The 144,179-nt window shown below is 41.6% G+C and overlaps 4 protein-coding genes across 13 annotated transcripts; 2 read left to right on the top strand and 2 right to left on the bottom strand.

Annotated features, from left to right (window-relative positions):
• Nucleotides 1-27,595: 27,595 nt before the first annotated feature.
• On the bottom strand, nt 27,596-38,304 carry CBX3 (chromobox 3). 4 transcript variants are annotated; one of them, XM_082632545.1, is made up of 6 exons: nt 38,212-38,304; nt 36,698-36,749; nt 33,649-33,791; nt 32,055-32,217; nt 29,263-29,357; nt 27,596-28,913 (listed from the first exon to the last, which is right to left on the bottom strand). In XM_082632545.1, the coding sequence occupies exons 2-6, from the start codon at nt 36,719-36,721 to the stop codon at nt 28,787-28,789; spliced, it is 552 nt and encodes a 183-aa protein (XP_082488671.1). In that variant the 5' UTR covers nt 36,722-36,749; nt 38,212-38,304; the 3' UTR covers nt 27,596-28,786. The 4 variants fall into 4 exon arrangements, with proteins under 4 accessions (XP_082488671.1, XP_082488669.1, XP_082488670.1 ...); XM_082632543.1 differs by lacking the exon at nt 38,212-38,304 and adding an exon at nt 37,930-38,047; XM_082632544.1 differs by lacking the exon at nt 38,212-38,304 and adding an exon at nt 36,848-37,304.
• A 690-nt stretch (nt 38,305-38,994) lies between these two features.
• Nucleotides 38,995-49,355, top strand: HNRNPA2B1 (heterogeneous nuclear ribonucleoprotein A2/B1). 7 transcript variants are annotated; one of them, XR_014295000.1, is made up of 14 exons: nt 38,996-39,211; nt 41,961-41,996; nt 42,094-42,204; nt 42,372-42,518; nt 42,818-43,028; nt 43,183-43,284; nt 43,359-43,439; nt 44,153-44,215; nt 45,502-45,621; nt 45,862-45,984; nt 46,662-46,744; nt 46,901-47,823; nt 48,118-48,190; nt 48,806-49,355. XR_014295000.1 is itself a non-coding variant. In XM_082632542.1 (12 exons), the coding sequence occupies exons 1-11, from the start codon at nt 39,206-39,208 to the stop codon at nt 46,721-46,723; spliced, it is 1,062 nt and encodes a 353-aa protein (XP_082488668.1). In that variant the 5' UTR covers nt 38,996-39,205; the 3' UTR covers nt 46,724-46,744; nt 48,806-49,355. The 7 variants fall into 7 exon arrangements, 1 of the variants encoding a protein (XP_082488668.1); XR_014295001.1 differs by having other exon boundaries at nt 48,118-48,253; XR_014294997.1 differs by lacking the exon at nt 46,901-47,823 and having other exon boundaries at nt 38,995-39,211.
• A 2,615-nt stretch (nt 49,356-51,970) lies between these two features.
• On the bottom strand, nt 51,971-83,200 carry NFE2L3 (NFE2 like bZIP transcription factor 3). Its single transcript, XM_082632554.1, has 4 exons — nt 82,442-83,200; nt 60,814-60,978; nt 55,731-55,814; nt 51,971-55,011 (listed from the first exon to the last, which is right to left on the bottom strand). The coding sequence occupies exons 1-4, from the start codon at nt 83,015-83,017 to the stop codon at nt 53,755-53,757; spliced, it is 2,082 nt and encodes a 693-aa protein (XP_082488680.1). The 5' UTR covers nt 83,018-83,200; the 3' UTR covers nt 51,971-53,754.
• Nucleotides 83,201-89,861: 6,661 nt separating this feature from the next.
• Nucleotides 89,862-89,993, top strand: LOC309810339 (thymosin beta-4-like; the record flags this gene model as incomplete). Its single annotated transcript, XM_082632305.1, is given in 2 exon segments — nt 89,862-89,885; nt 89,889-89,993. Coding segments are annotated over 2 exon segments (129 nt in total).
• Nucleotides 89,994-144,179: the final 54,186 nt, after the last annotated feature.

The raw sequence follows: 144,179 nt of genomic DNA, 5'->3' as shown, positions 1-144,179 counted from the left end.
TCTCAGGATGTAACCACACAGTTCTCTTGATGTAACTGACCCTATTTTTAGCAGCATAGGTTACTTCTAATATTTCTCTTTGATAAATAATGCTTATTTTGAATAATCTTAAATGTATATTTTTTCTATTTTATTTTTTTAGACTGCATTTCTAGAAATAGTATTGCTGAGTCAAATTTCTAGGTTTAAAAATATGAATATAGTTTAAAATTACTTACACAAGCATATTTTATCAATAAAGGCAATTCATGAAATAGTCATTTTAATTCTACCACCTGAACAAACTTTCTGATCTTTTTGTTTTTCTTTTTATTTATTTATTTTTAACTTTAAAAAAATTATTTTATTTTTTTATTTATTTTTGACGGCATTGGGTCTTCGTTGCTGTGTGCAGGCTTTCTCTAGTTGCGGTGAGCAAGGGCTACTCTTCATTGTGGTGCGTGGGCTTCTCATTGTGGTGGCTTCTCTTGTTGCGGAGCATGAGCTCTATGCGTACGGGCTTCAGTAGTTGTGGCGTGCGGGCTCAGTAGTTGTGGCTCGTGGGCTCTAGAGTGCAGGCTCAGTAGTTGTGGCATACAGGCTTAGTTGCTCTGCGGCATGTGGGATCTTCCTGGACCAGGGCTCAAACTCGTGTCCCCTGCATTGGCAGGTAGATTCTTAACCACTGAGCCACCAGGGAAACCATGTTTTTCTTTTTAAGCCTCGTCCATAAACATAAATGATTTATATAGTTACAGTTTACTTACTTTTCTGTCTTTTTTTAATTATAACTTTACTATAACTTATTAGCACCTACTCTTTCTAATTTTCGTTTTTAATGACTGTATACTAGTTTATCAGCTTGAAACACTATCTTTATTTAACAGTCCCTTATTGTTGGATATTCAGATTGTTTTCAAACTTTCAATTTTATGCTATTTTCATTGCTGTGGATGCAGGCCTAATAACATTTTGGCTAGTTTTTGAAGTCCAGGATTAGCCTAAAAGGCATGTTCTTGGGTTAGTCCAGTGACCAACCACAGCTTCATGATGACATGGGACATACCAGATGACCTTGCAAAGCAGGGCCTTTAACACCTGGAGCTATAGCTGGTCCCAGTATCAGCACAATTAGGAGAGGCTAGCAAGGGCCTAGGTTGGGCTCATGTAGTCCCTGCATCTCTTAATTTACCTCTGCCTCAAGAAATGGTCTTAAAACCCACTGCCTCTATGACCCTCTCTAAAGACTCCCCATCATGTAGAGTTACCTATTAATACCACCAACCCCAGCCCTACCCCACCATGCTTGGTTGTACAGATTCTGCTCTGCACAACCCTAGGGGGTGCAATACAATGGGATACTCCCATTCTTACCACAAATCCAATCCCAAACTAAAATATATAGTTATGAACTCAACTGTTAAATTATCTGTGTGGCCCCTACCTTGCAAGAAAATTAAAATCACTTAGAAATTTTAAAAAATGCAGTCATAAGTAGGGGTTATGTAATAGGTGTTATGTATTTACTAATACAGACGGTCCCCAACTTAACGATGGTTTGACTTATAATTCTTCAACTTTAAGATGGTGCAAAAGTGATACGATTCAGTAGAAACCATACTTTGAATTTTTTTATTGAAGTATCGTTGATTTACAATGTTGTGTTAATTACTGCTGTACAGCAAAGTGATTCAGTTATACATGTACATATATTATACATTCTATTTTTTTAAGTTACTGAATTTTTTTAAATTAATTTATTTAATTTATTTACTTTTAGCTGTGTTAGGTCTTCGTTGCTGTGTGCGGGCTTTCTCTAGTTGTGGTGAGCAGGGGCTACTCTTCGTTGCGTTGCACGGGCTTCTCATTGCAGTGGCTTCTCTTGTTGCAGAGCACGGGCTCTAGGCACGCGGGCCTCAGTAGTTGTGGCATGTCGGGCTCTAGAGTGCAGGATCAGTAGTTGTGGCGCATGGACTTAGTTGCTTCGCAGCATGTGGGATCTTCCTGGACCAGGGCTCAAACCCGTGTCCCCTGCATTGGCAGGCGGATTCTTAACCACTGCACCACCAGGGAAGCCCTAAATGCATTTTTGACTTAAGATATGTTCAATTTATGATAGATTTATTAGGACATAACCCGTAGTTGAAGATCGGTACTTTATATTATATCTTTGGTGTGTCACAGACATCTTTCTGTCAGTTATCTGTGATTTGCCATGTGATAGTTTAGTGGGCAAGGAAAGGTGTCTTATTTTTTATTTTGTTTCTTTTTATTATGAAAATGATATGTGTCATGCAGAAAACACAGCGAAGAGAATATGGTTGTTAACTCGTTGCTTGTTTAATATATAACATGCCCTTGTGCTAAATACATTACCTGTATTTTTTCATTTAATCTTCACATCAATCTTATGAAGTAGGTACTGACATTATTAACATTATCCCCATTTCATAGATTAGGAAACTACAGCATAGAGAGGTAAAGATTAACTAGCAGGCCAAAAGTTATATAGTTGTTAAGTGGCACAGCTAGAATTTTTAACTCCAGACCTACTGGTTATGTTATCCTATGAGGAAACACCTCCTGCTCTGCCTGCCCTACCAAAAAATTCTCCTATAATCTCACTCCAGTGACAGTCACAATTAAAACTTCATGCATACCCCTTTTCTTCTTTAATGTATATTACTATTACATTACATATTCTATATATATATATATAGTGTAATACTCTATAGGTATAGTTCTATATTAGCAGTAGATCCATAACATTTCTCAATTTCAATGTTCTTCATCGAAATTCTTTCAAATGGTTCCATTAAAAGTCCATAATATATCTGTGTCATAATTTACCATTCCTCTGGTGTTTGACATTTTGCTCTTCATGTGCCATTTGAATTTTATTTTTATATCTCATTTAATAGTTTTATAGAAGTAGAAGTTCAATGTACAATTATTGAGTGAGTCGCCAACCCCCTGAAGACAAATGAGGGGAAGTATATAAGTGTTTTCTCTCTCCTTTATCTCAGCAGACATGCTCAACCTAGCATAGTTTCATGGGTATAATGAAAAATTTTTGAAGATTATACAGATGTTAATACTTCACTAATAAAGAATAAACACTATAGGAGCCATCTAATGAGGTACTATTCCTCCTTAAAGGATTATTCACTTGCTTGATTTTTTGTCCTAGGATTTTTTATTTTTTCCCATGCTGGTGTTCTGCTAGATTAGCAAAACTAACTTCATCCAGGTTTCTTAGAGTTCTCTCTGTGAAAGACAAGGAAGTCATCTGTATTGGTTATCTATTGCTGCATAACAAATTATTCCAAAACTTAGCAGTGTAAAACAGCCATCATTTATTATCTCATCCTAGTTTCTGAGAGTCAAGGATCTGGGAGTGGCTTAGCACAGTGGTTCTGAGAGTATCTCCAGAAGGTTGCAGTAAAGGTGTTGGCTGGAGCTGCATTTATCTCCAGGCTCATCTGTCCAGTCAGAGAATCTGCTTTCAAGCTCACTCACGAGGTTGTTGGCAGCCCTCAGTTCCTCACTGGCTGTCGGCTAGAAGCTTCAGCTCCTGGCCAGGAGGACCCCTCCGTAGGACTGCTCGCCACAGAGCAAGTGATCTGAGGGGGGAAGGGAGAGGGGTAATTTGAGAGCACCCAGAGAGAAGCTGCAATCATTTATAACCTAATCTTGGAGGTGGCATACCATCTTTTCTGCTGTATGCTCTTGGTCACACAGACCAAGGCTGGTACAATTTGACAGAGAACTACCTAAGGGTGTGAATGGCAGGAGGCAGAGTCCTTGGGGGCCATCTTGGAGGCTGGCTACCACAGCACCTAGCCAACGCTTCCTGTCTCTGCAACCTGCCTTTGCCTCATGAAGATCAGTAGAAACAGGGGAATATAATTTCACTTTTAAACAATGAGCTTCCTACTCAGTCACCCAGGGAATTGTAAGCTTACCCATGGTTCACCAAGCCCTATCTGGTTTGTAGAGGCATATGTTGCTGGGAGTGGAAATTTCCTTGCTCTCTTGGTGGTATTTAATTGGCATTTTGTGCTTATCTGACACCCGGACGTTGTATACAATGTACTGTTGATATTCGTTATTTTATCGTAGGTCTCTATTTCCCTACTGAAGAAACTAGCTTTATATAACATTTTACCAGTTTTTTACTTATAAGATTACTGGTGTTTTTTTTTTCCCAGAAGTTTTCCACCTTTATTTTAATAATTATGACATCTTTTCATAGAGTCTTTGTTTTACTGTGAGCTCAAATTCACATATTCCAGCATGTTTTAGAAAAGAAACACACATACCATTGTGGACATTGTGGGCATGCAGCTATATAATTTACTCTTAAAGTTTCCTATACCTAAATAAAAGCTTCTATTAGTTAACCTACAATTTAACTTAAAAATCTGTGGATGAGGACTTCCCTGGTGGCTCAGTGGTTAAGAATCCGCCTGCCAATGCAGGGGACGCTGATTCGAGCCCTGGTCCTGGGAGATCCCACATGCCACGGAGCAACTAAACCTGTGCGTCACAACTACTGAGCCTGCGCTCTAGAGCCTGCGCACCACAATTACTGAGCCCACATGCCCCAACTACTGAAGCCTGCCTGCCTAGAGCCCGTGCTCTGCAACAAAAGAAGCCACTGCAATGAGAAGCCTGTGCACCATAACAAAGAGTAGCCCCCGCTCACCGCAAGTAGAGAAAGCCCACACGCAGGAACGAAGACCCAATGCAGACATACATACATACATACATACATAAATAAATAAATAAATAAATAAATAAATCTGTGGATGAAAGGTATTTACAACTAATATTCTACAAAAAGGGATGAGAGATCATGGAAAAAATACTAATATTTTTGCTTTCTCCTTGTGTCATTGGGTAATAGGCATTCTGTTTCTCAATAAAGGATACAGATGCCCAATAAAGGATATTAACTGTGATGGTAATGGTGTAATCTTAGGTAACTGCTCTTTACAGTTAAAAAGGAATTATAGATAGAAATCCACATTTTATTTGTTTTATGGCTTAGTTTTCTTTTGCTTATTAGATTTTTGCACAATTCAAGTATTTCTGCACACTGTCCAAGGACGTACACCCACAGTTGCAGGACTGAGGGGGTTCCTTTCTGGGCCGTTACGCAAATTGGAGAAATGACGACTTCTGACTGCTTTTCAAACAATAAGCTGTCCTCATTCCGGAGTTCTGTCTCACAGCTAGGAGTGTGCTGCTTTCTGCACTGGGGTGCCGAGTAAGACAGTCCACTCCTCAGAAACAGCCACACCCGTCACTGGCTTTTGGCCTTTCTGCCTCTCTCCCATTCCTACTTTGCGCAAAATAACATGAACAAGTTCATCGCCCTTCTGCTCCACCACATCCTCCAGCTGGGGGTGCCTGCTTTGGTCTTTTGCTTTGGTCTCCTTCGTCCTCCACATCCAGTCTCAGCAGGCCCCACCATCCTAACCCACCTGAGTCTAACTCGGATCTTCATTCCCTCTTCCCAAAGCCTCCATTGAAATGCAACTGCCTATAATAGTGTTCTCACCATATAACGTTCCTCTGACTCCAAACTCAGTCTGGCCCCTCATTATGGCACAGCTGACACAGTTCATGCCTGTCTTCCCGCCACCACAGCGCTCGTGTCCTCACTTACTATGATGGACACACAGCTTGGTGCTGTGTTTCTTGTATGTCCTCTCCCGTAAACTAAACCAGTCTCTTCAAAGCAAGAAGCATTAGGGAATAATGGTGGCCAGGGACTGTGGCACTTTATATAACACTGGTGATCCTCAACCAGGGGTTGTTTGCGCCCCCCAGGGGAGAATTGACAACATCTGGAGACATTTTTGGCTGTCATAGCAGGAGGGGGTGTTACTGGCATCTAGTGGGTAGAGGCAAGGGGTGTTATTTAACATCCTACAATGCACGGAACAGCAGCCACAAGAATTATCCAGCCCCAGATGTCAATAGTGGCAAGGTTGAGAAACCGTGCTATACACTGTCTCGTTTAGTCCTCACAGAAGCCCCACAAGGATATTATCCTCTTCTTCCAGATAAGGAGGTTTTCCGCTCCTCAGTTTCCTTTTCCAAGAAACTGAGGCTGAGAAGTTTTTGCCCTAGTTTCACCCTGTGGTGGGAGGATAATTTGCATTCACCTCTTAGGAAAGCTATGGTCTTTCTTCTACTACCTCCTGCCTGGAGCAGGGCTCTCCTGACTGCCAGTCAGGAACAGCCGGGCAGGACTGAGCATGATCTATGGCAGCGTTGTTCAAACTGCAGGTTCCCATCTATTAGTGGGTTGTACATGAAATTAGTGGTCGTCTGGGACCAGCAAAATAATAATTATCATCATAATAATAAAAATTAGAAAACATATTGTTTTGTGAAACTTTAATTTCAGGTATGTGTGTGGGTGGGTGTGTATACTTATGCTCATGCGAAATTTATATCTTACTAAGATTTACCATTAAAATGTTTGAGAAACCTGCTCCATATAGTTGCTGAGTTGTGGGTGTAACACATTAAGGAATCCTTAGCTGTGATCCCTGAGGATCGTGAAGCCCATTTGATCTAATCCATGGAGGATAGGAAGGGAAAGGTAAAGTTGGGTACATACTGGAGACACTATCTCCCCAGTAATCATTCGTTCATCAAATATTTACTAAGCATCTGCTCTACCTGGGCTTATTCTAGGTGGTAAAGGTACAGTGGAGAACAAAACAGTTATGCTCTAATAGAGCTTACCTTCTGGGGGAAGGCAGGCAACAGTCAGGTAGACAAAAAGTAGAAATGACCCACCTAGTACAGACTGCAGTCACTTTCAGAGCTGCTGTCTTCCTGGGCACTTCCCCCACAACTCTCCAGTCAGCCATTCCATTCACAGGCTCTACCCTGGTTTCTAGTGATTCCAGTTCCTATCTCCCTTCAGAATCAATGCAGTGATCAGCCTCAGCACACACAGAATTTAGAGACAGGAAAAATTAAAAGAAAAGGGCTGAAAATGAGTGAGAGATCGGATAGTGTAATCCCCAAACCTTATTATTTACTATAGCTTTTAAAATACTGTTAGGATGCTTCAGAATTGCCATCAGGAGATGACAATAAATTGTAGAGCTTTTGGCCCTCTAGTTAAAAATATTATAAATTCAAGCAATTTGTCCTCCCTCCCAATTTGTTTCTTGAAGAGTGGATTTCTTTACAGCTTTTTTGGGCATCTATTTCATGCTTATAGATAATGAACAATGGATTCTGTACATAGGAGCAAATGAGCTATGAATTATTGATATGGAGTCAATAAATAATCAGACTAGTGCTTCCTTTGTTGCTGTGATACAGTAACACTGTGTGATATAGATGTACTGTTACAATATGTTAGACATATTTGGAATTTTACAAGATGTTGTGTACATACATGAACTGCATCTGTCTAGGGCTGGAAGTGTCTGGTTTGTGAAGTGAGTTGAACTGTTTTGGTCAAAGGCCGGTAAGGACATTATGAGGAATAAACCTGTAAGTTTAGACGGAAATGGTCTTTAGGCTCTGGGAGCATGTGGATGTGTGTGGTGCTTGAACAGGTAACTGGTTGAGATTTTATTCACATCTTTGTCAAATGGTTAATAAGAACCAGTTGTGTGTGTGCTAGACTGAGGCTCAAACAGTGGCCAGGACACCATCCCTGTCGCCTGGGAGCTTGTCATAGGAAAACAGGCAAATGAACTAGCAATTACAATACCATGAGAGGTAAGAGGTGTGATGGGGTAGAGACAGGAAGCTCATGGCAGGAAGTCTAACTCATAAATTTCTTTTTAGGGGAAAAGTGTAAATTAGTAGGTAGAGGGTAACTGAAGGCAGAAAGAATTTGGTAAGAAATGGAGGAGGTAAGTAAAAGAAGGGAGAGATCACAGAATGGCAGGCCATGTCTAAGTCTATATGAGCATTCAAAGGGGCACTTTGAGTCCTCTAGCCACCAGTAATTCCAACTTTGTGTTTGGGTATCGTTTTTATGACACTGTTAAAGTGCACACATATTTAAAGGATGAGGAAGGAGGGCCAAAGTATTTCCTTAGTTTGTCTAAATACTGTGGAAAAACAGTATTTTTGGAGGAGGGGAGTGGGGAATATATAACTCTTTTTAACATAGTAATTAAGTTCCACCACAGAAGACAGTGCAAGATTATTTCCCTCTTTTCCATTTAACAAATACAATTGAATAAAAATACTTTCTTTTGCAAGGAGACTTCCTTTCTTCCTTCTACGGATTTCATGGAAGCCCCCTGTGGCCACTCTGATGTAGCTGCAGCATCCACAGCTCCAGCTCCAGCTGTGTCCATATCCTCCCACACAAACCACCTTTCCCCTTTATGGGGAGGGCTGCATCTCATTTAACATGCCTACAAATATTACTTAGATATGGTTCTGAAAGATAGGAAACAGGATCTGTGGGTTTGCAAAATGCTGCAGAAAAGAACTAAAACAGTAGTCTTGAACCAACTTTTGGTTGTAGAATTAATTATTTGAGAATATGTTCCAATTATGGGCCACTTCCCCAGACACACACACGTGTGCACGCACCCACCCACACACACACCCACACACCCACATACACAGTTTTGCATTAAATTCATGGGGTCTCTGGCATCAGGTTAAAAAGGCCCAGCTTAAAGCACAGGTGTGGATAGTGCCCAGTGGAGGAGACCCGGGGCAGCTGTGGAGGAACCAGTGAAGGCAAGGGGAATCTCAGGAAGTGAGGAGGAGGGACTCAAATAGAAATCTCATGATTTTCCAGACATTGGCCCTGGAAGGTAATAGTGTACGATGATTAAAAAAAAAGCTATGCCACGCTGATAATGTAGGGTAAAGATTCTTAACCATTCTTTTAGAGAGAAGGTTTATCCGCACACTTAATGCTGTAGAACAGGCATTGGCAAACTACAGCCTTCAGGCCAAATCCGCCCATTTTTCTGTGACCCAAAAGCAAAGAACGGGTTTTACATTTTTAAATGATTGGGAAAATATCAACAAGATAATATTTTATGACTTGTGAAAAATATATGAAATTCAAATTTCAGTGTCAATAAAGCGTTTTATTGGAACACAGCCACCCTCGTTCATCTATGGCTGCTTTCCTGCTACAGTGGCAGAGTTGGTAGTTACCACAGAAATCATATGGCCCACAAAAGCCTGAACTATGTACTATGTGGTCCTTGATAGGCAAAGTTTGCCATCCTCTGCTTTAAATAAAGCTCGTAGGCATCGGAAGACCTAAGCGATGATGTGAATTATTTGGAGCTAATATCAATGAAATAATAATTATTCTCATAAAAACAGATCATTGCATTTCTTATACACCAGTTGGACTAGAGAGATACTTTACAAAGATCTTTCTCATGTACTCACATTCATATTAATCCCTACAGAACATATCACTAAAGCTAAGACAATTTAAAATATGCAATAAATCTACATATGAACTATTAATCTAGGGTGATTCCTTATTTAAAATATAGGGGAAAATCAAGGGATATAAAATCAAGGTATAATTTTTTTTTTTTTTTTTTTTGCGGTATGCAGGCCTCTCACTGCTGTGGCCTCTCCCGTTACGGAGCACAGGCTCCGGATGCGCAGGCTCAGTGGCCATGGCTCACGGGCCCAGCTGCTCCGCGGCATGTGGGATCTTCCCGGACCGGGACACGAACCCGTGTCCCCTGCATCAGCAGGCGGACTCTCAACCACTGCTCCACCAGGGAAGCCCAAGGTATGATTTTAGAGTTAACTCACTTCACCTTCTACCCCCTTACTGGAATTGTCTGTTCACCGATTGGTATGGATAGCCATTCTGCCAGACTTCAGTGCAGTCATATTTATTTTAGCATCTCTAGCAACTTTCTATGCTACAAATACAAGTACTATGACAATCACAACTTTAAAAAAATTCTTCTTGGGGGCTTCCCTGGTGGCGCAGTGGTTGAGAGTCCGCCTGCCGATGCAGGGGACGTGGGTTTGTGCCCCGGTCCGGGAAGATCCCACATGCCGCGGAGCGGCTGGGTCCGTGAGCCATGGCCGCTGAGCCTGCGCGGGCTCCACAACGGGAGAGGCCACAACAGTGAGAGGCCTGCGTACTCCAAAAAAAAAAAAAAAAAAAATCTGAAATTTAGTTGACCACTTTAGTACAAGAATCCTTTCAATGAGCATGAAATGTGACGCCTCTCAGGAAAATTTCAATCAAGGTCTAAGGACTCTTCTATGATTTGCAAACTTCTAGAGCCTTTATCCTAAAGAGATTTATTTCTTGTGTTTGAGAATTAAACTCCTGGCTTATTGCTGCATAGGAACAAATTGGCAGTAATAGTTAACTTGACACATTAGGAGAAATTATTCCAAAAGTTCACCAGCATTTTTTAGTACTTTATTGTAGGGTTTTTCTTTGGGTTACTTTAGAAATTGTTTTGCATGTTGATTTTGGAATTTGGTTTTGGGGGGGTCAAGGAGAAATCAGTAAAAATCAATCAGTAAACAAACAGTAAAAAATGGGTTATTTTTTAACTTTCTGTTGAAAAGCTGCCAAAGTTCAAGAATTGTCAAGCCTACCTCAGCCTTTTCTTTAAAAGAAAAAAAAAAAAAACTATTGAGATATAATTTATATACCATAAGGTTCACCTGCTTAAATTGTACAATTCAATGGCTTTGAATATATTCAACTGGAGGCATGACTCTTAAATGTGGCATATTCTTTTGGCTGGCTGAACATGGTGTCACAATTGCATGTCTTTTATTCAAGGCTTTATTTTCAGGCCAACATGACTGGGTATTCTCACCAGTGTTCATCTTAAAATGTAAATGCCAGCAGGAAGAGAAGTATGTCTGTCTAAAATAGACCTGGGTCCAACACCTAGGACAGTACCAAGCAAGAACAGAGCAAATGGACAACACTTATTTCATAATAATTATACCATTTTTAACTGGAACCTGTTTGTTGGAAGGGATGATAATGATTTCTGTGATGTGCTCCAAGGACAAAGAATAAGATAAACTCAAAGGGCCAGAACAAAGAGTTACAGGACTCCTATCGCTCTGTCACAATGAGACCATTGCAATGTCCCAGAGCCCTCCCAAGCAGCATGCCTTGCTCCTTTCCCATCCCATATAAAGAAAGGTATTCATCCCACTGGAAACATGCAGACCCTACCCAATCAGCAGGTGACTCACAAGTCCCTTTGTTCCCTGGCTATAAAAAGACAAGCAACCCATGCTCATCATCAACTTTGCCTGGTTACCAGGAAGGTGGCCCGCTGTTCTTGCAGTGACCATTCTCTTTAATAAACTCTATCTTCCTTACATTCTGCCTCGTGTCTGGAAATTCTTTTCCAACCTGCGCTCAGACCATGACAGTTTCCACCATTGATTTAATTCATCCGTGAAAATGAACATGTACTCACAATCTCTAAGTTCTTCTCACTTCTCCTCCTTCCTGTTACTTTTTTCAGGTCAAAATAGGACGATTTGAGTCCACTTTTCTTGGAATATATATGCTGAATGGGGAATGCATATTTGCTACTGAAGACAAATACGCTTTAGTTAGACAAATGAGAAGTAATAGAAGGAGAAATTATCAACAGTTTAAAAACATTGATAAGCACAAGGGAGGCCATTACAAATTACGTGGGGGTAAATTAAAGTAGGCTTCATGATTCTGAAAAAAAAAGTGAACATTCCCAGATGTATTTTATTAATTCAGGCACTTGACTCACCCAAACTACAGCACTTTAAATTTTAAAATATATAATTTTGCCCTTTCCAGCCTTAATATGAGGTCCATATACTGAGCTTGCTCTATTTTAGGGATTTACTTTTTTTTGCCTTTTTAAAATTTATTTATTTTTGGCTGCATTGGGTGTTCGTTGCTGTGTGCAGGCTTCCTCTAGTTGTGGTGAGCGGGGGCTACTCTTCGTTGCGGTGTGCCGGCTTCTCATTGTGGTGGCTTCTCCTGTTGAGGAGCACGGGCTCTAGGCACGCGGGCTTCAGTAGTTGTGGCGCGTGGGCTTCAGCAGTTGTGGCTCGCGGGCTCTAGAGCGCGGGCTCAGAAGTTGTGGTGCACGGGCTTAGTTGCTCCATGGTGTGTGGGATCTTCCCAGACCAGGGCTCGAACCTGTGTCCCCTGCACTGGCAGGTGGATTCTTAACCACTGTGCCACCAGGGAAGTTCCTGCCTTTTTAAAATTAAATTAAATTAAATTTTTTTACTGAAGTATAGTTAATTCACAATGTGCTAATTTTTGCTGTACCGCAAAGTGACTCAGTTATACACATATATACATTCTTTTTTTATATTCTTTTCCATTATCCCAGGAGATTGGGTATAGTTCCCTATGCTATACAGTAGGACCTTGTGGTTTATCCATTCTAAATGTAATAGTTTGCATCTCCTAACCCAAACTCCCAGTCCATCCCTCTCCCTCCCCTGCCTCCCACTTGGCAACCACAAGTCCGTTCTCTACGTCTGTGAGTCTGTTTCTGTTTCATAGATAGGTTCATTTGTGCCATATTTTAGATTCCATATATAAGTGATATCATATGGTATTTGTCTTTCTCTTTCTGACTTACTTCACTTAGTATGGTAATCTCTAGTTGCATCCATGCTGCTGCAAATGGCATTATTTCATTATTTTTTATGGCTGAGTAGTATTCCATTGTATATATGTACTGCATCTTCTTTATCCATTTATCTGTCAATGGACATTTAGGTTGCTTCCATGTCTTGGCTATTGTGAATAGTGCTGCTATGAACATAGGGGTGCATGTATCTTTTTGAATTATAATTTTGTCTGGGTATATGCCAGATCGCTGGATCATATGGTAGTTCTATTTTTAGTTTTCTGAGGAACCTCCATACTGTTTTCCGTACTGTCTGCACCAACTTACATTCCCACCAACAGTGTAGGAGGGTTCCCTTTTCTCCACACCTAGTTTAGGGATTTACTCTTTTGGCAGATCCATTTTCAGTTTTTGAATGGTAGAAACACTATATTAACAAGCCCAAATTTAAATCCAGGGTCCTCTCTCTCTCCATCACTCCCTTCCTCAAATTGATGCCAGGCCCTCTTGTAGCTACTAGGTACACTACAGTGAAAAAAAAAAAACAAGTACTTGCTCCCATAGCACTTACATTCTAGAAGGGAGAAAGTAAAAGTTCAGAGTCCTCCTCTGCCCTCAGTTGTATAACACCCACCTGTAGAGAGATCAATATTCTATTTAATCTATGATAATATGAGAGAAGTGTAATTTAAGAATCCTCTCCTATTAGGTGTAATGCTCTGGTGCTAGAAGGTTGCTGAGAGTGGCTTTCTCTGGAGAACAACTGAAATTTCAGAGTAAAACTGAGTTTTTCATTGTGTTGCCACTCTGTATAGCAAACTGCAAGAAAGCTACAGCATTCGCTCTGCAAAATTTACAAACACTTATCCCTTTCAGCACATCAGAGTTAAGTTTCTAGTACTCCGAAAGTTTTCCTGGGGCAGAGGAATCAGATATCCATGAAAGCTAAATAAAGAGACCATAGGAGTGAGGAGGTATAATAGGAGCCTCATTGTGACACTATTTGCTAGAAAGATGAATTCACTTTAAAGTGAGTCTGCCTTGGGATCTATCCAAAGGTATTCAGTTTCTGAAATGCTGAAAAAGCCTTGTTAAGTGCTAGCCTGGATCCTGAATGTAATATGAATCTTCTTTGGCTTACTAATCTCATTCTCAAATTTCTGCATGCCCATTCTCACCTAGATTTTTCCCCTGGATATCTGCCCCTCGTTTCTCTTCCTGCTTGATTCCCTCCTACTGCTCATCAAAATGGCTAAGAGCTTTGAGATACTAAAAGTGACCTTGGAGCTCTAAAAATATAAGCTTAACTTATACAACAACCACTTCAGGACATTGTTTTAGGGTGTTATCAGTATCCAATAAAGGCATCAGGGGAAGAGGTAGGTAGGAGTTGGTGGATACCAATGAGCTTGATCTGTATAGTCACACTGAAATATCACGGTAATGAAAAAGGTTGCTATGCAAGGTCACTTAATATTAGTTTCAGTGTCATTATTTTCTCCTTTAAGAAGGAAAATGCAGGACTTCTGAATAAGGATAAAAGGTTGAATGTATGGTTTTATTTTTAAAAAGTGAGGAATGACGTCACCAAGATGGCAGAATAGGTCATTCCTGACTTTGGTCCCCTTCACGAGAAGAATGACTAACAACTATTCATTGAGAGAATCCTAGAACATAAGAGTGAGGCCCCTGCACCAGAGGGCCATGCTGAGAGGTCTCCCTTGAACCTCTAGTTCCTGCAGCGGAAAAAAAGAACCCAGGGAGCTAGTGGAGGGAGCTAACCCCTCTAGCCTTGGGTTGCTTTGTGGGACCCCCAACTCTGATTCACTCCACGAGGAGTGCTCAACAACTGTGAGGCTCAACCACTGGGAATCTGTGATGGAGAAGAGGGAAGGGCTTGCAATAACCAGTACACAGATCTTGGCAGACCAAGTTCAAACTTGCAGTGCCCAAGTAGTAATCCCAACCAGCAGCTTTGCTCATATGCAGAACCAAGTCTAGGGTGCACTCTGACCAGGGAACTAAGCAGGGTGCAGCTGTGCCTGATTTGGATCCTCAAATGAGGAGTTTTGCTGGCCATAGAGCCTGGTTTGCCCATGCCCAGGCAAAGAGCCTCATGCACTGTGAAGCTGCATCTGACCAGAGGGGCTGGTGACAATTCCCGGAAACTGTGTCCCAGTGCTGTTGGAGCTGAGAGGCGGGGGAGCACAGTCAGTTGCCTCCAGAGCAAAAGCCAGTACAGGGAGGCTTCCCATGCTATGAGTAGGCAGGGAGATTAATCCATAGCCAAGGCTAAGGGTAGCTCCTGGCCCCTTCCAACCAGAGAGCTGGTTTGGGAAACTGAGAATAGCCTGGAGCAACCCCTCCCCCTCACACCCAGGAAAGGAAGCTGAGACATAATCCCACTCGCTGTGGAGAGTGTCTTCTGGCCCCCTGACCAGAAGGGCTGGTGACAACTCCTGGAAGCTGTGTGGCCCAGCAGTGCTTGAGCCCAGAGAAGGGCAGGCAGAACAGACAGTTTGCAAAGTAAAGCCAGTGGCCTTGTTCTGCCAGGGAACTTGGGATTTGGGTTGGCTTAAGACAACAGACAAAACTCTTCCTCAGCTTTAGAGCTACTTCTCCTGTTGCACTGGGCAGGGAATCTAATTCACAGCCCCACTCATTGCTGAATACAGCCTTCAGCCTGTTTGACCAGGGAACCTAACACAGTTAGCTGCATAGGCCATTCAGCAGCCCTGTGTACTGTGGCACTTGAAAAGAAAACACAGCCTATGGCTTCCCTTGTCTGCAGAACAAAACCAGTGGCCTCACCCAACCAGGGAATTCAGTGCACACTTTGGCCTGATTGAGGTCCCCAAACAATGAGCTGGACCCTATCCTGTTGCCCTGCAAGGGCAAGGAAGCTAATTCATAGCCCATCTACTACTGAATATAGTGCCCAGTCCCAACCATGTAGTAAGCCTGACCAGAGAATCCAGGCAGCCACAGAGTTCATGCTGCAGCATCTCTTGGGTATGGAACCAAGCCAGCAGTTCTATTCAACTGTTCTCGCCAGAGACACCCCACCCCCATCCTCAGAGCTTGAACAGTTGCCTTGCCCCAAAACAGACCATAATAGCAGGTCCCACCTGCCAAAGGACATTACTAGCAGGCATACCCAGAAACCCATACTGAGCTGACTGGTGTAGAACAGTCTCTGCCAGAGCAAACCAGTAAAGTCTAAAAGAGGAGGCTGATCATGAAAAATTAGGTAAATAGGACACCTCCAAAGAAATCTAATGAAACTCCAATAACTGACCCTGAAGAAATGAAGGTCTATGAACTGTAGGACAAATAATTCAGAATAATCCTTTTAAGAATGTTTAGTGGGGGCTTCCTTGGTGGCGCAGTAGTTAAGAATGCACCTGCCAATGCAGGGGACACGGGTTTGAGCCCTTGTCCGGGAAGATCCCATATGCTACGGAGCAGTGAAGCCCATGCGCCACAGCTAGTGAGCCTGTGATCTAGAGCCCGTGGACCACAACCACTGAGCCTGTGTGCCACAACTACTGAAGCCCATGTGCCTAGGGCCCATGCTCCTCAACAAGAGAAGCCACCGCAATGAGAAGCCTGTGCACCACAACGAAGAGTAGCCCCTGCTCGCAGCAACTAGAGAAAGCCCACGCACAGCAACGAAGATCCAATGCAGCCAAAAATAAATAAATGAAATAAATAAATTTTTAAAATAATAAAAGTAAAAAACTTAAAAAAAGAGAAAGTTTAGTGAACTACAAGAAAATACAACAAAATTAGGAAAACAAGGCATGAACAAAACAAGAAGGTAAACCAAGAAATAGCAACCATAGGGGGGCTTCCCTGGTGGCGCAGTGGTTGAGAGTCCGCCTGCCGATGCAGGGGACACGGGTTCGTGCCCCAGTCTGGGAAGATCCCACATACCGCAGAGCGGCTGGGCCCATGAGCCATGGCCGCTGAGCCTGTGCGTCCGGAGCCTGTGCTCTGCAACGGGAGAGGCCACAACAGTGAGAGGCCCCCGTACCGCAAAAAAAAAAAAAAAAGAAAGAAATAGCAACCATAAAACAAACAAGCAAACAAACAAAAACAGAAAACAAACAAAAAAAGAAGTCCTAGAGTTAAAAAATACAATCACTAAACTGTAGAATTCAATAGAGAGTTTCTAAAGCAGACTCAATCAGGCAGAAGAAAGAATCAGTGACCTTGAGGATAGGACATTAGAAATCACCCAGTCAGAGTAGCAGAAAGAAAAAAGAATGAAAAAGAGTGAAGAAAGGGCTATGGGGATTATGGAACACAATAAGAAGAAACAGTATTCACATTATAGGAATTCCAGAAGGAGAAGAGAAAGAGAAGGGGACAGAAAGTATATTCGAAGCAATAATGGCTGAAAACTTCCCCAACCTAGGGAGAAATGGACATTCAGATCCATGAGGCCCAAAGAACCACAAGTAGGTTGAACCTCTATAGGGCTACACCAAGACACATTGTAATTATCAATAAATTGCCCAAGGTCAGAGATAAAGAAGATGTCCTTCAGATACACAATATAAAAGACATGTAAATTGTAACAGCAATAACCTAAAATGTGAGGGGAAGGAGAAGTAAGAGTGCAAAGCTTACGAATTCTAGTGAAGTTAAGTTTTTTTCAGTTTAAAATAGGATGCTATCAGTTTAAGATGTTTTATGTAAGCCTCATAGTAACCACAGGGAAAATCCGGTAGTAATTATCCAAAAGAACATAATAAACAAGTCAAAGCATACTTATTCCAAAAGAAATCAAAACACACGAAGAAAGACAACTGGATAGGAAACAAAGAACAATGGATCTACAAAATGACGATAAATCAATTAATAAAATGGCAGTACAGGTTGTCCCTCAGTATCATGGGGGATTGGTTCCAGGACCTACTGCAGATATTAAAATCTGCAGATGCTTAAGTCCCTTTTAAAAATTGGCATAGTATTTGCATGTAATGTACACACATACTCCTGTATACTTTAAATCAGCTCTAGATTACTTAACACAATGTAAATGCTATGTCAGTAGTTGCAGTCCACTGTCGAGTTTTGCTTTTTGGAACTTTATGGAAAAATTTTTTCCAAATATTTTTGATCCACATTGGTTGAATCTGTGGATGTGGAACCTGTGGATATAGAAGGCTGACTGTAGTAAGTCCTTACACATCAATAATTACTTTAAACATAAATGGATTAACTTCTCCTATTAAAAGACAGAGAATGGCTGATGTATATTAAAAATAAGATCCAACAATATGCTGCCTATAAGAGACTCACTTTAGCTTTAAAGACACATGTAGTCTGGGAGTGAAGGGATGCAAAAAGACATTTCAAGTAAATGGTAACAAAAAAAACAGACAAACAAAAAAACACAGTTAGCTATACTTATATCAGAAAAAATAGACTTTAAAAATAGTAAAAAAGAAACAAAGAAGGTCATTATATAATGATAAAGGTGTCAATCCATCAAGAAGATATAACAATAGTAAATATTTATGTGCCCAACGTTGGAACACATAAATATACATAAAAACTAACAGAGCTAACAGGAGAAATAAACAGTAATACAATAATAATTGGGGACTTTAATCCCCACTCTCAACAATGGATAGCTCATTCAGATATCAATAAGGAAACAGAGGATTCAAATAACATTATAGACCAAATGGACCTAACAGACATATACAGAATGTTTTATCGAACAACAGCAGACTACACATTCTTCTCAAGTGCACATGAAACATTTTCTAGGATAGACCATATGTTAGGCCACAAAACAAGTCTTACGTAGCAAATTCAAGAAGATCGAAATCATACCAAGTATCTTCTCTGACCACAATGGCATTAAAATGGAAATCAACTACAAGAGGTAAACTAGAAAATTCACAAATACATAGAAATTAAATAACACTCTTCTGAGCAACCAAAGGATCAAAGAAGAAATTAAAGGGGAAATAAAAAGTTTGAGACAAAGAGAAATGGAAACAACACATCAGAACAAAATGTGTTGAAGCAAAAGCCGTTCTAAGAGGGAAGTTCATAGCAATAAATGCCTACATTAAGCAGGAAGAAAGATCCCAAATAAACAACCCAACTCTACACCTTAAAGAACTAGAAAAAGAAGAACAAACTGAGTCCAAAGTTAGCAGAAGAAGTGAAATTATAAAGATTAGAGCAGAAATAAATAAAATAGAGAACAGAAAAACAGTAAAAAAGATTAACTAAGCTAACAGTTGTTTCTTTGAAAAGATAAACATTATTGACAAACCCTTAGCTAGACTAGCCAAGGGAAAAAGAGAAAGAACCCAAGTCAACAAAAGTATAAACGAAAAAGGAGACATTATAAGTGATAACACAAAAATTCAAAGGATCATAAGAGGCTACCATAAACAACTATACACCAAAAAACTGGAAGACTACCAAGACTGAATCAGGAAGAAATAGAAAATCTGAAAAGACCAATTACTAGTACAGAGAGACTGAATCAGTAATCAAAAATCTCTCAACAAAGAAAAGCCCAGGCAGGACCAGATGACTTCACTGGTGAATTTTACCAACCATTCAAAGAAGAATTAACACCAATACTTCTCAAACTCTTCCAAAAAATCTAAGGGGAGGAAGCATTCCCAAACTCATTTTATGAGACCAGCATTATCCTGATACCAAAATCAGAAAAGAACACTATAACACTATTAGAAAAGAAAACTAGAGGCCAATATGCCTGATGAATATTGATGCAAAAATTCTCAACAAAATACTAGCAAACTGACTTCAGCAGTATATTAAAAGCATCATTCACCATGATCAAGTGGGATTTATCCCTGGGATGCAAGGATGGTTCAACATATGCAAATTAATTAATGTGATCCATCACAGTAATGGAGTGAAAGAAAAGAATGATATGATCATCTCAACTGATGCAGAAAAAACATCTGACAAAAATCCAACATTCATTCATGATAAAAACTCTTAACAAATTAGGCATAGAAGGAACATATCTCAACATAATAAAGGTCATATATGACAAGCCTACAGCTAACATCATACTCAATGGTGCAAGGTGGAAAGAGTTTCCTCTAAGATCAGGAACAACACAAGGGTGCTCACTCTCACCACTCCTATTCAACATAGTACTGGAAGTCCTAGTTAGAGCAATCAGGCAAGAAAAAGGAAATGAAAGGTATCAGAATTAGAGAGGAAGAAGTAAAATTGTCTCTTAAAAAAATTGTAAAATTGTCTCTAAAAATTTTTTTCTTTTTTTTAAAAAATAAATTTATTTATTTATTTATTTATTTATTTATTTATTTATTTATTTATGGCTGCACTGGGTCTTTGTTGCTGCGCACGGGCTTTCTCTAGTTGCGGTGAGTGGGGGCTACTCTTCGTTGCGGTGCACGGGCTTCTTATTGCGGTGGCTTCTCTTGTTGCGGCGCACCGGCTCTAGGTGCGCGGGCTTCAGTAGTTGTGGCATGTGGGCTCAGAAGTTGTGGCTCGCAGGCTCTAGAGCGCAGGCTCAGTAGTTGTGGCACACAGGCTTAGTTGCTCCGCAGCATGTGGGATCTTCCCGGACCAGGGCTCGAACCCATGTCTCTTGCATTGGCAGGTGGATTCTTAACCACTGCGCCACCAAGGAAGCCCAAAATTGTCTCTATTTGCAGACGACATGGTTTCATGTATAGAAAATCTTAAAGACTCAACCAAAAAACTTTAATCAATGAATTCAGTAAAGTTGCAGGATATAAAATTAACATAAAAAAATCAGTAGCATTTCTATACACTAACAATGAATTTTCTGAAAAAGAAAGAAATCGATCCCATTTACAATAGCACCAAAAACAATAAAATACCAGGAATAAATTTAACTAAAGGAGGTGAAAGATCTCTATTCTGAAAACTACAGGACACTGATGAAAGAAATGGAAGAAGACACAAAGAAATGGAAAGGTATCCTGTGTTCATGAATGAGAGGGATTAATATTTTTTAAGATTTATTTAAGTATAATTTATATGAAGTATAGTTGATTTACAGTGTTGCATTAATTTCTGTTGTACAGCAAGGTGATTCAGTTATACATATATATATTTTCTCATATTCTTTTCCATTATGGTTTATCACAGGATATTGAATATAGTTCACTGGGCTATACAGTAGGACCTTGTTGTTTATCCATTTTATATATAATAGTGTGCATCTCTGCTGATCCCAAACTCCCAATCCATCCTGTTATACCTGAAACCATAAAGCTCCTAGAAGAAGACATAGGAGTAAAGCTCCTTGACATGGTGTTTGTAGTGATTTTTTGGATATAACATCTAAAGCACAAGCAACAAAATAAAAAATAAGTGAGATTACCTAAAACTAAAACCTTTCTGCACAGCAAAAGAAACCATCAACAAAGTGAAAGACAACCTATGGAATGAATAAAAATATTTGCAAACTATATATCTGATAAGGGGTTAATATCCAAAAAATATAAAGAACTCATAGAACTCAATAGCAAAACCCCACAAATAACCCAATTAAAATCTGGGCAAAGGACCTGAATAGACACTTCTCCAAAGAAGATATATGAAAGACCAACAGGTACATGAAAAGATGTTTAACATCACTAGTCATTAGGGAAATGCAAATTAAAACCACAATGACCTATCACCTCACACCTGTTAGAATGGCTATCATCAAAAAGACAAGAGATAACAAAAATACTGTTGTAGATGTGGAGAAAAGAGAACCCATGTGCACTGTTGGTGGGATTGTAAATAGGTGCAGCCACTATGGAAAACAATATGAAGGATCCTCAAAAAATTAAAAATAGAACTACAGTATGATCTAGCAATTCCACTTCTGGGAATATATCCAAAGGAAACAAAAACACTACACTAACTCAAAAAGTAATCTGGGGGACTTCCCTGGTGGTACAGTTGTTAAGAATCCACCTGCCAATGCAGGGGACATGGGTTCGAGCCCTGGTCTGGGAAGATCCCACATGCTGTGGAGCAACTAAGTGCGTGTGCCACAACGACTGAAGCCCTTGCACCTAGAGCCCATGCTCCGCAACAAGAGAAGCCACCACAATGAAGAGTAGCCCCGGGCTTCCCTGGTGGCGCAGTGGTTGAGAGTCCGCCTGCCGATGCAGGGGACACGGTTTCGTGCCCCGGTCCGGGAAGATCCCACATGCCGCGGAGCAGCTGGGCCTGTGAGCCATGGCCACTGGGCCTGCGCCTCCGGAGTCTGTGCTCCACAACGGGAGAGGCCACAACAGTGAGAGGCCCATGTACCGCAAAAAAAAAAAAAAAAAAAAAAAGAGTAGCCCCCGCTCATCGCAACTAGAGAAAGCCCGCACCCAGCAATGAAGACCCAATGCAGCCAAAAAAATAAAATAAAATAAAATAAATTTAAAAAGAAAAGTAACCTGCATCCCCATAGCAGCATTATTTATAATAGCCAAGATGTGGAAACAGTTTGTGTCCATTGATGGGTGAATGGATAAAGAAGTTGTGATATATATGTGGTATCTATATCTATATCTATCTATCTACAGTACACACACACACAGGAATATTATTTAGCCATAAAAAATGCGGAAGTCCTACCATTTGCAACAATATGGATAGACCTTGAAGGCATTATGCTAAGTGAAATGTCAGAGAAAGACAAATACTGTATGATCTTACGTAAATGTGGAATCTTAAAACACAAAAACAAAAAACTCATAGAAAAAGAAATCAGACTTGTGGTTTCCAGAGGTGGAGGGTGGGTGAGGGGGAATTGGGGGAAGGGGGTCAGAAGGTACAAACTTCCAGTTATAAGATAAATAAGTACTAGGGATGTAATGTATGACATGATGTTGCTAACATTGCTGTAGGATATATAGGTTAGTTACTAAGAAAATAAATCTTAAAAAATTCTCATCACAAGGAGAAAAAATTTTTTTCTTCTTTTCTTTTTACTGTGTCTGTATGAGAAGATGGATTTTAGCTGAACCTATTGTGGTAATCATTTCACAATATATGTAAATCAAACCATCATGCTGTATGCCTTAAACAAGTAATGTATGGTAAGTACTTCTCGATAGAGCTGGAAAAAAAAAGTGAAAATTCTCTATGCACTCATAGAGCTACAAGAGCAGTTTTATTTTGTTTTTTTGTTGTTGTTGTTGTTGTTTTTTGCGGTACGCGGGCCTCTCACTGCTGTGGCCTCTCCCGTTGCGGAGCACAGGCTCCGGACGCGCAGGCTCAGCGGCCATGGCTCATGGGCCCAGCCGCTGCGCGGCATGTGGGATCTTCCCGGACCGGGGCACGAACCCGTGTCCCCTGCATCGGCAGGCGGACTCTCAACCACTGCGCCACCAGGGAAGCCCAGCAGTTTTAAATATCAATGTTCTTGTCCTACTCTCTCAGGTCAATTTTCCCCCCAATACTTAAATTTAAGTAAAAGGGCAGATTTCAACCTTCATTTGAAAAGTAGAGTTGGTAGGAAGTTCCAGGGTGTTCTAAGACACTGAAAATATTCACATTAGAAGTTTTCTAAAAGGCAAGGACAGAGGGTATTTTAAGAAGGTATTTTCAAATTGGCTGAAATCCTTTGCATTAGTTATACATTTTGTTTATATAAAATATCCACCTTTTTTTCTGGAGAGCACTCTTCCAGTGATTGATCCAATTACATTTCTCCACACATTTGGTTATAGTTGATAGTTCCAGGGAGGGCATCTGACCCAAGCCCAACAGATCTCTTAAAGGATTTTTGAATTGGACGTCAGAGAAAGAAAAACTCATCGTTTCTTTAGAGGTAGATTTGGAGATCTGGGAGCTGTCAGCACTTGTTTTTGATTTGCAGAGATCAGCTCCAGAGAAGAGAGCCGATAATCAGAGATGGCAAGTCTTGGGGTTGTGCCAGTCCAGGGTTGCAGTCATCCTGAGGTTTACAGTGGAGGTTGGTAATAATATTTATCTGGTCCTTATTAAGTACTGGAGATTCAGCTCTGGGTGTTTTTTATTTAACCTTGAAAATCCCATGAGATAAATACCATCAAGATCATCCTCCTAGTTTTATAGATGCGAATATTGAGGCATAGGGGTTAAGTAACTACAATAAATAGCTGAGCTGGGATGCAAACCCATGGGGTCAAACTCCAGAGCCCATGCTCTGAACCACTGTTATTATTATTTTTAAAATAAATTTATTTATTTATTTAATTTTTGGCTGCTTGTGTCTTCATTGCTGTGCGCAGGCTTTCTCTAGTTGTGTCGAGCGGGGTCTACTCTTCGTTGCAGTGCGTGGGCTTCTCATTGCAGGGGCTTCTCTTGTTGTGGAGCACGGGCTCTAGGCACGCAGGCTTCAGTAGTTGTGGCGCACGGGCTTAGTTGCCCCGCGGCATGTGGGATCTTCCCAGACCAGGGCTTGAACCTGTGTCCCCTGCATTGGCAGGCGGATTCTTAACCACTGCGCTACCAGGGAAGTCCTGAACCACTGTTATTTTGTCTCTAGGCCAGCAGTAATTTCCCTTATCAAAGCAGGTTTGAGTTGGGTATCTCCTACTTCTGGCCAAATTATGTAATGTGTTGTAAGCGTACTAACTAATATACTAATCAAAGGAATACCTCGATATATGTCCAAAGCCACTTTAATAGCCTCCCCTTCAAGGTTTCTCCTAGGTTCCCTCTCTCACTAAATCACATTTTCATCCATCCCAGAAAAAATGAAAACTTGGGAGTCATTCTGGATCCCTTTCTTCCTGACCTCCACATCACCTCATTTTATATCCAAAACCACTTTATTCTACAAGCACATACTGGAGACTTACTATGGACAAAACCCTACCCTCAAACCAGTCCCCTTCTCTTTATTCCCATAGTTAATGCTCTTGTTCATACAACTGACCTTGACCTTCTTCAGCCTTTTTGTGCCCTAGTTTCCTCACCTGTAAAATGGGGTCAATCATGCCTACTCCAGGAGGCTATTTTGAGGATTAAATGAGATAAAATACAAAAAAGTATTCATCAACTGTTATTTATTCTACGAATGAAACAATTCTTATGTGTGATCATGGAGATTTTCATACTGTTTGCTTTTACAGTAAAAACATGGGCTGTAATGGGAAAATAAAGATTCCAAATGAACAGTTTCATATTTTTGTATTTTCCAGGTGACATGATTGCCTGCAGAAATCTTTTAACATAATATAAATTCTTAAAACACACATAAAACCCCACCAAAAAACCCAACAGCCCTAAATCCCCCCTCCTTATTCCCTATTAGCAGATATGCTGATGATTGTCATGTATCTGAATAGTGCAACACATTTAGAGGAGATACTACATCCATAAGAAGAATCAAGCTATGAAGATTGGCATCTACTACAATTTCCTTGATTATACCAAATCACCTACTGGAGCTTTAAGTTGTTAAAATTGCTCTCCTTGATCAGTGAATACTCAAAGGTACAAATTCATTTTTTCAACAAAAGATGAAGGGGTCTATGTATCATATAGGTTACATACAAATACACATACTATTCATATTCAGCTTCATGTTAGAGATTTTTATCTTTTGCTCGATGCCAATATTTATCCAGATATTTGAACATATTTCAGGCCTTTTATGAAAAAGAAAAACTTCAGTTTTATATGTTGGCCAAGTCTTTTTGTAGTGGCATAATGATTATCTTTGATCCATGAGATTAGGGAAACTGCTATCTACACATCTACTTCTTCAGAGGCACTGATGTCCATCTTGGGAAACAAAAGTCAGAAACCTTCACAAAAATATTCAACAAAATCTCAGATTAAAGACCTGACTATAAAAATGAAATGGAATGAAGAAAATGAAAACAAGAAATTTTAAAAGACTATCCATGTAACTTCAGAATGGGAGAGGTATTTTCAAACAAGACATGAAATCCAGAAGACATAAAGACTGACAAGGGTTGACCACGTAAAATTTGGTACGACAAAATGGTTATCATAAATCATGTCACAAAACATTGGCAGAAAATATTTGCAACACAAAAAATTAATAATTACATAAGGAACTGCTACAAATTAAAAAATTTGTAAAATTGGCAATTCATTTATAGATGAAGAAATGCAAATAGTAAGCATGAAAAGAATGTTCAATAAAAATATCACAGACATGCAAATTAAAACAAGATGCCATTGAATTGGCAACAGAATCAGTATTATTAATCTGCAGTACAACTGAGGATATGGGGTAATGACTACTGATGGAAGAGTCACTACAAGACTGACTTCATTAATTTCTGGAAATCCATCTAAATCTACTTAAGTTTCACTATGCATTATGTAAAAGAATGTTCACCTTGCTTCCCTGGAGTCCAGTGGTTAAGAGTCTGTGCTAGCAACGCAAGGGGCACCAGTTCGATCCCTGATCTAAGATCCTTGGAACTAAGATCCCACATGCCCCGTGGCATGGCCAAAAAAATAAAATACCTAGTAATAAATCTAACCAAGGAGATGAAAGACCTGTACTCTGAGAACTATATGCCACGGGAGAAAGAAATTGAAAAGACACAAAGAAATGGATGTTCACCACATTAATCTAACAGCAAAAAACTACAAACCACCTAAGTGTTCATACCCAGCAACTGATTAAGTTGGGGAACCTCCATACAACAGCCTACGGTGTCCCTACTAAAAATAGGTAACACATTTTTATTACCACATACAAGGCATCGTTTTAAGTGTCTCATATGCTTATATTTCATCTTGATTTACTGTTTTATAGATGAGGAAACTGAGGTAGAGAGAGGTGAAGTAACTTGTTGAGAGACTGTGCTATACTGCTTTTGAAGATGGAAGGGGCCAGGAACCAAGGAATATAGATGGCCTCTAGGAACCAGCCCTAATACCTTGACTTTGTTTTTTTAATTTTTAGGCCACGCCGCATGGCGTACGGGATCTTAGTTCCCCGACCAGAGACCAAACCTGTGTTCCCCGCAGTGGAAGTGTGGAGTCAACCACTGGACTGCCAGGGAAGCCCCAATACCTTGACTTTGTATTTTGGACTCCAGAAATAAGATAAATTTGTTGTTTTAAGCCATTCAAGTTTGTGACAACTTTTTATAGCACCAGTAAGAAACAGATACAACATAGGAGGTATTAAAATACATGGACAAGTTTCCAGAAATGCTCTAAGCTAAAATTCAAGGTACAGTCATAAATTTCTGATCTGAACAAAAGGTTCTGTATCATTTACAAACCCACTGTTGAGAGCAGTGCTAGGTCTACAAAAAGATTGGTAACAGCTTAGTATAGATGATTTCCCTTTTTCTGTATAGATTTTGGAAATTAGTAGAAATATATCACAACAGGATCAGTCCTATCAGAATACCTTTTTTTTTTTTAGATGGCAGCTTCAACAAACTAGAGTCTGAGTATCAAAATTTCACTTTAATGAAACAAGTTCCTCTTAGGCATCACCTGAAACTTATTTTTTTAAATAAATTTATTTATTTTTGGCTGCATTGGGTCTTCCTTGCTGCACACGGGCTTTCTCTAGTTGTGGTGAGCAGGGGCTACTCTTCGTAGCAGTGCGTGGGCTTCTCATTGCGGTGGCTTCTCTTGTTGAGGAGCACGGGCTCTAGGCACACGGGCTCACTAGTTGTGGCTCCTGTTCTACAGTGCAGGCTCAGTAGTTGTGGCACATGGGCTTATTTGCTCCGCAGCATGTGGGATCTTCCTGGACCAGGGCCCAAACCCGTGTCCCCTGCATTGGCAGGCGGATTCTTAACCACTGAGCCACCAAGGAAGTCCGCTGAAACTCATTTTAACAAGAAAACCTTTTTGTGGTAATATTGTACTTGAAATTCCTAAACTCAAAGGATCTAAAACAGGTACTCTAATGCCTTAGTGATATCACGCTATTTACAAATATGAAGTTAATACAGTGAATGTGTTTCTACTCCCACTATAAAGGCATCAGATTAAAAAAAAAGTCTAATCACATAAAGGAATATAAAACTATTTATTGACCACTGTTCACCAGTATTTACAATAAAGTAAACAATATACAGTTGAATAACATTCTGATTACTACAAAGTTATCGTTTTTCCTGGCTTCTGCTGAACCAGTAACCCAAAATACTGAGAAGACTGAGCCTACATTTAAGGAATGGGCTGGGGTAAAGTTTGAAAAAACATGCAGGTCAAGTTTAGATTAGAAAACTTTGTTCACTCATTTATTCCTGCAGATCCTAAACTGCCAACATCTCTAACCACCTGATTAGGTTTCCATTAACAAGTCTGAGACATTCCATGTATCAGTCTTTCAGTAAATACAGCACACAGATTTCAACTTCTTATAAAAGAATGGTTTTCCAAAAGGAAGCTTTAAATGTCCATTTAACTAAGTCTTGCTTGGCTAATTAAAACACCAGAATTGTTTTATTTTTTTCATTTGGGTTGACAGAGATAAACTTTTCCTTTCGGGGGGGTTTTACATATAAAACTGCATTTATATGATGGTAGATATGGATGCAGATTCTGATAGGGCTGCTTTAAAAAATTACCCAATTTAAATGGTTTAATTTGTCATTAATTACAAAATTATTTGAAAGGTTAAGACTTAAATTTTCAATTTAAGTTGAAGTGATTTCTTTTATTGCGCAAAATGACAGAATCCCAGAAACATGGGCTCATCCATGGTTGTGAAAGGCTGTTTTTGTTTTGGTAAATGTGTTTAAACAATAACCAAAAAACCCCCAAACCATTTACATATGTATTTTATGTATACACATACAGAAAACCCAGAATGGTCCTTAGGCATATATGAGTTAAATGCAAATTCTAAATTCTGATTGAGTAATGACTATGGAGATTTTCCCCAACATTTAGAAAAGCTGTTCTCTAATGCAGAGGAAATAATATACCATGGTATCAAATGTTCTTTTATGCTAAAGGAAGCAACTACAGAAAGCTTTTATTTATTCAAAGTAACCAGTGCTACAGATGCAAAAAAAACAAAAACAAAACCCCCAAAAAACCCCCCAAAACCCAACAACTTCCCCAATACTACTTCAAAACGAACATATCAAACTGGATTTTCATTAGAATGTAGTTATTTCTTCACACTAATAAATCAAAAAACCAAGACCCAGATTTTATATATATATATAAATATATATAAAAAGCAATGCAAACAATTATTGAGCTTCATCTTCTGGACAAGAATGCCAAGTTAGTCTCTCCTCATAAAAAGCAATTACAATTTGAGGACACTTCATATTTGCCTCTTTTGCCAGCACCAAGTCCGCCTCATCTGAATCTTTCCTGTTGTGAGGAAAAAAAATATTCAATTAAAAAGTCTAAACTGTTTTTTGTCAACTGTTAACCATTCACTTAAGGATCATAACTCAATCAAAAGGTATTGCTTCAGGGTTATGTGGTTACTTGTGGCTGTGTTCCAATAAAACCTAATTTTCCAAAACAGGCCACAGTTTGCCACTCGTTGCTTTAGCAAAGTAACTAGAATCATCCTTTTAGCAGATAATTACTCTCTACCTAATGATGGTCAACTATTTATAAAACCTAGGTAGATATGTTTTTTAAAAATTCACAAGTTTTTAAAAAATATTATCTATTCTTACTTTAAAATATAACAAATTACCCACACACTTACCATTTCATGAGAAACATTAATTCTCCACTGCTGTCTGTGGCACCAATTATTCGCTCTGGGTCAAGACCTCTGGCAAAACCTCTTGGTTTATCAGCCTGTTTAAAAGAGGTTAAATGATTATTTACATAAATGTTCCCACACATTTTTTTCAGAGAGCAAACTAACAATATTAACTTCCAATTTGTTTTCATGATATATAACTTTTAAATAAAAACCTTCTGATGGTGAAACAAATGACCAGAGCAAGAGCCCATATTTAGTACTAAAACACATATTAACTTCCATTAAACTTACAAGTAGAAAAAACAAATCTGGATGTCTAAAATATTCTGAATCATAAATCTAGAAAACAGACAAAACTTTCTTCATTCAAAGACACCAAAAGGCAGGAAAAAACCCCAATCTCTCTTTTTTTGGTAATTCTAAATCAATTAATAATTATAAATTCTTGAAAGTCAGTATTTCAAATTACTTCTAGGAATCGTCTAAATTACCCACGTTATTTTTTAAAGCACACAGAAACTATAAACAGCAAAATAATAAAAACTTTAAAATGAGACTAATCAGTATTGTAATCAATCTGAATTACAGTAAACCTTATAAAATACTTCGTATAAACCAAAACTGTGGTCTGAGGGACTCCCGGGGATGCCTGAGACCTTCTGGAGTATCTGTTTATCTGCAAGATCTCCTCTTTTCATGTATCTGTGACTTTAAATTGTCTCTGCATATCTCCACCAAACAACATAGCACAGCAAATCGAATACAGGACTAATGCCTTATTAAGACAGACACTGACAAGATCTGCAAAAATGTAAAATGCCACTCTTCTCATTTAAAGTTATTTTTCATGAAAAGTTATGAATAACATGTAATAGTCTTCGTCATTCTTAACTGAATATACAAAACTGTGTAAGTTTCTACTTTAATTTCTAATGCAGTTAGTAGTGATAGTTATAATCCATATAAACAAGTTTTTTGGGATCCTAAATAATTTTCTAGAGTGTAAAGGGGACTTGAGACCAAAAAAGAGAAGTGCTTACATAACAAATCCTTTCTCCCCATGAGACTTTTTACATCATTATCTCGAGCTCTGGAGTCAGACTGCCTAGGTTATAATGATGACTCTAACCTTCACTGGCTGTGTGGCTTTGGGCAAGTTAACTTCTTTGTGATTCAGGTTCATTTTCTATAAAATACATACAATTAATACTATCTGTTTCATAGAAATTGTAAAGTATATGAAAAGCAAATTAAGTAATTTAGAACACTACTTGGCACATTACGAGGGCTCAATACGGGATGACTATTGTTATTAAACAGTGCTTCTGTTGAGCATGTGGTTGACTTCCAATTTACTTACAACTGCTTCTTAAGATTGTTACCTTTTTGCCTTGGCTGCTAAAGTGTTCAGAACCAAATTTGTAGCCCACCTCTGTTTCCCTTCTGTAAAAAATGAGGGTAATACCTATAAGCTTGACAGAACTGTCATTAAGAGTTAATGGACTGGGACTTCCCTGGTGGTGCAGTGGTTAAGAATCTGCCTGCTGATGCAGGGGACATGGGTTCGAGCCCTGGGCCAGGAAGATCCCACATGCCTCGGAGCAACTAAGCCCGTGCGCCACAACTACTGAAGCCGACGTGCCTAGAGCCCGTGCTTTGCAGCAAGAGAAGCCACCGCAATGAGAAGCCCACGCACTGCAATGAAGAGTCGTCCCCACTCGCTGCAACTAGAGAAAAGCCTGCAGGCAGCAACGAAGACCCAACACAGCGCCCCCCCCCCAAAAAAAAACAAAACAAAACAAGTTAATGGACTGCGAAGTACTTAGCATCTAGTTCAAATGATCAATTTCTTTTTTTGCGATTCGCGGGCCTCTCACTGTTGTGGCCTCTCCCGTTGCGGAGCACAGTCTCCAGACACGCAGGCTCAGAGGCCATGGCTCACGGGCCCAGCCGCTCTGCGGCATTTGGGATCTTCCCAGACCAGGGCACGAACCCATGTCCCCCGCATTGGCAGGCGGACTCTCAACCACTGCGCCACCAGGGAAGCCCCAAATGATCAAATTTTAAATCCAAAGTCCTGATCAATAAATCTGTATTGTATGTTTAGTCCCCAAGCCTAGATATAATTCAGACCCAAGACCTTTTCCCAAATTGCTGTGTTAGGCCAAAAGGCAGGACAAGTATGTTTTAAAGTTGAGGGTAAAAGCAAGGATTTATGTAATTTGCTCAAAGCCACAAAGAAATCAACGAAGCAAAGATTGGCTCAAAATACACATGCAGTGAATGAACCAATTATCTCATTTTATGCTAATAAAAATTAATAAAAAAATTATTATCCAAGATTATATACTTCAAAATCAAAGTAGTTTGGCAATACAAGAATCATGTGCCAAAGTTTTGGTCACTACCACTCACTAATGATCTGTAATCAAAATGTGCTATGTAGATTGTTTTCACTGTATTGCAAGGGATTTTCAATGATCAATTTTGTATTGTTTTTACTTAAGACAGCTGGTCTACATCAGAGGAAATCGTCTGATCTGAAGTCAAATTCATCAATCTATCCAAAATAACACTAGCACAATTTTAAGTGGTGTAAGCACTTACCAGACATTTACACAACGTAGGGTAAACCATGCCTATCCTTTCTGTCCCAAATATTAAATATTAAGTATTTTTAAAAGGCCTTTTAATGATATTTTTAAAGTACTTGAGTTTTAAGAAGTATTTAAAAAATCAAATCATCCTTTTACAAAAAGCCAGTTTGCTGGCCAATGTTTTATACGTACAGCATCTCTTTTCTTCTTTGATTTGCTATCATCAGATTCACTGTCAGATAAAGATTTTCTTTTTGTTCCATCTTTTTCTTTACCAGCTTTTTGAGAATTAAGAAATGCTTCAATTAACTCTGGACAATCTAAATTTTCTTCGGGTTCCCAAGTATTGTCTGCACTGTATTCGGTTAAAAAAAAAATTCATTCAATTAAACATGGTTCATCACCATCATCCAGATCCATTTAACACATACCTGACAAAAAGTCCTCTGTACTGCAGATATTAATCATTTCCCCCCTCCCCTCACATTCTTTTGAGGGAATCTATACTTCCTTTTGTGTCTACTTTCACAGTTCGTACTATGTGGGCAATGTTATTACCTCCAAGGTTAAACTGAACCTGGCTCTAGCAGAACAACTGGAACCAGTATTTTTCCAAGTTATGCGGACAACTCACTTTTGAATTCCTCTGGAAGAGCCTTTAAAAAAGGTGGATTCCTGGTTCCCACCTCAAATTACTTTATCAGATTGTTCCTAGGGTTGAGGCCTCCAATACTGTGTTTTAAAACACAGCAATTCAGAGGCACTCTCAAATGTGAGACAGTATTTTCAATTTCTGCTGGGTACTCAAATTGGGAAGTGATATAAAACAGGGGTTGGCAACTCACAAGTCAAATCCAGCCTTTTGTATGGCTGGCAAACTAAGACTGTTTTTTACATTGTTAATTGGTTGGGAAAAAATGTCACAATAAAAGTCACATGGAATTGAATTTTGGGGCCCATAAACAAAAGCATTATTAGAACACAGCCATGTTCATCTGTTTAATGTATTGCCTATTGCTGCTTCCGTACTACATTCTCAGAGTTGAATAGCTGTGACAGAAGCCCACAAAGCCTAGATTATCTACTATGTGACTCTTAAAGTCTGCCAATCCCTGATATACGGCAGAGATGACCATTTCCATGTGTTTTTCAGAAGGGCTGGAAAGAAAATGAGTATCAATTACCAAATGTGAAAGTAAGGTCACCCTACACCACTAGTTACAAGATGGCTAACTTTGTGTGCTCTGATCCAGAAAGCCTTTACAGAACTGGACAGAATGAAATGAATCATTTTAGAGATGCTAGGAAAGATGCTTTTAACCTCTGGTTACAACTTGGTCTGTTAATGCCCAGGCTCTACTTCTTAGAGCTTAGCATACAGTAAACCTAGTGTAGGCCCTGAATTACGATGAGCACTTCTGTTTAAGACCCACTAGTATACCTTACATAGCTTCACTATTTTTAACGTCCTCTGGAGGAAAACCGTGTACGTTAGGTATTCTTGGTAGTACAGTATCCAACTACATTAAAAAGCAAACTGTACTCTATATTATATAAATTTGACTCTCCAAGGTAATCAACTAGACTCAAATCTGCTCGGTTACCACTGTAGGCAAAAGACATGGCTCTTTTTAAACCTACCTCAAACAAGATACCCTGGATTAAAGGTGCTTTTAAATTTAAAGAAACTTACAGAAAATGGATAAAAAGATCTTAGACTAAAAACAAATTTTAAATGTTACTTAAGTGCCGTTAAACATATAATAAAAGCACTGAGATTTCTTACTCTGTAAATCCCTTCCACTTCAGGAAATACTCCACCTTCCCATTCACTACACGTCGGTCCAGTACTTTTTCTACCACAAATTCTTCAGGTTCTGCCTCTTCGACTTTTTTACTTTTTCCATTCTGTTTCTTTCCCATTTTTTGCTAAAACAAAACAAGAGAGATTTAAGAAATATCTTTTTTTTTTATTTTTTTAGTACACTTTAAAGGCTAGACTACTTATATTACCATTGCATTTGACACCTAAATTTCCACATCTATATCCAAGAGCAGATACCTTCTGAAAAAGTAAGTTAACAGCTAATAAAATAAAGGAATTCTTGATTCTGTGGCTTTAGCTCAAAACTATCACCCACCACCCTTCACTGAAATAATACAATCAAAAACATTCTTTGAAAGCATTGTTTTATCTTTTCCTGGTCTTATTTCTATGTAGTCTACAAGCCCAAATTTAGTAGAGTTTTCACTCATTTTAACCACAGGACAGCAACAAACAACTATTAGAAACTATTAGAGAATGATACAAAGGAGAATAACTAGTAGTGACAGGTCTTATTAGTGAACCATAGACCCATTAAAACTACAGCCCCCAAACACTAAGACCCCCTTTCCCAATTGAAACACTGATGTTAAAAGCGTCAACAATTTAAGAGAAAAGATAACTGCACAACAAAAACATGGTTCAGAACCCTGATATCAATTGCAGGGTCAACCAATGAGACCATAAATAGGTTAAAAAGGACAAGATCATTTCCCCATAATCTCTATATATAATGTCACTGACCACCCAGAACAAACCTATAATGCTGTCACTTCAAGAGGCCAAAATGCTGCATCATTTTAATTATCTAATGTGAAAAAATCCTTTTCTTGGCTTCTCAAGAGAAAGACTCTAAAGTGGTAGCCAATGAAACTAACTTACAAGTTTTTAGGTTAGATATTTTTTTTTTTTTGGTATAACACTCTTTGAGAGAAGCAGGAGACCAAGCTCAACAGACCAATAACTCAAAACAGATTTGTTATTGAAAATGGATAAACTTTCAAAAAAACCCGGAAATGGTTATTAAGAGACTAAGGGGAGAAATCCCACATGTTATGTTCATCTTGGAATCATTTCACCTTAAAACAGGTGCTATTAAAAAAAATTAATTGCTCAGTCACTAAAGTCATCCCTCCTAAAGCATGTAAGCAGAAAAATTAACAGCAATGGCTCAAGACTGCGAAAGACATTTAAAAATTCGTAATCATTTAGAGGTGTACACACACATGTAAGAAATAAAAATCCTCTGAAACTTAAATAATGCAGCAAACACCTGATTTTGTTGGATACCATTCCCCATGTCATATCTTATAACTTTCATTAGTCAAGATACTTGGGTATTGCACCCAGTTAAATAGCCTTCTGACTCCGTACAGTACAAGGAAGGTAATGATGGTGGTAGTGGAAAGAGTGAAGAAAAACTGGTAAAGACCAAAGCTTATCAGACACTGATCCTAAACGAAAAACAAAAAAAGTATGTCCATGAAACTAAGAGGCTAACAGAGTAAACAGGAAAACAAAAATAAACACAGAAAATGAAAGATAAAAAAAATTTGGTCCAAGAAATGAAGTATTTACTACTATGGTACCCATAAACTAGTTAAAAATGCTCATCCTTTTCTTTATAAAAGAAAATCCACCCACTTTCCCATTTAAATTACAGCACACATTATCTCACAACACTAACAAAATTATTTTAAAATGCAAAGTTAGGTAGATTCTGAAGACTATCAAACTGTATGCAAAGCAATTTAATTTTAATAGAAGCATCTATTTGCTTTCTCTATCTATATTCATCCTCAGTCTCAGGGACAGCTATTTCATTTCCCATCCAATACTTTTGATACTGGTGATTGTAAAGCCAATTTAATTATCTACATTTTGGTTTACTAATTATGAAATTTGAAGGACAGTTCAATCCTGAGGAAGCACAGATTATGCTTTGTGCTTTTTCCATTGATGGCTTTGATGGGAATAAATTATGCCACCAGACAGGCTTTATATTTAAATGTTTCTCAGGATGTTTGACTTAAAAGTGCAATCTAATGATGAAACAAATTAAAAATCACCAACATGCCCTTTATATTGCGAAACCCAAGGGGAGAACACACAAACCAAAACCGTTTTGCTTTATTTAGATGTTTACACTCACCTTTATATACTTGCAATTATTAACGCAATGTGTTAGAATTAAATACTGTGGGAACCATAACTTTGAATTTCGTGATTTTTATGTAAATATTCCAATGGCTATGTTAAAACTCCAAACTTGACATGGCTGAATACATACATGTCTACAGGTTTATAGAAGTTTTAATGAAGCCTAAGAATGCAAACTGTGGGTTTAAGAAACTGCTGGAGAGAAAAAACTTAATTGCTCAAAAGATCCAGAATATCTAGTTTCCTCTTTCCTGAACGTATGTGTGATGTTTTTTCATGTCGTGTATTAAAAAAAACGCACTGCAATGATTTAAGACCCTTCTGTATTTTAGAATAAGCAAGTTTGAAATATGACAGTGACCAATTCGAAACATTCAATGACTTTTGTCTCCATCTAAGTGTACAAGGTAACTAACTGTTCTTTAAACAGGGCAATGCTGAAAATACCTGCTTCCCCTAGAATTCAGTAGAGTGATTTAGAGAATAGTATGCCAATCAACAAGGGCTTTATTGCTTTGTCTGTGTATGCTTGTAACATTCTTCCAGGTCACATAAGTTTTGTATCTTTATTTCAAGATAAGAATACTTGGTAAAAATTTATTTCGTGCTACTCTCCCAAGATTAGGTTTCTCTAAACGAATCAAGACACTATTAAGCCAAGTCAATAAATATCTCAATGTAGTAATTTCCTTTTTGCTCCTAACTCTCCCCGTAATAACAGTGGGGCGAGAAGGGACTGGAAACTATATATGGATGTAAATTTCTCAACCACAGAGATGCAAAGTTATAATTTTTGGAGAAAAAAAGTTTGTGTTAGATCCTTAAATATTTTAGGTTGTCATTAACTTACCAATGTAGTTTTATTGGACGCCATTTTTTATTGCAGACTTGAAGAGCTATTACTAGAAAAATGCATGACAGTTAAAAAAGTTTGCAAGACACAAAAAAGTGGCTAAACATAAGTTTTGTTTGGATTCCAACCCCCACCTAGGTAACTCACGTTATCAAACATGTATACAAATCCACAGAGAAGCAGTTTTGAGATTCTGCACGAAGTAGTGATACATGCCTAAGAGTGTATCAGTGTTGTAACCAAGTGTACCTAGATAACCTTACCGGGCACGTTAGTACCCGAGAAAGCTTTACAGGGTAAAAAATAGACAATTTTTTTTTCCCTATCCAAATCCCACTTATAACCATAGTCAGAATTTTTTTTAAAATGGCCAAATAGTTTGGTTCAAAATCAAATGACTGCCCAAACGATCACAATAACCAATTACTGTGAATTTCTCCTCTACACTTAACAGTCCAAACAGTCGCCTATGTAATGTAATCCCAACCTGGTTTCTTCTTAGCAACCCTCCCTTTCCAATCACTAGTTAAAAAATTAAAGGAAAAACACACCGAGATGTTCCAGTCCCATTTTGTGCCACTTTTGAAACCAAATCACTTCTTTTCTGCACTTTCATCCGCTCCCCTTAAGCCCCTGCCCCACCCGGCTTAACAAGGCCTTAGCGCCCGGCCCCCGCCCCGCCCCCTCCCCCCCACGGGAGCGCGGGCCTCGTGGTCAGCGCATCCGCGGGGAGAAACAAAGGCCGCGGCGTGGGGGCTCAAGGGCACTGCGCCACGGGGCCCGCGCCTCCCCCGACCAGGCGGCGGCCACGTAACGAAGCGCCCGCCGCAGCCTCCGGACATCGGGCCGCGCGGATACGGGAGAATGCACCGCCCTCCCTGGAGGCCCAAGTCGCCGACCGAGGCCGGGAGGGGAAGGAGAGCCCCTCTTCTTGATCCGGGATGGGGGAGGGGAGAAAGAAATGCGCTTTGTCTAGAAATAAGGCAGTTGTCGCCACAGCTTTCAACCTTGGGGAGAAGAGTCTCGTCCCCTAAACCAACTACAGACGCCGGCCCAGCGCCAGGCCCGCCGCGGGGTCTCTGTTCGCTTCTCCTTTCCTTCCCACCAGCTCCTGATTCAGGGTTGGGCGGGGAAGGGATGGGAAGCGGGGAACTGGGGGCCTCTGGGGCGCATGTGGTATCTTAAGCAACACCACCGAGTGAAAGCTAGAGAAAAAGAAAGACACCGACTTCACCGCCTCCGAGCTGCTCCGGGTCCCGGGTCTGCACCGTCTCCGGCCCTGCGCGCCTCAAGCTCCAGCCACATCCGAAGGGGAGGGGGCTGGGGAGCAGCGCGCGGGGCCGCCGCTGGGGGGAGGGGAAGGTGGCACCGCCCACGCCCGGCGGCCGCGAGGGGCGGGGTGGGCGCGCGCCCCGCGGCGGGGAGGGATCGTGCGCCGCGCAGTGCCCGCCGGGAGCCCGAGCCCGGGAGGGAGAGGGAGCGGGAGAGCGGGCGGTGACGGTGGCGCTTACCGTTCGTGGCGTGGCGCCTGGTGGTCCTCGGAGGGGAGGGGAGGGAGAGGGAAGGGGTGGGTGAGGGCCGTGACCGAAGTCTCCTCGGCGGAGGTTTTTCCTGCTTTGCAGCAGTAGTGGCTGGCGCCAAAACAGGACTCCGCCCACTTCCTTGCCCCTGGGGTTGGGTGCCTCCGAACGCTGGGGGTAGGTGTGTGTGGGGGGGAATCGGGAAATAAAAACGAGCGCCCCTTTCGACTACCCGCGAGGTCGACCCCAAAAGCGTTGGCCAGGGTTAGGTTGGTGGAGCGTGAAGTGTAATTTTTTGACTAGAAGTCGCTTCGGGTGTTTCCGGAAGGGGCCGAGTTGGTCCTCCGCGCAGAGGAGGAAGGGTGGGGGAAGGAAAAGGCAGTAGAGAAAGCTACTAGATTTTTTTTAAGACGGGGGTGGGGGGAGATTATCAAAGCGTTGCTATAAGGACCACCTCCGGGGTTGAGGGGGCTGGACCTCTGGGCTGAAGATTAAGCTCCTCCCAACAGCGTTAATTTTAAAATGCGCGACCGTTTCTCACCTGCCCTGCGCTAAGGCGGGGGCTGGACCCAGTTCCGAGAGTCAAATACGCAGAACTCGTGCCTTCCACATTCACAGAGCCCTTTTACGCAACTGACGTCAAGCACCACTACTGGCCGCAAGGGGGAGGGGCACGTACTTGGCGCAAGGAGGTAGAGCGTAGAGCGTTGCCGCCATTGGCGGCGGTTAGGGCGTTTACGCAACGGCCTGACGTAGGGGCGGACGCGTTAGTCGGGGGGAAGGTTCTAGAAAAGCGGCGGCAGCGGCTCTAGCGGCAGTAGCAGCAGCGCCGGGTCCAGAGTGGAGGTGCTCTTAGCGGCGTTGTTTCTCGACCAGCGGCAGTTCTCACTACAGCGCCAGGACGAGTCCGGTTCGTGTTCGTCCGCGGAGATCTCTCTCATCTCGCTCGGCTGCGGGAAATCGGGCTGAAGCGACTGAGTCCGCGATGGAGGTAACGGGTTTGAAATCAATGAGTTGTTGGAAAGGGCATGGCGAGGCCGTTGGCTCCTCATTGGAAGTCGGCCATCCGCCTCCGTGGGAGAGCGGCAGCGAAATTGGGCCACTTCAGAAGCGGCTGGTCTCAGGATATTTTTGAAGAGGGGTCGTTTAGTGTAGGCCTGATGGTACAGCGCTTTCCCCACCCTCAGTCTCCCGGCGCCATTTCCCTTTGCTGGGGGTGGGGGATGGGGAGCTTCCACATGGCGGACGCAGCCCCACTTTAGTGAAAATGGGGCGCGGAGGCAGGAATTCCTACTCCCTTTTTACAGCACGCTGGTTTGGGGACCCCGGCGTCTCCGCGCTTGAGCGTTTCGGCGGGCTTCGGGTCCTCGCGAGCGGGACTGCGGAGCTTCCCCTCCCCCCTCCCGGGAACCGGATTTGGCGGCCGCCATTTTCATTTCTCTCCTTCCTCGCAGTGTTTTCCTTTTAACTCTCTTAAGTTCAATTAGTTTTACTCTTTTAACAAAGAATAGAAGTGGTTAACTTTTTTTTTTTTTCGGACTGTTTTCATGCCGTTTCGAGGTCGACTCCGAGTGTGTTGTGAGCTCGGGTCTTTAAAGTCTTGCGCACCTCATTAGAGGCTCGCTCCCTTTCCCTCGATGAAATGGCGCCATTGCGTTCAGGAGCCGCACCGAAGGGCGGGGGGAGGGGGCGGCGTTCTCCAGGGCGGGTTCGCACGGCTTAGGAGGAGGTAAAACCGTATAGGGTGTCGGGCCCGGTTTAAGGCGAGCGGTAGTATGAAGACCACATTTTGTTTTCCAGCCTTTGTTTATTTGAGTAACGGTTTTATCTGGGTCTGCGGTAATTTTAAAAATGAACTTGAATCGTAGGAAAGTTTAGAAGAAGATTTAGAGCCATCGGCTTACTACCGACTATGTGGGAGGCCGTGGGGGAAGGAGGTCTGTAGGGGGGCGGCATTCCGGTTCAGAATCCTTTATTTTCCTGAAGGATTCTCTTTGAAACGAAGTATTTGTATTTTAAATATTATTTTTACTGGGAAATTTAATCTTTACTGGGCAACACCACAGGTATTTATTAGTGATAAGCTAGAAATCATGATGAAAATGAAATAAAAATGACTTTATAGTTGTACACTGGTTAAAGCATGGCTCAGTCCTTCAATGCGTGTGTTGCTATATACAAAACTTTTAGGCTGGTCCGCTGTGTGTTTGAACTTTGTCACTTGCTTTTCTCGTTTATGTTTGCAATCATGGTTGATGATTACATTGATAAGCATAAGGTCTCAAGCGAAGGGGGTCTACCTGGGTATTTTCCTTGACCCTAAGCACGCTTATAAAATAACTTTGTTTGTAATCGATAGTGGACAGCGGGTAAGTTTGGAAAATGAGGTAAGTAATGAGTTTTTGCCTTTGTTAGTGATTTGTAAAAGTTGTAGATGCATTTTTTAATCTAATTTATTTCGGTTTTAAAAGGCCTATTAACTGACAATATTTGGAGTAAATAAAATTTGCTTAAGAGTCCAAATATCAGTATGCTAAGTAACCTCTATAATTGTTTTTTAATTGTCTCAGGAGCTAGTTTGATAATTTGTTTTCAAAATTTTCAGAATCCTGAAAAGTTAACTATGTAGGGGAAAAACTGAATTGCTTATCGCTGTATTTTCTGAGTTGTTGGGAGAATGTCATGCATGGAGAGAGGAACTTCATAGAACTATGGGTTGAGAGTTGTAATGCTGTTTGATAAGTTGGTCACGGACATTGTGACTAACTTTCGTTTCTGAATATTCTTAGTTTTTTAACCTAGTCAACTGAAAACAATGACCCAGCCTGCCTTAACTCATAGCCCAAAATACAGAGCTGTTAATGCAACTTATTTGTTTGTAAGGATTGAGGTTTCAGCCCAGGCTCTTTTTCTTTTCACATGTGAAAGTTGTTTATGCTGTGTAATTTGCCAGAAGACCACTAAGTTCAACATGATGAAGTGTAAATTGTAGTACTTTGTAGCTACGGGATAGTCAGAGTGGTCATTTAAATATTTTTATGGTTTTGAAAAGTGAGATGATCACAGTGTCTTACTATGTTTCTGCTTTTATGCTCAGTCACGGTTCAGATTGTTTCTGTGTTGTCTACATGTCAAAAACTAGCTATGTTAAAACTTTTTAAAGTTTTATACCGTTAATTATGAAAGTTATTCTGCCTTGATCAGAAGAGAGGTAAATTGTAAGGATATTTTGGTACATATATTGAACACTTAATGTTTTCTGTAATGGAGAGTTGGTATATGGGGAGAGAATACTAGGTTTTTGAAAATTGCGTTACATTAGAATCACCACCAGAGGGAGCAATGAAGGGAAACTCACTTTTCAAATAACTGAATCCTGAAATAAATGGCAACTCTTGGTTATAAAAAGGCAACAATTTTCATATTTTAAAATTTTATATTTAAACGGAATATTTTAAAGTTCTCTGTTCTGGGTTATAGGATTGGATTCAGATTTTGATAAGAATCTTAGCGTTTCAGTCACCAGGGAGTAGATTTGCTCCTTTTTCTTCAGAAAGTTTTTTTTAACTAAGTTATGCTAGATTTGTTTAAAATAATTTAATGTGAAGTAAATTTAGATCAAGCGTTAATGATTTTGAAACGTGTGTAGTTCAGCTGAGGCAATTTTTTTGGTGTAACACAACTAATGCAGTTTAACATATGGTTTAAATTTGATGTAAGTTTTTTTTTTCCCCCCCCAGAAAACTTTAGAAACTGTTCCTTTGGAGAGGAAAAAGGTACTCTGCCAGCAGGTCACCTCATATTTAAGAATTTAATTTCCTGCATACAAAGAGAAAATGTAAATAAAAATTGAAATGATGTTTTCCTTTCCAGAGAGAAAAGGAACAATTCCGTAAACTCTTTATTGGTGGCTTGAGCTTTGAAACTACAGAAGAAAGTTTGAGGAACTACTACGAGCAATGGGGAAAACTTACAGATTGTGTGGTACGTTAAGTGTGGAAGTGCTTAGGGATAGTAGTCCTTCAAGTGTTGGGTTTCTCTGTTTAAAATGAGTGAATCATGGAGAAAATCACTTTAAAATTCATGTTCATTATTTTAAAATGCTGTAAGTGATGAGATTAAATAGTAACATCACTCCTTTGGATTTAAAGGTAATGAGGGATCCTGCAAGCAAAAGATCAAGAGGATTTGGTTTTGTAACTTTTTCATCCATGGCTGAGGTTGATGCTGCCATGGCTGCAAGACCTCATTCAATTGATGGGAGAGTGGTTGAGCCAAAACGTGCTGTTGCAAGAGAGGTGAGCAAATACATAACTTGTTTGTTCAAACAGTTTTGAGGAAAATTCCATTTCGCTCTTGCTCAAGATTAGAAAGTGACTTTTGAACAAAGTTATCTGTATTTAGCTCAAAGTGGTTTTGTTTCTTTAACAGAGCTTCGTTGGGTTTCTGTACTTAAAAGTTGTTTCAAAGACTAGGTTCTTATTCATAAGGTGCCTTAGTATTTGGTCATAGGATAGGAGCCATGTATGTTACTCAGGTAGTGTGCCTTCGTTCATGTTTGTGGTTTCTTCAGTCAGGATGATTTTTTCTGTTTCAGGAATCTGGAAAGCCAGGGGCTCATGTAACTGTGAAGAAGCTGTTTGTAGGTGGAATTAAAGAAGATACTGAGGAACATCATCTTAGAGATTACTTTGAGGAATATGGAAAAATTGATACCATTGAGATAATTACCGATAGGCAGTCTGGAAAGAAAAGAGGCTTTGGGTTTGTTACTTTTGATGACCATGATCCTGTGGATAAGATTGTGTGTAAGTGTCCATAAGTGCTAGGGGTGTGGCTCTTTCACATTTTAAGTTTTGAGTATGTTAACACCTAAAACTTTGTTAAAAAGTAAAGTTTAACTTGTAACTTAGTTAATATTATAGGATGCTGACTTAATGGATTCTGAACTTCTCATTACAGTGCAGAAATACCATACTATCAATGGTCATAATGCAGAAGTAAGGAAGGCTTTATCTAGACAAGAAATGCAGGAAGTCCAAAGTTCTAGAAGTGGAAGAGGAGGTAACTTCAATTCCATTTTTTTCTTAAGATTTATTTGTATAAGTGTTTGTTACTAACCAGGGTATTTATTGTAGGCAACTTTGGTTTTGGAGATTCTCGTGGTGGTGGTGGAAATTTTGGACCAGGACCAGGAAGTAACTTCAGAGGAGGATCTGGTAAGTCTGCCTTCTAAGTTTAGAAGGGTGAATGTGCTTGAAAACTATGAGTGAGTTTTAATTAGAATCTAGGAAATCCAGCCTAATTTTTAAAAAGTTATTCTTAAGATCTAATGTAGGTTCTGTCCTGATGGGATATTCTGATTTGGCTAGGCAAGAGGTAACATTTTAAAAGTCCTGTAGTTATAGTCAAGGACAAATAATTGCATAGATCCTTTATGGTTTTCAGTTTCTGGAAAAGTTAAGATAGTGCAGCCATCTTAAATTTATGAGGTATTCCTGAATAGTTGGTGGAAATATTGTAGAGGCTTATACGTGTAAGTTTGAAGAGGTCTGTGTCTTTGTTCTTTTGCTTTGGGCTTTATATGTAGGTTAATCTGAATTAATGTAGTGTGGTGCCAGCAGAAAAACTGCCTTTGTCCATTGTCATTCCTTTTTATAAATTAATATCTTAAGTGGAGGTTTGCCAAGTCCAAGCCCCAAATCAGGCAGTTATCCTGATGATGAAATTGAATCACATACTTTAGTGTATTTTTAACACTAAAATACAGCATAAAATACACAGTAACACCAGTGTACAGCATAAGGGGAATGAGTTCCTAATAACTCTCATTCATAGATACTAATAGATAACGTGGAGGAAGGGAGGGTAAGGAATTGAGTGGCATGAACCACAGGAAAATAATCATTTTTTTTTTTCCTGCCCTTAACAGATGGATATGGAAGTGGTCGTGGATTTGGGGATGGCTATAATGGGTATGGAGGAGGACCTGGAGGTCAGTTTCTTCTACGCGTCTTAAGATTTAATCCCACTGTGTGTTGTCCATTTTTGAGTGTATACGTGAAATTTTTCTTAATGTTTTACCTTTTGTAAAGGGATTAGGTGATAATGGTTCAGTTATTTGGATTTTTATTCTGATGTGCATCTTACCTGTTGTAAATTATAAAAGGAAAAATATGGTTGTAGGTGTTTGTGTACTCTTGCAAAATCAGTTGGGTAGATTTTAAATGAGAATTTAAAAATGCCATTTAAAGCTGTCCTGTTGTTTTTCAAGCAAGAGGATTAAAGATAGATGTGATACTTTGTATACTGTTTTCCTGAAAAAGTATAGAAAAGTGGTTATGAGCAAGATCAACATGTAAGGGGAATGTATATAAGAGCCTTGTGTTATCTTAGCTCTTACCAAGATGAGTCCAGGAGGATAATGTTCCAAAAGTCCCCGAAGGAACTTTTCCAAAACATACACAAGTGTGCTCCTGTGTCTAGCTAAGATGGTGAGCCACTGTTAAATATCAAGTGATATGTTTTGTTGAGGTACAGAAAAGAGTGATACTTGCTGACAAATGTCTTAATAGAAAGGAACAAGACATTGAAAACTGATCTAAATAATAGGCCTTATTTCTGGTTTTGCCCTCTTTAGGCATGACTTAGGAGTCACATAAGTCTCACTATTTCCAATATTGCTTTGAAATCCAAATATTGATTTGGTTTGAGAAAGATGAGTTTTTGTACTTACTGTGCAAGCAATCTGAGAAGACCAATTTAAGTTTAATTACATGCAAGTTTGCTAATTTCTGGTCCTCCCCCCATTTCTACTCAGGAGAAGGGTGGTGGGCATTTTATTTAAGAGACATGGTAATTCACAAGGAAACATGAGTTGGGAACTTAATGTTTTGGACCAGCAGGAAGATGTGGTACTTCTCCTTTGTTCTATTAGTCTACACATCTTGTCTGCCCCACCCCACCTACAACCTTACACAAAACATAAAAAGGATTTCAGGATACCTTGCAGAGAATCCATGATGTGTGTTTAGTTTTAGGGGAGACTTGTGGCATTATAGTTATTTGTTTCTAAAGGTTTTATCCAGTTGTTAGTGGGTAGGCATTCCCCACCCCCAACCGTTTACGAAGGTTGGATATCAGAATGTGCCCTTGAGGATTTTAGAGATTTTGTAGGACGAATATCTTACTTAAAAAATACGTGTTTTGGAAAGCTGGAAGTGGGTGTTCAAATGGCATTGAAAATATTAAGTAATTACTTAAAGGCTTATTTTATAATAGGTGGCAATTTTGGAGGTAGCCCTGGTTATGGAGGAGGAAGAGGAGGATATGGTGGTGGAGGACCTGGATATGGCAACCAGGGTGGGGGCTACGGAGGTGGTTATGACAACTATGGAGGAGGTAATAAATTCACCTGCATCTTTATGTGGGAATTTGGATTGGAATTAATGATTTTCAACACGTGAGATTTTTCATTTCATTGTTGATGGTTGTCTTTTTTAAAAAAATGTAGAATTGTAGATAGGTGTTTTGCATTTATTCTGATTTGTGGGGAATTTTAAGTACTTAGCATGTATCACTGGTTTAATATTTGGTTGTGTTATGGGGTTTATTGTACAGAAATTTCCCAATTTTTTACAGGAAATTATGGAAGTGGAAATTATAATGATTTTGGAAATTATAACCAGCAACCTTCTAACTACGGTCCAATGAAGAGTGGAAACTTTGGTGGTAGCAGAAACATGGGAGGACCATATGGTGGAGGTAATTTATTCGATTTTTCAAATTTGTGATGAAAATATTAAGTGTTGCATGACTTCGAAGAAAGATAACTTTCAAGTTTATTTATACTTTGGTAACACTTCCCATCAATTATTAAGAGTAAAATTTTGGGAAAATAAAAATGTAACATCACTGGGGGGGATTGTTGTGGTGGGGGTGGGATTTTCAGTGATATAAAATATTTTGGGGTTAGTGAAGTGGATTAGATGTTTTCAGTGGCTTTGGCTGATTAAGAAAAAGCCAGATAAAATTGCTGAGCGTATTGCAAGTGGTATAAATTTTGTATGACTCTCAGAAAGCTAATTTAGTAAATCTCAACTTTTCGTTCAGATCATTGTTGAGAGTCGTTAGTGGGACAGAAGTGTAGATTCTTTGTGTTTCTTAATGCTGGGTATACTTCCTTAAAACATCTTTTAAATGATCATGGAAGAGAGCTCTCTAAAGGAGTAGCAGTAGTAAAATGTTTTCAAGTTGATAGGAAAAAAATGAAAAATCTGTGAATCTGGATAATTTAATCTTCTGAGTTAACGAGGCTAAGGAGAAACAAGTAATGGTCTCTGATCTGCATGTTTTAAGGAGTGTATGGCTGTAAAATAAAATCAGCTGTAGAACTTGGGAAATCAAAATAAGTTTGCTTTCTCTTGTTCCAATAATTCTAGGAAACTATGGTCCAGGAGGCAGTGGAGGAAGTGGGGGTTATGGAGGGAGAAGCCGATATTGAGCTTCTTCCTATTTACCATGGGTAAGTAGCTTTTAAGTTTCACGTTATTAATGTCTTGGGAGACCTAGCTGCCAGGAGTTAAAGCTTTTTAGGATCATGTTATCTTTCCTTAAAATCTGGTTAGATGGATAATTTCATAACCTATTTTTTTTTTACTCTTTACTTCTGTTGAAACAGGCTTCACTGTATAAATAGGAGAGGATGAGAGCCCAGAGGTAACAGAACAGCTTCAGGTTATCGAAATAACAATGTTAAGGAAACTCTTATCTCAGTCATGCATAAATATGCAGTGATATGGCAGAAGACACCAGAGCAGATGCAGAGAGCCATTTTGTGAATGGATTGGATTATTTAATAACATTACCTTACTGTGGAGGAAGGATTGTAAAAAAAAAAAAAATGCCTTTGAGACAGTTTCTTAGCTTTTTAATTGTTGTTTCTTTCTAGTGGTCTTTGTAAGAGTGTAGAAGCATTCCTTCTTTGATAATGTTAAATTTGTAAGTTTCAGGTGACATGTGAAACCTTTTTTAAGATTTTTCTCAAAGTTTTGAAAAGCTATTAGCCAGGATCATGGTGTAATAAGACTTAACGTTTTTCCTTTAAAAAAAATTTAAGTGCGTGTGTAGAGTTAAGAAGCTGTTGTACATTTATGATTTAATAAAATAATTCTAAAGGAAATTGTGTAATTATAGACTTTTTATTTTAAATAAGTTAAGGAGTGGGTAGTATAATTAAGGTCCGTTGCAAAGCTGTTGTTATACTTGTGTAAGATAAATGCTGGTCAGATATAAGTGTGTTGTCTGCAATTCATCAGGATTAAATTATCTAGATAACTTAAGGGATATCTCTGCAAGGAGAAACACCTTTTTAGATCTTTTAGATGCTGCTTCTTCAATGCAAGGAAAGGAAATAACCCCAGCGAGGTACTCTTCAGGGATACAGGTCTAGTACAAGAGAACTCTTGACGGCTACTAAGTTCAGCCAGTCTTAAGAAACTGTGCTGTTTCTACAAAGCTTTAACTACAGTAGTTTATAAGGATGCCAACGAAAGCTGAGGGTGTAGAGCAAAATAGTTCTAAGCTTCAGTTAAACTTCTTTAGGTAAGATCTCATTTACTTTTCCTTTCTTAATTTTCCTCCCCAAAAGATAAACTAATACTCTTTAATGGTCTTTCAGTATAGTGGTTCTCATGTAGTTTAACATAGCTATAAATTGAGTTTAACAATTTATAAACTCAAGAGAATAATTTTATAAACCCTGTTTTCCAATCTGTCATTTACTTAAATTATTTTGGTTGTTTTTTTCCCCCTTTTTTTCCTTCTTTCCCATCCCCCTCCCCCTCTATGAAGATTCAGGTGCTTAACATATCATTTTTTTCCCTGCTGGAATTTTAGCATTGATATGAACCATGGACAAGTATATTCTGCTGCCACAAAGACTGTAAAGTGCTTCATTTCAACAGCTGAGGCAAGCCAAGTGATCATTAATAAAGCTTTTCTTGGTTCCTTCAGTGGTGTTGGTAGTGAAATGGTAGGTAAAAGTTAGGCTGCAAGTTGAATGAATCATGAAATTTCCCATCGTTACACCCTTGTGTATTCACATTTCTTGGATCAAGTGTTTTGAGTGAACTAGGGGTTTTTTTTTTTATTAAAAATAAAGACGTGTTGTTCTGTTATTTTGATACGGTTCTAGCTTTACATGCTTATCAGGATCAGGCTAAGGAGAAGGTAGGGCAAGATGGTTAAATCTACTTTCAGATAATTTATATTTATGAATAAAAGTGTCTACATTATAAATCTTGTAAGTATCCAATTCTAAATACTTAGGTTTAAATGTGGTAATTCTTTCCCAATCCCTAACCTATAGGAGAGACATAGGTTGGCTGCTGAAGTTTCATTTCTTAGATGTCATCAGAGATTGATTGCCTGGCTTTATTGCCTTTTCAGGAATGTGATAATCAGGGCATATTCTACTGTATGCACCTGTGAGTCTTCTTTGATCCTAAGACCACCACTGAAATTATTTAGGTTCTTTGGACAAACATGATAAACTTCTTCAGATACTTTTTTTTTCCTTTGGCAGGAAGGTGTCTTGCTGCAGGTAACTAATGAAGAAGTGGTCAACCACAGAATCTTCAAGAAATAAGAAATTCTGTACCATCTGAAAGTAGTTCTTGTTGGTGCCTTCATTTTAAAAAGCACTCTTTAAGATTAAAGGGAAATGTTTTCTGATAAAATAACAGACTTCATTTAGTACAGGTTCTTAATATAAAACAATTACAAATTAAGTATTGTTTGTAACGGAGTAACATCAGATCAGCTAGAGAGAGAAATGTATCGTGTTTTGAATTAGGTTTTGTGAGTAGACAGATTAAAATTCTATTTTAAATATAAAGTTTATTAAAATAAATACTTTTGTATTCAAATACTTGGTGTAATGTTTACACATAAAATGTGAATCTTGTTCTATGAACATTAAGTTGTCTAAAGGATTGCCATCCACTAGATTTCTAAAGCAGTTTCACAAAGCAATGCATATTGCCATTTTCCTTTCAATATGGATAGACAAACGAGAAAAGCACTGTGGACATTATTGGCTGTCCCTAATAAAATGCCATTCTTTATACACTGTATATTCAGCGTTTGAATAATGCTACAGATTTCTGGCTTTGCCTTGTATGTTTAACATTGCTGGTGGTGTTTTTAAAGTCATTACAGATTCTAACCAGCTAAAGTGGTCCAACCAAGCTTAAGTGGCTATGCAAAAGGCACTGAGACAAAATCTGTCATTTCTCTCAAATGTGAATTAGCTCTGTTTCGTTATACACTTAGTATCAGGTGGTTGTCTTAAAGGGTTAAACATGGTGGATAAAATTTAATAGCAAGCAGTGAGTTTCTTACTTGGATGTTCACCTGAAATGAAAAACCAGAAAAATAGGGGACAAAGAGTAAAGGTTGACTTGTTCTAACTATTTCTTTTGGTTTTGATACGAGGTATCTCACAGGTAAGTCAAACTAATGAAGGCTAACGGAAGATGAGCTTTGCGTCCATTGTCAGCTATAAATTTGTTTACATTTGGCTGTGGATTTACTAGGAAAAAATAATTCTTAATGTCTTAAAAATGTCTAGCTCTACAAAGAAGTTAACTTTTGAAGATAAATCAAGTTGGTATAATACAACCCTAAAATACCCAGCGTTTAACACCAGCACAAATAGGGGAAGACATCTGTATTACGTATTAATGGGGCAAAATGACCTAGCTTATTGAAACATGCAATAGGTAATGTTGAGTATTTTGTGTGTGTGTATGTTGTGTGTGTTGAGCTGCTAATTTTCTTTTTAACGACGTTTTTGTTCTAAAAGGGAATATTTTAAAGAACTGTTACATTTTCACTTCACTGTTTTTGTAGGTCAGCAATTTGGAAGCAGCTTAGCTGTGCGATTTCTAGCTGAAGCTTAGGGTTGTATGTAAGTCAGGGAAAACATGACTGGGGCTGGAATATTTGAATCCAAAATGGCCTACTGACAGGACTGAAGGTTGGTACTGGCTATTTCCTTTACCCATAGTGAAGCAACAAAAGAATCCTCAAAATACAACCAGTGTTTTTTGTAAGTTATTTTGTGATCACAGTGTGGGAGGGGAGGGTTTTAATCACATGACGACCAAAAAGCAAGAGTTATTGGGAGCCATCTTGGAGGATGGTTCCCGTACCTGGAGTGTTTTCCTCTTTGGTAAAAGTTTTTGAAACTAGATCTTCTGTGTGGTTTTCAATATTGCGATTAAGTGCGTGAGCATGTTAAAGTTGGTCTGAAGTGATTCTTAATATTTAAAAGTACTGAGGCAATTAAGGGAGGCTTTAAAAGAATCATGTCTTGGTTCCTTAGTAATGACAATTACTAGTTCAAACGTGTGTGTGGATATGTGTGGTGCCTTTGCAGAAGGTAGAAAACATCACTAATCTCAATATACCCAAAGTGCGTGTGTATGTTGTGGCTTAGTTATATTTTAAATCAGTCTAAAGTTTGGAACAAATATTCTCAGGTGGTATACCCAATGTTGGTTTTTTTTGTTTTTTTTTTTGCGGTACGCGGGCCTCTCACTGTTGTGGCCTCTCCCGTTGCAGAGCACAGGCTCTGGACGCGCAGGCTCAGCGGCCGTGGCTCACGGGCCCAGCCGCTCTGTGGCATGTGGGACCTTCCTGGACCAGGGAACGAACCCGTGTCCCCTGCATCAGCAGGTGGACTCTCAACCACTGCGCCACCAGGGAAGTCCCCCTACCCAGTGATTTCAATGTTGCTCTGCTATTACTGCAACTAAAGTATTTAAGTGAAAAATATTTAAATTATTAAGCACTAATATGTATTCCATAGGATGACTTTGTTGTTCACTTTGTTGTTCTGGCAGCTGGGCTGACTTCTTAACTGCTCCTGTATTCTAAAGGTCAGTGCTGAACTGGAGCCAGCCTAGAAATGGAACCCAGATAGACAAATCTTACTGAGCACACGTTGCTTGAAGATTACACGCAATAGTTCTAATTTCCCTGTGAGGATTTCATCATGGCCTGTTGTTAGCTATCAAAAGGAAATAAGGTTTTAATAGGAAAAGGACAAATGAGATGCTGAGCGCCTGTCGGAACCAGATTTTACTTTTAATTTTCAACTGATGTAATTCTATGACAAAGGGGTTATTTCAGGAGTAACTATTTTCTATAGGTAAGGAAAGTGAGACTACTTTTATGTTGGGAGTAGTTAAAAATGAAATGTAAGTTTGGGCCAGTCACTGAAATCGGGAGGGAAAATGATGCCTAGCAAAAAACATGCTTCAAAGAGGCTGAAGGCCAATTATACAGACTACCAGATTTATAGGTGTAAACACTGCTGATCTTACCTAGTTCTGTGGGTCCTTTTGCGGCTACAGTCTGTATTTAAAACCCCAAATACCTGGAGACAGTTGGGAACTTAAGTTTATCATCCCCCTAACCTTGATTGCTGGAACTGTTTCTCAATTCAAGTAAGTCTTGACTGTTATCCATGTCTTGTTCAGATTAGCTTAAGTCTGATTTCACTATTGAAGGAATGGACCAGATAGCTAACAGCCGTTCAACAGTCACAGTAAAATTAAAATGCATATGGCTTTCATTAGAACTTGACATTTTGATCTGTTTATAAAAGCTTGAGAATCAAATTTTCTCAACACACCACCTATTATTCCTTTCAACCGATATAAAACCTGGCATTTTTAAAAAAAAAAAAGACTATTGAACTAACAGAAATAGTCAATCTTGGTGTATCTTAATCTGTAAGTGCTTAGGCTAAAATAGTGGTGTGAAATTTTCACTGCTGACATCAATGATGGAGAGTAAGCAGCTTCAGCACTACTGAAGAGCAGTGTAGTATTTGTACAAAGTGTCCAGAAACTGGCTGGTGAAAGCTGCATTCGTTGACCTTTGGTCACAGTGCACCAAATATCTCATGGATCTCAAAATTTCAGTTGCTGTGAATGTTTTGAATCCCAGCCGTTTCTGCCGTGCGCCTCTTTTTTGCCCATTTGATGTTCTTGATATTTTCAGGGATTGGGGAGAATGCTGAGCCTGACGAGCAAGCACTGAAATTGAGCATTCGGGATACCTGCAGTTTCAAAACTTACAATTGGTTGTGGCATTTTACATTGTATGTAGACTTGAAAGAACGTGCCTTGAAGCTCTATTTAAGAAGCTAAGACATTTGAGGTGGGCTTCCTTGCAAAAAGCCAGGCTGTCACCATTGAAAAAGTGGTTATTGCACAAAACTGGTCAGAAGAGTGAAACTTGCATCTAGAAGCCTTTTGCTAGCTACTATGTGGGGCTTGAAACAAATTCCTAGCTCCAATTTAAAGTATAAAGGTTTACTATAAAAACCCACACCCTACATTTCTGTAACCCAAAATAACTTTGACTTGTGACATTTGTTTTTGGGCAATTATTCTAACCGCAGAAAACATCTGACACCCCTGATTCTTCTAATTTTGAAATTAGACTAACAGTATTCATGTTAATGTTCTCAAACCTTGACAGGGCAGTTGTTTTCAGAAAATTCTTGAGGTTTCATTTCAAGTGCCATTTCTATTGTCCTTTTTATCAAATGGCTGTCTTTTTGCCTCTTTAAATATCTTTCATTTTGCTTCAGTATTTTCATTTCTTTGCAAAGTCTGTGCTTCTCATCCCTTAGTGGTGGTCTGCGTTCTTGTATGGCCTCCTGTACATGCTTGATTAAATCCATATTTAAGCAAGTTGGGGTTTTTTTGGTGTGAGCTGTCCGTGTTCCAGATGTGGAGCTATGCCTACGGGCTGGCTTTACTGCCAGGGAATTAGTCATATTTCTGTATATGCAGGCAACTCTAGTTATGGGAGGGAGGGGAGGCTCTTTGTCCTCAGGTGTTAAAGCCTAATGCAGTAATGTTTTGTTTGGGCATCCTGGTGGTGGTGTAGAGCCTGGTCTGTTTCATGTCATGTTTTATGTGTTAGGTCTAGGGGGGAATTTCGCTTGTCAGTTCAGTGTTGACTATATTCGGTTTGACTTGAGTTAACACTATGCTGTCTGATTTGCTAGATACTCACCTGGTGTTTTTAAATGTGGGTATTTTGAAAGAGAAGTTTGCTTAGGATTTCTGTATAAAAGGGGAGAAAGTACTTTATAAAATCAAATGCAAAATTTATTTCCACAGAAAAAGCTACTACATAAGTTTCCATCAATTAAGCTAAAACAGTTCTTGAAAACTCTAAATGTTTTGAAATGGCTAGTGAAAAGACAGTTACCAAGTTTTCACGTCACCCTATTTCTACATACTATTAGGAGTTCTTGAAACATTGGCTTCAGCCCCCCAGTCTGATATTGAAGTCCTAAACTGGTCCATATAAGCTTCAAAATGTAGCCTTAACTGAGTGATTCAAGTAACAGTAGATAACACTTGAGCTAAACTTTGAAGCAGATTCAATGGTTTTTTAATCAGTTTCTGAACATTACGACTTTATGCATATGGATGGAATCCATCTTCAATTTCTTCTCTCACTTTTTCGTTTTCCTTTTTGGTTTTCCTTTTTTTGGCCTGGGGTCACCAATTCCTTGGGTACAATCAAAACACTTCCATCACGGCTGCACTGAAGAGCATACTGGTTTGGATTGACTGGCCTACCTTCATCATCTCTTAACCTACTAAAAACATCATGATAGAGATCGTGCAGTTTCTGTTTCATTATATTTATAGCTTTGTGACAGTGGGATCGCTCTCTCTTAAGAGTTTCCTTCTTTGCTTGCAAGTTACATACATCATCTTCCAGATTCAAAATTAAATCCAGTTTGCGCCTACGGCAGTTCTGAGCAGCAACTTTATTCCTCCCTCTTCGTCTGATATCACGGATGAGCGACACTTGAAAATCTGTCAGATAGTACCTGCTTAGCATGCTGTTGAAAGAATCTACAGGCATCTGGACAATTTCATCCACAGAAAAAGGGATGTGCAGAGCTTTAGCACGCCGTTCATCACGGCTTAAGTTTCTGTCTGTGTCATTGAGGTACCCATGCCTTATTTTCTGTGACTTCCCAGGCCATGAAAAAGATTCATAAGTGGATTCTAGTGCACTTGGCTGTAAGTGGTAAGTGTGGTTATGTAATACGGGTTGAAATGCAAGGTCCCCATGAAAACGAGAGTCACTACTGTGATCCATGTGACAAAGTTTAGTGGGCTCTGGGTAGCAGCCTCCTACAGCCCCTTCTAAGTCACGGTGGGAAAGAGATTCAAGGTCACTACTAGAACGTGAAGCACCTTCACATATAGAGCGTGAGGAGTTGGTGACAGAGGTGCTATTGTGGCTTGAGTTTAAGGAAAGCCCAGAATCAGAATCTGGTTCTTCAAAAAGCTGAGAAACTTCCATTGGATCAAAACCTTCTTCTGTGGCCAAAGACATTAAATTTATGTCATCAAATATGTTTATATCAAGGTCATACAGAAGGTCTTGGTTTGTTAGATTCCTCATCTGATTGTCAAATGGAAGAAATCCTGTCAAATTAGTTCCAGAAAGGGTCTGTTCAGGATTGCTAAGAGGAGAATTTAACTGCAGAAATAGTTCTTGTGGCTGTGAAGTCCTTGCTACTGGATCCCTTCTAAATGTATTCTCAGGACACAACAACATGGCCTCATGGAGATTTACATCGTGACTTACAGCCTGGCTAAAATTTGCATTATAATGTGTAGGAGGATTCATGCCATCATTGATACTTCCTGGGAGAGGACTGTCTCCCAGTGAGATGCCCTGAAAAAGGAAAGGGAAAAAAGTACTATATAAATAACAAAACTAGTACCTAATACAATACTACTTGTTCCTCTCTTGTGTTGATTCCTCTATGTAAGTAAGGATATGCTGCTGGCCACAAATAACTTCCCTTAGTTAAATAATGCAGGCAGTAGAATACATGATGTGAGCCCAGGTGAGAATATGCTATGTCCGGGAAAGATTTGTTCTTTGAACATCATGGGAAATCAGAAAGATGATGTTAGTGTGAAATTTTTGTTATTCAAAAATTCAAATATCTTTCTTAACCCTAGCTGTTGGCAATCTAAGTCCACCTTGTGGACTGTCATGGATAATCACAGCAATAGTGAAACAGTCTTACTGTGGGGGGAGAGGTGTCTTAAAGCAAACTGGACTAAAAGCATAAAGTGTAATGCTGCCAGAAAAGGTGTGCCTTAGTTTGTCAAGTTATGTAGTGCCATTTCGATTCAATATGGATTTTATGAATTTGATTATATCTTTGTGATTATTTGGAAGGGGGAACTATACATATTTGGTTAATTCTCCAAAGAAGTATTTCTATAAAAAGTAAATCCTAAGTCTGTGCTTAAATAATGCACTAGAAACCGTTATCTAAGAATTAAACTGCTGTGTATCCCAGGTAATAAGGTTGTGTTTATTCACAGAGAGGTCACTGCAGATATTTTTCCTGCAAGGATAAAAGCCAAGATTCCCATTACCTCCAGTGGATTTTCAGGCTGTGATGAAAGCAACTGAAATAAGTCTTCCAGAGAGAAAGATGTGTCTGTTCCATTTCGATGTCTCTAGAAAAAGAAGGTGCATCATTCATTTAAATTACTGAAGTGGTTGACTGAGGCTTTTAGGCTTAATCTGGAAAGGGTAACCAGGTGTTAAATCCATGCTGGATTTTTATCTCCAGTTTGAAATTTTTACGTTCTTATTACGTTCTTATTCCTTTTTTAGTACTCAGTATTTTAACATCCTGCTGTAAACAACCTTCAACTTGATGACTCCTCCATTCCTGCCCTAACTTCTTCATCTTATGTTTTTAGCTTATATGCTTAGTTCCACCTTACTTTGTTCCTCTCCAGCCAACTTTCCAAATTGATTACAAGATGTTGCAGTTTTCAGTCAAATACATATTTAGAGTTACCAAAGTTGTATCAACTTCTTGTTATTGCTTTGTCTCCTGCCTTAAGGGTTTAGTTTGTCGAAATAATTACTTTGATAGTTCTCTAGAGTGGCTCCATGAACTCTTCAGTCTTTGTAATCTCTTAAGTTTATCAAGCTTAATGTTTTCCCTCAGCCCTGTCTTACGGCATTTATTACTACTGATACGTTTGCTATCGGTCTGTCATTTTATAACAGCTAATCTTTTTTTCCCTTGGGTAGTTTTAAAGATTTTTTTTCTTAGTCTTTGTTGGCCTGCCATTTCACTGTGATATGTTTGGGATTTAACTTATTTACTCTGCTTGCGACTCTGTATTCCTCAAATCTGAGCCATAAGATCATTTTAATTTTGGATATATTCTGCCATAAACTCTTTGAATACTGCTGCTTCTTCATACTTCCCAGCCTCTCCTGGGACTCCTATTAGAAATAATTTAGATTTTTGTATTCTATAACTGTCTTTTCTTTTTATATGTAAAGGTGAGCTCATCTTTGTTGAAAACAGTTTCTATAGGAATGACACATACCAAGGGTTTACGAACTAGGTTTTATACTTTTCTCTGCAAGGGCCAGTTTTTGTATCATTTTCTAGACCTTTTCTTGACTCAGGATTCCTGATGGTGATGGTAATCTGAATCCACACCATTTAGTGTTCTGGTTTCTAAAGGTTGGATGGACAGCTTCCTTGGACAGCTTCCTTGCTATGTCTCCTCGCTGGTGGCTAGAATTGTTCTATTCCTCATTTCCTGAACCAGAAGAGCCTTTCAACATTGAGCTTTAAAAGCAGGGAACTCTTCAACTCCAGCCTCTGTCACGGCATCTGGATACAGTTCTTGGAGACTCTTCAGCCTTGGTGCCTGATTGTCTTAAAATTCTGGATTTTGAGTTCCCTCTTTGCTGCTTGTATCTGTAGAGTTCTGTGTCTTGCTTTTGAGTTCAGTTATACATTTGAAGATATTATCCATTCTGTCTTATCCAGGATTTCTGTATCTGACGTGTCAAAGGGATGTCTTTACATGTTAGCAAGTTCATATTCCTGACTTGTGCTCCCATCCCCAACTTTCTTGAAGATTCAGATCAGCTGGACTGATTTTGTATATGTGGGTATAAATATACTTGGTTCCTTTTTCTGCAAAATACCTGGGTTCTATGAAGCCATGTTTTCAAGGCTTCTGTCTATTCTTGTGGATGCTATATAGGACTTATTTAAGGTAAACTGGTGAATATAAGATTTCTTGTTCTTCTTTAACTGGCAAATGACACATTCTTAGTGGGTAGCAGACTTCCTCACCAGTTGGATTATTTAAAATGATTCCTAGTTAAGAAATTTCATAAACTTGATTCATCAGTCCTGGCCAACCATTGACCAAAATCTGCCTGATGGTCACAAGTGTGTGAGAATGAATAACAACATCAGCACAAATCTGCATTCCTGCAAAAACAATCCTTAACTGGGTAAATAACACTTTGCAGAAAAGGAACCCTTAATATGTAGAACATAGAAATATTATGTTCTTATGTATGAAGATCATTCTGCTTAAAATGAATTATGGACTGGTCCTTCAAGCTAGTCAAAGATGTTTCATTAGATACCTGTTTCCTCTTCTTCAGTGCCCGTGGAGATAGAGGTTTGTGGAGCTAGCCCCCTGGGTGACACAGGAGACAGAGGCAAGAGATGGGAGGGTGCAAGGTGTGATAGAGTCCCTTAGCTCATCGAGCTGTATTTCTCCCCAGGTTCCTTTCTGCTCTTGAGGGTGGTGTTGGCTTCAGGGCGGGGGGCCTCCCTCTTCCTTCGTGTTTACCTTAAACCTGCCTTCACCTCTTTAAAAAAAATCCCCTCATTCACTTCTCTTCAGAATCTCACGGGCTGATGCCTTCTACCTGAGGGCTTTAACTGGACAGCATTCTGTTTGCAGTCATCCTTCCTAAATCTTCACATAAAATACAGTTCTATTTTTCGTCAAGAATTCACTGCATTTTGAACAGAGATCACTTAGGAGTATTTAAAAAATATGGTGGACACATTTAATTTTATACCTTTTAAAAGATGAAACAATATATAAATTCAACTTGTCTTTACTGAGAAGAAAGTATCTTCAGAGCAGTATATACACCTATATATACTGTGTATTTAGTCTTCATTAACAGCTAAGTCCAGGCTTGCAGTGGGGCTAGAAAGAACTTAACTGTTAAAGAGTAAATTATGCCAGTCATCCTAGGTATTTTCATATGCCAGTGATTCATTTTGGTCACAGACAACTCCCTACTAAGTAACATCTCAGTAAGAGAGCAGACACGTTGTTAGATGCTCCTACAAGAAATGTATAATTGTCATGCCATGCTCTAAATGATGTGTTTCTAGAAGGTTTTGTTCAAATTGATGTTTTTCTCAAGTCAAATTTTAAATTCTCTGAGGAAAGCTCCCTACTTCATCTGTCGCTTCATTATTATTTAACGACTGCCTGTTATCTAGCAGTGACAGTAACTACCTTAGTTACTATAGGTAATTCAAAAAAGTAGAGAAAGAACACAGTTGCTACTTTTCTGGGAAGTCTGGTGAAGACATACCCAGGAGAAAAGTGAACCAAGAGCATAGATCTATACACAATGAAGTGGTAAAGAGACTGGTAAAAACATCTTTTGCCTCAAAAAACATAACTTGGGAGGCACTCAGGAAAGTGAGCTGAAATGTCTCCTTCAAAACAAATACGGTTCTTTCAGTGTTCACTGGCACTGATGTGTGTGTGTGAGCAGGTGGTAAAGCCACAGGAAGGTACATGAATTACAAGGAAAATACAAGACCTGGGGAGAACAACAGTGGGTAAGAGCAGAGGCAGGTGGAAACACCTGCATTTCACAGTGAAAATGCCAGGCTGCAATGGGATCCTCAACGGTAGGTCATAAAAGTGTTGAACAGCCTGAGAGGTAAAGTGAAAATGGGAGCGTTCCTTGGGGTGAGCTCCCCACTGTGAGACTAGCAAAAAGGGACTTAGAAACCACATAGAAACATGGTGTGTTTAGGGAACACAGCAGATATGCATCCAGAGCTTGCCTGAAAAACAAGGGCAAGAGGCCAAGCAAGGGCTTGTTAGAGAAGTGATTGGACTGATAAAGGAGGTGAGGTGCAGGTTTCCAGGACCAGCACGTGGTTGTGGAGGTGGAGGTGCATGTGTCCTTGTGAAGAGAAGGGCAGGTGAAGGACTCCCAGCTGGGCGGTGGGGTCTCCAAAGAACCTGTGAAATGAAAGAGCCCATCCAACAGAGAAGCAGCTTTAAATAACGTCCTCCGGTCCAGGGAAAGTTTTCAGGCTGGCACCAGTCAAGGAACACCTTTCCTGAGCTCTTAACCACCCATCACACCCTCAGCTCCAGAGAAGACAACTGGCTGTACAAGCAAGGGAGGAAGAACTGGGGAAATAGAAGCTCCCCTTTCCACTCAGCCAGGCTTTGAGGCTGCAGCAGGGGTAGGAGGAGGACAAACTAAGTTTCAATTCAGAGTTTTTGAGAATTACACTGGCTATATTTATCAGCTGCTGCACTGACATGACGGGAGAGAAATTCTTGTCTGATTATCTAGAAGTCACAGGGTCTGTCCCAGATTTCACCCAGCGTGTAGGGAAGAACGAGTTCCCTAGAACAAGTTAGAACAGGCTGGAGGGGGTGGGGGCGTGGTGGGTGGGCAAAAGGAGATCTGTTTTCTGACTTCACTGTCAATCGTGATGTTCGGTGTGATGTTACATAGGTAAGGCCACAATGATGGTGGGCTGTCTGAGAAGGGCCAAGGCATGGTACTCTCTACCCTCCCAACAGTGTTCAAGGCCCAGCTCCAAATGCCACCTGGGGCAATACAGGGCTGAGAGACCCAGCAGGGCAAGACCTGCAAGGGTGCCACCTTCCAAGGCAAGTGTCGTCAAGTTAAAGGTCTGTGGAACCTCCAGACCCGTCTGGAGCATTTGTTTGCCAGGCTTGTGGGCTAGGACCTCAGAGCAGAATTATGTTCCAGATTATGTTCCAAGTGAAAGAAGGGAGGAAGCACAGGCTACAGGAGGAATCCATCCCTTGAGCCTAGCTTCTGGAGTTCATCTTTCTACGTACCCTAAAACACTGCTTATGAGTGTGGTTATAGAGAGGAGCCAAGGAGGTTATCCTACTGGGCCTGGTCAAAGATGCAAAGTGGGCTCCGGGACTGCCCCTTCAGCATGGCGTACCAGGAGACTGAGTGAGGACTTGCGCCCGAGTCCCAGATGGACTGAGGGTGATAGGCCTGCAGAGTCCTCTGGCTTACCCTGCCAGACTTAGCCAACCTGGCTGCTTCTGCAAATGGTTGGTTGGTTGAGGATGCCTGGGTTCAGGATGCCAGCCATCTCTTACCCCTTGCAAACACAACAAAACCCGCTAGCAAGTTCCTGGATGGGTGTCTGAGTTTAACCAGATATAATGTTCTGTGGGCTGATTCCTTTGTCAATCAAATAACCACATCCACAATTTTAAAAAAACATGTATTTTCATATATCAGATTTACTTAACGGTAAGGCACACATACACAAAATTCATTCTCAACACAAACTATCAAAAGCCGTAAAATCTACCTTAAAGCCAAAATGATACGGCCAGGATATTCTGACTTGCTTACCTCGTTTCTAGGTTCAGAGGTCCTTTCTGCTTTCCAGGCAGGTTTATCTGCTATTTTAGTTTCATCTTCATTCTGCTGTAGTGATTTCTCCCTCTGGGTTGATGCTGTTTGGTCATTTTCCTCATGCTGGGAACTGTGATCCACAGCTCTTAGTACCTCATTCTCCTATAAAAGGACCCCAAAATGTGCTAAGTACAAATCCGCGTTTCATCAATTAAGTCAAATCTTTAAAACTGTTTTGTACTTACTGCTCAGTGATCAGGAAAACCCACAAGTCAAAAGCTAAGACTGGCATTTCATTATCAAACATTTAATTCTGAAACAAAGGTCAGTTTTGTGTCCTGTCCTTTTTAAGAACTCACTGTGAGACAGGCTGTTCTGATCTGGATAATTTAAAAATTATATGCATTTATAAAGCCCCTGGACTTCAGGGTGGGTTAGAAGAGCTGACTTCACTTTATACATTTCTGTACTGTTTGAATATTTTACAACAAACATGTATTTCTTTTACAATCAGGAAAAAGGTAAATATATTATTATTTTGAAAAAAGTTAACAATAAAGCTTAAACTAACATCTCTGATATTTTCAACTATGCTTATTTACGCAGATGAGTCCTTCCACCTTTAACTGAGGAGACAAAAGGCAAGAGAATTTTTCTGAACATTCAAATAGTTATCATTTAGCATATACTGTACATTCTGATACTTTCAATTATGATATTAAAAGTTCTCTGTATGTTTCCCCTGTAACATCAAGGCCTCTTAAATCCTTTCAAAGGATCTATTTTTAATTTCTCTCTTCCGGCAACAAAACACCACTGGACTAACTCAAGGACAGCACCACTGCCCCCCACTCTAAACCACAGACATGTTCATCTTCAAAAAAAAAAAAAAGTGAAGGTCAAAGAAATGGAAATCCACAGATGCCAGAAACAAGGAGAGAGAAATCAAAGCAAGAGCAGAAAAGGAAGTTGATGTGCTGGTGGCCCACTGGGTTTTACCTGCTCCTCTGTTCACTGCACCAAACTATACAACAAACAGCCTCCCTCTTGACCCTGTGGATGCTAGTCTTCCTGCCTCAAATGATCTCTCCGTTCAAGTACTTGATCACAAGGAGCTCGTGTGCTCAAGCACATTGCTTCTGCTACCCGATCCTCTTTTCTGCGTCAACAGTTGTTTCTTGTCTATCTGGCTAATTCCCATCAGCCTACTAACACCCAATAACACCTCCCATCTTGAAAAGTCCCTCTCTTGGTCCCACATTACTCTTTAGATCCCATCCCATTTTTCTGCGCTGCTGGAGAGGAAAATCCTCTCGAGAGTCATCCGGACTCAGTGCATTCTCTCTTGAACCTATTTCAATGAGGGTTTGTCTCCACCCCTCCACTGAAGCAGCACATCAGTGCCCCCAAGGCTACAGTTCTCCATCTTCAACCTATTTGACCCATCAGCAACATTTCACTGAGTTTACTCCCTTTTTTCTGGAAACAGGTTCTTCACCTGGCATCCAAGTACCTTCTCTCTACTCTCCTGCCTCACCAACTACTTCTCCTTTGCTGATTCTTCATCTTCACCATATAAACATGGCAAATGCCCCAACGCTCAGCCTTAGGCACAGCAAGCACTCTCTCAACTTTCCAATTTCCCCGTTCCTGCTGCTTGTAAGGCGCTCCCTCTGCTCACCTCCCCCCATCTCCACCCCTCCCAGCGCCCCCGCACCCCTTCCTTCAAGTCCCTATTCAAATATCACCATCTCACTTTTCTTTCCTAAGTACTCTCTATAGGAAAGCACCCCCCGGGGCTTCCCTGGCGGCACGGTGGTCGAGAGTCCGCCTGCCGATGCAGCGGACACGGGTTCGTGCCCCGCATGCCGCGGAGCGGCTAGGCCCGTGAGCCATGGCCGCCGAGCCTGCTCGTCCGGAGCCTGTGCTCCGCAACGGGAGAGACCGCAACAGTGAGAGGCCTGCGTACCGCAAAAAAAAGAAAAGCAACCCCCTCCCATTAATATCAGTCTCTTTTATCTTGCTTTATTTTTTCCCCCATAGCATTTAGTGCCAGCTGATATATTTATTTGTTTGTTGTCTAGTATGCAAATTCCCTGAGGGCAGGGACTCTGTCTGCTTGGTTCCTGCTGTATGCCCACTGCCTACCCCTGAGCCTGGCACACAGTAGACCCTTAATAATAGTTGTTGAATAGATGAACTCCCAAACACAACACCCTAAGACTTTGGTGGGGATTTCTGATGGGTGACATAAGTCTTGCTCTTTCCTGCAATTAAAACACTGATTCCTACCTAAATTCAGGGAAGGAAGGAAAAGGTAGACTGCTCATCACTCTTTTAACCTCAGTCTTTTGCCAAGGGAAGGTTTCTTTTGTTAAACCTTAAAATCTAATTCAAAATTCTAGATTCCTGAGGCAGCTAACTTTGTTTACAAATAAATTTGCTGTTGGTGGGCACTGGAACTCTCTAAATCACATGATCTATTTTAGAACCATGAAGCAGGGTCCCCTTAATCTAATATTTGAGTTAACACAACACGTGGAGACATACATGAACTTGCAAACATAAGAATGTTATCTATAAATAAATAATAGCGGAACAGGTGGCTAATACACAACTACATCAAGCCCATAAGGAAACCGATCAAACTTTTAGAGTGTATGAGTGTTTGGTAACAAAAGTATGCAAGATGGGCCTGCCTAAAAACTCGGGAAGAGGAGAACAGAAGGTAGAGAAATTCTGTACGACTACAAATCACATGGCAAGAAGCAGAAAATAGGTTAAAGGACTTGCCTGGTGGCAAGTGGTAATGAATCCGCCTGCCAATGCAGGGGACACGGGTTCGAGCCCTGGTCCAGGAAGATCCCACATGCCGCGGAACAACTAAGACAGTGCTCCACAACTACTGAGCCTGAGCTCTAGAGCCCATGCGCCACAACTACTGAAGCCCACACACCCTAGAGCCTGCATGCCGCAACTAGTGAGCCCATGCACCACAACTGCTGAAGCCAACATGCCTAGAGCCCATGCTTCACAACAAGAGAAGCCACTGCAAAATGAGAAGCCCACGCACCGCAATGAACTGTAGCAGCCCCCGCTCACCACAACTAGAGAGAAAAGCCGGCGTGCAGCAACGAAGGCCCAACGCAGCCGAAAAATAAAATTTTAAAAAATCATAAATGAACGCTAAAACTAGGGAATAAAAATTTGATGAAAATAAGATAAACAGTCTCAAAGCGTCACTCCACAGATTACTTTTTAAACACAAAGAGAAAAATAACACTTTAGGAGAAACCTGGCAAACACCATCTAAACCAAGTGGTCAAATCTATCATCACAATATGGCGATAAACCAAGATGCCTCCTGATACGATATGAAGGATACAATACCACGTCTGTGGTATTCATAATCTCAATGTAATGAGGAAACATCAGATAAATCAAAACTGGGGGCCACTTCACAAAATAACTGATTGATGCTCTTCCAAAACTTAAAGGTCAAGAACTGAAATACCTTTTCCAAATTAAAGATGACTTACAAGATTTGAGAACTAAATGCAATGTGTGATCCTGGGTTCGATGCAGACCCAGGAGAAAAAGTAGTTACACAGGACGTTACTGGGGCAATAGGTAAAATTTGGATATGGACAACAGATTATAGTCTTAAACTTATGTTAAATTTTCCTGATTTTGATTAATTGGTTATAGAAAAAAAATCATTTTGTAGGAAATACTATACACAATAGCTTCAATTCATCCTTAAATGTTTCAGAATGAAAGAATTAAGATGTGTATATAGATGTAATTATAAATAGGTAACTCAAACGGGGCAAAATGTAAACAATAGGTAAATCTAAGTAAGGGTTATATACTATTCTTGCAACTTTAAAGTTTGAAATTATATCTGATTAAAGCTATCCCAAAAATCCCTACATAGCAAAACCACTTTGGCCAGGGCAACAGCAAAAGGTAGACTCAGGAAAACTATTCTTCCATTATAATTTCTGTTAATCTGTATTTTTCTCCCGAAGTATATATAGTCGTATCAACTGCTTTACTGATTATTTTCACCTCTTCCTTCCCAACATTTAAATTCATTTCATTTTCTTGTCCAGTTGCTTTGATCATGCTTCCAGAATACTCTTCAATAACAATGGTGATACCTGACGTAAAAGAGAACACTCTGTCGCCCCTCTATTCTCAATAGTCTACTACTTCACTACTTCACTTCTGACACCAGATGTGTGGGTTTTCCATACACCTAGCAATTCTGTGACACCAGCTGGGTGTCCTATAATTTAACTCAGTTCTGACACCATCTAATTGGAGATAATATCAGATCCCACAGCTTAAGGGCTCGGTCTCAAAGACGCCGCCTCCCCCTTCAGAGGTCAATTCCAAGTCCAGGTTGTCACCTGTGCCTCCCACCAAGTGCCTATAAATAGAAGGTCCCCACAATCCCTCCTCCTCCAGTTTAGTTTGCTAGAGTGTCCCACAGATCTCAGGAAAACAGGTTACTTACTAGATTACCATCTTATTACAAAAGGACAAAACTCAGAAACAAACAGATGCCTACGAGCAAGGATTGTGGGAAGGGGCACAGAGCCTCCATGCCTTGCACCACTCTCCCAGCACCTCCATGTGTTCCCCAACCTGAAAGATCTCCAAACCCCGCCCTTCTGGTTTTTTATGGAGGCTTCATTACACAGGCATGGTTGATCAAATCATTGGCTATTAGTGACTTCACTCAGTCTTCAGTTGCTTCCCCAGAGGTCTGGGAGGTGGGGTTTAAAATTCCAACCCTCTGGGCCTCCCTGGTGGCGCAGTGGTTGAGAGTCCGCCTGCCGATGCAGGGGATACGGGTTCGTGCCCCGGTCTGGGAGGATCCCATATGCCGCGGAGCGGCTGGGCCCGTGAGCCATGGCCGCTGAGCCTGCGCATCCGGAGCCTGTGCTCCGCAACGGGAGAGGCCACAACAGTGAGAGGCCCGCGTACGGAAAAAAAAAAAAAAAAAAAAAATTCCAACCCTCTCATCACTTGGTTGGTTCCCCTGGCAACCAGCCCCCATCCTTAGGGGGCTCTCCAAAAGTCACCTCATTAACATAAGTCAGGTGTGGTTAGAAGGGGCATGTTATGAATATGAAGACACTCCTTTCACTTTTACGGCTCTGGAGCTATTTCAGTAATATTGTAACAAGAGTTGCTCCCGGGCTTCCCTGGTGGCGCAGTGGTTGAGAGTCTGCCTGCCGATGCAGGGACACGGGTTCGAGCTCTGGTCCGGGAAGACCCCACATACCGCGGAGCAACTAGGCCCGTGAGCCACAACTACTGAGCCTGCGCGTCTGGAGCCTGTGCTCCGCAACAAGAGAGGCCGCGACAGTGAGAGGCCCGCGCACCGCGATGAAGAGTGGCCCCCACTCGCCGCAACTAGAGAAAGCCCTCGTGCAGAGACGAAGACCCAACACAGCCAAAAATAAATAAATAAAAATTAAAAAAAAAAAAAAGAGTTGCTCCCATTGCTCTTAATGCTTAGGAAATTCCAAGGTCTTTGGTAGCTCTGCCAAATGGGGATTGAGGGGGAGATGAGGACCAAATACACACTAAATCACATTACCACACCTGACATTCTTTATTTTTATTTTAATGTTTCACCAATAAGGATAACATGCAGTTTTATTTGAGATTCAACAGTCTTTTTTTAAAGTCGTTCATTCAATCAATACATATTAAGTGCCAAATATTGGGTTGGCCAAAAGTTTGTTCGGGTCTTTCTGTAAGATGTTATGGAAAAATCCAAACAAACTTTTTGGCCAGCCCAATACTATGCTACTGATAGATGCTGGAGATACAATAGTGAAAAAAGAATTCTAGACTGCCCCTTCAGAGCTTACATTCTAAAGGGAGAGGGAGCTCAAAATACAAGTGAACTAAGAAAATTACTGCAAGTTATGGCAAGTGAAAGAGAGAAGAGGTCTTTCCTTTAGAAAGACTGGTTAGGGAAGGCCTCTCAGGGGAGGTGCTATTTTAGCTGAGATCTAAAAAAAGAAAGAGTTGTGTACAGAGGAGAGAAATGAATACATTCCTGTTACCATAACATATTTGATTAGTTTCTTAATGATGGATATTTAGATGTTTCCAATCATTTCTTTAAAAAAAAGATATTAAAGTGTCCTCACACATACTTCTTTGCACTCACGTGCAAGTAGAATAAATTCCTAGAATGTATGCTAGGTCAACAGATAACTTGTATTTTTCATTTGATGGATTCTACTCAATGGCCCTCCAAAAATGTTTGTGGTAATTTACAATAATCCTACTAACAAAAGTGCCAATGTGACAGATGAAAACTGGCACCTCGTTGTAGTTTTAATTTCTATTTCTCTTATTATGAATGAGGTTGAACATCTTTCACAAGTTTGAAAGCATTTTTATTTCCTTTTCTGTGAACTATTTGTGGTCTTTGTCCATTTTCCTATCCAGGTCTTAGTCTTGATCAGTAGTAGCATAAAATTTTTACTCACCTTCTCCCATTCAGTCTCTGATGGATGCACATATGAAACAAGTGGTGACTATGAAGACAGTAGGGGAGAGAATGCCTGAGTACGCCTAAGGATGGAGGCATGAGGAGCAAAAGGGCCAAGGGAGGAAAGTCACAGTCAGAGCAGGAATCTCAGCTTCCTCTGCAGCCACACAGCAAGGGGCAAAAGAGGCAGCGTGACAGCTGGGGCAAGTCACCCCAGTGCTGAAAGCCTGGTTTCAGAAGAGGGCCCTTTCTGACCCTCCAAGCGTGCGTGAATAAGTGGCTATATGATATATCACCCAAACCAGTCCATTTCTGAGAAGGCAAGAGGGTGCTATTAACAATTAAGCTGGACAACAGGCATAAACCAAGACTGTCCCAATGGCCACCCTATCTACGAGGGCACAGGGGAAGAAGACTGCGTGACTATCAAGAAGGTTGATGGACGAATAAAAAGCACTGACTGAATGCCAAAGCCCTGGGGAAGACAGATACTTTAACTTGCACAGCCTTAGTTATTCAGTGAGTATTTTTTTTAGCTAGTCCTTCACTTATTCATTCAACGATCATTTACTGAGAGCCTACCATAAAGCTAACAGAAACAGGTGTAGTAAGAAGTGATGGACGAGAATTTCCCCAGGTCAGTGTAACGCACATGGTGCTGTGCAACCCAGACAGCCCTCGAGGATGGACTCTTGGTGGCTGCTCGGGACATGTGGGCAGACAGCCCTCAGCTGGGCCTTTATGGAATGCCTCACCTACCCAGGGCCACCTCACCTAGGGCCACACACTTCCCAGGGCACCTACATCCAAGGACTGAGCAGGGAGGGCCCAAAGGCCTGGCCACCTCGGCCCATCATAGGATAACTGTGATATGCCACTTTAGCCCCAGAGCTCCTGGCTTTGTCAGCCTGCTCCACAGCTTCACTTCTGCTTCTGTCCAATGTGCTTTCTTATACTTCCTTCCACAGCTGTAAATCCCAAAGGTATTCCCTTAGAAACATCCTGCCCACTAAACTTGGGCTCAGAGTCCCCTTCCCAGAGAACCCAATTTGTGACAGTTAGCAACCTGCAGCGGGGAGAGGGGTGCAGACACCAGGATCTCAAGGCAGGGAGGGGTGGAGGGTCCGACATTATAATATTTCTATTTAGTGAAAATGGCCTCTTGCACTTCTAGTATAGTTTGCACAGTCTGCAAGGCCCCACGAAAGCCTCGTGGCTAGGAAGGCTCAGGTCCAAACCAGGCTGAGTAAACGAGGCCCATCCTACTCATACCAGCTGTGTGACCGTGGGCCGTTTTGACCCTCAGTTTCCGTGTCTGTGATGTGGAAGGGTAATACTTCGAACTCACATTTTAAGGAATTAGTTGAGAAAAAGCACTTTATACATTTCAAGATGCTGTATAGACACTAATCACTACTCCTTTCTACTGCTTTTTGATTCTGAAGAGTTGCAATTAACGACTAACTGGTGACAACTCAATCAAAACCCCAAGAGAAAGTGAGTCCAGCCCCTAGTAGCCAGTAATTACTACCTCTTTGCTCTCTTCTTTTCCTGTCTTCCTCAACTCAATGACATGGAGCTGAAATAGACACGTGTTTTATAAGCACTGTTGTATATACTGGAGATTTATGGCCCATGCCCTTAAAGAATGGGTTAGCTAAACCCATTATTAAGTTACTTTTTATTTGTGTGTACGTAGGTGATTTTTACTCTCGTGGGGCTGGGACTCAATTAAAAAAAAGGAGAAAAAGAAAGTTTCCATGCTCACCACAGGAAGCCATAGTAAACTTGTGAGCTGGGGTGCTTCATCACAACTAAACACCCAGGGACTTGTACTGAACTGACAGCTGCTGGTAAGGCAGGCCCTGCCCACCACAGCCCTGGCTGTTGGGAGCTGACCCACCCCATCCTCTGCATGGATACAGAACCTTCTCCGTTTGGGCCCCTTAGCTAAAACTGGGTTCTTCTGTCTCTAAAATCCCATGGCTTCTAGGGTTTCTCCTATGATATTTCTTCTACTCTATGTAAAATTACAATTATTTGGGTCTCTTCTTTCCTACTGGGCTGTAAACAGCTTTAAAATTTTTTTTATTTTATTGGGTTGACCAAAAAGTTCATTTGCTTTTAGGTAAAAATAAAACACACTTCATTTTCACCAAGAACTTTATCGAACAACATATTTATTAGCCAAACGAACTTTCTGGCCAACCCAATATATTATAGTTGATTAACAATGTTGTGTTCGTTTCAGGTGTATAGCAGAGTGATTCAGTTATACATATACATGTATCTATTCTTTTTCAAATTCTTTTCCCACTTAGGTTACTACAGAATATTAAGCAGAGCTCCCTGTGCTATACAGTAGGTCCTTGTTGGTCATCTATTTAAAATATAGCAGGGTGCACATGTCAATCCCAAACTTTAGCTGTACAATTCTCACAAATGCAGGCACCCATTTAACTTCCACCTCAACTGTGAGGTAGAACATTTCTACCTCCCCAGAAAGTTCTCTGCTATTCTTATATTTTTACCTTAGCATTACCTGTTCTAGAACTTAAGCACGAGTTAATTTTAAACTGCACTTATTTGCAAGTTAGTTCTGCATTCATAATTAGTTTGGGGGGCAAGCTAGTTCCCCACCCCCAGCAAGGAACTAGAGAGATCTATCTGGCTTTAACTTTAAAACAACAGCTGGCATCCCGCAGCTGGCATCCCGCAGTGAGACACTGAGCGAGGAGGCTGGAGCTGCTGCTGGACTGTGCGCTTGAGGGATCTTGCTTCCCAGGCCGGAGGTCGGGCCCGAGCTCCTGTGGTGGGAGCTCCGAGTCCAAACTGCTGGACCAACAGAGAACCTCAGACCCCAGGGAATATCAGTTGGAGTGAGGCCTCCCGGAGGTCCTTATCTCAGCACCAAGACCCAGTTCTATCCAACTGCCTACAAACTCCAGTGCTGGAAGTCTCAGGCCAAACAACCAGTAAGACAGGAATACAGCACCACCATCAAAAAAAAGAAAAAAGAAATGACAAAAAAATTTGTCACAGATGAAAGAGCAAGGTAAAAACCTATAAGACCAAATAAATGAAGACAAATAGGCAACCTACCTGAAAAAGAATTCAGAGTAATGATAGTAAAGATGATCCAAAATCTCGGAAACAGAATGGAGAAAATACAAGAAACATTTAACAAGGATCTAGAAGAACTAAAGAGCAAACAAACAGTGATGAACAACAGAATTACTGAAATTAAAAATACTCTAGAAGGAATCAATAACAGAATAACTGAGGCAGCAGAATGGATAAGTGAGCTGGAAGATAAAATGGTGGAAATAACTGCCAGGGAGCAGAATAAAGAAAAAAGAATGAAAAGAATTGAGGACAGTCTCAGAGACCTCTGGGACAACATTAAATGCACCAACATTCAAATTATAGGGGTCCGAAGAAGAAGAGAGAAAGAAAGGGTCTGAGAAAATATTTGAAGAGATTATAGTCGAAAACTTCCTTAACATGGAAAAGGAAATAGTCAATCAAGTCCAGGAAGCACAGAGAATACAATACAAGATAAACCGAAAGAGAAACACACTGAGACACATATTAATCAAACTATCAAAAATTAAATACAAAGAAAAAATATTGAAATCAGCAAGGGAAAAGCAACAAATAACATACAAGGGAATCCCCATAAGGTTAACAGCTGACTTTTCAGCAGAATATCCACAAGCCAGAAGTGAGTGGCAGACCATATCTAAAGTGATAAAAGGGAAAAAGCTACAACCAAGATTACTCTACCCAGCAAGGATCTCATTCAGATTCCAGGGAGAAATCAAAACCTTTACAGATAAGTAAAAGTTAAGAGAATTCAGCACCAACAAACCAGCTTTACAGCAAATGCTAAGGAACTTCTCTAGGCAGGAAACACAAGAGAAGGAAAAGACTTACAATAACAACCCAAAACAATTAAGAAAATGTAATAGGAACATACATATCGATAACTACCCTAAAAGTAAATGGATTAAATGCTCCAACCAAAAGACAAAGAATGGCTGAATGGATATAAAAACAAGACCCATACATATGCTGTCTACAAGAGACCCACTTCAGACCTAGGGACACATACAGACTGAAAGTGAGGGGATGGAAAAAGATACTCCATGCAAATGGAAATCAAAAGAAAGCTGGAGTAGCAATTCTCATATCAAACAAAATAGACTTTAAAATAAAGACTATTACAAGAGACAAAGAAGGACACTACATAATGATCAAGGGATCAATCCAAGAAGATATGACAATTGTAAATATAGATGCACCCAACATAGGAGCACCTCAATACATAAGGCAAATGCTAACAGCCATAAAAGGGGAAATCGACAGTAACACAATCATAGTAGGGGACTTTAACACCCCACTTTCACCAATGGACAGATCGCCCAAAATGAAAATAAATATGCAAACACTAGCTTTAAATGACACATTAAACAAGATGGACTTAATTGATATTTATAAGACATGTCATCCCAAAACAAAAGGATACACTTTCTTCTCATGTGCTCATGAAACATTCTCGAGGATAGACCGTATCTTGGGTCACAAATCAAGCCTTAGTAAATTTAAGAAAACTGAAATCGTATCAAGTATCTTTTCCGACCACAATGCTATGAGACTAGATATCAATTACGGGAAAAAAAACTAAAAAAATACAAACACATGGAGGCTAAACAATAAGCTACTAAATAACCAAGAGATCAATGAAGAAATCAAAACATACCTAGAAACAAATGACAATGAAAACATGACGACCCAAAACCTATGGGATGCAGCAATGGCAGTTCTAAGAGGGAAGTTTAAAGCAATACAATCCTACCTCAAGAAACAAGAAAAATCGCAAATAAACAACCTAACCATACACCTAAAGCAATTAGAGAAAGAAGAACCAAAAACCCCCAAAGTTAGCAGAAGGAGAGAAATCATAAAGATCAGATCAGATCAGAAATAAATGAAAAAGAAATGAAAGAAACAATAGCAAAGATCAATAAAACTAAAAGCTGGTTCTTTGAGAAGATAAACAAAACTGATAAACCATCAGCCAGACTCATGAAGAAAAAAAGGGAGAAGACTCAAATCAATAGAATTAGAAATGAAAAAGGAGAAGTAACAACTGACACTGCAGAAATACAAAGGATCATGAGAGATTACTACAAGCAACTATATGCCAATAAAATGGACAACCTGGAAGAAATGGACAAATTCTTAGAAAAGCACAACCTTCTGAGACTGAACCAGGAAGAAATAGAAAATATAAACAGACCAATCACAAGCACTGAAATTGAAACTGTGATTAAAAATCTTCCAACAAACAAAAGTCCAGGACCAGATGACTTCACAGGCAAATACTATCAAACATTTAGAGAAGAGCTAACACCCGTCCTTCTAAAACTCTTCCAAAATACAGCAGAGGGAGGAACACTCCCAAACTCATTCTACGAGGCCACCATCACCCTGATACCAAACCCAGACAAAGATGTCACAAAAAAAGAAAACTACAGGCCAATATCTCTGATGAACATAGATGCAGAAATCCTGAACAAAATACTAGCAAACAGAATCCAACAGCACATGAAAAGGATCATACACCATGATCAAGTGGGATTTATCCCAGGAATGCAAGGATTCTTCAATATATGCAAATCAATCAATGTGATACACCATATTAACAAACTGAAGGATAAAACCGTATGATAATCTCAATAGACGCAGAAAAAGCTTTTGACAAAATTCAACACCCATTTATGATTAAAAACTCTCCAGAAAGTAGGCATAGAGGGAACCTACCTCAACATAATAAAGGCCATATATGACAAACCCACAGCCAGCATCGTTCTCAGTGGTGAAAGACTGAAACCATTTCCTCTAAGATCAGGAACAAGACAAGGTTGCCCACTCTCGCCACTGTTATTCAACATAGCTTTGGAAGTTTTAGCCACAGAAATCAGAGAAGAAAAAGAAGTAAAAGGAATACAAATTGGAAAAGAAGAAGTAAAACTGTCACTGTTTGCAGATGACATACTATACAGAGAATCCTAAAGATGCTACCAGAAAACTACAAGAGCCAATCAATGAATTTGGTAGAGTAGCAGGATACACATTTAATGCACAGAAATCTCTTGCATTCCTATACGCTAATGATGAAAAATCTGAAAGAGAAATTAAGGAAACACTCCCATTTACCACTGCCACAAAAAGAATAAAATACCTAGGAATAAACCTACCTAAGGAGACAAAAGACCTGTATGCAGAAAACTATAAGACACTGATGAAAGAAATTAAAGATGACATAAACAGATGGAGAGATATACTATGTTCTTGGATTGGAAGAATCAACATTGTGAAAATGACTATACTACCCAAAGCAATCTACAAGTTCAGTGCAATCCGTAACAAACTACCAATGGCATTTTTCACAGAACTACAACAAAAAATTTCACAATTTGTGTGGGAACACAAAAGACCCCAAACAGACAAAACAATCTTGAAAAAGAAAAACGGAGCTGGAGGAATCAGACTCCCTGACTTCAGACTATACTACAAAGCTACAGTAATCAAGACAGTATGGTACTGGCACAAAAAGAGAAATATAGATCAATGGAACAGGATAGAATGCCCAGAGATAAACCCATGCACATATAGTCACCTTATCTTTGATAAAGGAGGCAAGAGTATACAATGGAGAAAAGGCAGCCTCTTCAGTAAGTGGTGGTAGGAAAACTGGACAGCTACATGTAAAAGAATGAAATTAGAATACTCCCTAACACCATACACAAAAATAAACTCAAAATGGATTAAAGACCTAAATGTAAGGCCAGACACTATAAAACTCTTAGAGGAAAACATAGGCAGAAGACTCTGTGACATAAATCACAGCAAGATCCTTTTTGACCCACCTCCTAGAGAAATGGAAATAAAAACAAAAATAAACAAATGGGACCTAATGAAACTTAAAAGTTTTTGCACAGCAAAGGAAACCATTAAAAAGATGAAAAGAAAACCCTCAGAATGGGAGAAAATATTTGCAAAGGAATAAATGGACAAAGGATTAATCTCCAAAATATATAAACAGCTCATGTAGCTCAATATTAAAAAACCAAACAACCCAATCCAAAAATGGGCAGAAGACCGAAATAGTCATTACTCCAAAGAAGACATACAGATGGCCAAGAAGCACATGAAAAGCTGCTCAACATCACTAATTATTAGAGAAATGCAAATCATAACTACAGTGAGGTATCACCTCACACCAGTTAGAATGGGCATCATCAGAAAATCTACAAACAACAAATGCTGGAAAGGGTGTGGAGGAAAGGGAACACTCTTGCACTGTTGGTGGGAATGTAAACTGATACAGCCACTATGGAGAACAGTATGGAGGTTCCTTAAAAACCTAAAAATAGAATTACCATATGACCCAGCAATCCCACTACTGGGCGTATACCCAGAGAAAACCATAATTCAAAAAGAGTCATGTACCACAATGTTCATTGCAGCTCTATTTACAATAGCCAGGAGATGGAAGCAACCTAAATGCCCATCGACAGACGAATGGATAAAGAAGATGTGGTACATATATGCAATGGAATATTACTCAGCCATAAAAAGGAATGAAATTGGGTCATTTGTAGAGACCTGGATGAATCTAGAGACTGTCATACAGAGTGAAGTCAGAAAGAGAAAAACAAATACCGAATGCTAACACATATATATGGAATCTAAAAAAAAAATAAAAAAAAAAAAGTTCTGAAGAACCTAGGGGCAGGACAGGAATAAAGACACAGACGCAGAGAATGGACTTGAGGACACGGGGATGGGGAAGGGTAAGCTGGGATGCAGTGAAAGAGTAGTAGTGACATATATACACTACCAAATGTAAGATAGATCGCTAGTGGGAAGCAGCTGCATGGCACAGGGAGATCAGCTTGGTGCTTTGTGACCACCTAGAGGGGTGGGATAGGGAGGGTGGGAGGGAGATGCAAGAGGGAGGGGATATGGGGATATATGTATACATATAGCTGATTCCCTTTGTTGTACAGCAGAAACTAACACAACACTGTAAAGCAACTATACTCCAATAAAGATGTTAAAAAAATAATAAAAGAAAACAACAGCTGGCAAACCAGGGCACTAGCCCAGGTCCTGCTGCCCAAGCAGGTAACTCTGGCCCAGTCCATGAGCTCTTCTGGGCCTTCAATTCATAGAAAGGCAGTTTTCAGCCAGGCACCCCCTCCATTCACACGTTGCTGGGTAGTCAAAGGCCCTGGGGGAGGAACACCATGGCTGAGGTCAAGCTTGGGCAGCGCAAGAATCACCTGGAGGTCTTCTAAACTGCAGAACCCAACCCAGGCCTCACCTGAGAGGCTGATTCAGCCAGTCAGGGGTGGGCCCTGAAATCTACATTGTAACAAGCAACCAGGTAATTGATACAGTCACTGGGATGAGAAACTCAGCTCTAAAGAAAGGCTGAGAAGGTCTTCCTTCAGATGAGCCTTCAGGCTTCTGCCTCCCCAACACGCCCAAGGCCTCCTTCATGACCTAGCAGTCTTCCGTTATGTCCTCCGGAAGACAGGACTTTCCTGGGGATTCAACCCCCAGCTCAGGGGCACTGTGAGCAAATCATCAGTTGAATATTTATTAACATGCCAGGAACGGTCCTAGTCCTTTAACATACAGCATTATCTAATCCTCAAACTCTCCCAGAAAGAGGTTAATATTCTCCTTTTACAATTTGGATACCACGGCCCATGGAGGTTGCCCAGGAAGAGACGGAGCTGGGATGGGGTGACGACTAGTTTTAGGTGTCAGCGTGCCCAGGCTATCGTACCTAGAAGTCAATCAAACACTAACCTAGGTGTTGCTGTGAAGGTATTTTGTAGATGTGGCTAACAGCTGCAACCAACCAGGTGACTTTCAGTAAAAAAGATTAACTTCTGTAATCTGAGTGGGCCTTATCTCATCCAATCAGTTGAAAGAAAGCCTTTAAGGGCAAAAGTGGGGTTTCCCTGAGGAAGAAATTCTGCCTCAAGCCTGCAGCATTAGCTCCTGCTGGTGGTTTCCAGCTGCCCTAGAGTCTGGATGTGCCCAGCCTCCACAAACACGCTAGCCAATTCCGTGAAATAAGTCTCTTAAACACACACACACACACACAATCTCTCATGCTGGCTGCGTTCTCTAGAGAACGCTGGCTGATGCCAGTGGGAACCCGGGTGCACCCAATCTCAAAAGGCTGTGCCTTGCTTCTAGCCACTGCCCATACTCTGCCAACCACCACCTGCAACTCAACCAAAAACCACCCAGCTGTGTACCTGAGCCTCAGCCTGCTCCAGCTCTCCAGAAGTGTATTTGAATATTAATGCAGATCCTTAACTAGATTTTGAGAATAAATTATTCATATCAAAAGGCTGCCACAAATGGGAGAAGCTTGTTTTTACGTTTTAAGTTTTGTAGTGGGTGGGAGGGAGGTATGGTTTACTCAGGGCTTAAGAACAGTGACCTGTGTATTCTGGGCAAGGTCACTAACTTGCTATATCACTTTAGGCAATCCTGAGTTTCACCACCTGATTAATTAGGATGCCAACCTGCAAGTCTGCTTGCCACTGCCCCATCCACTCAAATTGGCATTAAGTGGTCAGATGGCCCATCAGGATTTCGGATATGACCTACTTTCTGGTTGGGACTCTGGCCTTGAAGGTCCCAAGACATATTCAAGCTCACAGCATCTTGGAAGTTCTGCAGAGCCAACGTGGAGGATGGATGAGGAGCGCTCAACAGACGCTGGCTGAACCGGCCTGTGCTCCCAACCCCGTCCCTGGGCGCCATTTGCAGATTAAAAGCAAAGATCCAGTTTCCACACTCAAGACACTGCGGTTCAAAGTAGAGGATGCAAGTCCCACAGAAGAAATGTCACAAAGTGCAACAGGGCTCAAAGGAAGGGACAGGAAGTGCTTGTAGATGAGGTGATAGTGGAGAGAAGTCAGAACTTAACAGTAAAAGACTTGAGAGGAATGAAAGGAGGCATTCTGGGCAAAGGCAACAAAGTAGAAGGCAGGAAAGCACTGCTGTCTGGGGAAAAGGAAGGGAGAAAGTTATAGCAGGAAAGTAGGCTACAGGTGGAGGATCAGAGGGAGATGGGCTCAGCTAGGGGAGCCACACCGGCCAAACGGGGAGCCTTGAATGACAAAATATCAAATTGGTAGGTAAGGGGGAGCTAGTGGAAGCTCCCCAGATGAAAATGGTAAGGACCAAGGCGTGCTTTGGAAACCTGCACGTGGCAACGGAATGCACAGGAGTAAGTTGGGAAGGGGCATTAGAGAGGCCCTGCTGAATTAACAGCAGCTGCTAACATTATCCAGGGCTTACCATGTACCAACCCTGTTGAACCTGTGTGATCTCTTTTAACCCCCACGACAGCTCGTGAAGGTACCCTTACCATCCCATTTTACAGATACGAGAACCAAGGCACGGGGAGGTCAAGAACTGTGCTCTGGGTCATATAACAAGTCAGCAGTGAGCTGAGCCCTACAGCTACCCAAGCTGGTCTAACTACTCCAGGCCCGGCACACTGACCACTAGAACAGCCTGCCTGGGTCTGCTCGCTGGTGCAGATTCTGAGTTAAGCTGAGAAGCAGGGGGAGCAAAGAGGAGACTCAATACACCGCAGACATGACCTCTCTGTAACCTACCGCTTCAGGTGAAGGGGGCTGACTGGAAGAAGTCTGGAATAAGGTTCCTGGGGGTTGTGGCACATCAAGCCAGCAAAAAACCCCGATTTCCTCATGAACTTATACCAAGTCCTTCTGCAAGTGCCACTACGCATAGCCTAGCTGCTTCCAGGACGGCTGACTTAGTTTTCAACAACTGGAGCATACTTGATAAGCAAAGCTGAACACCCCAAAAGGTGCCAGGAAAGAGAGATGGTGACTGCATAACAGATTGGATTGAGTCCCTTGAAATTCATATGTTGAAGTCATAGCCCTCAGTACCCCAGAATGTGACCTTATTTGGAAACTGGGTCATTGCTGACGTGATTAGTTAGGACGAGTAGGGTGGGCCCCTGATCCTATATGACTGGTGTCCTATAAAGAGGGAAAGCTGGCTACAGACATGCATACAGGGACAATGCCACATGCAGAAGGCAGAGACTGGGGTGATGCAGTAGAAACCAAGGGTTGCCAAAGATTGCCAGCAAACTGCCAGAAGCTAGGAGCGAAGGAACTCTGCTGAGACCTTACCTCCAACTTTTTGCCCCCAGAACTGTGAGACAATATATTTCTGTTGTTTAAGCCACCTGGTTTGTGGTACTTTGTTGCAGCAGCCCTAGGACACTAATGCAGTGACCCATGCCATCCTTTCCAATAAGAAGACCATAGGTGCATCTTCACTGCATATTTTAGTAAGTAAAACAAAGTCTACTGTGAAACCTTGTACTGCAACGGATGTAATTACATATAAGACTATCTCTGTACCATGGCTGTGAGCTGAAAACTGGCAAGTGTTTGATATTTCATCTCTCTCCAATTGCCCGGGCATCAGGGACTATCTTTGATTTTGAAACAAAAACCAACTTTTACTTTATCAATCAAGGACCTTCTTTCCCTTCCCTTTACTTTTATTTTTTACTTATTTATTTATTTATTTACTGATTGATTGATTGATTGCGGTACGCAGGCCTCACTGTTGTGGCCTCTCCCGTTGCGGAGCACAGGCTCCGGACGCGCAGGCTCAGCGGCCATGGCTCACGGGCCCAGCTGCTCCGCGGCATGTGGGATCCTCCCGGACCGGGGCACGAACCCGTGTCCCCTGCATCGGCAGGCGGACTCTCAACCACTGCGCCACCAGGGAAGCCCCCCTTTACTTTTAGAAGCAAATATTGACTGTATCAGATTCTTCCTGTGACCTGAAGAAACCAAGTCCAAAGGACAGTAAATCTGAGGTCCTGCTGTACCCCTCACCCAGCAGAGGGTCCCCGTCTGTCCCAGGGCATGAAATCACATCAAGATGACCACAACCCCTCTCAGTTTCAAAGTGGCAACAGTTCTCTGAAATACGGATGCTGGCTTTTAGCAGGCACCCCATCTTCAAATATGCTAACACACACAATTCTGCAACAACTGTTCATTTCTTTGTTTAACCCATGCGTGAGTTTGAAGAACATGCGCTTCATGGGTTGGGAGTGAATGGCTGTGGTTAAGAAGGGAAGCTTGTCTATCCTGGGGAATTCCACATACTGTTTGCAGCTAATGATTAACCCCACTAAGAAGTGAAACAAACCAAAGCAGTACTTCTTTTGATACTTGGAAAATCCCCTACTCCAAAATATTTTTGCACATGTACAAAAATTATGGAAAGTTACACTATAAAACTGGAATCTCCTACAACTCAAATGTAAGCCACCAGAATTATCTATTTTAAAACAAAACAAACCTATGATGTTCCTATGGGGCACAGCACTCACTCTCTTCGAAGTTAACATTTATTGAGCATTTAAGACGGGACAGTTCTAAGCCTGTTGCATGGAATGAATTGTTTAATTCTCACAACAACCCCCTGCGGTAGGCACCATTATTATTCCCATCGTGCAGGTGCGAATGAAGCACAGACTGGTTAAGAAATGGCCCGAGGTCACACAGCAATGCGTGGTAGAGCTGGGATCCCAAACCAGGCAGTCTGGCTCCAACACACCCCACCCCCTTAACAAACAAACAACCAAGCCACACATATAGACAAACAAGACAAAAGGGAATAATGTGAGTGGGGACAGGTTAAGGAGGGTGGGCTGAGGATGGGAGCAAAAGAAGAGAACAACAATTACAGCCCAGGCACTGGGCTGGCACTTCGCACGTGCTTTTCCTACTTAACTGGCACAACACCCTTGAGGGTAAGCATTACTTTCCCACTCAACAGATGAAACACTAAGACCTGGGGAGATTAAAGTAACCTATATGAGGGCAGATTATTATGTGATGCCCCAACATGCAGCTTTGCTGACTGCAAAAACCAGTGCTGTTTTTTCAGCTCATTTTCTCCAGAGTCATGGTTTCAAATTGTAACTTTGGCATTATGGATGGTACAATCTGCTTTTAAAAGTCAATCCAGCATTGGAGAGCAGTGGTGCTGGGGTCAGGAGTGGGGCGCATTGCCCCATTCCGGCTGCAAGCTTGCACAGAAAACCTGAGTACAGCGTAGATGCTTAATGTGCCAGCCCGGGAGCCAGGAAGTTCAGGGTCTAGACCCACTTCTGGCACTCATTAACTGTGTTGGTTTAGCCAAGCCCCCCAACCTCGCTGGGCCTCTATTTTCCTTAAATACGAATTGGATATAAGGATGCCTGGCCTGTGGACTGCATAAGGGCATGTAAAAGGTGTTACCAATAAAGGTGAATTGGCTGTGAAAACTGTAAGGTGCGCGACAGCTGATCATCGTCAGAATTAACAAAATCAGGTCATCCCAGCAGCTACCACGGTCCAGCAGGTCCACACATGCCAGCTGGGGAAGGCAACACCAGAAGAATGGCCCGGTGTGAACCTCACCCTCTCCCCTAGGAAATCTGGGCTCAGGGCATCCAAGGTCTGGCTGGGCCTAGGTCCTCAGAGCTTCCCCCAAGGCAGGCTTGCTGGTCTAACTAGGTATCAACCAGGAGAGGCTGGGCCGGGGAGGGAAGTCCTTGAAGAGCGAACAGCCTCATCTCCCTCCCTGCACATTTTGCAGGCCGGCTGGCATTCAGCTGTGATAAGGGCAGGGTGCCATCTGGGCCGGCAGCCCGCACTGGCTTTCATCCATGTATGTCGCAGGATCGGGAAAGGTAGCAGTGCAGCGCATACCACTCCTGCAGGGGCAGGGGATCCAGGTGAGACCACCCCACAGGGTAGAGAGAGAGTGGACGAGTGAGCTGAAAGAATCTTCCCCTCCTGGTGTTCTGAACAGAAAGGAGCCCACCGAGAATCTCACCAACCCCCTCGCCATTAGTTCCGGCCCCAGGAAGAGGAAGGGATCAGATCTGCATAACACTGAATCACCCAGCACTTCGGCACAATGACCCCTCCAGGAGAGGGTGGAGAAGCTCATCTGGCAACTGCCTACACAAACAGGGCAATTCTGAAGAGCAGCAAACAAACCAGTCTGGCCCCAATTCCCACTTTGCATAAGACTGACTGCAGTCCACAAAAAACAACGTCCAAGGAACTCTTGTTGATCACTACCGATTGTTAACACTAAGGTTTGGGCCAAGAGAGAATGAAAAAGGCCCCTTTGAGGGAACTTTGGATAAGGCCATTTTGTGGAAATTGCTGTGCTGCGTCTTTAGACTCCAACTTGCCGTTGGGAGCACCAGATGCTTCAGTCAACACATCTCGGTGAACTTTGTTTTAAAAGAAAGTTACACTGAAAGCTTTGAACCTACAAACCAAAGGGGACTTGTTAGTCACTAGGTGACTGTCAGGGTACCTGTTTTCTTTATGCTAAAAAGGGGTTACACAAGTTCCGGGGGAAGGAGGATTGTTAGGCGTGGGGGATGGTTAGGCACGAGCAGGTCCGTTTGTGCGCTAGCATTGACCACAGCTGCTTAATCCAGGGACGCATCAAAAAACGAACTGCAATGGGTTAAAATCCAGAGGGGGCCACCGTGGTGGGCCGGGTGCGTGGTTCTTAAGAGAAACTTGAATCCTCCCGGAGGCCAAGGCCTCCTTCAGTTCCAGAAAAAGACATCTCAGTTTACACGAGGTACAGAACGAAGAGAGTGGGCCAGAAAATTTCCAGCATACCGTCTCCCCTCCCCACCCCCGAACTACCCTTGATCGCCGTCAAACACAGGAAAGGTGTTCTCTAAAACCTAACGGATGATTTCACGCACTTCATTCCCAAAAGCCTATGAGCCACAGCGACAGCACTAAGAGGCTTCGTTCGGATTCACAAAAAAGATAGGCGCACAGTCGTCCGCAAACCCGCAACCCCCGGGGGCGGAGGGTGGAAGAACGCCGGGGTGCCCCCCCAGGTCCCTCGCTACCCTCCAGGGCTCCCGGCCAGGTCCCCCAGCACCCCGCTCGCGTCCCGCTCTCCTGTTACCTCGCTCGCGTGTCCGCCGGCGTCCGACACTTGAGCCGTCGGTTCCGCGGGAGCCTTCTCCTCCTCCCCGGCGGCCAAGGGGCTACTCGGAGCCGCTCCGGGATTCCCGCCGCTACCCGGCGCAGCCTGGCTAACGCCGTTCACGCCGGCGCCCACTCCTCCGGCCGAAGAGGCGGCGGCGGCGCCGAGCAGCGCGTGGGCCCCGTCGGCGTCCCCGGCAGCCACGCTGTGCACCAGCCACGCGTCCACTCGGGTGCAGGGAATGAAGGGGACCCCAAGCGCGCGCACCTCCCGGAGCAGCCGGCCCTCCGGCGGCGCCACGGGGTCCCGCTCCCGGCCCTTGGGGTGTAGGAGCTCGGCGCGCACCCACCTTCCCGAGGCCGGGAAGGGGCTGAGCGCGTAGGCAGGGCTCGTCGGGCCGCCCGGGAGCAGAAGCTCATCTCCGAGCAGGGTCCGCGGCGGGAGCAGCAGGTAGAGGTAGAGGTCCAGGTCCAGGCGAAGCCCCGCCAAGCTCAGCAGGATGGTGAGGTGCAGGAGGCTGCCGCCGTCCGACCACCACGGCTTCAGGTACTTCATCCCCCGCCGCGCGCCCGGGGACGCCCCTGCCGGCGCCCGCGGGTCCCTGCGCGCCGGCCGCCGCTTGGGCACGTGCGGCCCCTGCGCGCCGCCGGCACCTGCCCGGAAGAGACAGAAACAATGGACCCAGGCGTGCAGCGGCCGTCGCGGGCCCCCGGAGCCGGGCACAAAAACAGTCCCACCGCAGCCGCCCAGGTGCCTGCGGCTCGGGCGAGGCGGAGGAGGAGGAGCCACCTGGGCGCAGAGCGAGCCAGCTTAGCCGCCCCGCTGCCCCGCAGCCCCGTGCTGCAACCAGGCCCCGCCCAGGGCCGCGGGCGCCGCCGCCGGGGACGCGCCCACTGCCGCCCCAGGCCCGCGCGGGGCGGGGCTCCCGGGCTCAAAGGCTCTTTATTCGGGGGGAACGCAAAGCTTTCTGGGAGCAGAAGTTGTTCTGGGCGCCAAGTGGCCTCCAACCCTGTGGCCGTGGGCTGGGCGGTTGTGGCTGAATGCGCGGGGTAGGAGTAGGGGGTCCGGGGTAAAGGTGGGTGGGAATGGACAGGATGTGTAGACTTGGGGCGGGGTGGGAGGAGTCGAGGCACTGGGCAGCACGCAAAGGGCTTCCACCCCCACGAGAACACTGAGCTGGCACAGTGGGTTCACATCCCAGCGCCACTACCAGTCGTGTGACTTTGAATAAGTTACTTCTCTGTGCCTCAGTTCTCTTATCTGTAAAATGGGGATAGTAGTACCTGTCCAATAGGGATGTGGTGAAGTCAGAGGAAATATTATATGTAAAGCCCAGAGTTTGACATATAGATTCCACTGCTGCCGTAAGGATCAAACAGCACTGCTCTCTGTTCCCTCCCGCCTCCCCCCACTCCCGACCCTGTGCTCCAGCCTCACAGACTCCTCCCTGCGTCCTGGGCTACCCCTGCACGAGGCTATGACTTCCCTCATGGTCTCCTTTGCTCCTGAAGTGACGGTTAAGAGCACCAGCGTTAGAGTTATCGTGCATGATTTCAAATCCCCCTCCATTTCTTACTAGCCTGGAACCTTGGACAAATTGGTCACTCTCTGTGCCTCAGTTTCCTCACTATGAAACGGGACTAATAAGAAGAGCACCCCCTCAGCACACCTGTTGTGAGCCCCAAATGAGCTGTGTGTATACCACCAACTGCAGTACCTGGTAGGTAGGAAGCAGTCTCTGAGTATTACCCATTATTTGTATTACCTATCCTCCAAGGCTTAACCCAAAGATACATCCTCTGAATTTTCACCATTTGTGATTCTCTTCCCCCATCTGTTCTCCCACAGTGGTTTCTCCATATGCCAACATTGCAACACTTGGCACTTTTCACTTTGCATTGTAGTTGAAATTGTTCTGATTTGCCCATTATGAATTCTTGAAGGCAAAAAACCTGTTTGGCTCACCTTTGTGCCCGCGTGGTACCCAGCACTGGGCCTTGCCATTGTAGCTTTTACTAACTCTCATTTCCTTCCGGGGCGGGGTGGGGAGGGCAGAGAGGGAGAAGGTGGTGATGCCTACCTGAGGGTTGGCAGTTGTGTAAGAAGTTGAGCAAGTAAGACTTGTTTTTAAAGGCCCCTTCCTCCACCTGGTTTTCTCCTCTGTCTTGGGCCTACTGTAATGAGAACTTCACACCAGATGTCAATTTGCCCCGTGAGAACCAGGGGAGCTGAAGCAGACTTCTTCAAAGTCGCTTCTGCTTTAAGCCTTGGGGGTGGGGTTATGGGGTGGTGAAGAGGCTGGAAGAGAGACACTGAGTGCAGGGTTAGTGAGATTTGGGACAGCAGCGCTGTTCACAGCATTTAGTCCCTGGACAGGGATTCAGGTTCTGGGCTCGGTTAACGTCTGCTGAATTCAGATATTTACCTCAGTTTTTACTGAGGACCCACTGAGCTGCCTGACACTGTGAAGGATAGGACATGATTTCATTAGGGATGGAAAGAATGTTCTCAAATGCCTAAATATTTTGGAGATATAAATGACTATACAAGAAGTGCCATAAACCAGGTGAGAACAGAGATGGTACCTTCTTTAAGGTGGTATCTCCTAGAACCTCGCATGCAGTCGGAGCTCAAGACGTATTTTTTTCAGTTGAATTGAGGCATTTACACTTGAGATGTGTTTTGAGGGATCTGAATAGACTAGGAACAGGAAGGACCTTCAAACTTCCTTCCTAATGTACTTGGCGAAGAGGCTGACCCTCCACCTTTAAAATGTGAGCTGATAATCATAGTATCTGTCACACTGCTCAATTCAAATGTGTGGATTATGGACTGGTGAGAAGGGGGGCCCAGAAAGGACCTTGAGGCCAAATATGAAACAGGAGACTCATAATCAGTCCTACACACCTTTGACCTTCAACATAACAAAAGGTCCCATTTTTAGGAAGGCAGAGAGACTAGAGTGAGAATGGGATTTTTTGTTTGGTTGGGGTTTCTTTTTTGTTTTTTTTTTCTAGAATACCTCCACCATTGCCTTGTAAAAGTCTTGAAAAGTCATCTATGTTTATTAAAATCCTTAAATCAGTGCTACTCAAAGGATAGTCCAAAACTGGGATCAGTCCACAAACTGTTTGTTTCTGGTCCAGATGAGGAGAGTAATAGAATTGAGAGTGTTTAGAAATGTTTGTAGTAATTTGACATTGTTGTAACAACCAAGCCATGATCAGTGGGTTTGCTTTTGTACACTTTTGTTACTTAATTTTTCTAGAAATTAATTTTTTTTAATTGTACGGAAGTACTGACCTATAACAAATTGGGGAAAAAAAGCTGGTCCTTCACCAGGATTAGTTTAAGAAGCACTTAATGCATTCTTGTGAGGTAGGCAGGTTCCAAGATGACTTCTAGTCCCCCCCTTTCCTCGAGTGTGGGCTGGACCTGGTGACTTGCTTCTAACAAATAGAATATGGCAAAAGTGATGGGATGTCATTTCCAAGATTAGGTTACAAAAAAACTCAGTGTCTTCTGTCTTGCTTACTATCCTAGTCAGGCTGCTATAACAAAATACCATAGAACTGGGTGGCTTATAAACAGCAGAAATTTATTGCTTATAGTTCTGAAGGCTGGAAGTACAAGGTCAGGGTGCCGGCACAGTTAGGTTCTGGTGAGAGCCCTTGTCTGGGTTGTAGACTGCTGGCTTCTGATTGTATCCTCACAGGGTGGAGGGGGCAAGGGAGCTCTCTCAGCTGCTTTCTTAAGGGCACTTAGCCCATTCATGATGGCTCTGTACTCATCACCTAATCACCTTCCAAAGGCCCCACCTTGTAACACCATCATCTTGGAGGTTAGGTGTCAACACATGAATTTTGGGGGATAAAAGCATTCAGACCATAGCACTACCTTCTCTCTCCATCTCTTGCTCTCTCCCTCTTGGAGAGGGCTGCCATGTTGTGAGGATCCTTATATAGAAGCTCATGTGGCAAGGCACTGGTGTCTTCAGCCAACAGCCAGTGAGAACCTGAGGCCTGCCACAGCCATTTGAGCGAGCTTAAAGCAGATCCTTCCCTGGTTGAGGTTTGAGATGATGGTAGCCCTAGCCAACTCCTTGATCGCAGCCTTGTGAAAGACCCAAGCCAAAGGATGTATCTAAGCTGCACATGGATTCCTGACCCAGAAATGACTCTAAGATAATAAACGTTTCAAGCCACTAAGTTGTGGAGTTAATTTGTTACACAGCCTAGTTAACGAATAACCTGTGTCAGAAGTGGACATCAGACAAGTGGAAGGAAAAACTAAAGATGCGACTGCAGTTGTGTAGTATGGTTAGTGATATTCTCCATGAATAATTTATAACTGTGAAGTAACATTACAGTAGTACATTCTGGGCCCTTCATGCAATAATCTGGCTTACCCCTATAAATATAAGATTGTAACTTGGCATGAAAGATATCAGTAAAACATTGGCACTGTCAGCTGGTGTGAGGTGAGCACAAGTATCAGTATCTTCTCCCACGGCAATTTCTTTTATCTATCCAAAATAAGCAAGAAAGAAAACAGGTCCGAATATTGGCATCCTTCTTTTAGAAAGTTTCTGCTAATATTAGCTACAAGAAATTTAAACTCATGGTAGAAATTCCAGGGTTAAGCAAAAAAAAAAAAAAAAAAAAAATCCAGGATTAATAGCGTATTAAAAATCTAAGACATAAATTAAGATATGTCATATTATCTAGGAGGAAGAATTAAGCATAGCTAGTCACTAGAATTTAAATGACTCTGCAACTGTTGAGACATTTTGCCAAAGGCTTCTGCAAAATCGGTTCATGAATGGCCTAATTTGCAATCTAATATCTACCAGTCTTGGTGATGATGAATCAACTGATACTTCATGAAGAGGAAGAGTTTATCCTCATTCTCTTATTAGTCTATAATCTTTTGAAAGCTGCTCTGGACTTTGGGATGGTGATGATCACCATCTGTATGTTCACACATGGCATTCATTGAAGGAGCTGCGATGTACTGAACACTGCTCTGTGCTGGGACCTTTCCAGGCACAATCTCATTTACCACTCACAGCAACTCCATGAAATAGGTATTACCTCCATTTTTTATTATCTAGATAAGGACACTGAGGTTCAGGGTCATGACACCCTGTGCCCACAGACATGCCGGTGGTAAATGGCAGAGTCAGAATTCAAATGCACAGTCTCTCCACTTTCCACTGCAGTTCACACCTCCTCTGGGCTGTCTGGCTTGTTTATTCATGACTCAACCTCCTGCTCCTGCAGGAGAGAATGCCCTTCCTCAATCACTGCATTCTTCCCACAGCTTTTGAAAGCGTAAAATCTGCTCACAGTTTATCTTCTCTGCAGAGTTTCAGGGGAAATGAAGTATTGGTTTTGTCTCTCTGTACGATGCTCCACCTTCTTGATCTTCTACACAAAAATAACCATCTCTGTATTTAGAGCACCCTGTGTGGTTTGTCTCTTTGGTGATCCCTGCACAGTTTTGACTCCTATGGATCCATGTCAGCCTCAATTACCATCAGTGACAAATCAGGCACCCATTTGGTGACAGTCATTGGGATACAAAGACATGTAAGACAAGAGCTTACAGTCTTATTAGGGAAGCAGGATGTGCACAGGGTGAAATGCATGCCACTGATCTGGGGGCATAAGGCTCCTCATGTGAGAAGTATGTTTAAGGCCAGGCCTGTGCCAGGGAACTCACAAGCTAAACAGCTTTGCTGCCCCCCACCTAGTCTCTGTGGTGTGAATTCTTACATTCAGGTCAAGGTTCCAAAGTTTGCAGTTGCTCTGTGTGTGTGTGTGTGTGTGTGTGTGTGTGTGTGTAAGGGGATTGCAGGGACAGAAAGGAAATGAGGAAGAGAGGTCTAGGGGACATTGGAGTGAGGCCGGTCGGCAGGGAATGAGAAATCTACAACAAGTTTGCAGTAGAGAAATTTGGGAGCAAAGGGGAACTGCCACTGCCAACCCTCGTCCTGTCTATCACATCCAGGATGCTGGACCCCTAAGCTATCGTGGGCCTGTTCTGTTTAACCACAAACCTAGTCAGCGTGGTGAACCACTATAATAAACAACTCCCAGATTCAGTGGCTTAACCCGATGAAAGTTTACTTTCTTATTTCACAGTCCAGAAGAGGGGTTAGGATCAGGGGAGTCTGTGCTCTTTGGGGTCGTTTGAGGACACAGGACCTCTTCTTATGTGGCTCTGTCCTCCTCTGGGTCCTCAGCATCCTCTCCATTCAGCTGGCATATGGAGAAAGAGAGTAAAGAGCAAGCAGAGGATGATTTTATGGGCCAAACCCAGAAGTGGCCCCCGTGACTTCCGCTCACATGCCATTGGCCAGAACTTGGCCATGTGGCCTCACCTAAGTGCAATGGAGGCTTGGAAGGTGGGCCTAACTGTCCTCCCAAGACCAAAGGGAAAGGGTGGATACATGTCTCTGGCACATCTGTCCCTTGGTCTTATTTTGCATTCTATTCATTCAGAAACCATCTACTCAGCACTACTGGGTATCTAGCTCTTTTTGACTAAAAATATCATTTTAGCCACTCATAGGCAATTGACACACAAATGCAAAACTAGAATGGCTTGTTCAAGGTAGAGAAGCACTTCACACTGACAGTCTGAGTGTTTAAGAAATGCTGACTGAAGCAACATGGATGGACCTAGAGATTATCATACTAAGTGAAGCAAGTCAGACAGAGAAAGACAAATATTATATGATATCACTTATATGTGGAACCTAAAATATGACACAAATGAACTTATCTGCGAAACAGAAACAGACTCACATAGAGAACAGACTTTTGGTTGCCAAGGGGGAGGGGGTTTGGGGTTAGCAGATGCAAACTATCAATATTATACATAGAACGGATAAACAACAAGGTCCTACTGTATAGCACAGGGAACTACATTCAATATCCTGTGACAAACCATCATGGAAAAGAATATGAAAAAGAATGTATATATATGTATGAATCACTTTGCCATATAGCAGAAATTAACACATTGTAAATCAACTATACTTCAATAAAATTAAATTAAAAAGAAAACAGAAATGATGCCTGATGAGGATGGTCAAAGCCGATGGTGCATACGTGGTGAGAGCTTGGGATTCCACAGTCTAGTCCCAGCTTGGCCCAAGCAAGTCATTTTGGGAAGGGCACCTACATCTCTGGATGCTGTGCCTCTCACCTGCACAGTCAGAACTTGAACTGGACAGGTTTCTAAGTTCCCTTCTCACCTTGAGTGTCCCTGAAAGTCTTGGTGACCACTGATGACTTATGTTAGATTACTACCAAATTCGGGCACTTGGCGGTGACCACTGCGCAGACCGGACTTTGGCTCGCTCGCAACTCATTCTGCTTCCTCTGCAACCATGTCTGACAAACCCGATATGGGTTAGATTGAGAAATTCAATAAGTCGAAGTTGAAGAAAACAGAAACGCAAGAGAAAAATCCACTGCCTTCAAAAGAAACGATTGAACAGAAGCAAGCAGGTGAGTCGTAAATGAGGCGTGTGCTGCCAATACGCACTGTTCGTTCCACAAGCATTGCCTCCTTATTTTACTTCTTTTAGCTGTTTAACTTTGTAAGATGCAAAAAGGTTGGATCAAGTTTAAATGACTGTGCTGCCCCTTTTCACATCAAAGAATGGAAAACTACTAACAACAAAGGCCGCGCCTGCCTCTCCTGTCCGCCCGCCTGTCTGGCTGGCAGGGAAGGAAAAGAACTTGCATGTTGGCGAAGGAGGAGGCTGGGTGGGACGACAGTGAAATCTAGAGTAAAGAGCAAGCTGGTCCACAGTGTCCTGCGGGCTGTAAAATGCAGTTTAATCAGAGTGCCATTTGTTGTTGTTCAAATGATTTTAATTATTGGAATGCACAATTTTTTTAAATATGCAAATAAAAAGTTTTAAAACCTGAAAAAAAAATTACTACCAGGTCTGTGTTCTCACTTAACTATGAGGCTATCAGACCTAAAGCACCACCACACAACTTTAGAAAAGAAAGCACGGGGCTTCCCTGGTGGCGCAGTGGTTGAGAGTCCGCCTGCCGATGCAGGGGACACGGGTTCGTGCCCCGGTCTGGGAAGGTCCCACATGCCGCGGAGCGGCTTGGCCCATGAGCCATGGCCATTGAGCCTGCGTTTCCGGAGCCTGTGCTCCGCAATGGGAGAGGCCACAACAGTGAGAGGCCCACATACCGCAAAAAAAAAAAAAAAAAAAAGAAAGCAAAAGATAATACACTCCACTCTTAACCATCTCCAACTAGAAGAAGAATCTGAAAGGCACCTCTCTCTGACAAGTTTGCATCTTTGTGATGCATCTTCCTTACTTTTTTTGCACATGCCCCATCTGATGACATTTTGAGTCTAACACTCCCATTGATCTTCACTCTCCAACTTTACACTATTTGATGATAGGGAAACAGCACATAAGTTGGGTTGTGGGGAAAGTCACTGATCATTCACAAAGTAGAAAACCCAAGCAACCACCATTGAGAATTAATATAAGTGCAGTTTACAGAGGACTGATGTATTGCTCCTTTGCTATAAGAAATTCGTTTTGAAGCCAGTGACCCTGATCATTATTTAATAAGTTTGACGGTTTTTAAAAATTATCTAACGGAGGTTTAGTTTAGCACCTGAACTCTCTCATTTGCTTAATCATTTCCCTTAAGCATATTTGTATTTTTGATAGCAGCTATAATGTTCTCTTTACTAATTCACATCATTAACCAATTCCTGCCCAACTGTTTCTTTGTCCCTGCTGGTTTTCTCTAATTCCTAGTTTTATCTTCCTGAATTCTGGAATCGCTATCTGATCTTAACTCAGCAGCAGCTTTCTGATTGCCAAACTATTGATACAAGAACAGAAGGCAGGGCTTCCTGGGCCATCTAGATCTGCTTCTAAGCCCCTGCCAACCTCTGCCTGCCTTCGCCCACCTTTTAAAAAGGTATATACTAGTCATAGTTTCTGCTTGCTGACCAAATGTTGTCTATGATATTGTAGTAGGTTGGATAGACACCCCCTGATTTCATGTCACCACACAAAACCTCAGACTGTGACCTTTTTTGGAAATAGGGTCTTTGCAGATGTAACTAAGGTAAGGATTGAGGTGACATCATACTAAATTAGCATGAGCCCTGAATCCAATGCGAGTGTCCTTTTAAGAGACAGACAAGGACACACACACCTATAGAGAAGGAGGTGATGCGAAGACAGAGGCAGAGATTGGAGTTAATGCTGAACAAGCCACCAGAAGCTGCAAGAAACCAGGAAGCATTCTCCCCTTGAGCCTTCAGAGGGAGCACAGCCCTGCCCGCAGTTTGATTTCAGACTTTCTGGTCCCTGGAACTGTGAGAGAACACATTTCTGTTGTTTTAAGCCACCAAGTTTTTGTGTGGTAATTTGTTATGGCATTTCTAGGAATGTAATACACATTTTACAATTTTCCTTCTCTTTTTGTTTTGTTCTTGTTATTTAGAAGAATGATTTTTGTCCCTGCGTAAAGACGGGGATACTCTGGGTACTGTCATGTTCATGGCAACCTCAGAGGCAGGACAGAGGAAGGAGCGTCGCTGAAACAGGAGTTACGACATTAGCACTCAGGAGGCCTGTTCAGGGAAGGGCAGATGGGTGGGTGGCTTGTCTTGGAAACCACCTGAACCCTGGGCCTCATCCTTGTGTCTTACCTTCAAGGCTCCATCTGCACTGACTCTTGTCCTGTTCCCCACCTCTCACCTGCTGGGAGGCCCCAGCAAAACGCTGCATCAGGCTTTTGTAAGAGAAGTTGATAAAAACTTATCTGTGACTTCCTTCCTACAAACTTGAAATAATTTTCAGTTTTCCTCCTGATGATAGAAGTAATAAGTGCTCCTTGTAAAACAACACCAACAGATAAGAGAGAAAGGAAATAGAAACTTGAAATCACCTAGAATTTCCCCACCCAAGATAACTACTTTTCTAACGTAGTATACACACCTGTATTTATATTATTTTATAAAAATTTTTATAATTTATATAATACCATGTAATTTATATAACAATTTTTATTAAAATAATGTTTTTGTAACAAATTGTTTTGTAACTGCTTTTTAAAAACCACTATAAGCAAATATAGTTCCACATTGTCATCTTTATAAGCTGCAAAATATCCCAGAACACAGATGTGCCTTGATTTAGTTAAAGAGTTTACTACTGATAAATGTTTAGGTTGTTGTCATATATTTTCACTATTATAAACAACTTTACAATAAACTTCTTTTAGACATAGTTTTGGGCACATATCTGATTATTTATATAGCATAAATTCCCCCAAATTTTTGAGTGAAAGAATATAAACTTTTGGAGGAGTTAGATATAGTCAGCCAATTACTCTCCAGAAAGGACCATGTATGATGAGTTTCAGTCCTTTTCATCAGTATACCCTAATTTTGAGTTACAGTAAATATTCCCTAATTTTCTGAATAAAACTATCATAACCTTGCTGTTACTAACATCTAGATTAGAAAGGCTCTTAAAAAAAAGGGTTTCATACAGTAATTGGAATTTTTTTGGCGCGTATTTTCCTTCAGTTGTCTCCTTTCTCCCTTTCTGTCTTATTTCTGTTTGAAAGTGCTTTGTGATCAGTGTGTTATTTACTACTTTGTGACTCTTACAAGCATCAATAAACCATGAACATGACTCACCCTGATGTATGTCTTTCTTAATTCAGTGGTAAGTGCACCCAATTCCATTGCACTACATATCTCCAAACCTTCAGGTTTGAGTTAGGAAGAAACAGTATCTGGATCTGTTTCCTGCAGAAGTGTCAATATTTGCTAAAACAAAGAGCTGGAACTACCCCCAATGGAGCGCCATCTGTCCCTGTCTTTGAGAGGCTGCAGGAAAATCCTGTCACGGCCAAGAGATGGTTATTTGGCAAAACTGATACTGAAATTCAGCAAGGTGGCTTTCAGAGGTGAAACAGGCTGATGTAAAGAGAGACTTTGCTGTGTGAAAACGGGAAGTTTAGAAATGTGTTTCATTTTTGAATCTATAAACTAAGGATTATTTACTTTACCAAAAGAATTCCCATAGGAATCTTTTAATCAGCAGGATCACCTAGCTGATTTAAACATTCTGGTCATGAACATGTTATTTTCTTGTACAGCTTTTCAGGAAGTAAGCAGCTGGTAAGATGAGACACAGCTTCCTTCTCAGAGTCTCATTATTTCAACTATGCTGTTTCTTAAGCAGATAAGCTCCCTACTTTGTTCTACCACATGTGGAAGCTCAGTTCTGTTGCAGTTTTAGGGTGGAGGCATAAGACACAGAGTCCAGCTTCTGAAGTATGGTTAGTTGCCTGACTTGGGTTCCAAATGAAACCTGGTCACCTGGCTTGCTTTGGAGAAAACCCAGATTCCTTTGAACAGCAACCTGAAGAATAATTGAAGAGATCATCTCAGGTCGGAATGAAATTCTTCAAAATACATTCGACGGCTTTCAGGGCCCAGTCCTCCTCCTCCAGAGTACTGCTCAGTGGGATGTTTGCCACTTAGAATTTCAGTCCATCTGTGTATTGTCCAGCTCTCCCCTGAGAACACATTCATTTGGGAACCTCAAACATTCCATAACATTCTTATGATTCCCCACTTTATCCAGCTATGTCACTTCTTCCAAGTTTATTTACAGCAGATGCTGCCAGCCCTCAGTGGGACCTTCACCTAATCTCATTCTTCTCAGGAAAAGAGCAGTCACCCCAGCCCCAAGAGGGCTGTAGGCCACCTCCTCTAGCTGTCTCTGCTGTAGGCTGGAATGAACCAGGAGGACAGCTCTTCCCACACTGCTCTGCATCTTGGACATCTTGGCCCAGGTTAACTAGATCCAGCTAAACCAGAGGGTCTTGGCCACTATGGAAACATATATTTCAGCCCCCAAAGATACAAGGGTATGTTTCTCTAATGGCTTTTTATATGGACTAAATTTATGCTTTCATTCAATAAATACTTAGTGAAAATTACTATGCATCAGGCATTGTTCTGAGAACGTGTTTCTGTGAATAAAACAAAGCCCCAGGTTTAATGGAGTCTGTAATCCACTGGGGGCAGACAGACAATAAATAATTTATCAGAGGGTGATACATGCTAAGAAAAATGAATAAATAAAGCAGGGAAAAAGGGTTGAAGGGGAGGAGAGTGATGGTGGGTGTACGGTGCACACACCCGTGTTACATAAGGAGGGAGACATGGAAAGTCTGACCTGCAGGAGGTGAGGGAGAGCGCCAGGCAGTTCAGTGGGGAAAAGCATAACCCAGCTAGTGAGAATAGCAAGTTCAAAGGTCCTGAGGCAGAAGAGCGCCAACTGTGTTCAAGGAATAAGGGGAGGCCATGTGGTAGAAGGGAGAGCAGTATCCGGTGCCAACTCACGCTGGACATCATAGCATGGTGAAGATATTGTATTTTACTCTGAGTGGGATGGGGAGCCAGCAGAAGATTTTGAACAAGAAATTAATACATGTAAGACACTTCAAACACTGTGCACAGTAAGTACTGAAAATTCTAGCTTTTGCTTTTACTTTTCCTGACTCTAAAGGTAACTAACCTCCATTCTGCGTTATGAGAATGATAAGTTTTAGCCTAAAATATGGCACAAAGGAGAGGAGTCCTGATCTGACAGATCAGATTTGTGGTTACCAGTGGCCAGGGGTGAGGGGAGGAGGAATTGGAGGAAGATGGTCAAAAGGTACAAACTTCCAGTTATAAGAGAAATAAGCACTAGGGATGTAATGTACCACATGATCAATATAATGAGCACTGCTGTGTGTTATAGATGAAAGTTGTTAAGAGAGTAAAGCCTACGAGTTCTCATCACAAGGAAAAATTTTTTTCTATTTCTTTAATTTTGTATCCATATGAGATGTTTACTAAACATATTGAGATAATCACTTCACCATGTAAGTAAATCAAATCATTATGCTATGTATCTTAAGCTTATCTGTATAAGTTCTGTATTTCACTTATACCTCAATAAAACTGGAAGAAAAAACCTCATTAATATTGAAAAATCCTGATCTTACAAACTTTAGGTCCAATTTTAACATCCTACATTTACAAAGAGGATTGATGATTAGAAAATTACCTCATGTACAGGACTAGGTTCTTTTCATCTGCTGCTTGGCAAATTATTTTCTTTCTTTCTCTTTTAAAATTAATTTATTTATTTATTAATTTTTGGCTGCGTTGGGTCTTTGTTGCTGCGCACGGGCTTTCTCTAGTTGCGGCGAGCAGGGGCCACTCTTCGTGGCAGTGTGTGGGCTTCTCATTGCAGTGGCTTCTCTTCTTGTGGAGAACGGGCTCTAAGGGTGTGGGCTTCAGTAGTTTTGGCATGTGGGCTCAGTAGTTGTGGTTCGTGGGCTCTAGAGCGCAGGCTCAGTAGTTGTGGCGCACGGACCTAGTTGCTCCGCGGCATGTGGGATCTTCCCAGACCAGGGATTGAACCTATGTCCCCTGCATTGGCAGGCGAATTCTTTTTTGTTTTTTTTTTCAAAAAGCAGAAAAATCATTCTTATTTTTTATGCAAATGCAGCATATTATAACTCTCCGTTCTACACCTTATTTTTCTTACTTATTGATGTGTCTTAGCGTCCTTCCCTATTAGTGCCTTTTTTTTTATACAGCAGGTTGTTATTAGTCATCCATTTTACACATATCAATGTATACATGTCAATCACAATCTCCCAATTCATCCCACCCCCCCCACCCCCGCCACTTTCCCCCCTTGGTGTCCATACGTTTGTTCTCTACATCTGTGTCTCTATTTCTGCCCGGCAAACCGGTTCATCTGTACCATTTTTCTAGATTCCACATATGTGCGTTAATATACGGTATTTGTTTTTCTCTTTCTGACTTACTTCACTCTGTATGACAGTCTCTAGATCCATCCACGTCTCAACAAATGACCCAATTTCGTTCCTTTTTATGGCTAGTAATATTCCATTGTATATATGTACCACATCTTCTTTATCCATTCGTTTGTCGATGGGCATTTAAGTTGCCTCCATGACCTGGCTATTGTAATTAGTGCTGCAATGAACATTGGGGTGCGTGTGTCTTTTTGAATTGTGGTATTCTCTGGGTATATGCCCAGTAGTGGGATTGCTGGATCATATGGTAATTCTATTTTTAGTTTTTTAAGGAGCCTCCATACTGTTCTCCATAGTGGCTGTATCAGTTTACATTCCCACCAACAGTGCAAGAGGGTTCCCTTTTCCCCACACCCTCTCCAGCATTTGTTGTTTGTAGATTTTCTGATGAAGCCCATTCTAACTGGTGTAAGGTGATATCTCACTGTAGTTTTTATTTGCATTTCTCTAATTAGTGATGTTGAGCAGCTTTTCATGTACTTCTTGGCCATCTGTATGTCTTCTCTGGAGAAATGTCTATTTAGGTCTTTTGCCCATTTTTGGATTGGGTTTTTTTTTTAATATTGAGCTGCATGAGCTGTTTATATACTTTGGAGATTAATCCTGTGTCCACTGATTCATTTGCAAATATTTTCTCCCATTCTGAGGGTTGTCTTTCTGTCTTGTTTATGGTTTCCTTTGCTGTGTAAAAGCTTTGGAGTTTCATTAGGTCCCATTTGTTTATTTTTGTTTTTATTTCCATTACTCTAGGAGGTGGGTCAAAAAAGATCTTGCTGTGATTTATGTCAAAGAGTGTTCTTCCTATGTTTTCCTCTAAGAGTCTTATAGTGTCCAGTCTTACATTTAGGACTCTAATCCATTTTGAGTTTATTTTTGTGTATGGTGTTAGGGAGTGTTCTAATTTCATTCTTCTACATGTAGCTGTCCAGTTTTCCCAGTACCACTTATTGAAGAGACTGTCTTTTCTCCATTGTATATCCTTGCCTCCTTTGTCATAGATTAGTTGACCATAGGTGCATGGGTTTATCTCTGTGCTTTCTATCTTGTTCCACTGATCTATATTTCTGTTTTTGTGCCAGTACCATATTGTCTTGATTACTGTAGCTGTGTACTATAGTCTAAAGTCAGGGAGTCTGATTCCTCCAGCTCAATTTTTTTCCCTCAAGACTGCTTTGGATATTTAGAGTCTTTTGTGTCTCCATACAAATTTTAAGATTTTTCGTTCTACCTTTGTACAAAATGCCATTGGTAATTTGATAGGGATTGCATTGAATCTGTAGATTGCTTTGGGTAGTATAGTCATTTTCACAATATTGATTCTACCAATCCAAGACCATGGTACATCTCTCCATCTGTTGGTATCATTTTTAATTTCTTTCATCAGTGTCTTATAGTTTTCTGCATACAGGCCTTTTGTCTCCTAGGTAGGTTTATTCCTAGGTATTTTATTCTTTTTGTTGCAATGGTAAAAGGGAGTGTTTCCTTCATTTCTCTTTCAGATTTTTCATCATTAGTGTATAGGAATGCAAGAGATTTCTATGCATTAATTTTATATCCTGCAACTTTACCAAATTCATTGATTAGCTCTAGTAGTTTTCTGGTGGCATCTTTAGGATTCTCTGTGTATAGTATCATGTCATCTGCAAACAGTGACAGTTTTACTTCTTCTTTTCCAATTTGTATTCCTTTTATTTCTTTTTCTTCTCTGATTGCCATGACTAGGACTTCCAAAACTATGTTAATAATAGTGGTGAGAGTGGACATCCTTGTCTTGTTCCTAATCTTAGAGTAAATGCTTTCAGTTTTTCACCATTGAGAATGATGTTTGCTGTGGGTTTGTCGTATATGGCCTTTATTATATTGAGGTAGGTTCCCTCTATGCCCACTTTCTGGAGAGTTTTTATCATAAATGGGCATTGAATTTTGTCAAAAGCCTTTTCTGCATCTATTGAGATGATCATATGGTTTTTCTCCTTCAATTTGTTAATATGGTGTATCACATTGATTGATTTCCATATATCGAAGAATCCTTGCATCCCTGGGATAAATCCCACTTGATCATGGTGTATGATCCTTGTAATATGTTGTTGGATTCTGTTTGCTAGTATTTTGTTGAGGACTTTTGCATCTATGTTCATCAGTGATATGGGCCTGTAGTTTTCTTTCTTTGTGACATCCTTGTCTGGTTTTGGTATCAGGGTGATGGTGGCTTCATAGAATGAGTTTGGGAGTGTTCCTTCCTCTGAAACTTTTTGGAAGAGTCTGAGTAGGATGGGTGTTAGCTCTTTCCTAAATGTTTGATAGAATTCACCTGTGAAGCCATCTGGTCCTGGACTTTTATTTGTTGGAAGATTTTTAATCACAGTTTCAATTTCATTACTTGTGATTGGTCTGTTCACATTTTCTACTTCTTCCTGGTTCAGTCTTGGAAGGTTATACCTTTCTAAGAATTTGTCCATTTCTTCGTGGTTGTCCATTTTATTGGCATAGAGTTGCTTGCAGTAGTCTCTTAGGATGCTTTGTATTTCTGCAGTGTCTGTTGTAACTTCTTTTTCATTTCTAATTTATTGATTTGAGTCCTCTCCCTCTTTTTCTTGATGAGTCTGGCTAATGGTTTATCAATTTTGTTTATCTTCTCAAAGAACCAGCTTTTAGTTTTATTGATCTTTGCTATTGTTTTCTTTGTTTCTATTTCATTTATTTCTGCTCTGATCTTTATGATTTCTTTCCTTCTGCTAACTTTGGTTTTGTTTGTTCTTCTTTCTCTAGTTCTTTTAGGTGTAAGGTTAGATTATCTATTTGAGATTTTTCTTGTTTCTTGAGGTAAGCTTGTATAGCTATAAACTTCCCTCTTAGAACTGCTTTTGCTGCATCCCACAGGTTTTGGATTGTCGTGTTTTGTCATTTGTCTCTAGGTATTTTTTTATTTCCTCTTTGATTTCTTCAGTGATATCTTGGTTATTTAGTAATGTAGTGTTTAGCCTCCATGTGTTTGTGGTTTTTATATTTTTTCCCCTGTAATTCATTTCTAATCTCATAGCATTGTGGTCAGAAAAGATGCTTGATATGATTTCAATTTTCTTAAATTTACTGAGCTTGATTTGTGACACAAGATGTGATCTCTCCTGGAGAATGTTCCGTGTGCACTTGAGAAAAAAGTGTAATCTGCTGTTTTTGGATGGAATGTCCTATAAGTATCAATTAAATCTATCTGGTTTATTGTCTCATTTAAAGCTTGTGTTTCCTTATTTATTTTCATTTTGGATGATCTGTCCATTGGTGTAAGTGAGGTGTTAAAGTCCCCCACTACTATTGTGTTGCTGTTGATTTCCTCTTTTACAGCTGTTAGCAGTTGCCTTATGTATTGAGGTGCTCCTATGTTGGGTGCATATATATTTATAATTGTTATATCTTCTTCTTGGATTGATCCCTTGATCATTTTGTAGTGTCCTTCCTTGTCTCTTGTAACATTCTTTAAAGTCTATTTTATCTGATATGAGTATTGCTACTCCAGCTTTCTTTTGATTTCCTTTTGCATGGAATATCTTTTTCCATCCCCTCACTTTCAGTCTGTATGTGTCCCTAGGTCTGAAGTGGGTCTCTTGTAGACAGCATATATATGGGTCTTGTTTTTGTATCCATTCAGCAAGCCTGTGTCTTTTGGTTCAGGCATTTAATCCATTCACGTTTAAGGTAATTATTGATATGTATGTTCCTATGACCATTTTCATAATTATTTTGGGTTTGGTTTCGTAGGTCTTTTTCTTCTCTTGTGTTTCCCACTTAGAGAAGTTCCTTTAGCATTTGTTGTACAGCTGGTTTGGTGTTGCTGAATTCTCTTAGCTTTTGCTTGTGTGTAAAGCTTTTGATTCCTCCCATCAAATCTGAATGAGATCCTTGCCGGGTACAGTAATGGTTGTAGGTTCTTCCCTTTCATCACTTTAAGTATATCATGCCACTCCCTTCTGGCTTGTAGAGTTTCTGCTGAGAAATCAGCTGTTAATCTTATGGGAGTTCCCTTGTATGTTATTTGTTGTTTTTCCCTTGCTGCTTTCAATAATTTTTCTTTGTCTTTAATTTTTGCCAATTTCATTACTATGTGTCTCGACCTGTTTCTCCTTGGGTTTATCCTGTATGGGACTCGCCGCATTTCCTGGACTTGGGTGGCTATTTACTTTCCCATATTAGGGAAGTTTTCGACTATAATCTCTTCAGATATTTTCTTGGGTCCTTTCTCTCTCTCTTCTCCTTCTGGGACCCCTATAATGCGAATGTTGTTGCGTTTAATGTTGTCCCAGAGGTCTCTTAGGCTGTCTTTATTTCTTTGCATTCTTTTTTCTTTATTCTGTTCCACAGCAGTGAATGCCACCATTTTGTCTTGCAGGTCACTTATCCATTCTTCTGCCTCAGTTATTCTGCTATTGATTCCTTCTAGTGTATTTTTCATTTCAGTTATTATATTGTTCATCTCTGTTTGTTCTTTAATTCTTGTAGGGCTTTGTTAAACATTTCTTGCATCTTCTCGATCTTTGCCTCCATTCTTTTTCCAAGGTCCTGGATCATCTTCACCATCATTATTCTGAATTCTTTTTCTGGAAGCTTGCCTATCTCCACTTCATTTAGTTGTTTTTCTGGGGTTTTATCTTGTTCCTTCCTCTGGTACATAGCCCTCTGGCTTTTCATCTTGTCTATCTTTCTGTGAATGTGGTTTTTGTTCCACAGGCTGCAGGATTGTAGTTCTTCTTGCTTCTGCTGTGTGCCCTCTGGTGGATGAGGCTATCTAAGAGGCTTGTGCAGGTTTCCTGATGGGAGAGACTGGTGGTGGGTAGAGCTGGCTGTTGCTCTGGTGGGCAGAGTTCAGTAAAACTTTAATCCGCCTGACTACTGATGGGTGGGGCTGGGTTCCCTCCCTGTTGGTTGTTTGGCCTGCGGCAACCCAGCGCTGAAGCCTACCTGGGCTCTTTAGTGGAGCTAATGGCAGACTCTGGGAGGCCTCACGCTAAGGAGTACTTCCCAGAACTTCTGCTGCCAGTGTCCCTGTCCTCTCGGTGAGCCACAGCCACCCCCTGCCTCTGCAGGAGACCCTCCAACACTAGCAGGTAGGTCTGGTTCAGTCTCCCCTGGGTTCACTGCTCCTTCCCTTGGGTCCCGATGCACACACTACTTTGTGTGGGCAGGCAGATTCTTAACCACTGCGCCACCAGGGAAGTCTCCTTGGCAATTTATTTTCTAAAAAACTTATTATGGACATTTTCAAACTTAATACAAAATTAGATAGAATACCCAGTTTCAAGCAATTATCAATTAATGGCTAATGTTGTTTCTTCTGTATTACTATTTTCCTCTCCCTCCTCACAATGAATTACTTTACAGCAAATCCCAGACATATCTTTTCATCTGTGAATGCCTCAGTATATAGCTCTGAAAATAAAATCTGTTTTGCTTTACCATAAGACCCTTATCACACCTACAAATTTTTTTTTTTTTTTTTTTTTTTTTTTGCTGTACGCGGGCCTCTCACTGTTGTGGCCTCTCCCGTTGCGGAGCACAGGCTCCGGACGCACAGGCTCAGCGGCCATGGCTCACGGGCCCAGCCGCTCCGCGGCATATGGGATCCTCCCAGACCGGGGCACGAACCCGTATCCCCTGCATCGGCAGGCGGACTCTCAACCACTGCGCCACCAGGGAGGCCCCCACACCTACAAATTTAATGGTAATTCCTTAAGATCATAAAAAATCCAGTCAGTCATCAGATTTTCCTGGTTTTCTCATTAATGCTTTTTAAAAATAGTTGATTTGTTTAAATTGGGATCCAAAGATGCATGTTGCATTTGGGTGTTAGGTCTTGTAAATCTTTTAAAATCTGACCATTCGTCCTTCCTGTTTGTTTTCTTGTCATTTATTTCTGAAGAAACTTGGTCTTTTGTTCCTTAGATGTCCCTCATTTTGGGTTTTGCTGAGTGCCTCCCCATGGAGTTGTGAATATGTTCCTCTTTCCCCTTGTTTTTCCTGTAAACTGGCAGTTGGCTCTAGAGGCATAACCAAGTTGGATTTTTTGGCAAGACTACCTCATGGGAGGTGCTGTGAACTTCCTGTTACACCCCATCAGGAGGTATGTCCTGCCTCGCTTTCTCTTTCTCTTATATTTGGTAAAATACACATAACATCAAATTTACCCTTTTAGCCACATCGAAGTGTACAATTCAGTGGTATTTAGTACATTCACCATGTTGTGCAACTACCACCACTATCTAATTCCGGAACTTTTCCATCACCTCAAAAAGAAACTCTGTACCCATTAAGTAGTCACTCCCCATCTCCCTCTCCCCAGCCCCTGGCAGCCATGAATCTACTTTTTGTCTCTCTGAATTTTTCATATAAATGGAATCATGTAATACGTGGCCTTTTGTATCTGGCTTCTTTCACTTAGTATAATGTTTTCAAGGTTCATGCATGTTTGTAGCATGTGTCAGTACTACATTCCTTTTTGAAAACAATTAATTAATTAATTATTGGCTGTGTTGGGTCTTTGTTGCTGCATGCGGGCTTTCTCTAGTTGCGGTGAGCACGGGCTCCTCCTTGTTATGGTGTGCGGGCTTCTCATTGCAGTGGCTTCTCTTGTTGCAGAGCACGGGCTCTAGGTGCGTGGGCTTCAGTAGCTGTGGCACAGGGGCTCAGCAGTTGCGGCTCGTGGGCTCTAGAGCACAGGCTCAGTAGTTGTGGCACACGGGCCTAGTTGCTCCACGGCATGTGGGATCTTCCTGGACCAGGGCTTAAACCCGTGTCCCTTGCATTGGCAGGCAGATTCCTAACCACTGCACCACCAGGGAAGTCCCTGGCATTCCTTTTTACGGCTAAATAATATTCCATTGTGTGGAATTTTACTTATCTATTCCTCAGTTGATAGACATTTGGGTTGTTTCCACCTTTTGACTTCTGTGAACAGTGATGCTATGAACATTCATGTACCATTTTGCTGGAACACCTGTTTTAATCCCTAAGAGTGCTTCTCTTTTTGTGGTGTTAGGGCTCATCAGTGGGTTCAGTTGGCCTCAGCCTGATCCATATATGATAATATTCCCTGTGGGCCTTTCATCTATTGATTTTAGCCACTATTGATGACCACTGCCTGTTCCAATAGGGTTCCAACAGCACACTTCTCATAGAGGTCGAAGTGGTCTAACCATTTTACTTTCAGTTAACATTAAAGCAGCACTGTTCTGGGCAACCAAGTTCATGCATTCCTATGAGGGGAAGAAAATGGGGGGCAGGAGGGCTGGTGACCAAAAAGTGTGAGAAAAACTGCATATGATGGATGTCTTTGCTGCAGACTGCAGTGCTCACTCACATGCTAAGGCCCCTGGGAAGCTGTGTAGTCAAAAAGCCTGATTAGCTTTAACTCTGTATTTCCCTAGTTTATTTGACTATAAGTATTTTTTTCTCTATACTTATTCTAATTATCCACTGGAACATGCTTTGGAGAATATTGTTTTAGTGTCTAGGTTACTTAAAATACTACTAATTAATTTATACCTATGTTTCTTAGCTGTTTGGAACTGACCTGACAGCCCCCGGAAGCTTCTATTATCACTTAGCGGCCATAAGTTAACCATATTCTTGCAAAATCCCTGGACACCAGAGTTGGCAATATTTCTGGCAAAGCTTCACCTGGAAACTCTGAATTGAGATTATGTCCTTGGGAATGAATTTTTGAGTCAAAGAAGCAAATATCGGGACTTCCCTGGTGGTCCAGTGGCTAAGACTCCACGCTCCCGGTGCAGGGGGCCTGGGTTCAATCCCTGGTCAGGGAACTAGATCCCACATGCTGCAACTAAGAGTTCGCATGCCACAACTAAGACCCGGCACAGCCAAATAAATACATAAATAAATATATTTAAAAGAAGCAAATATCAATTTCACCCATCACCTCAATCTTAAGTGTTTGATGGACACCTGTGATAAACCTTAGAGAAGCACCATACTGATGTGTAAGCCAGAGCTGCTTATCATTCCTCTCTGCTCTTCATTGCTTTACTCTGCACGGCCCCCAAACCATGCCGAGGTCCCCCTTCATGTTTCCCTGGGCCACACTGCTGGGGGCTCTGTCCCACCACCCCCATGTCGGCGTGGTTAGATAATGCTAAACACAGAGGTCACGTGGAGAGAGGGTCTAGCAGACTCCTTGGTTGACTTTCTAAGGTCAGGGATTTGACAGAATTCCTTTCCCGTGGCCACTTTAATGCATTTCACTTACTAGTTTGTTTTTTAAAGTTTTTAACCAGTCAAGCAGCCATGCAAAATGCTGTGATCTGCACCTTTGAGGCGAGAAGCATGGCACAAAGGTGGTGCCTGCCCTCACCATTTAGGTGGGCTCAGCAGGGTAGCAGGGGCTTGTGGGGAGTGGGAGGAGGCTAGTAGGAGGAAGAGTAGTGAGCAATCCAGTGCGGGGAAAGTGGAAACCCTGGGCCATTTCACTGTTAAAGAGAGGACCCAGCTCTGTGAAGTGTGTGCTGTAACTGGGGCTTCTAGGTAGAGGCGGTAATGAAGGTCAGCCGGAGTATAGCGTCATTCCAGGTCAGAGATTTGCTGGGGATACAGGGGAAGGGGCCTGGCCAGAGTTGGGCAGGGTGCCAGCACCCTGGAAGTCATCTGCCTTGGTCCTGATGGGCTCAGGAGCTAAGCAGGGCTGAGTATGCTTGCGGGAGGCCTCACTGGCCTAACCTAAAAATTAACTTATACAACCTAACATCCAGCATCCTAGGACAGGCTGGCATTGAGAGGCAGGATAATGGAGCGGTTAAGAGCACAGATGTCAGTGCCAGACTTCCATGGTTCAAATCCTAGCTCTGCGGCTCACTAGTTGTGTGACCTTGGGCAAGTCACTCCACCTCTCTGTGCCCCCATCTTCCCAGGGAGGAATAAAAGTAATACCTACCTTATAGGGTTGTTTATGAAGATTAAAGGAGTTAAGATATGCAAAAGCACTTAGAACTGTGCCTGGCACCTAGTAAAGTGTTGAGATTTACCTGTTATGATTAAATGGTGGGCTTAGAGGACAGATCTGTGAGCTGCTGGGCACTGAGAGCTGTTGGGGTGCTGGGTAAGCAGTGGGTAGGAGGGGGGCTCCAGGGCAGGTGGGCAGGAGCAAAGGAGAGAGGGAAGGGACTCTGCCTGTGGGCAAGCCAGGGAGGGGAGAGCTGGATCTTGAACTCACCAGACACCCCACCGTTTTTGGAACAGGGAAGGTTGCAGAGCCCCGTTCCGTGCCAATAGGCCCAGATCACAGTTTGCTCCTGTCTCCCTAGGAAAGAGGGGGTTATGGCCATGTTCACATCCCTGTCCCTAGGTTACCTGAGTTCCCCTCCTGGCCTCCTTCTCCAGTGGTTCCCATGTGTCTCTCACCTGTTCTCTTTAGAACAGTCACAAAAGTTTCAACTAAACTTAGTATCAGGTTATAATTCTTTTTCCTGATGACTCAGCTTGGTTTTCCTTTTTATTTTCTGCATGAGAAAAGGGAAAACTTTCCCTAGGATCACTGAACACAGTCTTCCTTTCTCTTGATAATAGCCTGGTGAAGGTGGGTAGGGGGCAGTGCCCAGAAACTGCCAGGCAAGTAGAGCTGGCTGTCCACACGTCACAGTGTCCAGAGGCTTCCGTGTCCCCGTGTCCCCTGCTACCTGGCCTGTCGGCACCGGCTCCAGGGGGCTCTGCGTGCTCACTGGCCCAGCTTTCAGAACCAGGTCCCCAACAGCCAGCCCGGTGGGGGCTCCAGCTCCATCCCCCCATGGTGACGTGGGATCTGTTTCATCTCAGTATATAATTAGCTAAAACTAGACCAAGTCACTGCTTTTAACAGCCCTTTTGCCTCCTGATCTTACCCACTCCCATTTTTGTTTTGGAAGGATCTTCCTTTCCACTTCAGGGTCCAGAAATATATATTTGGTTTTGTTTAAACATTGTTTTCTAAGAATATCAATGCGACCACCTTACTCTCTAACTTTGCCAGCACCCTCCCACCTCTTTTTCTTACCTGTGCCATTTCCTCTCTAGGTCGTGTCCTCAGTCCTGTGTTTGGGCATGAAAGCATCCTGGACGTTGGGCATCTAGGTCTTCCCACCTCTCACCTCCACTTGTGTCCTTCTGTCTTCTCTCAGCACCACCTCTGGACCAGTTCGGTGGACCCCAGCCCTTGGTTCAAACCTTTCTGTTTTGGGGTCACACGGCAGCTTGGAGTATTAAGGGCAAACCTCACTGGCATCTAGGTTCCCCATACACTGCTTTGATGTTCCCTCGTCAGCAGCAGCCTCAGTCCCTGTGTCACACTGAGAGCCAGCCCCTATTTCATAATCACTATTAACTTTAAAAAGTAGGTCCATATTTGTCACTGCCCACTCAGCACGAGGTGCTGAAGTCTGCACTATTCACTGCTAAGTTCTTTGTGAGTCTGAGTCAGCTCCTTACTTTCCCTACTCCGTCTCTAAAGGTGGCCTCTGCTTCTCTCCCTGGCTTCACACTCTGGGTGAGGAGGAAGGTAGTGAGATGTTCCTAAGACCAAAGTCATGATTGCTCCCCTTTCCTGAGGGTCTCCAGACACAGGTTCAGGGGCACGTGTAGGTAGTGTAGGTTTGTATGTTCTGAGGGGAGAAGTGATTCCACAACAGAAAGAAGTGGCCTCACAAGAATGAAAGGACAACTTCAAACATGCTGTCAGTAACTCATCAAATGACAGCGATGAAGTAACCCTTCAGGTCATGCCTGGCAGCCAACTGATCCTGGGCAGGGGAAACCAATGGCCAAAGAAAGGAGGAAGCACACCTGAGCCAACTTGCTCACGAGCTGCAATATGTAAATGTGGGTACAAAGCGGTTACTTAATTCCTGCACCTGTTCTGACTCAGCACATGCTTGAAGTATTTTTTCTTTTTTTAATTTTAACATCTTTATTGGAGTATTATTGGTTTACAGTGTTGTGTTAGTTTCTGCTGTATAACAAAATGAATCAGCTATACGTATACACACTTGAAGTACTGGGCCAGGATTTGACAGGATTCCAGTGCTGGCAGCACACACAGAAAATTTCATGGTGACACCACCCAGATGGTGCCAGGAAAGGGACACAGAGCCCAGTGGGCTCTGCCTGCAGCTCTGGAGGAGAAGCCTTCCTCCTGCCTGCAGGAAAGACTTGGGCTGATGCCTGGCTTCCCTGGAGTAGCCTGCAAAATAAACTAGCATGGACCTGACATTTAAAAATTTGTCAGTTGTAGATTTTCAAAGTGTATCAATGGGGTTTGGGTTTCATGATTGCTGCTAAAATAATGTGAGCAACTTGCATGACTATATTCCATTTTCACTGATTTAACTACTGCTAAGAAAAGAAACTGCCAGGTGGAAAAGACATCGGCATCACATTTCTCACGGTGTTCAAGTTGGCATCAGCATCGATCAAAACCTTGCAGTGGCCTCTCGTTTCCATCCGTGGTTTTAAAGTGACTGTACTTAGCTGACTTATTTGTGATCCCCTCTTCATTACTGTGTCTTGGACAGTATCAAAAAAGACCTGCCTGGGGCTTCCCTGGTGGCGCAGTGGTTGAGAGTCCGCCTGCCGATGCAGGGGACGTGGGTTCGTGCCCCGGTTCGGGAAGATCCCACATGCCGCGGGGCGGCTAGGCCCGTGAGCCATGGCCATGGAGCCTGCACCTCCGGAGCCTGTGCTCCGCAACAGGAGAGGCCACAACAGTGAGAGGCCCGCGTACCACAAAAAACAAACAAACAAAAAAAAACACCTGCCTATGGCTGTTTATATAAATCTTCAAGTTCAGTATCTTGTGAGCTTCCAGAACTTTTGTTGGCAGAATATGGTAGTGCTTTATAAATGCATGTGGGAGAAAACCGTGAAAAGATGGTAGACTCGTTTATAGAAGAGGTAGCAAACAATGACCTTTCTGGAACATAGAAAAAAAAATGTATGCATCTGCTTTAAGCAGCTTTTTATTAGTGAAATGCACGGCTTGCTTTATAAATAGTAAAACCTAAGCCTTGGCAGCAGTTTTAATTCTCCAGGGAGCACAGATTTTGTTCAAAGGGCTAGGATGGTTCATGTTAAGATCAGAATGGGTTACGGAACAATTAGAGAGAAAATTCAACTCAAAATAAATGTCGACTGAGTGGTTCTAGGACTGAGCGCTGTTACTGGCAGGTGGGGTGTCTAATATTTGGATGCATTTGAATTATCGTCACAGAGTGAGAGAGGACCTTAGCCGTCATCTTCTCTCTTTTCCCCAGCCTCCAGTCCTGGAACCTCTGACAGCCTATATGGTTGACCTTGCCCAGGACCTCACAGGCAGCCTACCTCATGGATGCTTGCCCAGATCTAAGCTTACATGGTTTCCCCGTGGCCTCTAAATACCCAGCTTCCTCTCTGAATGGCCCAGAGTGAATGCATGTCTATAAGACAGGTTTTATAATAAGGTTTTATAAACAGGTTTTATAAGACGTCTATAATACCTGAAGTTAGGTCTCATGTGTCTTCCAACTTGGCTTTTCCTTTTTCAGGCTGATCCTGTGGATCTGGATCCTTCGTGAGGTGGCTCACTTAATCAAAGAGAATGAACTTCCTGGAGAGAAGAGAACAGTGCTTCAGCCAAGCAAAGAGTAGTAGCTGTGCTTCTAAACTAGACTGTCCAAAGAGCCCATGAGCATTTTCTAGACCAGCATCCCACCTCATTCAGCCTTTCCTCCCTTTCAGAGTTTCCAGAACTTTCACCACCCTGGAGATCCAGCACTAGCTGGCATCAATTAACCAATGGTCTTAAAAGAGATAATAATATTCCATTGTATATATATATATATATACACACAGCATTTTGTCCATCTGTTCGTCCATTGATGCATGCTTGGACTGCTTCCACTTTTGACTCTTGTGAATAATGCTGCTATGAACATGGCTGTACAAATATTTGCTCAAGTCCCTGCTTTCACTTCCGTGGGGTATATACCCACAAGTGGAATTGCTGGATCATATGGTAACACCATGTTTTGAGGAACTGTTATGCTGTTTTCCACAGGAACTGCACATGATCATTTTTTTTTTTACTGCATATGCTATAGTATAACTATAACAATTTATTAGATATTGCCAAACTTTTTTCTAAAATTATACACACACACACACACACACACACACACACACACACACACACACCCCTACCAGCAGTGACCCAAATCTTTGCCAACACTATTATCAGATTTCTTAATTTTGGCAAATTTAGTGGTTTTAAAATGATTATTTTATCACGGTCTTAATTTTTATTTCCCTAATTACCACTGCAATTACTCATTTTACATGTTTGTAAGTTTTGTTTTTCATATGGAAGTCTTTAATCCATTAAGAATTAATTTTTGTGTATGTTGTATGATAGAAATCTAATTTTACTCTTTTTTTTAAATTGCTTTATTTTATTTTTGGCTGTATTGGGTCTTTGTTGCTGTGCACAGGCTTTCTCTAGTTGCAGTGAGCAGGGTCTACTCTTCATTGCGGTATGCAGGCTTCTTATTGTGGTGGTTTCTCTTGTTGAGGAGCACGGGCTCTAGGCATGTGGGCTTCAGTGGTTGTGGCTCGCAGGCTCAGTAGTTGTGGCGCACAGGCTTAGTTGCTCCGCAGCGTGATCTTCTCGGACCAGGGCTCGAACTCGTGTCCCCTGCATTGGTAGGCGGATTCTTAACCACTGCACCACCAGGGAAGCCCTTCACTCCTTTTTATGTGGATAACCAAGTGTCCTGGCTCCATCCATTTCCCATAGCTACTATCTCATATGTCAAGTTTCCATATATGGTTGGTCTGCCTCTGAGCTGTTTGTTCATTTGGTTACTTTGTCAACCTATGTTAATGGCATCTGTTCTCTTTATCAGGAGGGGACAATAAGGTATTGAGAGAGACTGATCCTGGGTTAATTGGGCACTTACTGTCTGACATTGTAATTGCACCTGGCTATGGACGAGGTGGTTGGAATTGGCCTGCTGGTTGAATAAAGTCCATGCACTCATGGAGCTCAAAGAGACACATATTTAAAACCCGATGATGTAACGTGGTAAGTGTGGTAATAGAGGAATAGCTGACATGATATGAGAAAAAAACAGCAAAGAAACAACTAACTAGTATTTGGGTGTCCAGGAAGGTAACAGGGGGATGACCATTTCAAATGAGCTGAGGTCTAGAGGTACACAAATTTATTATCGAATCCCAGTTCTCCTTATTAGCTGTGTGACCCTGCAAAATTCTCAAGACATCATTGAGCCTCAATTTCCTATGTATTCAACAGAGGTAATAATAATACTTACCTCAGAAGGTTGCTGGGAAGATTAAAACAAACCATATATCAGGAGCACTTAGCCCAGGGCCTGACACAGTGGAAGTACTCAATAAATGTACACCTATCAATTCATTCATCCAATAATATTAACTGAGTACCTACTATGTGCCAGACATGGTAATAGGCTATAAGTACAAGTGTGAGAAGGCAAATGGTCTTTGCTCTCATGTAGCTTTTGGTCAACCAGGATACACATATGCTTATAAAATATTCACAGAAATATATCATTACAGATTTGATGAGTGCTATAAAGGGAAATTATAGCATGCTAGGATAGAACAGAAGAGGGAAACCTGATTTATGATGATTGTTTTTATTATCACTACACATTTCTGAGCTGGGACTTGAAGGGTGGATAGGAGTTTATGGGCACGGCAAGTGGGGATGGCCATTCCAGGCAGGCTGAACTTCAGAAGAAAAGGCATGAGATGTGAAAGCTTTTCCCTAGGTCAGGGGCAAGTGCCTGGGCCCCCCTCACTGCCCAAAGACTTAGGGATTCCTCATGTCCACCTTTCCCAGGGAACAGGCAGGAGAAGAAGTTGAGTGCCTGTGGCCCCCAAACATGTCTGGTGGCTCAGTGAACCCTGATTTTTGTCAGTGTGATAAACTGTTCTCAATCCACTGACCAGCTCCTTGGTAATACTGGGCTGAAGATAAATGGTGAAAATGGCTTAGATGAGCTGGATTACAGTGAAGTCCTTTTGATGTTAATGTTGGTCAAAAAAGTATTTAGGACTGACCTCAGTTTGGCACTCCAAAGCTCAAAGATAAAGAGAAGTGCTCAGAGAAAAGAAAGTAAAGTGATTAAAAGATTTTCCAAGACGTATGTGAAGTATTATTACAAGCTAACGGTGAATACTGTTTGCCATTTAGAGCAGATGGGACAAAGAGTCATATTTGCAAGAAGGGAAATACAGATGCTTGTGAGGAGTTTTTCTGGAACAAGTACAATTCAACAGTTCTCAAATTGCAGTGTATATCAGAGACCCTCCAGGAGCCTGTTAAAAATTTAGACTCCCTCTGCCGTGATGGCCATTGTCAGTGTGCTCAGGAGTCTGCATGGGTTCTCTCCCAGCCAGAGAGCCCTGGCTCCGCCCACTCCACACCGCTGCTTAGTGCTACATCTGGGGCAGATGCATCCTGGGAGAAGTTTGCCACAGAGGCAGCCCAGATCCCAGGGGGCAGCACAGCCACCTCAGTTCCTGCAGCCACTACGCCCCGACCCCCAGCCCCAGGCTACTCCACACCAGAGCCTTGTACTAGATCTGGGACAAACACAACAGAGAAAGGGTTGTGACCTTGGGCAGCTTCTGAGCGGAACTGCAGCTGCCTGTGTAGGCAGTGCATAGGTCCTCACTTGCTTCAGCAACACCTCCTTTGAGGCAGGGCTCACACTCAAGGGCAATGGATCCTGACTGAACCCAGCCCTCAGGGCTTCTAACCCAACAACTGGGGGGGGCAGACCCCACCCCTGCCAGGGTGGCAAGAGAGGAAGCCCCATCTCATATCCTGCACAGGCGCTAGATACTACAACACCTACGACACCCCCGTCCAGGGGATAACAGCCAGCACACCCTGAGGAAAGACGTGACTGGTGTCCGTACCGAAACCAGCCCTTGCATGAAAACACGGGACATACGTAGTCTACACAGGGATGTTCTCACATAAAAACACCCCTTCAAGACCACAGTAGATAACTGTTTCTCTTAAATTCATAGAGACAGAGAAAGTTAAGTAAAATGAAAAGGCAGAGGAACTACACCCAATCAAAAGAACAAGAGAAATCCTCTGAAAGAACAAATTATGAAACAGAGCTCATCTGTCTACTAGACCCCAAGTTCAAAAAGGTGGTAATAAAAATGCTAACTGAATTAAGAAAGATTATCAATAGAAACACAGATCACTGTAACAGGAACTAGAAACTATAAACATGAACCAATAAAAAATAGGCAATTCCATTGCTGAGATAAAAACCAATCTAGAAGCAATGAATAGCAGACTAAATGACACAGAAGAATGAATAAATGATCTGGAAGATAGGATAATGCAAATCACCCAATCAGAACAGCAGACAGAAAGACAAATAAAAAAAAAAAGAAAGAAAGCAACATATAAGATCTATGGGATAATATAAAACATGCCAACCTATGCATAATAGGGGTTCCAGAAGGAGAAGAGAGAGAGAAGGGGATCAAAAAATGTATTTGAAGAAATTATGGCTGAAAACTCCTCAAACCTAAAGAAGGAAACAGATATCCAGGTACAGGAAGCACAGAGAGTCCCAAACAAGATGAACCCCAAAAGATCAAGAAATATTATAATTAAAATGGCAAATATTAAAGAGAGGATTCTAAAGACAGCAAGAGAAAAACAAAGAGTCAGTTACAAGGGAACCCCCATAAGGCTATCAGTTCATTTCTCTGCAGAAACTTTGCAGGCCAGAAGGGAGTGGCATGATATATTCAAAAAACCTGCAACCTAGGATATTCTACCCATCAAGATTAGCATTTAGAATAGAAGGAGAGGTAAAGAGTTTCTCAGACAAGCAAAAACTAAAAGAATTCAGCAATACTAAATCTACACTAAAAGAAATATTGAAGGGTCTTCTCTAAATAGGAAAGAGGGGCATCTGGCTGCAAGATTGGCCTGTCCATCCTCAAGAGCGACCTGGCCAGTCTAGGGGCCGAGTGCCTCCGGATGCTGGATGCTGGGGCCGATTATCTGCACCTGGATGCATTTTGTTCCCTACATCACCTTTGGTCACCCTGTGGTAGAAAGCCTCCGAAAGCAGCTAGGCCAGGACCCTTTCTTTGACATGCACATGATGGTGTCTAGGCCAGAACAGTGGGTAAAACTAATGGCTGTAGCAGGAGCCAATCAATATACTTTTCATCTCCAGGCTACTGAGAACCTGGGGGCTTTGATCAAAGACATTCGGGAGAATGGGATGAAGGTTGGCCTTGCTATCAAACCAGGAACTACAGTTGAGTATTTGGCACCATGGGCTCATCAGATAGATATGGCCTTGGTTATGACAGTGGAGTCTGGGTTTGGAGGGCAAAAATTCATGGAAGATACGATGCCAAAGGTTCACTGGTTGAGGACCCAGTTACCGTCTTTGGACATTGAGGTTGATGGTGGAGTAGGTCTTGACACCATCCATAAATGCACAGAGGCAGGAGCTAACGTGATTGTATCTGGCAGTGTCATTATGAGGAGTGAAGACCCCAGATCTGTGATCAACCTGTTAAGAAATGTTTGCTTAGAAGCTGCTCAGAAACGTTCTCTCGATCGATGGAACCACAAGGAGTCCAGTGTTTCTGCTTATGAGATCTCCTTTTTACTGGAAAACAAGAATATTGCCTACCAAATCGTACCACCGTTGAGGCAGTGCTGCTTTTCTGAGCAATTATTCATTCCACTGACTAAAATCCATTTTGCAGAATGTTCCAAGAGGTTAGAAATTGGTGTGTATTACATTTTCAGTGATGGAATTTAAAGATTAGTGTGGTAAAATACCATTTTTACTGGGAGACTTGATTTTTATAAAGACTAAAAATATGGCTATATCAAGGTTATGAACAGAAATGTGTCTTAATGCCTAAGGAAGGCATATTAGCTACTATGAAAAAATTTTTTTTTCTGAATTTCTAAAAAGAATTTTCTTTGCTTCTTGGTTTTTCTGAAAGCAAAGGAAGTCCATTTGTTCCTGTTTCATGTCATTTTTTATTTGTGTATGTGCGTGATAACTAAGTTTGGATCTGGCTGGGATGGCTCTTCTAGCTTCAAAAACATCTATTTTTTACTTTGCACCTTATATTTGATACATAAAAAAACAACGTATTATATGAAGTCCAGGGATTTTCAGGTGGTCTGTTGTAAAACGCAGGCACAAGTTTTATCAGGGTGTTTTCTTTGTTACCTTTGCTCTAGGGGCAGGTTATTCAGTGGGTCTTCCCCCAACCCCCACCCACCCTCCCCCAACCCCATTTCCCCTTTTTCTTTTTTCTTTTTTTTTTTTACCGGTATGCGGGCCTCTCACTGCTGTGGCCTCTCCCGTTGCGGAGCACAGGCTCCGGACGCACAGGCTCAACGGCCATGGCTCACGGGCCCAGCTGCTCCGCGGCATGTGGGATCTTCCCGGACCAGGGCACAAACCCGTGTCCCCTGCATCGGCAGGCGGACTCTCAAGCACTGCACCACCAGGGAAGCCCTCCCCTTTTTCTTAATCACACCCGCTATTCTTAAGTACATAAGATGTTTTCCTAGCGCTATGCTAAAAGGAAAGGAAGGCCTCTATTTGGAAGTAATATTAAGTTGAATCCTAACTCTCTTCCCCTTTCTATTTGTTTGACCTTAGCAAACCAATCCAACCAACCTCTCTGAGCTGATTATTAACTGATTTATATATTGAATATAATCATAACAACAGTGGGGGGTTGTGTTGAGGATTAAGAGATACTATTAATTATATATGTAAAGCTTCCACTACTATTCCTAGAATTGTAGGGTAGTAGAATTTGAGGATGCTCAATACAAAGTAGCTATCATATAAATTTATGCTTTGTAGATTATAAAGTATGTTGATATAATCTCATTAAACCTACAAATCAGTCCTAAAAAAAAAAAAGGAAAGAAGCAAGACTCTATAGGGAAAATCACAATAGAAAAGGCAATATATAAAGTATTGAAGATCACTCACTTAAATAAGCCAGTACCAAGATTAAAAAATAATTAAAATTATAAAAGAGGTTATAACCACAATAAACAGTAAAAGGATAAGCATGAAGATGTAAAATAGGATGTCAAAATCACAAAATGTAGGAGAGGGGAGTATAAAATGTAGATCTTTTAGAATGTGTCTGAACTTAAATGACTATCCATTTAAAGCAAGTAGATATAGTTATGGGTCAACATACTCGAAATCTATGGTAAACACAAATGAAAAACATACAATAGATTCACAAAAACCAAAAAAGAAAGGAACTCAAGTATACAAAAGAAAATCATCAAATCACAAGAAGAAGAAGAAGAAGAAGAAATGAACAAAGAAGAACTACAAAAACAACTGGAAAACAAGGATTAAAATGGCAGTAAGTATATACCTATCAATAATTACTTTAAATGTCAATGGACTAAATGCTCCAATCAAAAGACACAGAGTGGCAGATTGGATAAAAAAACAAGAACCTACAATATGTTGCCTATAAGAGACTCACTTCAGGGCAAAAGTTATGCACAGACTGAAAATAAACGCATAGAAAAATATATTTCATGCAAATGGAAATGACAAGAAAGTGGGAGTAGCAAAACTCATATCAGACAAAATAGACTTTAAAACAAAGGCCATAAAGAAAGACAAAGAAGGCATTATATAATGATAAAGCGATCAATACTAGAAGAGGATATTACACTCGTTAACATATATACACCCAATATAGGAGCACCTAAATATATAAAACGAATACTAACAGACATAAAGGGAGAAATTGACAATGATACAATAACAATAGGAGACTTTAACATCCCACTAATATCAATGGACAGATCATCCATACAGAAAATCAACAAGGCAACAGAGGTCCTAAAAGACACAATAAACCAGTTGGAATTAATTGATATCTACAAGACACTACATTCAAAAAACACAGAATACACATTCTTTTCAATTGCTCATGGAACATTCTCTAGGATAGACCACATACTAGGTCACAAAATAAGCCTCAACAAATTTAAGAGGGCAGAAATTATTTCAAGCATTTTTTCTGACCACAATGGAATGAAATTGGAAATCAACCACAGAAAGAAAAATGAGAAAAGAACAAACATGTGGAGACTAAACAACATGCTACTAAAAGAAACCAACAGGTCAGCAGTGAAACCAAAGAAATCAGAAAATACCTCGAGACAAATGAAAATGAAAACACCACCTTACAAAATCTATGGTTTGCAGCAAAAGCAGTTCTAAGAGGGAAGTTCACAGTGATACAGACCTTCCTCAAGAAACAAGAAAAATCACAAAGACCACAAAAGACCCAGAATTGCCAAAGCAATCCTGAGGAAAAAGAACAAAGCTGGAGGTATAACTCTTCCAGACTTCGGACTATAATACAAAGATACAGTAATCAAAACAGTGTGATATCAGCACAAAAACAGACATATGGATCAATGAAATAGAATAGAGAGCCCCAAATAAACCCACACATCTAGGATCAATTAATCTATGACAAAGGAGGCAAGAATATACAATGGGAAAGACAGTCTCTTCAGCAAATGATGTTGGGAAAGCTGGACAGCCACATGTAAATCAATGAAATTAGAACATTCCCTCACACCACGTTCAAGAATAAACTCAAAGTGGCTTAAAGACCTAAATATAAGACATGACACTATAAAACTCCTAGAAGAGAACACAGGCAAAACATTCTCTGACATAAATTGTAGCAATATTTTCTTAGATCAGTCGCCCAAGGCAAAAGAAATAAAAGCAAAAATAAACAAATGGAACCTAATCAAAGTTAAAAGCTTTTGCATAGCAAAGGAAACCATCCAAAAACAAAAAGACAACCTACAGAATAGGAGAAAATATTTGCAAACAATGTGACTGACAAGTGGTTAATATCCAACATATGCAAACAGCTCATACAACTCAATATCAAAAAAACCAAACAACCCAATCGAAAAATGGGCAGAAGACCTAAATAGACATTTTTCCAAAGACATACAGAAGGCCAATAGGCACATGAAAAGATGTTCAACATTGCTAATCATCAGAGAAATGCAAATCAAAACCACAGTGAGGTATCACCCACACCGGTCAGAAAAGCTTTCATCAAAAAGTCTACAGATAATAAACGCTGGAGAGGATGTGGAGAAAAGGGAACCCTCATATACCATTGGTGAGAATGTAAAGTGATGCAGCCACTATGAAAAACAGCATGGAGGTTCTTTAAAAAACCAAGAATAGACCTACCATATGATCTAGCAATCCTACTCCTGGGTATATATCTGGAAAAAACAAAAACTCTAATTTGAAAAGATGCGTGCACCCCAGTGTTCACAGTAGCACTATTTACAATAGCCATGACATGGAAACCACCCAGTGTCTATCAACAGATGGTTGCTTTAGGAAGATGTGGTACATATATGTATATATGGACTATTACTCAGCCATAAAAAGAATGAAATATTGCCATTTGCAGCAACATGGATGGACCTAGAGAATACCATACTAAGTAGATCAGTCAGAGAAAGACAAATAATATACTATATCACTTATATGTGGAATCTAAAAAATAATACAAATCAATTTATATACAAAACAGAAACAGACTCATGGACATAGAAAACAAACTTATGGGGCCTCCCTGGTGGCGCAGTGGTTGAGAGTCCGCCTGCCGATGCGGGGGATGCGGGTTCGTGCCCCGGTCTGGGAGGATCCCATATGCCGCAGAGCGGCTGGGCCCGTGAGCCATGGCCGCTGGGCCTGTGCGTCCGGAGCCTGTGCTCCGCAACGGGAGAGGCCACAACAGTGAGAGGCCCGCGTACAGCAAAAAAAAAAAAAAAAAAAAAAAAAAGAAAACAAACTTATGGTTACCAAAGGGGAGAGGGAAGGTGGGGGAGGGATAAATAAGGAGTATGGGATTAACAGATACACACTATTATATATAAAATAGAAAAGCAACAAGGATTTATTGTATAGCACAGGGAAGTATTCAATATCTTGTAATAACCTATAATGGAATATAATCAGAAAAAATAACTGAATCACTTTGCTGTACACCTGAAACTAACACAATATTATAAATCTACTATAATTCAATTAAAAAACAGGGGATCAGCAGGTGGTAGGTCCATTTGTGACACAATCTATAAACACTTAATAACTGAATAAAAACATTTCTAATAAACTTCTCGGACTGTAAAAAATAATTTAGACTCCCTGGCCATTCCCAAGGCTCAGTAGGTGTTCCCTGGGCTCCGTATTTTTAACAAGCTCCAGAGAAGATTCTGATGCTTGAGGACACCCTTTGAAAAACCTTGTAGATTTAGCATCTTAAACTTTTTCCCTTTTTTTGTCTTTGATTGCAAATTCTTCTTTAGAAGAGTCTCAAGAATTGCTCTTTCTTTTCCATTCCCCCTTCCCCTGCCTCATCGTCAGCTGCGGGTCCCGAGCACAATTCCCCGGGCAGGTCGGCTGTCATGTCGGTGTCACTGCCCCTCTGTGGCCCCACTCCGAGATAGAGCCTGCTCTTTCCACCCCAAAACAGGAGGACAGGGCTTCCCTGGTGGCGCAGTGGTTGGGAGTCCGCCTGCCAATGCGGGTTCGTGTCCCGGTACGGGAGGGTCCCACATGCCGCGGAGCGGCTGGGCCCGTGAGCCATGGCCGCTGAGCCTGCGCGTCCGGAGCCTGTGCTCCGCAGCGGGAGAGGTCACGGCAGTGAGAGGCCCGCGTGCCGAAAAAAAAAAAAAAAAAAAAACCAGAAGGACACTCTTTTCAAGCAACAGTGCTCTCAGCCAGCAGTGGACAGTCTGCACTGAACGTGACCACTGTTCCAAGGGGCTGGGCGGGGGGCAGCGGCAGGACACACCCCATGCAGGTGTCTTTCTCTTTCTCTTTCTCTTTCGTCTTGAAATAAAGCACACAGATTTCAAATTTCCTGTATCTTAGTTTTCTCTCTTCTTGAGACACTCTCTCCAAAAGAGTGGCTTTCAGGGGCCGAACCTCGGGTCTGGGGGCTTGATCTTTCATCCCCAACACCCTTCCCTTTCTTCCCGGGAAGCCCAAGGTCTTTAATGCACTGCGCCCTCTAGAGGCCGGTTGTGGCATGCCAGTTAAATCCCGCGGAGGTTCTCACTACATCCTGACGCCAAATGAAAAACCCAGTGTAAGGAGCCCGTGGTGAAATGGGTCAGGGAAATGGGGAAAACGTTTTAAAGTCGCTGTTTCTCTTAGAAGAAAAATCTTGGTCTTACCTCTGACAACCAGTTTCTCTGGACAGCTCCCAGTTTCTTTAGTACATTTTCGCGTGAAGTTGGTCTGCCCTGTCCCGAAACTGAGACCCCCAAACGCCTAATTTTCAGTCTAGATTCCTTGTTTGTATGAATCCCTCTATAAGTTGGTCAAATCCAGGTTTTCTAGGCTGACTTGATTTTATCCTTTACAAAAAATCTTTCGCAATTTAGGATGGGAGAAAAAAAAAAACCATGAAAAACATCCACACTGCATGGATGCGTTTTCATAAACTCACCTACTGTCTGCAGATAGTTTTTGTTGTGGTCTTGATGAGTTGATGAAAGAGAAGAACCTGAGGTTTTGCAAGGTTTTCTGCAGGAGGAAATTGAGAAGGACCTGAACTCCATCCTGCCTGCACCCGAGATCCACAGACGTAGCCTTTTCTGGAGAGCCGGACGTTTCACAGGACCAAGACTCAGCAAAAGAGACTCGCAGAACTGCGCATGGGAGCCAGAGCCGGAAGACCACATGAAGTGGCTTACCCCGGGGAGAAAACGTGCCCTGGTGTTTTTGGTTAAGAGGTTGCTAATACTCACCTTGAGGGAGAAATTCCCATCAGTTTAACCAACCTTGTATGCTTCCAATTCAATTCAAAAAACCTGATGTTGCCAAACAGGAACGTAGGCCCTTATGCATTTCTCAAGTAGAATGAAATAAAATTGATTGTCTATAAAATATTTATCAGATCTAGGCTACTGTTTGAATTATGTCGTCTCCTGCAGGCTTTAAAATGTCCTTTCTCTGCTTATTTCGTTATTGATTAGGCAGACAAATTTTTTACTTAATGCAGTGACTGTAATGTTTACTGGGATTAATTTACTCACTCTTGAGGATTAATTTAATTCTTTTATGATGGCAATTTTTCCTGGGACTTTTTTTTCGCCCAAAGGGTCACATCCAAATTTATTAGACTGTTACATGGTTCACAATAATCTGCGTGTAACTGAATAATTTATGCTTGTGTTTTCCAAGCCTGACTGCGCATCAGAATTATCTTGAGGAATATCTTTTCTTTTTTTAATATTCATTTTTATGTAGTTATTTGGCTGTGCCAGGTCTTAGTTGCAGCACGTGGGATTTTCGTTGCTGCATGCGGGATCTTTACTTGTGGCATGCGAATTCTTAGTTGTGGCATATGGGATCTAGTTCCCTGACCAGGGATGGAACCTGGGCCCCCTGCATTGGGAGTGTGGAGTCTTAGTCACTGAACTACCAGGGAAGCCCCTCTTGGGGAGTATCTTATAACTTTTTTTTTTTTTTTTGGCTGCGTTGGGTCTTTGTTGCTGCGCACGGGTTTTCTCTAGTTGCGGTGAGCGGAAGCTACTCTTCATTGTGGTGTGCAGGCTTCTCACTGCAGTGGCTTCTCGTTGCAGAGCATGGACTCTAGGTGTGCGGGCTTCAGTAGTTGTGGCTCGCAGGCTCAGTAGTTGTGGCTCACAGGCTCTAATGCACAGGCTCAGTAGTTGTGGTGCATGGGCTTAGTTGCTCCGCGGCATGTGGGATCTTCCCGGACCAGGGATCAAACCCATGTCCCCTGCATTGGCAGGCGGATTCTTAACCACTGTGCCACCACGAAAGTCCCTTGGGGAATATCTTAAAAATAGAGATTCCCAGGTCTCACCCCAGAGCCAGTGAATCAGAATTTCTGGGGGTGCGGCTGGGACATTCTTCCATTTAAAGATGCTCCCCAGTGATTCAGGGGCAGTAGCCAGGCCCCTCTTGATGAACTAGGGTTTGGGAATTGTTCAATACAGTTCAGTCTTGGGTAATTTTAAGGTTAAAATGTTACTGACTTTAAATGTAGAATTTTCTGCTGGTAGCACACGTTCTTATTTCTTTGCATTTTCCCGTTCACTGGAATTACTCAAGCACCCCTCAGTATATTAGAAGTGAACTTCAGAGGAGGAGGATAAGGGAGGTGAATGAGGTTCAAAGTGGAACCGTGTTGTCACTGGCAGTAGCCAGTGTGGGTGAGAAGGCAGCCCAAACCAGTGGAACAGCCACCTCATGGGCTCTCTCTCTCCCTCCTGCTGGATTAAGCTCTTTGGGTCAGTGTTGCTCCATTACACTGTATCCCTAAAGATCCTCGGGAAAGCTAGGTGGGTCCCAGGTTATGTGCCAGGGGAATTCACCATGTTCAGTGATGTGAATTGGTACCTGGACACAGGACTTGAAGAATACTGACCTGTAAAGTCACTTGATGAGTAGAGACACAGTCAGACCATTTCAAAGCTCTCCAGACTAAAACACTCAATTAAATCTCAATTTTAAAAAAAAGGGCTTCCCTGGTGGCGCAGTGGTTAAGAATCCACCTGCCAATGCAGGGGACACAGGTTCGATCCCTCGTCCGGTAAGATCCCACATGCCATGGAGCAACTAAACCCGTGAGCCACAACTACTGAGCCTGCACTCTAGAGTCTGTGAGCCACAACTACTGAGCCCATGTGCCACAACTACTGAAGCCTGCACATCTAGAGTCTGTGCTCCACAACAAGAGAAGCCACCACAGTGAGAAGCCTGCACACTGCAACGAAGAGTAGCCCCTGCTCGCCGCAACTAGAGAAAGCCCATGCACAGCAATGAACACCCAACACAGCCAAAAAAAAAGAAAGAAAAAATTAAAACACAACAAGAAGAGATTGGCTCAAGATGGTGGAGTAGAAAGATGTGCTCTCACTCCCTCTTTCAAGAACACCAGAATCACAACTAGCTGCTGGACAATCATCGACAGGAAGACACTGGAACTCACCAAAAAGGATACCCCATATCCAAAGACAAAGGAGAAGCCACAATGAGACAGTAAGAGGGGCGCAATCACAGTAAAATCAAATCCCATAACTGCTGGGTGGGTAACTCACAATCTGGAGAACACTTATATCACAGAAGTCCACCCACTGGAGTGAAGGTTCTGAGCCCCACGTCAGGCTTCCGAACCTGGGCGTCCAGCAAAGGGAGGAGGAATTCCTAGAGAGTCAGAATTTGAAGGCTAGTGGGATTTGATTGCAGGACTTCAACAGGACTGGAGGAAACAGAGACTCCACTCTTGGAGGGCACACACAAAGTAGTGTGCACATCGGGACGCAGGGAAAGGAGCAGTGACCCCGTAAGAGACTGAAGCAGACCTACCTGCTGGTGTTGGAGGGTCTCCTGCAGAGGCAGGGGGTGGCTCCGTCTCACTGAGAGGACAAGGACACTGGCAGCAGAAGTTCTGGGAAATACTCCTTGGTCTGAGCCCTCCCAGAGTCCGCCATTAGCCCCAATAAAGAACCTGGGTAGGCTCCAGTGTTGGGCCACCTCAGGCCAAACAATCAACAGGGAGGGAACCCAGCCCCACCCATCAGCAGACAAGTGGATTAAAGTTGTACTGATCTCTGCCCACAAGAGCAACGGCCAGCTCTACCCACCACCAGTCCCTCCAATCAGGAAACTTGCAAAAGCCTCTTGGAGAGACTCATCCACCAGAGGGCAGACAGCAGAAGCAAGAAGAGCTACGATCCTGCAGCCTGTGGAACAAAAACCACATTCACAGAAAGAGAGATGAGATGAAAAGGCAGAGGGCTATGTACCAGATGAAGGAACAAGATAAAACCCCAGAAAAAGAACTAAATGAAGTGGAGATAGGAAACCTTCCAGAAGAAGAATTCAGAATAATGATAGTGAAGATGATCCAGGACCTCGGAAAAAGAATGGAGGCGAAGATTGAGAAGATGCAAGAAATGTTTAACAAAGCCATACAAGAATTAAAGAACAAACAGAGATGAACAATACAATAACTGAAATGAAAAATACACTAGAAGGAATCAATAGCAGAATAACTGAGGCAGAAGAATGGATAAGTGACTTGGAAGACAGAATGGTGGAATTCACTGCTGTGGAACAGAATAAAGAAAAAAGAATGCAAAGAAATGAAGACAGCCTAAGAGACCTCTGGGACAACATTAAACGCAACAACATTCGCATTATAGGGGTCCCAGAAGGAGAAGAGAGAGAGAAAGGACCCAAGAAAATATTTGAAGAGATTATAGTCGAAAACTTCCCTAACATGGGAAAGGAAATAGCCACCCAAGTCCAGGAAGCGCAGAGAGTCCCATACAGGATAAACACAAGGAGAAACATGCAAGACACATAGTAATGAAATTGGCAAAAATTAAAGACAAAGAAAAATTATTGATAGCAGCAAGGGAAAAACGACAAATGACATACAAGGGAATCCTCATAAGGTTAACAGCTGATTTCTCAGCAGAAACTCTACAAGCCAGAAGGGAGTGGCATGATATACTTAAAGTGATGAAAGGGAAGAACCTACAACCAAGATTATTCTACCTGGCAAGGATCTCATTCAGATTCGATGGAGGAATCAAAAGCTTTACAGACAAGAAAAAGCTAAGAGAATTCAGTACCACCAAACCAGCTCTACAACAAATGCTAAAGGAATTTCTCTAAGTGGGAAACAGAAGAGAAGAAAAGGGCCTACAAAACCAAACCCAAAACAATTAAGAAAATGGTCATAGGAACATACATATTGATAATTACCTTAAACATGAATGGATTAAATGCTCCAACCAAAATACACAGGCTTGCTGAATGGATACAAAAACAAGACCCATATATATGCTGTCTACAAGAGACCCACTTCAGACCTAGGGACACATACAGATGGAAAGTGAGGGGATGGAAAAAGACATTCCATGCAAATGGAAATCAAAAGAAAGCTGGAGTAGCAATTCTCATATCAGATCAAATAGACTTTAAAGTAAAGAATGTTACAAGAGACAAGGAAGGACACTACATTATGATCAAGGGGTCAATCCAAGAAGAAGATATAACAATTATAAATATAGATGCACCCAACATAGGAGCACCTCAATACATAAGGCAACTGCTAACAGCTTTAAAAGAGGAAATCGACAGTAACATAATAATAGTGGGGGACTTTAACACCTCACTTACACCAATGGACAGATCATCCAAACAGAAAATTAATAAGGAAACACAAGCTTTAAATGAGACAATAGACCAGATAGATTTAATTGATATTTATAGGACATTCCATCCAAAAACAGCAGATTACACTTTCTTCTCAAGTGTGCATGGAACATTCTCCAGGATAGATCACATCTTGGGTCACGAATCAAGCCTCAGTAAATTTAAGAAAGTTGAAATCATAACAAACATCTTTTCTGATCACAACGCTATGAAATTAGAAATCAGTTACAGGGAAAAAAACGTAAAAAACATGAACACATGGAGGCTAAACAATATGTTACTAACTAACCAAGATATCACTGGAGAAATCAAAGAGGAAATAAAAAAATACCTAGATACAAATGACAATGAAAACATGACAATCCAAAACCTATGGGATGCAGCAAAAGCAGTTCTACGAGAGAAGTTTATAGCTATACAAGCCTACCTCAGGAAACAAGAAAAATCTCAAATAAACAATCTACCCTTGCACCTGAAGGAACTAGAGAAAGAAGAACAAACCCAAAGTTAGCAGAAGGAAAGAAATCATAAAGATCAGAGTAGAAATAATTGAAATAGAAACAAAGAAAACAATAGAAAAGATCAATAAAAGTAAAAGCTGGTTCTTTGACAAGATAAACAAAATTGATAAACCATTAGCCAGACTCATCAAGAAAAAGAGGGAGAGGAGTCAAATCAATAAAATTAGAAATGAAAAAGGAGAAGTTAAAACAGACACTGCAGAAATACAAAGCATCCTAAGAGACTACTATAAGCAGCTCTATGCCAATAAAATGGACAACCTGGAAGAAATGGACAAATTCTTAGAAAGGTATAACCTTCCAAGACTGAACCAGGAAGAAACAGAAAATATGAACAGACCAATCACAAGTAATGAAATTGAAACTGTGATTAAAAATCTTCCAACAGGGTTTCCCTGGTGGCGCAGTGGTTGAGAGTCTGCCTGCCAATGAGGGGGACACGGGTTCGTGCCCTGGTCCGGGAGGATCCCACGTGCCGCGTAGCGGCTGGGCCCGTGAGCCATGGCTGCTGAGCCTGCACGTCCGGAGCCTGTGCTCCGCAACGGGAGAGGCCACAACAGTGAGAGGCCCGCATACCACACACACACAAAAAAAATCATCTTCCAACAAACAGAAGTCCAGGACCAGATGGCTTCACAGGTGAATTCTATCAAACATTTAGAGAAGAGCTAACACCCATCTTTCTCAAACTCTTCCAAAAAATTGCAGAGGAAGGAACACTCCCAAACTCATCATATGACGGCATCATCACCCTGATACCAAAACCAGACAAAAACACTACAAAAGAAGAAAATTACAGACCAATATCACTGATGAATATAGATGCAAAAGTCCTCAACAAAATACTAGCAAACAGAATCCAACAACATATTACAAGGATCATACACCATGATCAAGTGGGATTTATCCCAGGGATGCGAGGATTCTTTAATATACGCAAATCAATCAATGTGATACACCATATTAACAAATTGAAGAATAAAAACCATATGATCATCTCAATAGATGCAGAAAAAGCTTTTGACAAAATTCAATGCCTATTTATGATAAAAACTCTCCAGAAAGTGGGCATAGAGGGAGCCTACCAACATAATAAAGGCCATATACGGCACACCCACAGCAAACATCATTCTCAATGGTGAAAAACTGAAAGCATTTCCTCTAAGATCAGGAAGAAGACAAGGATGTCCACTCTCACCACTATTGTACAACAGAGTTTTGGAAGTTCCAGCCACGGCACTCAGAGAAGAAAAAGAAATAAAAGGAATACAAATTGGAAAAGAAGAAGTAAAACTGTCATTGTTTGCAGATGACATGATACTATACATCGGGAATCCTAAAGATGCCACCAGAAAACTACTAGAGCTAATCAATGAATTTGGTAAAGTTGCAGGATACAAAATTTTTAATGCACAGAAATCTCTTGCATTCCTATACACTAATGATGAAAAATCTGAAAGAGAAATGAAGGAAACACTCCCATTTACCATTGCAACAAAAAGAATAAAATACCTAGGAATAATCCTTCCTAGGGAGACAAAAGACCTGTATGCAGAAAACTATAATAAGACACTGATGAAAGAAAGTAAAGATGATACTAACAGATGGAGAGATATACCATGTTCTTGGATTGGAAGAATCAATATTGTGAAAATGACTATACTACCCAAAGCAATCTACAGATTCAATGCAATCCCTATCAAATTACCAATGGCATTTTTTACAGAAGTTGAACAAAAAATCTTAAAATTTGTGTGGTGACACAAAAGACCCCAAATAACCAAAGCAGTCTTGAGGGAAAAAAATGGAGCTGGAGGAATCAGACTCCCTGACTTTAGACTATAGTACACAGCTACAGTAATCAAGACAATATGGTACTGGCACTAAAACAGAAATATAGATCAATGGAACAAGATAGAAAGCACAGAGATAAACCCATGCACCTATGGTCAACTAATCTATGACAAAGGAGGCAAGGATATACAATGGAGAAAAGACAGTCTCTTCAATAAGTGGTGCTGGGAAAACTGGACAGCTACATGTAGAAGAATGAAATTAGAACACTCCCTAACACCATACACAAAAATAAACTCAAAATGGATTAGAGACCTAAATGTAAGACCGGACACTATAAAACTCTTAGAGGAAAACGTAGGAGGAACACTCTTTGACATAAATCACAGCAGGATCTTTTTTGATCCACCTCCTAGAGTCATGGAAATAAAAACAAAAATCAACAAATGGGACCTAATGAAACTTCAAAGCTTTTGCACAGCAAAGGAAACCATAAAGAAGATGAAAAGACAAGCCTCAGAATCGGAGAAAATATTTGCAAATGAATCAACGGACAAAGGATTAATCTCCAAAATATATAAACAGCTCATGCAGCTCAATATTAAAAAAACAAACAACCCAATCCAAAAATGGGCAGAAGACCTAAATAGACTTTTCTCCAAAGAAGACAAACAGATGGGCCAGAAGCATATGAAAAGCTGCTCAACATCACTAATTATTAGAGAAATGCAAATCAAAACTACAATGAGGTATTACCTCACACCAGTTAGAATGGGCATCATCAGAAAATCTACAAACAATAAATGCTGGAGAGGGTGTGGATAAAAGGAAACCCTCTTGCACTGTTGGTGGGAATGTAAACTGATACAGCCACTATGGAAAACAGTATGGAGGTTCCTTTAAAAATGAAAAATAGGGCCTCCCTGGTGGCGCAGTGGTTGAGAGTCCACCTGTCGATGCAGGGGACACGGGTTCGTGCCCCGGTCCGGGAAGATCCCACATGCTGGGGAGCGGCTGAGTCCATGAACCATGGCCGCTGAGCCTGCGCATCCGGAGCCTGTGCTCCGCAATGGGAGAGGCCACAACAGTGAGAGGCCCGCATACCGCAAAAAAAAAAAAATGAAAAATAGAATTAACATATGACCCAACAATCCCACTACTGGGCATATACCCAGAGAAAACCATAATTCAAAAAGAGTCACGCACCCCAATGTTCACTGCAGCTCTATTTACAATAGCCAGGACATGGAAGCAACCTAAATGCCCATCGACAGACGAATGAATAAAGATGTGGTATATATATACAATGGAATATTACTCAGACATAAAAAGGAACAAAACTGGGTCATTTGCAGAGATGTGGATGGACCTAGAGACTGTCATACAGAGTGAAGTAAGTCAGAAAGAGAAAAACAAATATCGTATATTAACGCATATATGTGGAACCTAGAAAAATGGTACAGATGAACTGGTTTGCAGGGCAGAACTTGAGACACAGATGTAGAGAACAAACGTATGGACACCAAGTGGGGAAGCGGCAGGGGTGGTGGTGGTGGGATGAATTGGGAGATTGTGATTGACATGTATACACTGATGTGTATAAAGTTGATGACTAATAAGAACCTGCTGTATTAAAAACAAAAAAGAAATGTGCTGGAATTATATAGTGGTGATGTCTGCACAACCTTGTGAGTAAAAACTCCTGAGTTATACACTTAAAAACACACACACACACAACAAGAGCGAGCACAACAGTGACAACAAAGACACTAAAGTAGCTAGTGTTGTTTCTTTCCCCTCCTGTCGATCAATAGGCTTTTCTTCACAGAACAAAGCTCATCCATCTATTTGATCAAGGATTTCGTGAAAATAAATGTATCTACTAGAAATGGTCCAAACTGCCGCCCCCTCGCCTCCGGGGGTTGTGCCAGTTTACCAGTCACCGAGAGCATATGAGAGTCACCTTACTGAATGCTCTTGTTGTCTGTAATAGTTTTTCTGTTGATTTTCTGTTTCTGTGTTTTTCCAGTTATATAGTTCATCATCCCAGATAAGGATAATTTTACCTTCTTATTTCCAGTTTGTTTTTTTTTTCTTTTTGCGGTACCTGGGCCTCTCACTGTTGTGGCCTCTCCCGTTGCGGAGCACAGGCTCCGGACGTGCAGGCTCAGCGGCCATGGCTCACGGGGCTAGCCACTCCGCGGCATGTGGGATCTTCCCGGACCGGGGCATGAACCCGTGTCCCCTGCATCGGCAGGCGGACTCCCAACCACTGCACCACCAGGGAAGCCCTATTTCCAGTTTTAATACCTCTATTTCTTTCTTTTGCAATGACTACTAATTCTAGAGCAATACTAAACCATAATGGGGAGAGTGGGTGTCTTTGTCTTTTTCCTGTCCCTAATGGGAAAACTTCTATTATTTCCTTATTAAATATGAAAATTTTGAAACTTTATTTTCTTTACTGAGAATTTTAAAAATTGGACATAAAATGTTAGGTTTTATCAAATGCCTTTCAGGAATCTATATAAATTATTTATTAAAAAGTTTTTTATATTAAATTAAGATTGCCCAGGAAATTTAAGACTTCTGATTGCCCTGAATCTATCAAAAAAATGTTGTGACAACATTGCTTGTCATACAACACAAAAACAAAAATCTAGAAACTGTGAAAATGTCTCTCAATGGGGAAATGTTTAAATATATTATACCACTTTCATATAGTGGAAAATGAATTACCTCTTAAAAAAATAATGAAGTAGATTATATATGCCAAGATGGGTCAATCTGCCATCTGAAATCAAGTAAAACCAGCAAGCACAATATAGTGTGTGTCCTCATTCGTGTAAACAAGAAAAAAGGACATGCACATATCAATATGCATGTATATACAAAGGAAAATTCTGGAAGGATGTGGAAGGAACTATTAGATATGTCTGCTTTTGATGAAGGATACATGTTTGGGGATCTGAGATAATATGCTCTGTGTTTCAATTAAAAAAAAACCCATAAGCATTATTCCTTTTTCAATGAAAAAACAATAACAAAAAAGTAATGATTAAAGTTATTTTAAAATAAAAAAAGGGAGTTCCCTGGTAGTCCACAGGCCGGGGTTCAATCCCTGGTTGGGGAACTAAGATCTCGCAAGCCATGCAGTGTGGCCAAAAAAAAAAAAAAAGAAAAAAATTTTTGTTCATGTAAAAGGTTTAAATGCTAGTAACTAAAAGGCGAAGGATAAGCAGTATTAAACATAACTCATTATGGGTCAAATTTGTCATGTAGAGGTTTTTGTTTTTGTGCTTTTTAGTTGTTGTTTTGTTTTGTTTTTGCATGTGAGGTGGGCACCTCTCTCCTCTTACCTTAGTCCCAGTTCTAGGATGGAGCTCCAGCTTCTGGAATTTTCCACAAGCCCCTAAGCCCTCTGCAGTGGGTGCTTATTCCAGCTGAGTTGGCCTCACTCTCGGGGAGTCATGTAGAGCTTTTACAGTAACTGTCCTCCAAATAGAATTCCCAATTCCATTCTTAATAGCAAATGGAAGCTTCTTTGGCTTTGTGCTAACAGGGGCTCTTGCAACCTGAATTAACAAAAGGAAAATGAATTACTAAGTTAGGGCCAACAATATGATGACATACACTTTTGCAAAAATTATGATTATGAAACTTGAAATGGGAAAATGCCTGCCATAATGATAAGTGAAGAGAGCAGACAAACAGATCACATATAGAATATGATTTTAACTTTGCAAAAATAAAAGGAGGAATAAATTGATAAAGTAGTTTTGGTAGAGCAATTTGGTAAAGTGATGGGTTTTCCTCAAACATCTTTTTAATATTCATATTACATCAGTATATTTTATTTAAAAATTAAAAAGAGATGGCAAAGTAAATTGTTTTTGAAATCCTGACATGAAAAGAGGAAATATATTTTCTTGTTTCCTTTTAATGCCCAACACGGAGAAGGGAAGTTCCCAGGCTCAAGGTCACACATAGATAAGACATTTAAGACAGCAAGTCAGGGAGGACTTCTTATTGGCATTTCCAAGCAAATGAATTGAGTTTCTGGCACAGCAAGGCTAGGCACAACTCTGAGCATGAAATCCCATTAAGGAAGGATTCCCCTTTGGAGCTTCCAAAGCTGCCACTATGGTTATAGTTTATACCAGCATGACTGGTCCTGCTGTTCACTTATCACTTGCAGGTGACCTGTCTCACCACCAGACTCGCTTTTGGGGGGGATCTACCCTCCTCCTCTGCCCACTGTCAATCAAGGGTGGTAGGGAGGCAGGATCTGAGACCCAAGTGGGCCAATCAGACTCTTCTGGGAGTTTGGATCATGAGTGAAATGACATCAGGTCAGGAAATCAATTCAAGTCCAGTGAGGCACCGTTAATTCCCACTACTTAAAGTAGCATATGGAGGAAGCAGTGTAGCCTTCAGAGTATGGTTTGTGGAGCTAGGTTGAGTGAGAAACCCAGCTCTGCCACTTTCTAAGCTAATAAACCCCCTTATGCCTCAGTTTCCTCAGGTTGTAAGCAGGGGGTAATAGTACTTTCCTCACAGGGTTGTTACATGAATCAATGCAAGTGTATCAGACAGAGCTCTTGTCAGGAAACAAGAACCACTCTGCATATTTGAAGCAGAAAAGGAATTTGATGCATGGAATTAGGAACATAAAAATCAATGAAAGCCTAGAGCAGCAGGCTCCAAGCTGCAGGAATGGCTTCTGGTACACACTTCCAAACTGGCCTGCCAGGGAGCTGCCTTTTGTGCCACCATCAGGAAGGCGGACCACTGGACCATCACAAGGACTGCTGACTTCAAGCACTCAGTCCCACAGCTGTGACCCAGGGACCAGGATGGCACTTGGCTATTACTGTGCCCACCTCTCGTCACTCAGGAAGCTGGGGACTGGACAGTGAATAGGACTCTACCCAAGTACATGAAGATCACCAAGGTTTAAGTTTGAAACGATGGCTGCTAGTAAAAGTGCTTGCATTTGTAAACAAGTGTGTAACTTGTAACCGAATGATCTAACTTTGAGGACACTTTCATCTCTGTAATTTCATAATTCTCAGGTCACATGAAAAAAGTAGTTTCATTAACTTGTAATTATGCTTCATATCTTCTGTATTGCAAAGAGGGAGGATGGTAATTCATGGGCCCTTCAGCAGAACAGAAGCTTTTATTGCTTGCCTCTTCCTGACTCCCTTAAAAGGCAGTTCTAATAGCGTAATTCACTTTTGTAAGAGTGGCCTGGTGAGCTGGAGACTTCAGGGGTGCAATAGCAGATGCGGTTGAGGCTTCGACTGAGCCAGAGGAGAAGCACCTGGACTACAGCATTGTGAACGTGGCAGGAAGGAGAGAAGGAGGGTGAGGAAGCTGATCCTGCTAGACAACCCACAGTCAGGGGTCAGCTGTGGGGGACAGTGGGGGGACTCACCGGCACTGCAGAAGTGGTTGGGGCAGGGCTGGGCTGAGCAACACGTTGGGTTCAAAGACTGCCAAGTCAGCTGTGACTCCGGCTTCCATCTACACCAGGAGATCTGACCTAAGAGCAGAATCCTTCACAGGAGTCGAGGCACTGGGAATGTTTGGGACTTGGGTAAGTAGATGAGTTCAGGGGTCTGTGCACAGCAGGACCTCCCTGGGGAGGACTAGGGGCCGGAGTGTGAGGAGAGGGACATGTGGGGAACAGGGGGACTTGCAGAACTAAGCTAGGTATCAGAGCCCCTTCCTCATGCAAAGTCACCACTGAGATTTAGGCTGGATGCCAGTTACCCTGAGCAGAAACCACTAGACCAGGATTTCTTTCACTTGGATAGACTATAGACCTTTTTTTTTTTCTTTTTGCCAATCAAGAAGGAAATTCTATGTTAACTAGACTTATTGTGGTGACCATTTTGCAATATATACAAATAACGAATCATGTTGTATACCTGAAAGTGATATATGTTATATGTCAATTATTCCTCAATAAGAAAAGAAATTCTCAGAAGTTGAGTATTGGATTAAATGGTTTTTATTGTAACTACTAAGTATGTAAAAAATACGAAGCTATGTAAACTTTTGCACATAGTGTTTACATAATTCCATATTTCTATTTATGTATGTAATATATATGGGTGATCCTTGAACAACATGGGTTTGAACTGTGCTGGCCCACTATACAGATATTTTTCAATAAATACTCACTTCAGTATTTATTACTATTTAGGACATGAGCAGAGGTTGGTTGAATCTACAGAGGGCTGACTATAAAGTTATAAGTGGATTTTCGACTCTGCAGGGGGTTGGTGCCCCTAATCCCAACATTGTTCAAGGGTCAACTGTATGTTCCATGCCATGCTAGTCCCTCTATGATATAATTATAAAACAGTACACTGCTGTGGTTAAGAACACAGGCTCTGGAGCCAGACCCACTTGGATTCAAATCCAAGAGCCACCATTTCCTTGGTGGTAACCTTAGGCAAGTCAATCTCTCTGTGCCTCAGTTAATTTATTGGTAAAATGTGGGTAATAGGACCCATCTCAGAGTTGTTGTGAGGCTTAAATGAGCTAATCCATGTAAAGTGCTCAGCACAGTTCCTGGCCTGCAGTAAGCTCTCCATAAGTACTAGCTATTATATGATCACAAAAAGAGCCCATGTATGAGTGAAGCACAAACACATCTGCAAAACCAATATTATTCAAGTAAGCCATGGTCATTTAACATAACAGATGCTGCTATTGTTCTGAAACTAACTGGTTGTGCTGGGTTTAACAGTAGGAACATGTGGTCTGAGGTCCAGGTCTGTATTTATTTTGGCCTTTGGGTTCAGTGCTAAAGCAGAGAATGCCAGTTAACCAGGCCTTATGTGCTAGTGCAGAATAATTAGACCTCATAGTTAATTAAAATTCTACCCTTGAGCATTCCTGAAATGTCAATTTTAATGAAATGCCACTTGATAACTCTGTGGAATCATCTCATTCATTCATAAGTAAGGTTAGCACTGCCACGTCCTGGAAATCTGCATTAAGTGAATGTCTAATCGCATTATTGCCACAGTGAGGAACAGAAAAGTTCTTCATTGTTCATTTACTGCTACATTCACAATAAATGAACTTTTACAAGCTCGTAGGTGCAAAATAGACTCTATGAACAGAATGAGAATGTGGTTCTCACTACTACAAGCTTGCTTTCAGTTTGGACACCAAAACACTTGGCATTCTAACTACTTAGATTATTCAAATTATTTTGGATCCTTCATTGTTCATCATAACATGGTAACATTTGGCGTTCACTTGATGAGAATATATTTACGAATATAAATATAAACTCTATATGGCAGAATATCAATTAAAAAAAGATTATCAAAATGAAAACAGAAAATTGAAAAACCACCACAACCAACACTCATTTGGAGAACTGAAGAGTCTTGGGAGTCCAAGGACTTTCTCACTTTGGTTACTCAGTGCCTGGTATACAGTGAGTACTCAATAAATATTTGTCTGATTGAGGAAAAGAGACTAGTAAGGGAAATGAAGGCAATAGCCATTGCTGTGGTCTGGGTCGATATGGCAAGGTGGGTAAGATGCTGGGACTTAGAGATCGGTGGACCCACAGGGCTCACTTCTGGCACTCTGGCTTGGGGCATCTTCAGGGAACAAGTAGGAGCTGGGCTGGTTGGGCCCAGGATGTCAGGTCTGGAAAGGATGACCTAATTATCAGCCACCATGGGTAGAAGGTGGGGCTGAGATCCTGCTGTTGGGATTACGGCAGAAACTGGGACTGCTAGCCCTGCAGCTGGGGCCCGTGTGTAAGACAGAGTCTGAGAAAACTCGTCCAGGGTGCAGGTAGGGAGTGAGAGAACCTCCACTCATGGACCACATCTCACTGAACAGCGGACAAACCACACAAGATACCTTTATATGAAGACTGTCAGTGCCTCTATTTTGTTCAACTGGAGAAGTATTCATTTTAACCTGACGTTCCCTGCAAACAGGATACAGGATGCAACAGTTTCTGAAGAAGGTCAAGACGGCCCACATCCACAGCAGTGCAGCCCAAAGGGTGATTCCTGGGCCCAACCCTAGAGCTCAGGATTCCGTCTGGCTCTTCTGGAGCCTGGTATCTGCATTTTAAACAGGCTCCCACGTGATTCTGATGTGGGCGGGCCAGTTCCTTGAAGGCACAGGCAGACCTGGTTTAGCTAAATAAGCTCCTGAGTTAATTAAACAACCAGCCAATATTTACTGATTGGGCTCTGGGGCTGTCTCTGCAAGAGGCGATTGTTCAACCATGTCCCCAGTCCTCCCCTCACTGTACGTCCCACACTGGGCTACTGCTGTCTTTTTCCTGTAATTAAGCCTCCCTCTTGTGCCCTGGTTTTATTCACTGGCTACCTGTATTGTTCCCCTGTGCCAGAATCTGTGCTGCTATTTGTCTCTTTGTTCCTCTGGGATGGAATTTCCTGAAGCAGCAGGAGCCTCTCAGGTTTGGGGAACTTGCCTGTCCTGAGCCCCGCTGGCTAAGGAGCCACGCCAGTCCCACGGGTTCTGTTCCCTCTTCAGCCACAGCCCATTGGATAAGTGACTCAAGGACACCATTCTGCTTGGGCTGGAGGTGTGTGTTGCTGGGAGAGACGAGCTGGGATGAGGAACTTCGGTGCCAGTTCTGTAGATTTGTTGGATTAATTTTGAAGTTGTTTAATTTATGCCTAGATTTGAGGAACATAATCAAAAGGACAGACAGTAGAAAGAAGAGTGGTCAGTTCTCAGCTGTGGCAATTCCAAACGTCCTGAGATCTGGCTGCCTTTCCTGGGACCCTGGGCATGTGTGTCCTGTCCATATGCCTTGTTGTGGACAGGACCACAAGTCCTGACTAGCTCAGCCCACCTGCCTGCCACCCTGAGCCAGTGCATCTCACCTGTGTCTATACTGTGGGTCCCTCCCTACCTGAATGGACGACTCCCAACCTCCGTCAGCACACTCCGTATTACTTTATTGCTCTTACTCAGATGGACTGCCCTCACCTGTGTGGGGCGTGGCCCCAGGGTCTCAGGCGCCTCATTTGAGGAGCCTATCCCATGACCAGCCGTGCTCCTGATGTAGCCTATGTTTAGACTTCAGAGTAAAATGTTAAGTTTTAATTTCTGATCCATTCTTGCTTTTTAGAAAAGAAATATCACTTCCTAATTTTTTAAAGACTGGACCTCCTCTATTTCCGTCTTTTCAACTAACATCAGAATTAACTGCGGAAAGAAATGTGATTTAAAAGGAAATGACATTTTTCTTTCAGGAGGCCGAAATTTTTACTTGAAGCCCTAATTATGTAAAAATTCTGGCACAGCTTTTTTTTTTTTTTTTTTGTAGGGGGGACTAGAAAACAAAATGGTTCCCTAATTGTGATTGCTGATGTAAAAATTACTAACTTTCACGCTTTCTATATCCTGCTATTGCAAAGTGACAATCCATAACATTATACTTGTTCTTTTCCTTAGCAGTTTGCAGGTACCTGTCACGTTTCATGCTCCTAGAAGTGATTGCTGATGTGTAGTTAGTGCGCACCTGTTTTTGATTCTAGAATGTAGCTGTTCCCCATTTCCCCCCCTCTTCCCTTGCTAGAGTGCTCATCCCTCTAGAAATTGAACCAGATTGTTCCCGAAACCAGGACTGTATCTCAGTGTCAAAGTCTGCATCTGCAGAGGCTGCTGCCAGCATGGTTGTGGCATTTATGGAGCTCTCTGAATTCTCTCAAGCTGAAAGGCAATGATATTCAAGAGGCTATTTGCCTGCTGGTTGGTACAATCACCCAGCTCTGGGACTTCCGCTTCTGTTAGAGATGAAAGATAGCACCAAAGTTCATGTTGGAGTGTGTTCTTGTTGAGTGTGCTGGAATATAAGAAACATTTATTGGGAATGAACTAACTGTAAGGTCCCATGCTGGGTGCTATGAATAGGGCAACAATAACTTTTATTCTACGATCTTTTACAATAATAAAAGAGAAAAACCACTTACAAAAATGACTTCTGGGGCTTCCCTGGTGGCGCAGTGGTTAAGGATCAGCCTGCCAATGCAGGGGACATGGGTTCAAGCCCTGGTCCGGGAAGATTCCACATGCCACAGAGCAACTAAGCCCGCGAGCCACAACTACTGAGCCCACGTGCCACAACTACTGTAGCCTGCACACCTAGAGCCCGTGCTCTGCAACAAGAGGAGCTGCCGCAAAGAGAAGCCCATACACCACAACGAAGAGTAGCCCCCGCTCGCCACAACTAGAGAAAGCCCGCAAGAAGCAACAAAGACCCAACGCAGCCAAAAATAAAAATAAATAAATAATTAATTAAAAAAGTAGATTGTAAAATAATATTAAAAAAATGAGTTGTGAAAAAAAAGAAAATGAGATCCAATAAAATATGTATACACTTAAAAAAAAATGACTTCTGTAGGACTGCAAAATTCTAGAGCCAGCAGGAAAGTTGGAGATGATCTAATCTGTTGGCTTTAAATGTTTGCCTGCAACCCACATCAAGCAATAAATTCGACATTGAGACCTGGTAGACATGGACATAGATAACTGAAACATGCTTTACAAACAACACTTCCTTGCCATGTGCAATGTCCTCTAGTAGTTTCTATTGCATTGGCCAACGAGTTTGTTCGTGTTTTTCTGTAACATCTTACGAAAAACCCAAATGAACTTTTTGGCCAACCCAATACTTGTTTTGTTCTGTTTTATTAAAAAAAAATTAAAAGTGCTGTTCGTACCATAAAACTCCTAGAAGAGATCACAGGCAAAACATTCTCTGACATAAATCGTACTGATGTTTTCTTAGGTCAGTCTCCCAAGGCAACAGAAATAAAAACAAAAATAAACAAATGGGACCTAATCAAACTTACAAGCTCTTGCACAGCAAAGGAAGACATAAACCATAAAATGAAAAGACAATCTACGGAATGGGAGAAAATATTTGCAAATGATGTGATGGACAAGGGCTTAATTTACAAAATATACAAACAGTTCATACAACTCAACAATAAAAAAACAAACAACCCAATTGAAAAATGTGCAGAAGACCTAAATAGACATTCCTCCAAAGAAGACATATAGATGGCCAATAGGCACATGAAAAGATGTTCAACATCATTAATTATTATAGAAATGCAACTCAAAACTACAATGCGGTACCACCTCACACTGGTCAGAATGGCCATCATTAAAAAGTCTACAAGTAAATGCTGGAGAAGGTGTGGAGAAAAGGGAACCATCTTACACTGCTGGTGGGAATGTAAATTGGTGCAGCCACTATGGATAACAGTATGGAGGTTCCTCAAAAAACTAAAAATAAAGTTGCCATATGATCCAGCAATCCCACTCCTGGGCATATACCCAGACAAAAGTATAATTCAGAAAGATACATGCACCCCTAGGTTTATAGTATTAATAATAGCCAAGACATGGAAACAATCTGTCCACTGACAGATGAATGGATAAAGAAGATATAGTACATATATACAATGGAATATTATGCAGCCATCAAAAAGAATGAAATAATGCCATTTGCAGCAACATGGATGGACCTAGAGATTATCATACTAAGTGAATAAGTCAGAAAGAGAAAGACAAATACCATATGATATCACTTATATGTGGAATCTAAAATACAATACAAATCAACATATCTACAAAACAAAAACAGACTCACAGACATAGAGGACAAACTTGTGGTTGCCAAGGGGGAGGGGGGTGGGGGAGGGAAGGAATGGGAGTTTGGGATTACTAGAGGCAAACTATTACATATAGGATGGATAAACAACAAGGTCCTACAGTATAGCACAGGGAACTATATTCAATATCCTGTGACAAGCCATAATGGAAAAGAATATGAAAAAGAATATATTTATGTATAACTGAGTCACTTTGCTGTACAGAAGAAATTAACACAACATTGTAAATCAACTATACTTCAATAAAGTTAAAAAAAATAATAGTTCCAGAAAAGAAAAAAAATGCTGTTCGTAATCCAATAAATTGATTTCATGACCCATGAAAATCAAATTATCGTCTGGTGTTTGAAAACTATGATGTGTAAGTTCCTTAGTTACACTTGATGGCTCTGAGGCCCAGGGTGGCAAGTGCGGTATGGCCCAGGCATCACGGTGAAGTTGGGGCCTGGAACTTGCCTTCGTTTTCTTCTCTTAACCTGCTAGGTCACAAGCTTGGGAAGATTAGTTTTTGGAGGTGAGCACCAGCCAAATAGACGAGATGCCCTAACAGATGATGTCAGGAGAACTATCTTCCATTCCTCATGGGCAGCTGTAATATATCTTATGGCCTCAGATGGGCACCTATTTCCTGTGATCAATGATTTGCTCTAATTTGCCTGGAATTGAGGGATTTCTTGGGATGTGAGACTTCCAGTGCTAAAACCAGAACAGTTTCGGGCAAACGGGGACACAGTAGGAGACATTTATGTCCTATCACTCATGGAAAAGGAATGGGTGCCATTTAAATTCCATGTGCAAACGGCTATATGCACGAAGAGAGCTATTATTTTGATCTTTGGTATGTATTTTGACAACCACTGGGGAATGACTTGCCTCTTCAAGGTAATACTAACCCAGTGCCATAGACTTTCCCATGTGCACCACTCTACCTGGTGCCACCAGAAAACACTACTTAAATCCTCACCTCCAATAGTTTCCAAAATTGTCCTCGGGGAGTGTTGGTGGCCTAGAAGTTCTTCTGGTTGCTCACAGGTATCTTGTAGGTTGTAGATATTTGATGCCACAATGATGTCTGGGTGAAAAGGATGGGAGGTAAGAACTGTTAAGAAATGATGACTCGGAACTTCCCTGGTGGTCCAGTGGTTAAGACTCCAAGCTCCCAATGCAGGGGACCCGGGTTCGATCCATAGTCAGGGAACTAGATCCTGCATGCTGCAACTGAAAGATCCTCCATGCCACAGCTAAGACCTGGTGCAGCCAAATAAATAAATAAATAAATATTAAAAAAAAAAAAAAGAAATGATGACTCTAATGATAGTAACAAAGATAATTTGGAATTAGGGTTTTACATTTCTTGTGGTATTTTAACTTCCTGTTTTCCTCTTTTGTTCTGTTGGCTTAGCATTTGTGTGGGATACAGAGGTTTCACTCACGCCTACATAACCTAGTTGAAAGATCACATCCCTGTTCCTCATACTGAGTTGCCACCTTTATCTCTAAATTACATACTATACCTTGAAGCTCTTGTGGATTTGGAGGGACTTGCTTAACTGCTAGAGGGACTTGCCAAAATTGAGGACTACTGATACATTTTCATTGTTATGTATTTAAAAATATACTTTACTAATTGTAGAACGTTACAAAAAATGGTATCAACATTATACATCCTAGATGCTTTTTGAGGCTGTACACATCACGGACCTGTACTGAGACCTGGGACGGGGGAGTTAAGAAGGGTGAAGGAGGGTCTGTTATGCTGAAGCTCATGGTAAATGATAAATCCTAACACATGGGTATTTGGTGTAATGACACTTATGATGTGTTCTTTGCTCTGGTTTTGTCCCCTCTCTGGAACTCAGTAGACTGACTAAATCAACCCTCAGAAACCACTTCTGGACCTGCTCCTTGTGATCTGCTTTTAGGGCCAGTTTATCAGCTACGTTAGAAATTTGTCGTTACATGGTAATCACATCCTCCTTTTGGCTTTAAACCTAGAATACTCAATCACCCATCCGTTCCTAATGCCTTTTACCTGTCTAAAAGAATCACATTTACCCTCCAAATATGAAGATTTGTCACAGTAACAGATATTAAAAAGACTAGGCCTCAGGCTCCATATAAAGTTTCTAAAGAGGAACTTTTTTTTTTTTTTTTTTTTTTTTTTTTGCGGTACACGGGCCTCTCACTGTTGTGGCCTCTCCCATTGCGGAGCACAGGCTCCGGACGCACAGGCTCAGCAGCCATGGCTTGCGGGCCCAGCCGCTCCGCGGCATGTGGGATCTTCCCGGACCAGGGCACGAACCCGTGTCCCCTGCATCGGCAGGCGGACCCTCAACCACTGTGCCACCAGGGAAGCCCCTCTAAAGGGGAACTTTTAAATGCTTTGAGCAATGGTGTTGTTGTTGGAAGAAGAGGGTAGACTCCTCAGGTTTGCACTCATGAGGATGTGTAAGTTTGGATGGATTTGTTTAAACATCTGTCCCATGACTCAGCGTCTCTAGACACAAATAATATAATCTGAACCACATATCAGCTTGTTGTTATTTGCACGCCGTCTTCAGCCTGAAGGAATACATGTGTGGCTCTCTAAATTATTCTTAATGGAGCATGAACATTTTCTATAATTCAAAATAATCATGTAATTTCATAGGATTCTTCATCGTTTTGTGATTTGAAACTGTTACGCCAAGCTGGTTCTAGGGACCTGTTTCATGGATGTTAGGACAAATTTGAGTAAATAATTTATTGGACCATGTAGTAAATATTTACTGAGCACTTACTCTGTGCTTGGCTACATGGAAAGAATGATTTGAATGCCTTATGGTTCTAATGAGTTGGATTTCCCTTTGTGTTGGAGGATTTCCTCTAACCTCAGACCTGGAGTGAAATTCAAGGATTGTAAACACTATTCAAATGAGAACAAAAAATCCCTGCAAGTCCTCTGTAAAGTGAAACCTTGCTTCTCCCAGCAGGCAGGATAATTCTCAGATGACATGGGGTATAGTTTTCCTCCTTGGGCTCCACTAATCAAAGTGGTAGCTCGTCTTGGACATGCTTTACCCAGCTCTGACACCTTTCATCGAAGTTGCTGAGGTTCTCTGTAAATAGCAATTATGTCTTATAACAGCCATGTTGGCCCCATTTGATGGAAAAGAAAAGTCAGCTGGTGCAATATTCCATTGCTCACAGAGGAGCTACTGGCGAGGGATGATGCCTTGTCTGCTGAGGCCGGCTCTGTCTGTGGGTAACCGAAAAGCACCAAGTAACTCATTATGCTCCAGTTCACACCTCAGTAAATTAAATACTCTGGTTTCTTGGTTTGATTTTCTGACCAGCTGGGTTCACAAAGTGGGCTTTTCAATATCCACCCTAGGGAATACCAGGGAACTGTGATGAGGTTCTGTAAATCCATCCCTTTTCTTTGTATGGGAAAATTGCTCTGGCCTCTTTTGGAATGAGTATGGACCATGTTTTCAGAACCCCAAATTGGGGTAGTATGGAAGATATGAGTGAATTCACAAGACTGATGGAAGAGAGATTCCACACTGGGGTTGTACTGGAAAATCCTGAGCATATGGCAACCCTAGGCACAGGAAGTGGAAGTGTCTTTAAGAGGGATATAGGGAATGGATGATTTTGGATCTGCCAAGGTGAATTATGTTGCATCCCAGAAAATGTGGTAGTAAGGGGGGATGGGGAATAGAAATTTGGTAACCTTCAAAGGTCAGGCAAAAGAGAAAGAGTTGGCACAGCCATGGAAAACAAACTTATGGCTACCAAAGAGGTAAGGGGGTGGGGGAGGGATAAATTAGGAGTTTGGGATCAGCAGATACAAACTACTATATATAAACCAGATAAACAACAAGGTCCTACTGAATAGCCCAGGGAACTATATTCAATATCCTATAATAAACCATAATGGAAAATAATATAAAAAAGAATATGCATATATTTGTATAACTGAATCACTTTGCTGTACACCAGAAACTGACACAACATTGTAAATCAACTATACTGCAATAAAAAAAAAAGAGAGAGAAGGATTACAAATTTATGATGCTCAATGATGGAGTGGAAAGGAGGGCATGATAATCCAGGTAATGTATGCAATGATTTATTTAAGCAAATATATACATTAAGCTCAATGTAGTTGCAGATGATTAAAGATTTTCTGGGTTTCAGCTATCATTAATGCTTAAAAGTAATTTAACATCATTTTTTCTGCACTTGCTGACGTTTTGGAAGCCTTGGTAATGACACACACAGACATACACATACACACACATACCTTAAAGGAACATCTCTCTCTAGCTCCCCTTTCTTGGAGCCCTCTGGTTTCTTTCTTTAACTGAGTGAAGTGCCCTAGCTGTAGACTACCACATTCCCCAGAAGAAAGCCAAGATGCTTTGGGCTGAGGAGTTAGAGGTGTGGAAGGCAAAGGAAGAAGGGTAAAGGTGGAGCCTGGGAAGGTTGTAGAGTTAACACAGCCATCATTAATTGCTCCTTGAAGGGGAGCAAACACAAACTCCTAAAAAAACATGTTGGGAGATGGTATTCTAATATGCCCAAGAGAACAGAATTGCTTTGGGTTGTGTGAGTTATTGCGATAATGATGATGAGGATGGTCAAATTATACTAATAGTGATACCTACTTTTTACTGAGTACTTACGTGTTAGGCATTTTCAACACTTTAATTCCAAAAACATCTTTTACATCAAGGTTGCAGACTTCACACTATTACACTCATATATGCAAGAAAACGTAGTATCTTTCTTTATAACTAATCTGATCTTATTATCCCCATTCTACCAAGTATATGAAAACTCCTATATTTAAGTCCAACCTGAGTCCAATTCAATAAGTGAATCAATCTTTTTTAAAAAAAATAAATCCCATTATCTATTAGATAAAATGGTCAGAGTTCTACATCACCTCAACAACTCTCCAAGATGCCATATCTGTGGGGGACAGATGGCTTATGAAACCTCATGGCACGAGAGGGGGCAAGGGGCTGTGGCCTGGTGTTGACCCTTGGGTGTCCAGTGATGTTTGGTTGGTCCAGTCCCATTCCCCATTCTGCTGGTACCCACTGCTTAATCTGCTGGTACCCACTGCTTGAACTGTACCTCCTTCAGGGCATGGTGACCGTCTCTGCTGAGCAGACCCTGTCTCTTTTGGGGAGTGGTATGGATCCCACTGAAATTTGGGCTGTGACTCCCATTTGGAACAGCTTTAGAGTCTACCCTCTGACCCACAGCTATAGCATCTCCTCACTCCTACCATGGGGGCCACAAATGCCAAGCTCCTTAGCCAGACCCTCGGCTCCCTCCTGCATCCTGCACACGCACCTCAAGGACATTTGAGAACCTCTGGATACTGTCTGAACTCCAGGGTA

Source organism: Mesoplodon mirus (genome assembly GCF_964341445.2).
Source record: "Mesoplodon mirus genome assembly, chromosome: 9".
Taxonomy (NCBI): domain Eukaryota; kingdom Metazoa; phylum Chordata; class Mammalia; order Artiodactyla; family Ziphiidae; genus Mesoplodon; species Mesoplodon mirus.
This window is presented reverse-complemented; position numbering and strand designations above follow the sequence as displayed.

Bases quoted from the DNA above. Each gene is read 5' to 3' on its own strand.
- CBX3 (XM_082632545.1), bottom strand. From the start codon at position 36,721: ATGGCGTCCAATAAAACTACATTG. The intron at 33,792-36,697 runs GTAAGTTAATGA...GTTTTGTTTTAG, and splicing joins CGTCCAATAAAACTACATTG to CAAAAAATGGGAAAGAAACA. The intron at 32,218-33,648 runs GTAAGAAATCTC...AACCGAATACAG, and splicing joins AAGTGGAAGGGATTTACAGA to TGCAGACAATACTTGGGAAC.
- HNRNPA2B1 (XM_082632542.1), top strand. The intron at 43,285-43,358 runs GTAACTTCAATT...TATTTATTGTAG, and splicing joins TTCTAGAAGTGGAAGAGGAG to GCAACTTTGGTTTTGGAGAT. The intron at 45,985-46,661 runs GTAATTTATTCG...CAATAATTCTAG, and splicing joins GGGAGGACCATATGGTGGAG to GAAACTATGGTCCAGGAGGC.
- NFE2L3 (XM_082632554.1), bottom strand. From the start codon at position 83,017: ATGAAGTACCTGAAGCCGTGGTGGTCGGACGGCGGCAGCCTCCTGCAC. The intron at 60,979-82,441 runs GTAACAGGAGAG...GTCCTTTTATAG, and splicing joins CCGGCGGACACGCGAGCGAG to GAGAATGAGGTACTAAGAGC. The intron at 55,815-60,813 runs GTAAGCAAGTCA...TTCTTTTTCTAG, and splicing joins CCTCTGAACCTAGAAACGAG to AGACATCGAAATGGAACAGA.